The sequence below is a fragment of the Leptosomus discolor genome, chromosome 6 (assembly GCF_034619465.1).
Source record: "Leptosomus discolor isolate bLepDis1 chromosome 6, bLepDis1.hap2, whole genome shotgun sequence".
Lineage (NCBI taxonomy): Eukaryota > Metazoa > Chordata > Aves > Leptosomiformes > Leptosomidae > Leptosomus > Leptosomus discolor.
Genome location: NC_141396.1, coordinates 6945794 through 7087480, shown reverse-complemented (window position 1 = coordinate 7087480; position 141687 = coordinate 6945794). Strand labels below are relative to the sequence as shown.

The 141687-nt window shown below is 45.4% G+C and overlaps 5 protein-coding genes and 2 non-coding genes across 12 annotated transcripts; 2 read left to right on the top strand and 5 right to left on the bottom strand.

The window, feature by feature from the left end:
• Positions 1–30645: 30645 nt before the first annotated feature.
• NANOS1 (nanos C2HC-type zinc finger 1) lies at positions 30646–31443 on the top strand. Its single transcript, XM_009960212.2, has one exon. It carries the CDS (start codon positions 30646–30648, stop codon positions 31441–31443), a length of 798 nt encoding a protein of 265 aa, XP_009958514.2.
• A 6809-nt stretch (positions 31444–38252) lies between these two features.
• On the bottom strand, positions 38253–74011 carry EIF3A (eukaryotic translation initiation factor 3 subunit A). 4 transcript variants are annotated; one of them, XM_086466551.1, is made up of 23 exons: positions 73962–74011; positions 69993–70183; positions 69660–69796; positions 66547–66710; positions 65056–65255; positions 63891–64099; positions 62686–62857; positions 61557–61661; positions 60673–60771; positions 59844–59960; positions 58635–58820; positions 55355–55702; positions 54855–54959; positions 52980–53093; positions 52566–52688; positions 51420–51573; positions 50183–50367; positions 48370–48458; positions 43580–43930; positions 42999–43519; positions 41502–41676; positions 40903–41072; positions 38253–39552 (listed from the first exon to the last, which is right to left on the bottom strand). In XM_086466551.1, exons 1-23 carry the CDS (start codon positions 74008–74010, stop codon positions 39311–39313), a joined length of 4206 nt encoding a protein of 1401 aa, XP_086322677.1. In that variant the 5' UTR covers position 74011; the 3' UTR covers positions 38253–39310. The 4 variants fall into 4 exon arrangements, with proteins under 4 accessions (XP_086322677.1, XP_086322679.1, XP_086322678.1 ...); XM_086466553.1 differs by having other exon boundaries at positions 42999–43489; XM_086466552.1 differs by having other exon boundaries at positions 42999–43751; positions 43842–43930.
• LOC147415317 (small nucleolar RNA SNORA19) lies at positions 60166–60298 on the bottom strand. Its single transcript, XR_015183547.1, has one exon. It is a non-coding gene; the product is annotated as a small nucleolar RNA SNORA19 (small nucleolar RNA).
• LOC147415316 (small nucleolar RNA SNORA19) lies at positions 60963–61086 on the bottom strand. Its single transcript, XR_015183548.1, has one exon. It is a non-coding gene; the product is annotated as a small nucleolar RNA SNORA19 (small nucleolar RNA).
• A 3485-nt stretch (positions 74012–77496) lies between the features above and the next one.
• On the top strand, positions 77497–85646 carry DENND10 (DENN domain containing 10). The gene is made up of 9 exons (XM_086466659.1): positions 77497–77542; positions 78167–78363; positions 79608–79687; positions 81216–81364; positions 81551–81662; positions 82004–82104; positions 83268–83375; positions 84366–84460; positions 85128–85646. The coding sequence occupies exons 1-9, from the start codon at positions 77497–77499 to the stop codon at positions 85302–85304; spliced, it is 1065 nt and encodes a 354-aa protein (XP_086322785.1). The 3' UTR covers positions 85305–85646.
• A 6406-nt stretch (positions 85647–92052) lies between these two features.
• SFXN4 (sideroflexin 4) lies at positions 92053–105257 on the bottom strand. 3 transcript variants are annotated; one of them, XM_086466528.1, is made up of 14 exons: positions 105214–105257; positions 105042–105107; positions 102947–103021; positions 101971–101997; positions 101811–101865; positions 100996–101021; positions 99528–99578; positions 99377–99442; positions 99196–99264; positions 97831–97921; positions 96068–96183; positions 95007–95092; positions 93792–93906; positions 92053–92626 (listed from the first exon to the last, which is right to left on the bottom strand). In XM_086466528.1, the coding sequence occupies exons 1-14, from the start codon at positions 105250–105252 to the stop codon at positions 92549–92551; spliced, it is 960 nt and encodes a 319-aa protein (XP_086322654.1). In that variant the 5' UTR covers positions 105253–105257; the 3' UTR covers positions 92053–92548. The 3 variants fall into 3 exon arrangements, with proteins under 3 accessions (XP_086322654.1, XP_086322653.1, XP_086322655.1); XM_086466527.1 differs by having other exon boundaries at positions 101811–101997; XM_086466529.1 differs by lacking the exon at positions 92053–92626 and having other exon boundaries at positions 93842–93906; positions 95007–95082; positions 101811–101997.
• A 1057-nt stretch (positions 105258–106314) lies between these two features.
• Positions 106315–112201, bottom strand: PRDX3 (peroxiredoxin 3). Its single transcript, XM_086467498.1, has 7 exons — positions 112166–112201; positions 112009–112090; positions 111657–111798; positions 110734–110869; positions 108883–108986; positions 107675–107840; positions 106315–107168 (listed from the first exon to the last, which is right to left on the bottom strand). Exons 1-7 carry the CDS (start codon positions 112199–112201, stop codon positions 107115–107117), a joined length of 720 nt encoding a protein of 239 aa, XP_086323624.1. The 3' UTR covers positions 106315–107114.
• Between the last annotated feature and the right edge of the window lie 29486 nt (positions 112202–141687).

Sequence of the window (141687 nt, the reverse complement as noted above, 5' to 3'; positions counted from 1 at the left end):
GCACCACTCCTGCCTGGAGAAACACAGGAAATCATACAGTTAAATGACTCATCTGGTAAGCTGGGCTTATTAATAAAAATGCTTTTATTACAGTTGTACAGCGAGGGACAAGGAATGCAGGCAATGCCTACAGCCTTGCAAGACTACGTGGGAACAAAGGGCCTCTCCTACCACCTCTGCAGTTGTAGTCACACAGCTCAGCCTATGTGTTCCCCCGAGATTGCTGTGGGGCTGCAGTTGTGTATCTCCATAAACCATGGTGAGATTAATGCAGAAAGACCGTGTGCAACTCTGGGATCCGTACTGTCTTAGAAGAAATGGAAAAATTTGAGAATATGAAGAAAACTGTCACCAAAATGATTTAAAGGCTGGGGAGGATGAACTGCTTCCAGTGAGAAATTTGATGGGCAGGATTTGTTTAGCTTATCAAAGAGAAGACCAAGGGTGACTTGATTACAGGGTATTAAGCACCTCCATGGAGAGAAAATACCAGTTGTAAAGGGCTCTTTAATCTAGCAGAGAAAGGCTTAACAAGAACCCACGGCTGGAAGCTAATGCCAGACAACTTCAAATAAAAAACACAGCCGGGATTTTATACAGTAAGAGCAAACTGGCAAAGGATGCAGTGGATTCCTCAGTCCATCTTGGAAAATGCTGCACAGCTGCCTCCATTCATAGCAAGGGCCAGCCCTGCAAGGGGCACTGCTGACACCCTTCCCCTCCACACGCAGCAGAGCCTGAGCCACAGGAGACTCTGTTAAAGAGGGAGAGGGACTTGACCTCCCACACCCACCTCGCAAAAGAGTCCCTGGCTGTAGCTGTGCTCCCTGCAGTGCAGGGTGTCTACATGATGAGATAAATGGAGGGCAGAATAGTTCTTCCTACAGAAGCGAAAAAATTGATTGCAACTACGTAACAGACAAATTTGAAGTCAGCATTCGTTAAAGAGAATACAAATTCACTGCAACTGACTTTCCACCTGCAGAGCAAGATTCAAAGAACAGTCAAAGAAGATTTAAAGACAGGGGTTTGGCTACTGCTTTGTAAAGCATTTAGTATCCTAGTAATGTTTGGGATTCTTCTTTCTATCTGACCAATTACTTCTATTTCCTGTTTTCTTTGGAATTGCTACTATGTTCTGCATTGCTGGAATCTGAAATATTGTTTCATGGAACATTATTGTATTTATGCATACCACAAAGTCCAGAGATACTGAATTCCTTTTTGTTCTACTGCTCCAGGTTTTGAAAAAAATTTCCCCTCCCGAAAAAAGCGTGAAAGTTTCAAACCTGTATAAAAATGTTTAACCACTAAAACACTAATTGTTTTCATTTAAAGCTAAAAGTGAAGAGTGGCTTCAGTTTTCAAATACAAAATAACATGTTGTTGGCAGTATTGAAAAGACCCATTTTGTCACAAAGCCAGTTTCTGTTCAATAAACAGTGATGAAAAATTATGTTTCTCTACTCGCACTAGCTGCCTGCCTAATTCTGTGCTCCAGCAATTTGGTGAAAAAAGAATTTGATGGCCAGTTCACATGTCCATTTCCTTCAGCTGAAAGAAAAGTCTTGGAATAAAAGCAAAGAACTGGGAAATCGCAGTTTTTTCTTGTCTGCCGCAGATCAAGAGACAGGTCCATTATCACACAGGCAACTTTTACTGAAAAAAAAAGGGGACACAATATTCAGTTTCAGGAAATACTACTTTCTGGTTTAGTGCTTTCAATCAAATAAAGGGATTCAGGGTCAGCTGATGGGAAGCCAAATGTATTTCAGCTCATCATTGTGTTCTCTCATACAGTAGCTTGAAGACACATGGGTTTTTTCTGTAAAAATATGGGATTCTGCAAGTAAACTCCCATGGAAATTCCACTTTTTAGGTACCTCCCTCTCCTCAGCCAGTGTCACGCTGTAACCTGCACACATGTGGTTTATAGTCTTTGTCTCTGCTTCATATTCAGGAAGGTTCTCTGCTGTCTTGCTTTTGCATCCTTTTCCCCACACACCACTCCTATTCTCATCATTAATCGTTGATAAATAGCTAATGGGTGGATTGGACATTAGGACCTCCCTTTCCATCTGGGCTGCATGCTATTTTACAGGCCCTGCTAAATCTTTATTAGATTTGGGTGCAGATTATTGATTTAGGTAGATGAGGTCGTTGTAACCTCATCTCAAAGAGAAAGGAAGCAGCAGAAGCCAAATGTAATTCAGCTGTTATTTTCTGTATCAATGCAAGTCAATGGCAGAGAAAAAGTCAAAACAAAACCAAAAAGCGTCCATTAAAAAAAGTCATAACTGGACCTTATACCAAATGCAATGCTCTTACAGGCACTTGAAAGCAAAAGACCTGAGATAGGGTACAAAAGTTAAGAGCTTTTCCCAGTTCAGCACTACAGAATAGGTGGTAGGTGCAAGTAAAAAGACAGTGTTAATAAAATGTCAGGCTGTTCCTAGGGCAAAGTGACATCTTTTTATAGAATAAGAACACTTTACCTAAGATATAGTGATGGCTTAATAAAAGGACACCTCTTGCTTAAGTTATTTTTACTTCTGTTAAATGGCCATATCAGCACCTGCAGATCTAATAGAAGCAGAGCTCTGTGCTAAGCACTTTTGAGCATCCTGTCAGAGGTAACAAGCACAGAAATCTCCCAGAAAGTCTGGCATTCAGGGCTAGTCCCTCTAAAAGATTTCAACACACTCTCACCACTTAAAATCCCATGGATGTGAACACCAAGCGTGTATGTAAGTTCAAAAGAGGCTGCATAAACACATGGTAAGGAAACCTGGAGACATTTTAGGAAAGGAATCCTTGCATAGATGGGTACAACAGTTACGTGTTCATCTTTACCTGAAGCCCAGTCCATACACTGGGAAACGTGAGCCCAGGTAGAGGATAGCACTAACGTGGCTGCTGCGTTCCTGGCGACTCACTGGTGGCTGTGTGCCTCTTCCTCCTCCTCTTCTCATAGTGGTCTCAGGCCAACCCTGTCCTTCCCATCTCCACCAGACAGCTCACAGCTGTAAATTCAATACCGATGTGATCCTGAGCTAAGCACCTGCTTCTGAGACAGAGGTGCCAACTGCAGCTCAGCCCCCTCTTGGCCATCCCCCTCTGGCCTCTTTAGCCCCACAAGTCCCTCTCTCTTCATTCTCTGTTTTGGGGAATGTAACCCAGGGTGGCAAATTCCAACAGGCAGCAGAGCACTTAGCCAAGCTCACAAAGGACTTGTGTGTTGTGCGCCTAATCTTTGGGCATTTGGGGATTCCCATCCTAACACCACATACCAAATCACACAAAAGCCGTTTTCACCTGGACACAGGGTTGTTGTTCACTCCTAATGCACCGTGACAGGCTGCTGGTTGTTTCCAAATCACAGCTCTTTGATCTCCTCATTCTAAAGGAACATGAAATTCAAGACTGCCGGTTGTATCCAGGGGCTGTCAAGTTCCACTAATCTCCCTCCCTTTCACATGACACCCAGCTGGTGTTTACCTCTGTAGCCATGTTCTGGTGTGGAATTCCAAAATCACCGAGCGAGCGTGCGCAAGAGCTGCCATGAGGAAGCTGGGGTTTCTCGTGCAGGCTAAACTCCAGTAAAACTTTGTCCAGCTTATGACTGAGTCTGCACAAGCCACTCTGTCCTGTTGAGCAGATGAATTTGGTGACCTGGGAGAATGCCAGGCTGGCAGCGCAGCCCTCTCCCGGCAGTGCCACAGCAACGGCCAACAGGGAGACCTGGCCACTCAGCAGTGCCAGATCCAAACTGTGCTTTATCCGATATGGCCAACGGTGATATGAGTGCTTGTTTGCCTCTTGCCCACAAATGACCAGCACCAAATGCTCGGCTCATCAGTATGTGATAGTAGTCACACAGGAGTCTCTCTCTCTGTTTTCTGGTGAGCAAAACCATGACAGAGAGCAACATACTCTGTTGTGCTGCACCCGAGACCAGCTCCTGACCAGGCACTGCAGCCTCACAGCCCACCGAGCACAGGTACATCTCCGACCCGTCACGGACAGAGTCAACACCCTGGGAACTAATGTGACTTCTAAGACGCTGGAGAAGGACGGGGACAGTTTTCAAATTGTACACATCTCCAGGCACTTTTGCAGCCTATGCTGAGGGCACCCAGACTGGGCTGTTTTGAAGCTCACGCCATAAGGTCCATGCTATGCTGGAGCCTGCAGCACAGCAGTGCATGCATTCCCCACTGCCTGGGGTTGTGGGGCCAAGACTGTGCTATGGTGCATGTCCTGCCCCAGGGAATCATTCTCCAACAGTGATGTCTGAGACACTCAAAAGAAAATGTGACCATATCTGTCCAAAATGCAATTAAGAAACTACTGCCACAGGGGCAGAGCATCTTACCCTTCATTTACCACTTTTTGATTTCACAGTTACACTAAAAATGTCAAGACATCTCTTCAAAAAACTGGTTTGAGTGAAAAATTATGTATTTCTATCTGGTGTGTGGGACGACTAGCCTGTCTCCAGCTCTTACCAGGTGTGCAACAAGAGGCTGATTCCTAGTCTTCCTCATCCTTCAAAGACTAGAAATATCCTTGAATCAAAACCACAACAAATTATAGCAGTCACCTTCACCACAGCTGAATGTGCACCCTATCCATGCCATGGGTGGGTGTGAGTTATATGCCCATGTGAATGTTGGTTTTCTAGATAAGACAGGGAGAAGCTGTAAAGTGAAAGGTTTTATAAGTTTGACCCAGTAAGGGTCCTTCTGCAAGCTCCACTCCCTCACTCAAGCTTAAGTCCAGCTCTCTCTTGTTGGAGAGTTACAGCCGCTACAGCCAAAATTTCTTTTTTGCCTCATTAGCCAGAGCAGTAGCTTGTTGTTTTCAGGCTTTGCTAACGCTTCCTTCCTTCTCCCCATCCATAATGCTCCATCAGACATCATCACGCTTCAGTGAGAAAATAATGAAGAAAAATGTACATTCAACAGAGTTTGCTGAGACCACTTGCTTTGCTAGTCTCTATTTTGCTCTTTGTTAATTCCCGAAACATTTCTGCCAGGCAATATTACTCTGCAGCATGCAGTAACAATATCAAAATACACTACCTGGATTCCCTGTGGAACCACACTAGTCACCTCCTCACCTTGGGATGACAAATATCCTTCCCTTAACTGATTAGAGGTTACCCATCTTCTGTGTTTTGCAAATTCTTTGGGGAAGAAATCCTTGCAGGAAATGTTTGCAGAGAAGTTAAGGACCCATGAGAAGCTGTACGGTGAGTAGGACACTGTAAGGGCCATGAGAGCATCCTCCCATCTCCCAGAGGTTTGGCTGCTGCAGCTCGGGGTCAAACAGATCCTGACCCTGACCCATGAGCTGACGTCCCAGCCTGGCCTTGGCCCATCCCTCACCCCAAGAAGGTGCCTAGTGCTCTGGTTTGGGGACTGCCCGTGGCTGCCCTGACCCTTCAGCCTGCCCTGCTCCCTGGCTGGAGGCGGTGGGACAGATGCTGCCCGGACAGCCTGAGGCATTGCCACAGCTCCTGGCCCCCAGACAGCTACCAGCCCACACACTTGCCTACAACTCCTGAGCTCCCACCTCTTCCTCGCTGCAAGAGAGACCTTTGGGGATCTCAGCACCTCAATCCCACACACTTATATCTGCTTTTACATCTGGGTCTGAGTCCTGTTCCCCAATTCTTCCCCGGGACAACGGCAGCACTTTCCTGTCTCACAGCACTGAGAGGTTCAACACTGAGGTGCTAAGGCAACACTATGAGGGAGCCCTGACGTGACGTGTGGGAACACCCTGCAGAGGCCTCTCTGGAGCCAACCAGCGCTCCTCAGCGAGCTCACACCAAGGTCACACTCCCCTACATGTCTGATGATGAATAGTTGTGACGGCTCCTCAAGTCCACCTTCAGAAATCCTTCAGGAAGTCTGGGCTTTCTGTGGGCATACTTAGCATCATGACTTTACTTATTTCTCAGAGATTCCCTAAAACCAGCTTTAGCATCAGTAAATGCCTCCTCCTAGACAGCACAAATAACTCACTAAGAAACCATAAGAAACAGTCACTGCTAATCACATGAATGGTTCAATAATCCCGAGGATTGCCCAAGTCTTCAGTACCATGATCACAAAGAAGAGATCAGGCTCTCCTCTCATGTTCCTTATTTTCTTTTCATTTCACCAAGATTCCCCTGTTCCTGGATGGGCAAACGACAGTGCTCTTTGCAAGTCCTGCCCAGCAGAAACATACTAAAGGAAAAAAAAAAATATTTCTAAGAAAAGAAGAAAACCCAATGTCTGTGTCTGCACAGCAGCAAAGGGAGATGCTGTAGTGGACCTGTCAGTGCTGTCCCTTGGAGTTCACATTGGCCACATCTCTGCTCCATATGGATACACCTGAACACGTACACAAACATGGAGCTAAGGGCTCCTCAGGCACTTACCAGCATCTGTCACAGGGAGCAGCAAGCTATGGAAAGAGACAGCAATTGGTACATCCTACACGCTTGGGAAGAGATACACCGTGCAGTTAACCATCAATGTACACAGCTGATTCCCTCCCGCCACCACTCATCCAGAGAAATCTTTTGAGTCACTGCTGCCAAGAAAGCAGTGACATTTCAAAGTGGCCACACACCGATTAACCAGCATTTACGTTGGCTCCAAGAGAGTCAACACAAGCTGATCTTACAGGCCCAGACACACCAGGCCTCCTGCTGCCATTTATTTGGCAACAAACAGATCAGTCTCATGTTCTCATTCCTCACCATTAGGTACCTCATGTTGGCTCACTGCTTGGCCCAGGCTCAAAACCAATGTCATCTGCAGCAAACACAGAGCTCAATTGGACTTGCGGCCACTTGGTCTGTGGACACATTATTGGCTCTCACTCAGAACGTGGTGTTTCCTAAAGAGTTGTAAGCTGAAGTAAATGAGAGGGATTACCACATAACAAACACCAGTATCTCCTCCTTAATTCAGAAACCGTGCTCTATATTCCTAACCACCATCATCAGATACCTCATCCTTCAACATATAGATAGCTTTCAACCTGTGGCCCAAGGACACCTGGGAATCCTAGGATGATTCTGCAAAGGGTAATTAAGAAAAGCGAGTCTGTTGTTAATGGGCTTAAATTAGCTCTATGGGGATCCACATGCTCACTGAAAAGGTTTTTTAATAAGAAAAAAAAAGCTTGTACAGACATTCACTGCACAAAAGGGTTCATTCTCCAAGATGGACAGAAGTCAGCTAGAGACACCTTCTTGCCCCTAAGCCCCTCTCCCGCAAACAGCACACCCTCCATGTACCGTGGCTGTACACATGCACATAGACCAGCTTAGTACCTGATGACCTCCCGCTATGCTGACCTACCACATGTTCAGCCTTTTACTGCTGGATCCTTGACCTTTGCCAAAAAAAAAAGCACGCTGAGTTTTGAGTCTGACCCTTATCCTCCATAGCTACACAGAGAGCTTACCAACAGGGATGGAAAAGACCACCACAGCTGCAGAAATGCCTTTTATGGACCAAGCAGTCGAGCTTTGATGCAACTAGACTGACGTGGTGCATAGGGGGGTCATCACACCAGAGGCTAGCACAACACTTCTTCAAGTCCTCAACTCTATACTCATTTCTTCTTTTACCAGACCCAGCTTCATGTATATATATATATATATATATATATATATATATATATATCATACACACAATCCCATCTCACCCCTCCCCTTCCCAAGGGGTCTCAAGGCAGCAAAGGCTTGTATTTAACGTTCTGTAAGCCTCAAATCTCGACCACAAACTCCTGGAACAAGCTTAGGGATATACTTCAAGCTCATTTGTACCTAAACACCTACACAGTCACCTCCTGTGGCAATCCCACTGTCTTTATTACTAGCAGAACAAACCAAAATATCTATAAGGTGCAATTCTCTTGCACTTTTGACAGCGCTGGATGTAAGCAGTCTTACATGGATCTGCAGCTGTTATAAAGTAATGATGACAAGCCTGCAGCTCAAATTTGCTACTGTATTTGTCTAAAGAGCAGGGAGCCTGCTTCTTTGCAATCTGAATTCCCGTCTGAGGCAGGACTGACCCTGACAGGTGCCCTTTTCCTCCTCGAGTTCCTGGAATGACTCATTTTCCACTACTTCACCAATAACTCCTCCTTTGTGTTTCCCTCTCTGCTGGATCCCGGAGAGCATACTCTATCTCCTGATTTACATGAAGAATCCCTGAGTTAAAATTGCTTTGGGATTCAAACCGTTTTATTCTTTACAGTTAAGAGCGGCAAGCATAATATTGTATGAAGATGAACAGTTTTTAATCAGCAACACAAATACCTAAAACCATTAAGTCTTCCTATATAAACTCAACCCAAAAGAACCACAATCAAACAGAAAAAAAGTCACCGGATTGAGAAGTAAACAGGAGAAAGCTTCTTTCCTAAAAACGTTCATAAAATTGAAAACAAACTAACACAGAGACAGCTCCTGCAATACAGTATCACTAATCAAATGCTACAACCGCCCGCTCTGAAAAGAAGGCACACGTCTTGCCACATGCATTCAGTCCCTTCTAAACTTCATTAAAGTCTAGTAAAAAATAAATAAGATAAATATCATTTGCATTTATTACACAAATTAGAAGAGCTTGCCAGATGGGGAGCTCTCCTCCAGCAGGGCTGTTGTTCTCGAGGAGAAAAAAGCGCTAGCACTACCCAGCTGTTTGGGGCCTGTGACATTCCCACTCTTAGAAAAACCATTGCCCCTGGCTTCTCCCTGTAATTAGTTAGTGCTAATACCCTTGGTTAGTCTGCGGAAAAGTCACATTCTGAAAGATCACCCTTGCGAACAGCTGTACTCAGGAGACCAAACGTCACCACTCCAAGCTGTCAGCCAATTCAACTCCAGCGAAAGTCAACCAGGCCATAAATTGGGAGTTCTTTATCTCAGGACAGCAGACCGAGCCGGGGGTTTAATTGCTGAGCTATGCTAATGAGCCTTGTTTGCGACACAAGGTGCTTCATGGTGGCTCTGTTTGAAAACATGGTATTGTAACCCCCCTGAGGGCACCTACAATCAGCTTAAAAACACGGCCGTCTGGATACAGAAAAGAAATCATGTAACGGTCCCTTCAGCACGGCACATTATCAAAGGCATCATTAACAGCTGCTTCATGGAGTGGCAGGAGGCTCTCCTGGGTCAGCTTAGTTCAGTTCGCTCCTATTCTTTCCTCCCTTCTTGTTTTTTCTAAATCATGAGTTCTGTAAACATCACTGTCAAATCGTCTGCAGGGGAACAAAAAGATATCAAGAATTAAGTCTTTCCTAGCAGATAAGGGCTGTGTTCTGTTTTTAAAAGGAATTTTAAAAAAGCAAAACAAAAGAAAACATACCCAGGGAAAAGCAAACAGACAAAAGAATAGCGGCAAAAGTCTTTCTCACTGACTTGTTGAGACAAATCTACTACAGCCCAGATTTCACTTTGTGCCTTTTGGATGAGGGGCTGCAGTAGTGAAGGCAGTATTTTAACATTCGCATTTGGGATAAAGAATAGCCCAACAGGAGGCTACAGGTTGCCTTGTTCAGGTATCATATGCTGCTGCTTTTGCACCGTTAAGGATGAGGCTTGCTTGACACAGAAAGCCCAAGCCACATTTCTGTGGGGAAGCCCAGTGCTCAGCATCTTTAAAAATCAGTAGTACTTAAATATGGCATTATTATTCTTATCGTGCTACCCAGGGACGCGTGACAGGCATCGCAGACCCCATGTGCTAGACACTCTACAAATATCTATTTCCCCAGCCTCCACGATCTTTTAACCTGGGGGCCCGACCTTGCATATGCTTACATACTCGAGTAACTACCAGCATCGCACGGCCCTACTGAAATCAACAAAACTGATGAATGGAATGAAATCAGTAATTACCCATGTGCTTAATTATTTGCAGAACTGGGGGCTAAGCGCTTCATTTTTAGCTTTTTGCTTGAAAATATTAGTTCTAACCTAGTGTGTCTCACTTTGCGCTCAATCCCACAAGGAACAGCGCGGTCTGGCCTAATTAAGCAAAAGCACTTAACGAAGTGTTTAACTTTAAGCACGTGAACAAACCCATTGACTAAACGCTGCGTCGCTTGGGGTAGCATGCTTGGCCCCTTGCAGGAAGGGACCCTTCAACTCAAGTATTAGGGGTAACATAACTGCGGGTGGGGACCAGGACTCGAATCCCAGAGATGGCTGAGGCTGCGTGCGCAGGGTGCTGGGCACCCTGGGGCTTCCCTGGCTGCTGCCCAGCAGAACAGTGGGTGAGCCAGGAGCCCTGGCAGAGCTGGGGATCCACTGATGGGCCCCCTGTTCCCTTCCTGGATGGCATCCGAGTTTTCCTGTGGAAGAGGGTGCAGAGAGGCAGTGCTGGGATTTAAAGAGAAGCTGCAAATGTTCTCTGTAATTAACTGACTGAAAGTCTTCACGCTCAAAAGCACATCCCTCATTTAACATCGGCCACAACTCCCACCCTGCAGCCGCAGCCTGGTTGAGGGAAAGAGAAGAAAGAGCCGAGCGCTGCTGCGGCATGGATGCCCCTGGGGGCCGGAGGGAAACGGACCTGCCTCGCTACCAGACTGGGAGAAGCACGGGACAGGGATGGGGGCTGCAGACAGGGACTTGCAGCCAGCACCTCTCCGCACCTCTGCTTCTGTCTCCTTTTTTTTTTTGCCAAGCTGAAGAGTTCCTGGGACAGGGCGTGTGCATGAGACCCAGCTCTGCCCAGGCCTGGGCTGCCTGGGATGAAGCTGCCAATAGTGGCTTGCTTCCGACAAGCACTAATTTTAGGCCCTTCAGGACACAAAGTAATGAAAAAACACTCCCTGGAAAAAAAAAATTAAATCCCCCTGGACCTGTGTAAAATTAGCAGTGTGCTGACTGTCCCACTTTCGCTCCTGCTATGTGGGGCAGCCTGGCTTATTAATACACTGGACTCATTTCAAGATCCTTTGCTTTCCCCCTTGCAAGGGGAGCACAGGGGCAGCCAGCCTGCTTCTCCCGCCGGTGCTGAGGATGCCCCTGCTCATCCTGATGGCCAAAGCCTCCTGCACACTGCCCTGGGAAGGTAGTGGGAGAGGACAGGTCAAGCCAGGCAGAGGTGGAGAAGCTGGAGGCTGCCCTGCCTGCTTCAGGGGAGGAAGCGGAGGGATGCGTCCTTTGTTGGCACGAGAACACCCCAGCAATGAGGGCTGTGGGGCAGAGGACAGCTTAGGCTCTCCAAGGGGTAGAAGATAAACTGTAGGTGCCCTCCACCCTTCAGAGCCCCTGGGAGCAGCCTAGCAAGGCAGCAAGGACTTCAGTGCCACTCCCTGGTGCTCAGGAAGGGGCTTTCCCTCTGTCCTACACACACACCCCTAAGACAAAGCACAGCTTAACAGGAAAACTCCTCAAAAGTGGCATCATGACCATAATTTAATATCAGTATAAAATATGACCTCTACCCAGGAGCTCAGAAATCAGTCCCTTGAGACCTGTTATCTGCCCAGGTGAAAACCTCCTCTAATGAATGACTCCCCAGGGTAAGGGAATTTTAAAGCTGCTGGGAGATTTCTTCCAGTGTGGAAGAAAAATCCTGGCAAACCCACAATGTCCAAGATGCAACTTGGTGAGAAAAGGGGAGGTGACCCTCAAACACATCCACAAGCGATGCGATTGCACACGTTAGAGCCATTCAAGGAGAGGAAACCTCACCTGAAAGAACAAAGACCTCAGAAATGAGCTTTTCCATAATGTCACACAGCCTATTCTTTCACTCTCCACACAATATGCTCCAACATTTTTTATCTCCCACTGTTCACAATGAGAGTTGCAAGACTCTGATCCTGACCCAGCTCCCCTGTTAAATACTATTTAGCCTCAACTCAAACAAAACCTCAGAAAATTAATACTAGATTTGACTCCAATAGGAACCTAACAATGTGTGAAGGGCGAGAGAAAAGGAAAGATCTGGGGAAAAATAATGATGTCGCGTACCTTAAACAAGAGGAGCTGCTAAACTGCCCTTGCCCCACACAGCAAAGCCCCGAGAGCTAAGCCTAAGCAACAAATTTATTTCAGTAAACAAAAACCTACCAGAATGACACTGTTTTTCTCTATGCAGTTCTTTTTCCCCCATAGGGACATCAAGTTGTGTTGCTTTTTTTTTTGTTTGTTTGTTTCGTGAGGCACATTATTCCATTTAAGTGCTTGTGCATGTTTATTAATAGAGCAAAAATGAGTGAACAATGAGCTACTCTGGGGAGGCTGAAAGCCTGCACTGGAGCAATGAATCAGAGGAGCAAATCCATTTAGCAAAATGCTCATTTTAAGACATGTTCCTTTCACACTTGAGTTATTTTCCTCTACACCCCAAACACAATTAGACTCCTAGTGACACACCAGTCCTGCACCTACGGCACCGCGTGCATCTGAGCTACCCCAGCCTGCCCTCCCCACCCGCCCCAGGTGCGCCAACAAACAGGCAGGACCCCTGAGCTACATCTCCTGATGTGCTGCAAGGCAAGCAGAGAGTGACCAACGTCAGCTCCAACATGCTGGGATGCAACGAACGGTCACCAGAAACCTCTAGAAAAACATCTCTCATTGCAGTGAGGCCTGAGTCAAACTGTGAATGAACTGGGCACCATGCAAAGTTACTGCTGCTATGTAGTGGACGGAAGACACGAGATACTGAGTTGATTCTGCCCCTCCATTATGTACCCGGTAACCACAGGCAAGCCCAAGGGCTGTGAAGACCTCCTGGGCTGATGGGAGACAGTTCATAGCTCCTTGCAACTCCTCTACAGAGACATAAGTTGCTATCACCAGTTATCACCCCGCTCCCGAGCAGGGAGGAGGCCCCGCTGTGCTCAACTCTGCTGATAAACCCAGCAGAAAGACAGTTGCTGGCATGGAGAAATACAGACACGAATGTGGGCACAATTCCCAAAGCAGTGGAAAACCAGGTCCCCACAGCTGGCCTCGAAAAGGGCGTCAGAAGAAAGCAAGACACACAGTGAAGATGCGCTTGCTCAGGGCACCAGGGAGGGAAAACACACACTGCCGACTTGCTATTGAAAGGGATTTAGTAACGTGAGAAGAAATATTTCAGGACTAACCCATCACTTATCATAACCCCCCCTGCTTTGGCAGTGACACCTGAACTCCTGCTACCTGGGGACCACAAAGCTCCCTGAACATACCAAAGGTCAAATGTATTTTATTCATTTACTGTTTCTAAATGGGATTGTTATTTACCAGCTGTCAGTAGCTGTGCGCTCGGCAGTTTCAGCTCTTTCTTGGCTTCGCTTAAGTAGTTTCCCAGCCAGCGTGAAGCTGCTGCTGGCTTCAGCAGAGCCGGGACAGTCTCTGATGTGGCTGTATCCCCCGGCATACCCCAAGCACCAAACCCCTCTGTTTATGGCATCGCAGTTTCTATGTTCACTCAAACGAGATTAGCTGATTTCAGACAGTGCCTAATGAAAGCTGAGTTTCTCCATGCCAGCATTCGCCTTTCCAGCCTGCAAACACAAGTCTGGAAGATCAGCCTGGCATTCACTCTGCAGCATGTGACCGTTTAATGAGGGAGGTCTATGAACTGCAGGACTAATGCACGCAGGCACAAAAGCAGCTACCCAACGTGACTTGCTTCACTAGAGTAAAAGGATTTTTTTTGTGATTAAGGCCCATGATGGGGAAATCAACCCATTCCTGGCTCTTTCATGGCCCTAGTAGGCAACTATGGACAAATTCTATAACCATGTTCTGCCTTAGGAGTCCCCTACCATAAAATGGAGATAAAAATGCCCTTTCTCACAGGAGGATGCAGCGGGTTCAGGTATTAGTGGGATGAATGTCACAGTAACGCTTGCAAAATTCAAAGACTAAAATTGAGAAAGCCGTGCTGTGCTGGCTTTAAAAGCATGCATGGAATAGCTGGGTTGTAGTGATCTTTTGGGTCTCTGAGCAGCACCTGCAGCAAATGCAGTTTCACTGCTTCCCTCCGCCCTGCCATCCTACCCAACGCAGTCTGCCTGGAAAACGTCAGGAAGGAGAAGCCAGCCAGAACAGCAGCTGTTACAGGCACAGCATGGCTGGATGGCAACAAGCATTTCGTGCCCACGCAGGGCGCCAAGGACGCAAGTTTTGCCAACAAGCGCAAGTTCCTTCACTCTCTCCTTCAATTACTGCCCTGCCTACTGGTCTGCGGATTCTCGTGCAAAAGAGCAATGGGCACCCTGCTCCTGAGCAGCCTTCCCCAGCTGCCCCGCTCGGGGGAAGGTCCCTGCCAACCGCTCGGTGATCCATGTTTGCCCGTGAACCTCGTTAAATTGCAGCTTGCTCCATAAGTCTCCAGCACGGTTGTTCTCTTGAATGACCATGATGAGAATGAAACTACAGCCTTGGAAGGAGGCAGGATGTCCCGGTGCTCCATGACTCACCCCAGGCCGAGCAGATCAGGCCCAGTTTTAATTCTTCCCTCTGGCAGGTGTCCAGTTGGACCTCTTGCAAATGTGTGTCCATCTTCAACCTCTTTCTCCACCTTTAGCGGTGAGGAGGAAATAAATTGAAGAGACTGACGTGCTCGGGCACTGATACGGCAGGAAAAGTGTCTTTTACCCGTTTTTCTTCAGTGTTTGCATACTTATGCCAACCGGCGTGGCAGCTACACCTGAAGATGCTGCATTGCCCCAAGACTGAAGGTAGCCCCCGCAGCAACAGGGATTTCCTTGGACTCTGGCAACCTGCAGGCAGCTGCCAAACCCTCTCAGTCCCACCGAATGAACAGTGTCAGGCACCACTCCATCCAATGGATACTCCTGACAATTTATGTCACCTTTATCTAATTTGCCTCTGAAACAAACAGTGAAATAATGTTTTCTCTCTGCTGTTGCCAGAAGATAGTCATGAATAAACAAGAAGAGAAAGGGAGTAACTAACTAGAAATCAGCAAAACCACGACAGTGATCAGGCTGAGGTGGTGGCTGGAGTTTGGTTTTCACGTCTCTTTCCCTCCTGGTGGTGATGGGGCTTGTCTCCAACAGCAGTGGGTAAGACACTGCTGGGTGCTGCTTTTTTCCCTCTAATTAATTTGCCAGCCTTTGGCCCCGGCCTTCAGCCAACAGAATTTTAAGAAATACACGTTTCAGCAATGTCAATACACAATAAAATGTGGAGGCCGGGGCTGCCAGGCCCCACATGGCCACCGCGCTGCCTCACGTTGCCAGGGAAACGGCAAGCGCGGCCTGTGCCGGCCTCGGCCCTGGCGGACCCTGGCCCTGCTGCCTGCCACCCCTGGCCACCCCTGGCCACCCCTGGCCACCCCACAGCCACCCTCGGCACAGCCAGGAGCCTCCCCGCACCGTCCCTCAAGGCTGCAGACCATGGCCACCCCGAGGGGATAGGGAGGACATGTCCTGCTGCTGCAGCCCAGCCTGGCCCTGGCCCATGGACGGACTTCGCTGCTTCCGTGAAATCAGTATAAAATCAACTTAATTCAGTCCACACGGTTCCACAATTAACGGCGCAGTGTACCAAACGTATCCTTCAAGCACCTTTTCTGCAAAAGTTTTCAGTGTCCTCCCATCATCCTGATTCAGGAAGATTATCCTGTATCTGCTTTAAATTGCTCCAAACTGTATTTTTTTTTCTGCCTTCTTGTCACATCTCTCTCTCCTCCCTTTTTATATGTTATCCCCTGGTTTTCCAGAGAGTGCGTAAAAGCCAACCCAGATTTTCATATTTCACACACCTTTTTTTTTTTATTAACTGCTTTAGGACTCCCACTGTCCTGGGATTAGCCCTCCTAGATAACTTGTGATTTCTTTGCAGCCGCAGAACAAAAATATTATGGTTACATACAAACCCAGGACTTTCCATAGGCTAAGAGCCACGGGAAGGGAGGAGGGCAGAGTACAGCCACAGTTGCAGCCAGCGCCGCCAACGTGCTTCAAACCACGTTTGACCTGCTGCAATGTGGGCAGCCTCTGCGTTCATGGTCTATCGCTACAGTAACGTAACAACAAAGTCATGGTTGCAGGAAAATTGCTTAAATAATGACAGGTCATTACGGGATGGCCATCACCCCGAAAGAGCAGAGGGGCACCTGCCCCAGACAGAAGTGGGCAGCGTGGCTGGATGGGCATACAGACCTCCTGACTCCGCTCCCAGGCTCGCTTGCAAGGCTCACCGTTCCTCGTTCCTAAATGCAGGTTGATTTCTGACCTTAAACTACTTGACAAGCCCCCCTGGAGTATCCACCATGGTTTCCATGGAAGTCTCCTCTTTACAATGAGATAAAAATGCGTCTGATCTCTTTCTAACATGTTAGCACACAGTGAAGGAAAACAACATAAGCCTCCATGAGAAATTATTTTAGTTTTTTTGCAAAGACATAAAAATCATTGATACAAAAAAGTCCATCTTAAATATCCAACCCGTGATCTCTCTTCTCATTATGAAGAGTATTTTACAAAGCAATCAATCTCCTTCAAGTAGACGCAGCTATCTGTAGCTAGCGAGCAAGGGGTATAAAGCCTGCCCTCAGACAGCATTTCAGGCAGCATTCAATAAAATTCCAAAGATTTGGGTGCCATTTGCCACACCATAGAGTGTTTACTGGAATGGATCTCTCCAAAGAGCAGATTAACGATGGGTCGGGTTTTTTAAACATCTCTGTCCCGTCTAAAAAGCCTGAAATGCTGAAAGCATGGTTACCTTCCGTCTGACGTGAGTCCAAGAAGAAACAGGAGGAGGGGCACAGATGGAGTAAGCCAGTAAGTAACGCCGAGAAAACCAGTCACCACCACCTAGACAGTCCAGCACAGATTATACAGTTCAGTTCTTGATTTATGCAGTTCCTATATACATTAAAATATTAGCATGGTGTCACTGGCAAAATTGGTTCACAGTAGGTCAAAGATGCCATAACCGCATTCACAGGAGTCCCAGAATTTAACTTTGTTCCATTTCATAGTAACTTTGACCCTCATATATTATTATATTTCAAAGCACGCTGAATGTCTTTGAATTCCAGTGTTGTGATGTCTTCTGAGATTGCTGAACAATATGGCAGCTCTGTCCGCTGTCTTTAAACTGGTCATGGTAAAAAAGAAGGTTTCCAGGCACATGTTAAAATTCTATTAATAAGAAGCAGCTCTGTTCTAGGAAGGATTTCACCTCTCTCTTCACCTGCAGATGAATGAAATCCTCTCTCGTTCCTGTTCCCTCTGTCATTTCACTAGCATTTCTCCACACCACAGCAATGGCCATGATTGAAATAAATATCTAAATGAAACCGTCTGGGTTATGCATGGGTGAATTTATGTTGTGAGGTTTTCGTGAGCGACAGCACAACATATCTGGAGTCGGGTGGAACTTGGCATGTGTCAGAATAAAATAGCGACATTTTAAAAATTTCTCACAATTTCTGGGAAAAAAAATCAGAAATGTTAAAATGAGCGTTTTGAAATGTTTTATTTCAACAGGGCCAAGACACTCCAGCTTTACAGTTCTGACAGCTACGGTTGCTGAAACAACACGAAGAAGCATTTTGAACTAACCATAAGGTTTTAAAACTGTTGTTCAAATACTGATGAATTCCACATGTGCGAAATGCTTCCATTTCAGTAAAAGCTTACGAGTATACTGTTTTAAAAGGGGTACACTTTGGTTCCAGTACACATGTAATGCGCATCTAGGCTCTCAGGAGCATCATAAATTTAAAGAAAAATCCAACCAAATCTCAGCACTGTTCATTTTTTACTATCATTGCTATTTTATAACATTGCATAAAATCAGTTCAATAATACTGGCTTTCAGTAGCATGCGCTTTCAATTTTTATAACATCTGGGTGTTAAACTTAGAGGAAAGTTTTTTATTAGTTTAGGAAACAATGTTGTTTATTCGCATTCCCTTTTTTTCAAATACGAAGAGCATTCATATTCATCTGGAAAGCTCTAATAATTCGGTACCAGGACAAAACTGCTGAGAAAATCAAGACGATCCCTCCAGAAATTTGAGCGGTAGAGGAATCTTCTCACAATTAAACACGCTTATGAACAAATAGCTTTGCTTTCTTCAGCTGCTCGAACAAAAATCCAAGTGGACAGAATTGGCAAATTACCAGAAAAATGGTTACAAATGGATAAAATATTTATTAAAAAAAAAAAAAAAATTAAAAAAATACAACGCAAAAGTAATAACACCCCAGGAGAGGTCCCCCACCCTGGGGGTCCCCACCTTCCTTTCTTACACCAGGGGCAACAATGCACAACTAGAGCGCATGGCACTCACCCTTCCCTGGTAGCATGAAGTTATGACTGCGATTTTTGCTCTTTTTGCCTGAGTAACGAGACAAAAAAAGTGGTATACGTTGTCACTACGGCTCTTCATGTCTCAATTATCTCAATAACATGATTACAATAAATGAATAAAGAAGGATAAAGCTAGCAGGAGTCTTCCCATTAATTTCAGCAGGACCAGAATTTGAGCTTGCCTTTTTAAAGGACCAAGATCCAAGGACATACTGGAAATTTGCATTTACTTTTGAGCATTTGCATTTACATCTGCTAAGTGGCCTATACCATTGGTTGTTCTGCCTATTCAGAACACAGGATTTAAACATTTTAAAATTGTTTTTTCTCCAAGTCTTATCTCTACAGTCCTGGTGGCCTCACCTGGCTCTGCTCTTACTTTCAGGTCCTTAAAGCAATAGCTTTCCCTGATCTTCTTCCCCAGCAGTAAAACACATTTCCTCATCACCAGTCCTGCCTGCCGCTAGCAAGTACGTCTTTGGTTATCTGCATGCCAGCAACAGCTTGAAACACAAACATATCCATTTCTCCCTCTAGCACTGACTCTATCTTTGGAAATCTTGCTTTTTCCATGGAAGTTTCATAAACAAAATTCTGTGACACTGCATTATACCTTATTTTAGTTAGTCTGCTACTGCAATGGTCCAAAATACCCGCTCTTTCATCCTTCCAGCAGCCCGAGGGCTGTAGTAAGACAATAGTTCCTAAACAAGGGGCATGTGTCTGCAGCAAGTACATCCTACTGAACTAGCTTGGTGTCTCTTAGCTGTAAGGTGGCGAAGTGTGTTGACACATGTATTGACGCCACAAAATGCTGCGTGACACCCAACCTAATACACTTCACTGACTGAGCAACTAGCACAGAACGAACCTGGAGCACAGCAAGAAACCTGAAAAGCAGCTGACAAAGCTCCAAGCGCAACTGTAGACAAGGAATCATCACCTGGTAGTTTCCAAGAAGATCCACCGTGATCTATTCTCAGCTATGTAGCATCCTTACTGGAAGAAAACATGAAATTATGCTCTAAAAAGTTGGAGATGACACAACGTGGCAGAGTGATAACTGAGGGAGAGGATTTGTCACTACCAGGGAGCTGGCCGAGGGGATGCAAGGAAGTCCCACGTGCTTTGGTGGGGCCAAGCCAAGTCCCCCAACTCCATGCTCGCAAGAGGCAGGGCTTTGTCTTGGGAGTCAGAGACACCACAACAGATTTGGGGATCATGGTGGTTCATCGGCTAAGCACAAGCGCAGCCATTAGAGACTGAGAGGCAGGGTTCCGGCATTAAGGCCGTTGTATTAACTCCTCCCTTGGCACTCAGATGGCTGCTGTCAGGGTTCCAGCAGCACCTGGCAGGGCTCCATGTTTGCCCCCCCCTCCCTTTTTTGGGGTGTCAGCCCCAGCACTGCGGCACAGCCATCAGGCGTGAGGGTGGCGGGGCAGCCTCCGGCGAGCCAGCCCACAGACGAGCACCATCCCCGGGGAGCAGGAACACGCTGTCCCTCCGTCTGGACCGCAGCTCTTGCCCTGCCTTCTCAGGGCCCTGCTGTGATTTAAAAATATCCTTTCCCAGACTCTTAGCAAAGACACAAATCTTCTGGTTTACAGTTTAACTCCTTGGGCAGCACATGATACAAATGATGAAAACCAACAGGCGTAAGAGACCATTTAGACACCAAAAGCATAGAAATGCCCAAGGTTTTGCATGGCATTTCAGATTGTGTCTTTATTTTAAAAAGATAAGGAGAGGGCTGCACAGGGAAGTGTCACCCTTCAGTATCCACCCACTGCAGGCTACCGTCAGAAACAAAATACTGAGCTAGATGAACCTTTGGTATGAACCTATTTTTATGTTCCTATTCAGTTGTACACAATATTTAAGTATAGTACTGTAGCAAAGAATGCAAATCTCCCTGTGCTCCTGGCATTACTGGTGTTAATTCCCGCTGGAGGGCCGTGTTAAATTTAGAGCCCACAATTCATAAAGGATGTTGACAAGTTGCAGAGAGTTCAGTGAGGAATATGAAGGATGGAAAAACAGCCTTTGCAGCTACAGATGCAGGAGCTCAGTCTATTTCGTTTATGAAGAGAGGATGTTAAGGGATGGCTTGATTAAAGTCTATCAATGTTTACAGGGAGAATGAAATTTTGAGATCAGGGCCCTCAATTAGCATAGGAAAACCTTGACACTGAGAACAGACGAGTTCTGACTGGGAAGATGGGGCACATGTTTAGCAGCGCAAATAATGAATTTACTGCCGAAGCCAGAGCTGGAGCAGACAGGATGACTCTTCATGACAGGTTTTTTTGACTAATATTTGGGTGTTTTTTTCCTAAAAAGACATGCTGAAATTCAAACAAGCACAAACAGAAGCAGCCTTATGACCTGTATCATCCAAGGAAGCAAACAATAACGCCACCTTTTGCTTTTATAACATTGATAGTCTTCTCTCCCTTCTATCAGCAGTCCTAAGAGTAATTCCAAGCACGTAACGAGTCTGAGTCTAAATCTGATCACAGATCCTCCTGGCAGATCCGGTCTGCATTTGTGCAAGCACCGATCAGCTCTCTGGTCTCCCTGCTAGTAGTCTCACCTGCACATGCCTTGAGCCATAAAATAACATCTTAGTGGTGCCACCGATGCTTCGATCGCCTGAAGCCAGGAACAATCGCACCCCTGCCACCTCTGCTAATGCCTTCCTCACCTCTTCCTGGTGCCCGCCAACAGTGGAGAATCCTTTGACGCACCCTGGTCCAAGTAATTTCAACCAGGCCTTAATTATCCATTCTGTGTTTCCCTAATACCTGATGTCAACTGCCCTCACTGCACTTTAAGCCCATTCCTCTGTGTCCTATCCAACAAGATCATGGAGAACAGATTATTCCCTTCTTTGAAGGCGTTTAAGACCATTTTCATGCCTCACTGCAGTCTCCTCCTGACTCGACAGCACCAATTCTTTCTACCTTTCCTGAGAGGTCACAGTTCTCATTAGTTTTGCTGCTGGACTCACGCCAACTGCAACTCCCCTTGCTTGAAATGTGACCCCCAAAACTTGACACAGGGCTGCAGGCGTTCCACAAACACACACCAAAATCCCAAGATCTGTCACGTGTGTCTGAAAGCAGAACTTCACCCTCTTTTAATCCCATCTCGTTTATCAGCGATATAACACTTTGCACATTATCACCTCAATTATAAAGGCTTGTAGGTGATAATGAGATTCCACTGGATATATTCCAGCAAAGCACATTCTAGGTTTTACTAACTTCATTAACCAAGAAAAGCTGGTTAATGGCTGAAAAGTGCAATGATGCACATAATCATACCAGTTGCTTTGCTACTACAATTATATTATTAAGATGGATCTTTGAGGTACAATTTCCATGTATAATTAGTGGTTTATCCCTTCAGGAAAAAAAAAAAATCAAAAGCACCCAAAGGTTTGAACAAAATAGCTCTTACTGAAACCACAAATGAAGTCACGCTCTCAGGGTCAGACTGAGAATGGGATTTGTGAGAAAACAGGAGCACAAGAATGTGGAAACTTAACCCAGACTCCCAGGGGACGTGAACGCCGAAGTGCAAATTGCAACCCGCTCACACGCTGCTGCGCACAGAGGCCTGCACACGGGAGCACCCGATCTCACATGTCACCCGTGGGCATCCGCACCCAGGGCTCCCAGGGGTAAGGAGCATGGATGGGCAGGAGGGACCCCATAGTCCAGGGAGCAAGGGAGAACCTTGGGGTCAGGCGGGGTTTGTGTCCCAGCCTCAGCCGTGAGCACGGGCATGAGGTGAGCTGGGAGAAGGGCGCAGCCAAGGAACGCGGGAGGAGCCCTTTGGGGGCGCACACCGTGGTGTGGAGAGCAGTGAGAGGTGGACAACATTTCTGTGCATGTGGCCCTGGACGGGCACTGGGGTGACTGCTGGTTGCACGGACGACGTCGTACATCAAGGGAAACACCAGCTCCTCCACCACACCACAGCCTCCCCAGGGAGAGAGCTCTGCCATGGGAGCCCCCCTTCTCACCCAACACAAGCACCAAGCCCCAGAGCAGCAGGACCTAAGAGGTGCAGAGCAGTGCAGCCCAAGCCCTGACCCTCAGAGATCCCCAGGAATCCCCCCGCAAAGCAAGAGGCGTTTGACCCGAGATGTTTACACTCACAGTCACAAAAACAACACAAAATGCTCTGAGAAACAGCTCGCTGAGATTGCGTCTCTGTTCCCATAAGATCAGAGGAGGTCAGACTCCAAACCCCAGTCGCCTCTGATCGCTTGGAGGATGCACCCAATGTCCCCAAACATGTGCTGGAAATCTCAGGGTGGAGGTGTCGCATCTTTAACGAAAGCCTCCTTTCCCCAAAATCTTAAGTCTCGAAGTTAACTATGACTTCTGGAAGACAAAAGATCCCAGAACGTATCGGAAGCATAGAACATTTAGACTGACAAAAAATTCTTCCCTGTTGTTTACTGAACTTCAGCATTCTCCAGTTCTTTTACTGTTTTCTTTGTCATCACTGTTCTTCCCAAAGAGACAACTTCAATTTCAGATTAAGAAAACCAGCACCACCAAGCAAGCAGAACAATGAAGGTCCCTCTGTTTACTCCTTTTATCAAGTAACAAAACAGAAGACAAGAGTGCTAGTTTTAAATGCAAGCCTGATTTTTTTCGGTTGCTTTTCTCTTACAGTCAGATCATACTTAGCTTGACAAAAAAATGCAATGACTGTTTTTCACTAGGAATTTTTTACAAATTTAATCAAGTTGTCAGAAGAAATAGTATTATCCTCACCATGTGAAATTAATATATCAGGAACTTATCTACTTTCTTGTATGTGTGTATGACATTTATATGGATCAACTAATACATACGTCTTCTGCCTGGTAAAATTTCACACAATAAAAAAAAATCTTCAGAACTGAATTTGCGGTCGTCTTAAAGTCCTTGACATGGTTGGCTCTGTCTAGGAGCTTAGCAGGAGCCTTTGCTGGATTTAGTCAGCCAGGCAGAACTCAGAAATTCTGCTGGAATTCCTGTCAGTACTAGAAATATGCACTAGCATTTGCTAATTCAGGTTCATAACCAATTCAGAAATTAAAAGCAATAAATCCTCATGCAAGTATCAAGCTCTCTCAAACATATCCTGGAGCGGTAATTTTTGGAGAGGAGGAATACATAAAGGAATGTAGACTGTCTAGCCAAAATTTTATTTGAAATACTCCTTTCAATGAATCCAAAGACTGGTCCAAAACGGAAAGCCTCTGCTTTTTCCCAAATGCATTGGCTTGGCCTTCCCCTTCCATGACCTTGCACAGAAGACAAGAAAACGTGGGCAGCACACGATGTAATCTGTACGTAAACTCTTGGACACCCCCTTTAAGGAAGCAGGAGTTTCATCACTGATATCAGCTGACAGGGTTTTACCCTGCATTGCAAGTCACCGTAACATCTCTCCATGCTTTAAAAACTCTGCAGTCTCCTAAAATCTAGCAGAAACTGCCAACTTTGAGAAAATCTGCAAGTACGGTAGCAAGGCCTGCAATGGTAAGCACATACTTAAGTGTTTGCTGAACTGGGTTTTCATTTATTATTACCCTGGAGTTAACAGAAAGCGTGAAACAGCATTACACGCAGGCAAAGCTGACCGACACTTCAAATTTAGATGTGTGAAACCTCCAAAATACCAGACCCTCCAAGAGGCACTGACAGCACAGACCTCTGACACACAGCTGCTGGGGCGGGCTCTTACAGAGGCGCACAATAATAACCTGCCAGCCACAATAAGCTCCGAAGATGAAACCCTGGCTGCAGCGGGGACCGACAAGCTGGGATTTCAACCTCGGTATTTCAAAACTCACAGGCCAGGTCGCAGGCTGGTGTCAGTGGGCACAGGAGCATCAGCTTTGGTCAAACAGCTCAGCATGGATCAGAGAGCTGTGGGTCCCCAAACACCCATCCTGCCTTGGTTGCTTCAACCTGAGTTTGAGATATCCAGAAATAATAAAGTCCAATAACAGAGAGTTTGATTTCATTTATTATAAAACTAAAATGAACACGATTTCTGTGCTAGTTTCGGTTCACAGGATCTTTACAGAAGAATCTGGTTTTCAGTTTCAACATGAGTCTGACTTGCTGTAAGAGGGAAACCTCATTTGACATTTAGAACTGAAATGCTTATAGCATTTATTACGCTTCCCTGATGTATTTATAAAATGCATAAACACAAATTGTTCTTAAAGAAAAAACCCTTTCAGTTTTCATAAAAACTGTTTGATTTTCTCATAAACAGTACATATGAATTTCTATGCTACTTTGACATTCTTCTCCACGAGATACTAATGTGAGTTACTATACCCTCAGGAAAAATATGCTTCTGCTGATAAACATTTGATTCGTGGCTTGTATTTGTGTTCTGCAGTAGTTTGGATGGGCAAGTCAAAACCCTGGCTGGACATCTACGACCTTTGCATGGTCTTTCAAATTCCATGCATTTTCAAGAGACTGATGGAAGAGCTGATAGTGTCTACTGTTTATCAGCCACGATAATTAGAGAGGATACATTTTCGATTATAAAACCAGTCTTGTCGTGGATTATTTTTTTTAACAGCTATTTCCAACACTTTCAGCAGTGCTCTGAATTTGAAGATTTAAAAAGGTCTGTGTCCAGAAAACACTTTGCCTCTTGAAAACTACCTCAGCTTCAGCTGACAAACTTTTCTGGACGAGAAGAAAATCAGTTTCTCCCCTCTCCGCACTGTCAGCCCCCAAAACGTGATGTCTATTCTCCTCCTATTTGCCATCAGCCCCAGAGAGGGCTCAGCTGTCACCTCGGCAGCCCCCATGAATGCCCCCATCCACACCTACTGCTAAGGCCACAGCCAGGCTGATGCTGCCAGGCTGCAGTTCTGGCTCTGCTGAAGGCTCAGGTTCAAACCATACAGGATGCAGAAGACGCCATTGCTAGAGATAAAATGAAATAGGGAAAAGGATGTGATTCTGTGATGTCCCTTTGCTGGAAAATCGAGCACTCAGCAGTCAAGCAGAGGCATATTTAGGCTGCCCATATAACCTTCTGCTATGATGCACACGTCACTGACACGATCACTACTTGGATTCTCCGTGCCATCCAAAGCCCAGCTCGTGCAGTGCCCAGGTTATGAGATAGCTCACCAATGTTTTACTCCAGCTGTCCTGAACGGTGGCATTTGTCAAAGTCTGTAGTTAAATAGGATTAATTGTTTCCGCATGTTTCTCTAGGAGCTGGTCCAGGATCACACCCCAGTTCTTGCCGCCCAGTTCCTTACTTGAACCTTGAACACATACCACTGCAGTCACGGAGTGCTGGGAGGGTTCGCTAGGTGCCAAGACCCGGGAGCCAACAGTCTAGTTCTGCTTTACTGGGGACCTACAACTGCCTCCTCTGGTTTTACACCCATGGGATGGAGACTAACATCGTGCTGTCCTTTCACCAGGCAATGATTTACTCCGAGAAGCACCTTCAGTTTTTTTCCTCTCAGCTCTTGCCAGTTGCCTGCATGCAGAGAAGTGGAGCAGCAGTTCTTGGAGAGCTGGCTACTGCTGTGTGCTGCTCTGCATTTTCAAAGGCTGAATCAAATTAAAAGACGGCTAAAAACACACGACATCCCCCACCAGCTCTGTTTGCCTGGGTAAACATTTGCTGCAGTTGCCTGAGGACTGTCATGTAACTCCAAACCAGCTGAAGATGACAGATCCGGACAGTCACTCCTGCCTCCAGCGTGGTGCGTGAAAGTTGTGGTCTACACCACGGAGAAGTTTGATACCCAGGTACAGAAACACCAAACGTGTTTGGTTATGCAGAAATAGCCCACTGGGCTCAGCACGGATCAGGGGAAGGTGAGACCACCGCTGCCTCCTTCACAGCCAGATTTCCGCTTCCTTGAAGGATCAGCTGTTTCCACACAACAAAAGCAAAAGCATATCTTCAAAGAAAGATTCCCAAAACCAAAGTCGTATTTCACAGCTGGCTTTTACTCCCCTAATCCTCCATCCCTGTGTATTTTTGCCAGTAAAAAGGGCTAGAGTCATTTCATCACATTTCTTACCGACACCCTCGTGCCAGCTCAAGCCCTCCTTTCCCCGAAACCTGGGAGCCACCATGCCCGGGGCCTGCTGCTTCCCCACACCGGTGACGCGGAGCAGGGGCTTCCTCCCCAGAGCTCCCCGCCAGCACGGCTGCCCCACGTGCACTGGGAAAGCGGTTAGCCCGTGGGCGCATCGAACACCGGTGCTGGAGCCTCTGAGAAGTCTCCAGGCTCAAGCTCTGCTTTCACGACTTGTGTTTGTATCCTCCGCTGAAACCTAACTCGCCCCTGTTAGTCCCACCAGCTGCTTCCAATCTTCTAAACAGAAGGATCGCTCTGTGCTATAAACTTCAGCTTTCCAAACACAAGCATCATCTGTTAAGCCAAAAGCTTTAGATAGGATCCCTGAACACTAGGCTGGGAGTCCAACCAGCGCAGGGCATATCTTTCCTGTGTCAGCAGACACCTAATGTATTTTCAGTGCTGTCAGAAACAAACCACTCCTTGATATTCCAGAGGGGGGGAAAAAAAACATCTAAAAGTGGCGGTGAAGCTAATATTTTAAAAGACCCTTTAGAGAACTCGCCAGCCTCCTGGGGGATCTTGTCAACATCTCCCACGTTAAATGAAAGTCACTTTAACATCCACAGGGGTTTTAAAGAAAAGCTGGAACATATCAAAGCTGCTGGGATGGCAAGCTTCATAACGTGCACAATACATCAACACTTACAGACACTAAATCCTCCCCAGCCTCAAGGGAGCTAACAGCCCCCCGGAGTAAGCTCTTTTTCCTAATGTATCTCTCAAATGAACCGCTAATCTCCTCTCTAAACTTGACAGCTGTCCTGTACGCACTCAAAACCCCCTGTGCTTAAATCCTTCTATCGTTCTTGTTAAACGACTTGTTAGATCATTTTTCCTTTAATATGAAGAAAGAAGTCTTTCCTCCAACCCTATACAAAGACCTCACTGACCTGCTGTCAGCGTGCACAGGAGAGACACCATGTTGCTTTGCCCCCCCAGGTTTCGGAGGCTTCCTGGGGAGGCAGCGATGTCCAGGGACACCGCACCCGTGGCACGTAGGGGAGCGCTGCCCAGGCAGGCTCTCCCCGTGGCAGTCAGCAGCCAGACGTGGTCTAGTGACCCCGAGCACCACAGCTCCATCCCTCGGGAGCAGGGTGGCACAATCACTGATGTCCACTACCAAGGCTCTATGGCTCCATAGTTTTCATATATATGTGTGTATATATATATATACATATTCCCAGGAGCAACCTTGGGCTCAACAAATTCCTGCGGCTGGCGGGAGCTCCCATACTGGTCCCGCCATGCAGATTACTCGCTCCCAGCAGATCAGCTTAAATCTGTGACATGGCTTCTTCCTGCTCTGAGGGACTGCAGAAAACTTTCCCCTTCGCTGGGCAGAGTTTGGCCAGTGGTGTTGAATTCACGGTGCCAACAGCTATTTGTCACTTCTGCTCCAGCCGATAGTTTTCCAGGGCTGCTGTGCAGCCTTGCCACAAAAACTCACATATGACACCACGGAGACATCTGTGGTCTTACACTGTCAAAGTCTCTACAAGAGTTGCCAAAAGGGTAGTTTGGGATAGAGTCAGAAATAGTCCCAACCTCCACTTAAGGATAAAGCAGCAGTTTTTCTTGCAGTTCTCGATGTTTCAAATGAAAAACCTTTTCAAAGAACACCGAAACACCAACGCTGCATCCTTCCCAGAAGCAGCTACTCCTCCATCAGCTGTTGATGACTGTAGTTTTTGTTCAGTTTGAAACCATCTGAGAGTCTCACTGAGAGAACGATCTGTTCCAACGTCAGCAGCGGCATTCCCTACCCTTGCACCAGCCACCCAACCAATTGGTGCAAGGTCTGTTAGAGTCTGATGACACCCGACAGCTCTGCAGAGACCCAACCCCTGAGCCAAACTGTTGAGTCTGTTTGAGTTCCAACACCTGGAACATGAGGGGTCACTTGCAAGAGTCTCGGCAGGGGAAGCAGTGGAATAACTTTTGTGACGTACCGTGTACAGTCGGACTGCTGACGCATGAGCTCTGCCAGAGCTGTCGGTCAAGTAGAGGGTGCTGTTACCGCTGAGCTGGTGACAGGTATCCATCCTTCACGGTATTTTTCTAGTGCGGGTATTTTTTATGCTGCTCCGTGTTCTTCATCGCTTCCCTGCATTAGCAGTGAGAGGAACAGGACCATTTTCCTCTCTGCCTGTGCTAGTGGTTTGAAATTATTCACTTTCCACGATTTCCTCTTCAAACATCTAGAGAAGAAGATGAGCGACAACAATTGCCCCAGGATGTGACGCTCGACCACTCTGACTGATCACCCTGCGCCATTTCACCCATCTGTTACCTCCGCCATCCCCCGCTGGCTCCAGTACAACCTGCAAGTGCTCACCCTTCGTGAAAATCAGGCCGTCCATTTCTGTTCAGAGAGGTGACGTCCCTGTGTCTCACTGGAGGCCCCGAAATGCTTCACTGAAGAGAGAAAAGGCCTGTCCCAGGCGTCTCGGACAAGGGCTCTAGACTGAGCCTGACACCGCACAACTGTGAATTGTCCCTGCGGCCACCTGGTGCAGAACCGCGTCCCACCACAAGCACGGCTTCAGAGTGGGACCTCTTTTGCAGATGCTCTCAGCACTGAAAGGAGCCTCGTTTTCCAACCAGAGCATTTGCGCTCTGAAATGCTGCTTCCACCTGGCTCCACTCCCTGCAGCCATCCGCATTGTTCCTTGCTCTTCGGTACACCCACGTCCCAACCGCTTCACACGGCTGGAGAAGCGTATCAAGGCCTTGGGGTGCAGGGAGCCAGCCCCTCGGGAGGTATTTCTGATATCTGAGCTTAGGAAACCTGCAGACTTCAGCTGCAAACAAACCACGCTGTAAAGCTGCTTTACCTGCCAGGGGAGCGCCTGTCAGACCCACAAATCAAGGCCGTGCACAGGGGAGACAGATTTACTACCGACAAAACTCCACCCACCGTGCTCAGCCCCGCAGCTCTTACCAGGGGCTGGAAATTAATAGGATTTTTAATTGCGGCTGCATTTTTAACTCCTCTTGCCCAAAGAGAAGAGGACGCACGCGATGCTTCCCGGAGGACAATCTGGTTTCTGGGGGGGTCAGACCAGATGGGAACCATCAGGGGCACAAAAGGGGACCTGCATCTCCCCACCCTGGCCCCGCACCCAGCGGCATAGCGGCCGCTCTGTAAGCACCGGTCAGAGGGGTGAGAGCTGGGCCACCAATACCCGGACTAATCCGACTCGCCGGACGGGCACTGAGGGGCACCCATGCCCACCCTGCTGCCGGGGTCCCTCGCACGGCACCCTGCACCCACCCTATGCCGTGTGCTCATGGCCATGGCATGGGTCGGCCCCCTCCTTTGGTCGGGCTGAAGCCACCACCGCGGTTCCACGCACCCGAGCAGCCCTGCGGCGAGCGCACCCACCTCACCCGAGACCCGAATCAAAACTTTTATTCGACAATAACGATCAAACTCCCTTATTGAGAGGGGGCCAAGGCAGAAATCACCTCTGCCCCGTGCAGCTTATTAGCACCCCTGGGAAGGCATCTGTTGCCCTTAACGAGCTTACCCGGTACTAACCGCTTTCCATTTGGGGCTGTATATGCCCAAACGCGTTTTACCCTCGCAGGGCTCAGCTGAGGACGGAGAACACCCGTCCCAGCCAGCGCTCTAGCGGCACCGCTCCTTCCCGGCGGGCCTGGGCTGGGCCGGACCCGGCCCGCACGGACCGCTCCGTCAGCCCCCGGCCGCTCCCGCTCCCCAGCCGGGCCCCGGGGGCTCCGCGGGGGCTCCGCCAGCCCCGCCCGGACCGGACCGGACCGGACCGGACCGGCCCCGCACCTCACCCGCCGCCTCCGCCCCGCCCGCACGTGCCGCCACACCTGCGCCGCCAACGCGCGCCCCCCCTCCCGCCGCCGCGCCCCGCCCCTCCCCGCCTCCCTCCGGCCAATGAGCGTGAGGGGGCTCTGGCCGGCGGCCAATGGCAGCGCGGCAGCCGTGTCCCGTCCGTCCCGTTCCCCCCCCACACCCCCCCCCCCCCGCCCGCCTTCCCGCTCCCGCCACCGCCCCCTATTTGAGGCGCGTCGCGCGGCCGCGCGCTCGCAGAGGCGGCGGAGGCGCGGTCGGGGGCGCGGACGGGCGCCAGGCGCAGCCCCGCTCCGCGCTCGGGGGAGCGGCCGCTCCTGCTGCACCCCCCCCCCGCCCCCGATGGAGGCTTTCCCCGGCGGCAAGCTGGAGCAGCACCGGCACCTCCCGCCCGTGGAGTGCCTGCCGGGCGCCCGCTACGGCGGCCGGAGCCACAGCGCCTGCGGGAACGTCTTCAACTCCTGGAACGACTACCTGGGGCTGGCCACGCTCATCACCAAGGCCGTGCGCCCCGGCAAGGGCTTCGGCGCCGAGCCCCCCTCGGTGGTGGTGGCGGCGGCCGTGCCGCCGGCCGAGGAGGAGGAGGAGGAGGAAGAGGAGGAGGAGGAGGCGGCGGGGCCGTACTTCGAGGGCGCGCTGGACTTGCACGACCTGGACTTGTGCGGGCATCACCACCACCACCATCACCACCACCATCACCACCACCACGGCGAGGGCTTGCTGGAGGAGCGCTTCGCCGACTTCAGCCCCTTCCCCGGGCGCGGCGGCCCCGCCACCGTGGTCTTCGATTGCTCGGGGGAGCACCCGGGCCGGGAGGGCTCGCCCCACGCCTGGGGCGGGGTGGTGGTGGCGGGGCGGCTGCCGACCCACCCGCGGGCGGCCTCCCGCCTCCTCAAACCCGAGCTGCAGGTCTGCGTCTTCTGCCGGAACAACAAGGAGGCCGTGGCCCTCTACACCACCCACATCCTCAAGGGACCCGACGGCCGCGTCCTCTGCCCGGTCCTGCGGCGCTACACCTGCCCCCTCTGCGGGGCCAGCGGCGACAATGCCCACACCATCAAGTACTGCCCCCTCTCCAAAATGCAGGCGGCCAAACAGCTCAAACACGCCCGGACCGCCCTGGGGAAGAAGGGCCGTTAGGCGCGGGGACCCCGCCGGGGCGGCCCTGGCCCCCTCCCGGCTCTTTCCTTTGGGGTTTTTGGGGGTTGGTTTGGGGTTTGTTGGGGTTTCGGTTGTTTGGATTTTTTTTTGTCTTTAGAGCGGATGGCGGTGGTTGTTCTTTCACACGTTAATATATGACAGGCGGGGGCTGGCGAGCGGGAGCGCCGGGCCGGTGGCGCCTGGGACGCGCTGGCCCGCGCGGAGCCGCGGGAGTTGCGCAGCTTAGATGCACTGTATTTGTTTATTGTAAGAAAAAAAAAAAATATATATATATGTGATTTTTACGGTAAACGGATTGACGGCGAGGTCTAACTGGGAGAAGGGGGGGGGGTGTTAAAGCGAGCGCCGGGGCTGGCGGGGTCCCCGCGGGGCAGCGTCGCCCTCTGCCGCCGGCCGGGCCCGGCTCTGCCTCTCCCCGGTCCGGTCCGTGCCGTCGGGGGTCCGGCTGGGTTGGGCCCGGTGCTGCGCCGTGGGGGCGGGCGGGAGCGCGGCCGTTAGTCGCGGGGGTGGTTAATGGGGGTACGGAGGAAGGGAAGGCGGGGGGTACGGCAGGGAGCGAGCGGTGGTGCAGCCTGTGCTTGCGGTGGAGAACGGGGAGGTGATGGGAAGCCCTGGGAGAGAAGAGACCCGGACAAAGCCGAAAGCCCTGACCGTAGCAGCACGGTGGAAGGGGAAGTGACATTTCCAAGAGTTGAGAGTATGTGGCTTTAAACTCATTGAAAGGCTGGGGGGAGGGATCTACCCATATGGTTAACAAATACCCTATAAACTATAAGAAATGCAAGGTTGGTGCTGAAGACCTGGACCCGAGGTGATGGCAGTTCCTTGGTACCGAGTATCAGGCAGGGCTGCGTTGCTTCTGTTCTTCAAGAGGAACGTCCTCGTCCTCAGAAAGAGACGAGAAATCACTTTGATTGTGGCTCGGAGGCAGGACAAGGAGCAGCGGCGGGTTTGTAGTCTGCGTAGGAGTCCTCCGGAGCCGAAAGGCAGGTGCCGAGGTTCTCGGTGCGGAGAGGGTTACGCTGTAAATGGCTTTACCGCCACCTGGGATGCGGAGGGGTGCTGTGGTCTGTGAGGGTGGCCCTGCTATAGGCAGGGAGGTGAAGAGAGCCTTGTGGAGGAACTGCTGGGGCATCACGAGGAGGATGAGGAAGGAGACGGGTCCCGACAGAAAAAGGGAGCGAGGGGTGATGCGCGCTTGCGTGGGTTCCTCTTGATAAGCTGCTCAACAGGGTGGGAGATGGGGGCAGGGCAGGGGGAGGGCAGGACAGTCGAGAATGGAGTCAAAACATGTGGGGGGTGGGCTGGGGAGGAGGGCCCAGGGTTCATTATTTGTCACTGCTGTTGACTCTCAGCTGCAGCAATGAGGAGGGAAAACCTGATTTTGTGTGGAAGTGTTGTCTTAAACCTCCATCAAAGGGCTCCCAAGATGGTGTCAGGGCTAATTACCAAATGCAGTGGGACTTGCATTAAGCAACAGTTCACGGTGGCTGCAGCAACCCTCTCCTCGTGCTACATATCAGCTGTGTATTGTCTCTCATGCTGTGGGGTTTGCACCACGGGCTCTTCTGTTAAAGTGAGATGTGTTTGGGTTTGTGACGCCTGGCCCACGTAGCTTTAATCTGTATCCACCACGCGTTAGTTTCCAGTGTGATGCCACGAGGAGAGTTTTCTTCTGTACTTTTATGACCTCCTTGTGGGAAGTTTGCAGATCAGTATATACATTTTAATGCTGTTGACTGTTACTGGACACAAAAGCAACAAAGATCTCAGAAAATCTGTCTCGGGTGTTTTCTGAGGGGTTAATTCTGGCAGGGCTGGATCCGAGGCGCTCCTGGCAGCCTTTGCGATGTACCCACCCCTCCTCTCTGTGCGTTAAGCCGCTGTGTAGCAACAGCCCTGTTGCAAGGCCTGGAAATGCATCAAGACGCCAGAAGATCGCCTGCCTCGGATGGCACTGGCCTTCTGCAGCGCCTGGTTCTTCCCTCTGCCTGTGTGAGAGGAAAACTGTTGTGTCAACGGCCTCTGCTGCTGCCTGTCGCTCCTGGTTCTTCTCTCATCCTGCGTGTGTCCTTGCAGCCTCGCTGTGGGAAGGCCGAGAGCTGCCTGTCGTAGCTGCTACACGGCATTAGGCATCTGATCAAAGCCTGGACAGGTAAGGTGGTAGAGTAACAGCTTCCACAGACCAGTTGGGGGTGGGGGGTGGAACCCAAACTCTTCCAAAGAGGAGGTGACAAGGTTCAGAATCAGCAACAGGCAGCCTGAGAGCAAGGCTCTTCGGTTACTTTACACCATCATTCAACAGGACAATTTGCCCTTTGACGTTGTACAAGTCAGTGTCTTACAAAGACTGAACATTTGGGGGTTTTTTAAGTAAGCGTCTGTGATTTCCTGTGCACCAGCACGCTCCTTGTGGCACTGAGTAAGCAGAAACATGCTTGTTCTTGGTCACTCCGAAAAGCTTATTACAGTATATAGTGCTGCTAGTGTTACTTTGATTCCTTAAATACTGGAAACCATTTACATTAGTAACTTAAATCCTAGGAACCTCAAATAGCTTAATCCAAAAGGAGCCCAGCTTGGAGCTGTTACATGCTCCACGGAAGAGGTCTAAGAAAAGACAGATATTATTTTCGTTTATTCTACGGGCACCTGCCAATCAAAATGTTATGGACGCTTGTTTAAACCAAATACTTTATCTTCAGAGAATCACTTTATTACAGGGAAGTATTCCTAAGCATGTAGGTGGTGGAATATTTTCCATAGAGATACTCTGACAAGAGGAGCAAACACAGCATTGGATAGTCTGTAATCATCCCCGGTTGCTGTTAGCCTTGGCAACAAGCAGCTCCTTCTAATGAAAAGTACTTTCAGACGCACAGATAACTTGATCCAGCTGAAGTCAGGTAAGTCTGTACCAGTCTTTGGTGGAAATCCTATTTGGCCAGAGTTTGCTTTCAGTCTGCTGGCCAGGGCACCTCAGGTAGCTGCTTTGCCATAGGACTGGAACACGATGGCTATGGAATGTCTTTGCTTCCCATAGACGTGCCAGTTCGACCCACCAAATCTGTAGGTTAATATATACCGGAGATAGTTTGCTTAGCAGTCACGTGGGGAGGAAGGTAATTGCTTCCAAGATGCCTGTTGTCTGGGCAAAACAGAAGGGATATGCTAACTACGGAAAAAGATGTAGCAAAGGCAGTAGGTTGTCCTCCTGCCCAGCAGTGAAAGGAGTAACAAAGCTTAAATTGTAGTGAGGGAGATTTTGGTTAGCAAAAAGCAGTGGAGTAGCTTGTAGAATCTCCATCCTACCCTAATTAACTACAGTAATAATTCTTGTTAAGGGGAGGACCGGATAAAGTGTAGAGCCTTTCAGTTCTAGCTGGTCCTGCCGTGGCAAAATCGGAAGGATCGGGTGTTCTTGTGACGCCACTGGCGTGCTCCCCTCCTGCGGTTCTGCAGTAAAGCACCCGGGATGGGGACCAGTGCCTGCCTGACAGGTAAACGTTGTATCTCGCCTTTCACTGACCCACACCGTCCCTTTGAAGGCTGACAAAATTGAACGGGACCTTTTAGTTACAGAAGGAAAACGTGCTCACACGTAGCAGTTCTGTCAGTGACCACAGCCCGGGGATATTAGAACAGCGTGAGACACACGTGACTTACAGGGAGAGAAGAGTGCCGGTACTCCTCCTGCTTGGGGCTGCCTCCTGGTCCTGCTCCTGACCGCACCGAGCGCCACCTAACCGAGGTCAGGACGTGTCCTGAGATGCGGTGGTGGCTGTGCCCGGACTGGAGTGGCACCACTTCGTTCACTGCCCCTGCCCCAGTCTGCCAGCTCTCATAAAATGCTGATTTTCTTCAAATTTTGTTTTCTAGAACAAAGGCATTCTAGAGAAAACATAACTAATGCCTCTTCTCTGCTTCTGCTGAGCGCCCTGATGGTCCTCAGCCCTGCCCTGCTGGCTGGGGGTCAGTCCCTGGGCTGCTCCTGGAGTAGGAAAGAAACTGAACTGTTGGTGCCTGATCACCTGCCTTGCTCTGCTCTTGGGGATTTGTTTTAAGCAAAATTTGCATCCATTTAACCAGCAGCAGCCTTAAGTTCTGCCTTCTAAATAGAGCACGGGACAGTTTGCATTCTTCTAAGGTTCACTGAAAATGCTGGATGTTTCAACCTGAACCGATCAAACACAGCAGTGCTTGACAGAGAATTCATTCGACTTCCTCAACGTTTTCAGGTAACCAGCTCTGTGCCGACGTGTAGGTACGGCGGTAGATGGAGGTTTTAGCTGTTGGATTCGGTCAGTGGCGGTTTTTGATCACCGTAGTTAGTATTCTGTCTAAAATGATCAAGCAGTAAATAAACACACTGGCATGTCTGTGAAGCGCACATCTTGCAGATCTTTTCTCAAGCTGCCCTTGTCCTGAGAATTTAACATGTGTTGGCAACTTTATCACAATCTCAAATAATGGAAGTTAAGAACACAGCTTTGGGAACGGAGCTTTCGCTGGTGCAGCGATCGCTGATGTTTATCCTCATGTAAAAATGTCTTGGTTCGGGTAAAATTAAAAACACGTAACTGGAGGTACGATCGCTCTTTACATCTCCCTGATGACTGGAGCAAGGCAAATGTCGCACCCATCTTCAGAAAAGGCCAAAAGAATGATCTGGGAAACCACGGGCCAGTTGGTATCACTTCAGTCCTTGGGAAAATCACGGAGGAAGCCATTTCAGAGCGTGTTTTTGGGCACATGCAGGAGAAGGTGATGGGAACAGTTAGCATGGATTTACTGAGGGTAAATCGGACTGACTCACCTGCCTTCTACAACAAAATCACCTTGTGGGCAAGGGAAGGAGCAGTGGATGTTCTCTGCCCGGACTTCAGCAAGGCGTTCAGTGCTGTCTCGCACAATGTTCTTGTACCCCAGTTAGGGTGCTACAGCCCAGGTAACAGATGGTTGGATGTTCAGGCCCAGCATCGTGGTCAATGGGGTGGAGCGGGGTATCACAGGGGCCTGTCCTGGGCCCTGGCCTGACACCTCTCTCAAGGACCTGGAGGCAGCAGCAGGGTGCCCTGTCAGCAGATTTGGGGATGACACAGAGCGGGAGGACCAGTCGCCACGCTTGGGGCAGCGCTGCCATCCAGAGGGACCGAGGCAGGCTGGGCAGGAACCTGATGAAATTCAGCAAGGAGAAGGGCAGAGGCCTGCGCTGCCAAGGAAGAAGCCCTCGCAGTGAGAGCCTGGGGGTGGCTCAAACGCCTCTGGGGCCTTGGCATGAGCCAGCAGATCTCGGGCTGCTTGAACAGGACCATAGCATGTAGCTGAGGAGAGTATCCCCCTCAGCAGACCTCCCCTTGGCTGCTGCAGGCAGTTCTGGGTCCCATCGCCCCTCCATACAGGGAGGACATCGCTGCCAAACTTGAGTAAGTTCAGCAGAGGGCTGACAGGCTCCAGTCAGGGGCTGGAGCGTGTGCTTGGGAGGAAAGGCTGAGGGAGCAGGGCTTGTTCAGCCCAGAGAAGGGAAGGCTTTGGGGAGGCCTAACAGCAGCCAGCCCGTGCCTACTGGGAAGTTACCAGTAAAATCCACACTTTTCACAGCATGGCATAGGCAGGAGGATGGGAGACCCTGGGGCAGAAACTGAAAGGGTTAAGCTTTTTGAGGACCATGGAAATGCTCAGGGGGCTGGAGCAGCTCCCATGTGAGGACAGGCTGAGAGAGTTGGGGGTGTTCAGCCTGGAGAAGAGAAGGCTCCGGGGAGACCTTCTAGTGGCCTTCCAGTGTTGAAAGGGGGCTACAGGAAAGGTGGGGACAGCAGTAGGGTCTGTAGTGATAGGACAAGAGGTAATGGTTTTAAACTAAAAGAAAGTAGATTCAGACTAGATAAAAGGAAGAAATTTTTGTATGATGAGGGTGGTCAAACACTGGCACAGGCTGCCCAGAGCAGTGGCAGAAGCCCCATCCTTGGAAACTTTCAAGGTCAGGCTGGACGGGGCTCTGAGCAACCTGACCTGGCTAAAGATGTCCCTGCTCCCTGCAGGCGGTTGGACTAGACGGCCTTTAGAGTTCCCTTCCAACCCAAACTCTTCTATGATTTTTCCAGTCTGGGAGCAGTCAAGCAGTGGAAGAGTTTGCCCATAAAGGCCATGCAGTCTACACCCTTGGAGGTTTTCAAGACCACACTTGAGAAACATGGTTCTGAGCAACACAATCATTCCACAGTCAGGGGCAAAGCAAGCTCCTGGGGTCCCTTTTAACAGGAATGATCCTGTGACCCCATGGCACAGAATCTGAGGACAGCAAGAGGTGGCCAAACAGCAGCAGCACACACTACTCCAGATCCAGTAAGCACCTCGTTACTGGAAAGCTGCCGTTCTCTAGTTCCATCCTTACAGGGCTGTACAATGAACCAAAACATAGGTTTTGGTTGGTTTTTTTTGCTAAGAAAACACTACTGTTCTGAAGGAATTCTGTGACTCAACAAGCAATGACATGACAGGCTGCAAAGGCAAAAAAATCTGGCCCTCAGACAATGACTCTGAGAGCAAGTTTTTCCCCAGAAACCTAGTGGTGCTGGGTAACACAGAAGAGGGCAGGAAAAGGGCAAAAAGGAGTGTCACAGCTTTTGTTCACACAGGTTAAGGTTCCACCAGGTTTCTTGGGAAGAAACTATCCCAGGTACTCTCACCTTCTCCTTCACAGGAATGCTACAGAAAAGAGTTGTTCAACAGCTGTTCTGCATCAACACACATGGCAGGGAGTTACTAAAAAGCCAAGACGCTGCAGCTCAAGCTAATTCCTTAAGTTGTTTATTTATCATTGAAGAAACACACAGCAGCAAGTTCTGTGTTGGCTTCAGTATGACCAGATAGTTAATCGTTGCTATCGCACCCCAAAATTGAAGTCAACACAGCCATTACTACAAATCACTTTTTTGGAAGGGGAAAGAATTGACCCTGAAGACAAGAGAATTGGGGGAAAATTCAACAATTTCTCCAAAACCACACATTTTAAATATGACAATATTTATAAATCCTTGAAAGGCATGAATTATCCAGTAATGGAAAAAGCAGTTGTGATATTGGCAACAGAAAATACATAGCCGTATGCTTACCAAAACACTTAGAATTGTGAAAGCTTGAAATTTTGTGGCTGTACACTGCAGCAGTATACGTTACTGGAACAATGACTGCAGAATGGCCTCGTAGGCATTGTGTATTCAAGTAAATCTACAGAAAAGATCCCAGTGTAGCTAATCCTCATAACATTTATTGTATTTAATTCAAATTTAAACCACTTACTGAATTTATAGTGATAAAATACGTCTCTCACAAACCGCCTGCCCTCAAAGATACCTATGTAAAAGAGGGCTTATATATTTTTCCTATTTTTTTTTTTTTGGCTAATTATGGAAATTAATTTAGCTCTGCATTTTCAGTAATTCCACTGCGTGAACAGAGGTGTTTTCAAATGCATGTTCTGTGACGATAATACCCCATTCCAAATTAAGAAAGACTAAAAATAAAAAGGTCAGCCTGTTTTGGTGCGAGATAGAAGCATTACTCAAGACAGCTGTTGGGCTTGCTTCTTTTTATTTTAGCAACAAATGACCCACGAAATAAGCATCATTTGAAATTTCAAAACCTGGCAATTCAATTTCCAACCTTCTGCTGTGAGTTTTGTGCATGATCAATCTATATGAGTAAGTAATTCAAGCTCATGCTTTCATGTTACCTCAAAACATTTGTTAAAGAATTCCAATTCAGAATGTTTATAAGCACAAATATAATCCATGGATTCGATCAAATCAAAGCTAAAACATCGGTTAAACTCTGTGATTTTCACTTAACGTCGTACAGTGGTCCACCCTTCTTCATCTGTCTCGTTTTTAGTGCGGCGAAGGGGCTCACGCTCCTTTTCTGTTTTCCAGGAACCCTTCTCCTTCTCCCCATCTCTTTCTCGATCTTTTGATGCTGGAGGGGGAGCAGAAGCTGGAGGAGCAGCGGGAGCAGGAGCTGATCGCCGAACTGGTTCACGTTCTTCTCCACGTTCTTCTCTCCTATCGTCAGCACGCCGCCACGAGCTCGCTGCAAACACGGAGAGACAATAAAACCTTGGTCAGGCTCCACCAGCACCTTGCCGGAGTTTAAACAAACACGCCCAGCACCGATGGTCTGACTGACTGATCCTCAGTCCCGCCCGGAGGCAGCGCGGTGGCGACAGCCAAACGCACAGGTTACTCCTATAGCAGAGCCATGGACAGGAACTACTCAAGCCTCTTTTTCAGATTCAGGGTGGTTGTGAGCAACCCAAGTGTCGTTCTTTAGAACACAGGAACTGCAGTAAGAATGTGCTATCGATGTACAGCAGTTGATGATGTAAAAATATATTCTTATACTATGATCAGAATTAAAAGCACAAAAGCGTCTCCTTAGAAATGACTGAACCCTGAAGGCAGAAAAACCCCTAACTTAAAAACACTCGTGGAAACCATTCAGGTATTCACCGTCTCAAAAGACAGCAAATTACCCTTCAGCCCACTGAAACCAGAGGTGAGAACAGCACCAGCTTACACAGCTCCACTGGTAACAGCGTCCACCACCCTTTACTGTATGAAGAACTGCTCCTTTCCACCAAAACGACGTTAAGAATTCTACCCCAGCCACGTGTGGGCAAAGCTGTGTCAAATACCGAACCAGATGGTCCAACACCCAAACTTCTTGACACACTGAACACAAAAATAAAACCTCCACACTGGGAACCCTCGGCCTTTCCGCCAGCTGCCGTCCCGTACGACGTGCTCCGTCCCAGCCCGCCCCCCGAGCCCCGCTGCCGGCCGGCCCCCGTGCCCGGGGAGCAGAGACCCCACAGGGCTCTGCACGGGAGAAGGCCGCAGCCGGAAGACGTGGTATCTCAGGCTACATGTATTGGCTGTTACTGTATTTTTAGAACGCAGCAAAGGATTAATAAATGTACGTAATTAAAACAGGTGAATGTATGTAATTAAAACAGGTTATTCGTCAAAATCAATACCATTAATAGTGTGAAACCTGTAAGGCCTTGTTTGGAAGTATTTCCCTCACATTTTAATGGTTTTAAGAAACGAGCCAGAAATTACTGTCTGGGATGTCTTTCTTGATAATTTAAGTACAAGAATTTCATTCACCCTGTGCATAATCCCTGTACGAAAACGGCGTACTGATCCTTCTGCTGCAGGCGTGAAAAGCTGCTATGATAGAAAAGAGTGCCACTAAAAAAAGTGAAGATTCAAGGAAAAATTCTCAATTACTCTGAAGCTTCTTACTGTGCTTATGCAAAGGGAGTTTCAGTGGCTGGAAACACAACCTATTCCCATTTTACCACATCCTAGCTCTGTCAGGGTAACACGAAGGCCCTAGAGTGAACATAAACTTTTAGGAACACTAGAGTAAACGTACGTTCTTCACGGTCAGATCTGAGAGGGGGCCCTCTTCTGAGGGGAGGATCTCTGTCATCAGCACGTCTGTCTCTCATGTCACGACCACCTCTGTCCCATTCTTCACGGCGACTTGAATCTCGCCAGCTAGAAGTTTCCTCAGCTGGTCCTCTTCTCCAACCAGCATCATCCCTTTTGCCATGCAACACAAAAAATAAGACTAAATGTTAAGATTTTACCTTTTCTATGGAAAGAAGCAATAATAAATCATGACACAGGTATTTTCAGGCCCAGTGGGTCTCTACTTAACATACTGACATACTTCCAAAACATTTTCTGTTTTTCTGGAGCCTAACGTGAAATTCTCTTGGTAACAGGTTAAAAAGAAAAATTAAAAGCAGTAAAGATTTGGGATTCCTTTTGTAAACAGTTAATGTCATCTTAAAGATAACAAAGCAAAAAGGCACCAAAATGCCACCACCCTTTTACTGCCTTAATTTCATACCAACCAACGTCACATTATTTATCAGCAGGGCACTTTTTTTGTTTCTCATGTGGTTTGGTTGTTTTGTTTTGTTTTAACAGAAACATTCTGTAAGTATTTAAACAGAGAAGTCAAACCTGGGACGCCTGAAACGATCGTCTCGATCAAAATCTCTATCTCTGTCAAATTCCCGGTCTTTCTCGTTTTCATCACGATCTTTGTCTCTATCCCATTCGCGGTCTCCTGGAGGTCTGGAGTCTCGGGGAGGCCCCCAGCTGTCCTCACGAGCCTTTTCTCGTTCTCTCCATCCCCCTAGAAGTCAGAAACACAGCCAAAGGAATTTGTGACTGACCTCTGATCTCTCTGTAGACAAAGAATCCTTTACCTCCCTCAGAGAAACTGGTTCTTCGAGTTTTGACCCCTGAGGATCCAACTCAAGATGCTCCTAAAAAAGGGTGCACATTGAGTGGGAGCCATAGGCAAACCAGGGTAGAAACTGCTTCACAGAAAGGCAGGGACATACACCTCCTCTCTCGGGACAGTTTAGCAGAGCTGGTAACACCCAGCAGCTTTCAGTCAGAAACCACCAACTCCTCAAGGGTCTCGTGCAAAACAAGTGCAGGAAGAAGGATGGGGGGGGGGCAGCTTAGACAGCAGATTCCTTTGTGAAAATCTGCAAGTGAGGAGATTTTAGGCAAACAAATTTTTGAAGAACTTAATGCTTTTCAAAGCACTGCTTTCAAATACAACTAGCGTTTACCATCTACTCACACAATGCATCCTGCAATATCTTTGTTCGGTTATTTACGAATGGGAGTTCTTTATTAGGCAGCCTGCTTCTTTAAACAGGAAAAAGGAGAAAGCTATTGCAGTGCAAGTTTTGAGATTTATGATAAGTTTTCTACAGGTTTGGATTACAGAATTAAGTGTCTATAAATAAAGCTGATGTGGTGCCTGTGAATACATGAATCTGAATAAAAAGAACCAGGAAATCAAAATCACATCTAACATTTAAATGTCATCAACCGTTCTAAAAAGAATCAGAAACAGTTGTTCTAGCCACCATCAACAAGATTTAAGACTAGAAAAGATCTACAGAAGAATAGGATAATTCAGACTGTACGGGACCTCAGAAGGTCATCTAGTCCCAACTCCTGCTCAAAGCAAGCTTTTCAAGAAAGGTAGGCACAAAAGCAAAAAAAAAAAAAGGAATGGTAAAACCAGGAATATCTTTGTACACATAAAAAAGGCTTAGCAAAACCAGACCCACTTGAACAATGTATCAAAATCCTCCTCAGAAGGAGGTTCATTTCAGCCACAGAGAGGGAGCAGGGAAAGAGACCAAGGTGTGCTAATCTAGTGGGAATGTTTCTCTCCCATCAGAGCATTCAACTTGTGTATTTTGGCTTTCCTATGTGACCTTTAGGTATCTTCCAGGCAAGCAACAGACACCACTGCACTTAATCAACCAAATTAACAGGTTTCATTATACTAAGTAAAGCAGTGTCCACATTAGCCAAATTAATCCAGAGGTTTTCAGAGCCAATTCTCCCATCTCTGACACCAAGTACATTACATCCACTACCCACTCGGTTAACACACCCTTTGGAGGGAAGATTATTATCACATCTTACCTGGTTTACCAAATGGTCTCCAAGGACCTGGCCTTGAATCATCACCGCTACGCCACGGACCCCTGTCATCATCTCGCCTGGAGAGCCTGTCATCATCTGCGCTACGCCACGGTCCCCTGTCATCATCACGCCTTGACATCCTGTCGTCATCCATCCCCCGCCTGGGGCCCCTGTCGTCATCCATCCCCCGCCTGGGGCCCCTGTCGTCATCCATCCCCCGCCTGGGGCCCCTGTCATCGTCTGCAGCACGCCAACTGCCCCGGTCGTCATCCAGCCCGCGCCGGGGCGGCCTGTCATCATCCAAAGCCCGTCTGGGCGGCCTGTCGTCGTCCAGCCCACGCCTGGGTCCTCTGTCGTCATCTGCCGCCCGCCAACTGCCTCTGTCATCGTCCAAGCCGCGTCTGGGCGGCCTATCGTCATCCAACGCTCGCCTGGGCGGCCTGTCGTCATCCAACGCTCGCCTGGGCGGCCTGTCGTCATCCAACGCTCGCCTGGGCGGCCTGTCGTCATCCAGCGCTCGCCTGGGCGGCCTGTCGTCATCCAGCGCTCGCCTGGAACCCCTGTCATCATCCAGCGCTCGCCTGGGACCCCTGTCGTCGTCTGCAGCCCGCCAGCTCCCTCTATCATCATCCAGACCACGCCTGGGCGGCCTGTCCTCATCCAACCCACGCCTGGGCGGCCTGTCCTCATCCAACCCACGCCTGGGCGGCCTGTCCTCCTCCCCTTCACGCCTGGGCGGCCTCTCCTCCTCCCCTTCACGCCTGGGCGGCCTCTCCTCCGCTGATTCCACAGAAGGTCGTTCCTTTTCTTCTGCAGGACCACGCCGGGGCAGATCCTCCCCACGTCGCGGCAGATCATCTCCTCGTCGCGGCAGATCATCCCCTCGTCGGAAAGGTCTTTCATCATCTCTCGGTTCTCCTCGACGCCAATCTCTGTAAAACCACAGGGAAAGCAGAAGCTGACATCCAGAAGAGCTTTATGTACTAGATCGACAGTATCAAGCCCCTCAAGGCCATTTCTAAACGTATCCACTTGATGTGTGGCTGTAAGCATATTTACAAGGTTTGCCATTTTCAAATGCACTTCCCAATTGCCTTCATTGCTATGGGAAAGGGGCAGGTCACCATCCCTACAACAGCTTCAGTAAAGACTGAACAGTTTACTATCTCCTGCACAACTACAGTTTGAAGGGGCTAACTACAGGCCCCTGCTGGTTACCTGCTGCAACACAACCCAGAAGAGGTTTGGCTTCTACACCAAGCCTAACTTGACAAACTCCAGCTGAGTCTCAAAGAACCAGTACTAAAAAAACCCCACAACCATCAAGTAAGTATCCCCCTTCTTCACACACATGCCGACCGTACAGCCCAACCCCTGTTCTCCTATGCTTTGGCACAGGTCCAGCCCAACAGATTTGGCCATACTTTCACTGACGAGCACCCACAACTAGATACAGCAGGACAACGTAGTAAACTCATGACTCAATCCGCTGCTCCTGCCCGACAGCAAGCAGGCTGCTCCAGGCTTTGGCAGGCTGTCAGTGCTTGCACGGGCTCTCCTTACTAGGATGTACATGGGAAGTAAAGGATGGGTGAGAATCTTCCCTGGGCTATTGAGTCATCAGTTCATCTTTGAAATACGGTTGGATTTGTAACACCAAAAAGATCAGACGCTGCTGAACAATGGTTAGAGCCTTCCACTCGTCACTTCTCCAGACACACCATTTAGCTGAATGTCCACAGGATTTTACACATACGTTTAGACCATAAACCTTGGCTTTGTCACTGGAGTAATTTCTTTATTTCAGGAAATTAACCTTCCTAAGCTAGTGCCTCAGCAGTAAAAAGAAACAAGGAATAGTACATCATAGAGACGTATCAGTATCTGCTTCTTGGCAAGAGAAGAGAAGCTGCACTGGGGTTGAATCTCAAAGATTCAAAAAAAAATAAAATCAAAACCAGAACAAAACAAAAAACCCACAGATTTAGAGATCCACTATGCTACTAAAATGTAAACAAAAGAACAGCAAAGACTTGCTACAAAACAACAGATGTAGGACTCCAGGAGGTGAGAACAAAGAGGCAACAGTTTGTGACAACTCTGCATCTCAAGAATTTCCAGGAATTGCGGGCAATGAACTTCCTAGTTTTTAGAGGAATAAGGGAGAACGTAATTACCACCAAGACAAAAACAAGACAAAAACAGAGATTGTTAACTTCCATTTAGACTCAAATTGGATAATCTTCTCCTTTGAAAAATCCAATTATTTTGATGTAAAAGACATGTAGGGAAATGTTAGTAGAGTTCGTCAAGTGAACAAGTATTTAATTAATTCATACTTACGTACTGTTTCAGAGGTTTAGGATTTTTAAATCTATCTTAAACTATTGCTTTTAAACTACTACTACTCTAATTTTTAAACTATTACTTGCAGGTGAAATTATGCTTCTGTTGGTTTTCCCTTTTTTTTCCTCATTTGACAACCTTAGTGTTCGCATTTTAGCTTTCGTCCTTCTTTCCCTCTTAGAAAGGACGTCCTAACTCCCACTTTAACAGTTTACTGAAATTAAAAGTCAAACAGCATCTGATAAATTAGTAAGAACAGAGGGATGCATGAATATTAAGAATATTATTGAATGACAGCCACTGGTAGTCATGCAATCCAGTTTCTATTACACAACTCTTTTTTTCAATAACCTCTAAAAACCCCGCACACTGCTCTACAAGAGCTGAAGGCACGCAGACAGCTTTACCAATTAAAGCAGAAACTTGCTGGCAAAGTTCACACTACAGTGTTTACCACTGTTACAGGTTTATAACCTTTTCTTGCTTGTCTTAACTCGGGCACAAACAGCACAGACTTACAACAGAGGTCAACTCCCCTTTCTATACATCTTGGCCTTTTAGTATCTCTTGACCATAAGCACCTAAGGGTTTGTTGATCTCTAATGAGCTGTGCTAAGTGTGACAGCCCGCAGCACTGCCCCACCACTCTTAGCGAATACCAGGCCTATATTAGTTGTCACTTCATCGTTTCAACGAGCCAGTCTCCAGTTCCTGACAGCACTTTATGGATTTTCTGTGATATAGAGAAAGAACACGAGGTACCAACAAAAAATGACTTTTTTTACTAAATCAGCTGGCTTTTAATTTAACTCCTACATAGCAATTCTATGTCAACCTCTTTTTCCTGCAATCACAATATTTGTAATTTTTTTTTTTTTGTATCAGGATTGACTTTCTTCTCTTCCTCATAAAATTTTATTACATCATTAGTTTTATTCTCCTCTTTTGTTTCTTATAACTACCCTTCTTGCACAGTGAAGGAACAAAGCAAATACTCATAGTCTAGCTGTAACCCACAATAAAGCCACTAGCTGTCCAAGAGACAGACGGCCCTCGCTGGACTCTTCTGCCTTTCTGGAATCCGTTTTTTTCCTTGGAACCATGGTATGGAGGACTGCCAACACTGGAACACGCTGATCACCTCGAACCCAGCACTCTGGGGACGGCAGCACAGTACAGTTGGTTGCTCTGCGACTGTACGGACCCGTGTACCAACACGGCATGCACGCCAGGACTGGGTCATTTCCATAAGAAATTGGCTGAGACACAAATTTCACAGCTTCTCTCCTTGTACCAGCATCCGTAAGGACTTTTTCAGGCATATATCCAACAGCTGTACTTACAGCTAGACACACGCCGCCAATTAAATCTGATGCTCCGTCCTCTATGTTACTGCCTTTATCACTCCATGCAGAAATACACTTTGGAATTCCTTCACTCACTGTTAGGTTTGCCCTGCTGTCTTTGTATCCAGCACGTTTTCCCTTCAGGGATTTTTCCAACTGAAGGCAGACTAGGGGCTACTAAAGAATTACACACTTTTACTTTGTTATTTCTTAAGTTCAGCGAAATGAAAATAATTGAGAAGCGTTGATTTACTTAAAATTCCATAGAGATACTAATTTTGCCTGTTACCAGTATTTCCTTTTCGTATTCCTCAGTATATCCTTTAGTAAAAGAGAGAAGGAAAGGGAAAAGTCAAACGCGCTACATATTAATCCAAAATACGCCTAATTTTAACTCCTCAGCAGTTGCTTGGTCCAACCTCTACAAAAGTTAAACGAGAATTGACTAAGATAACGCTTATTCAGAAAAACTCTATGCTATAATGACTGAAAAATGAATACGGCTCACCTGTACCACTGCGTGAAAAAAATTTTCACCTTGAAGCCTATAAATAGCTGCACCAAACTTTCCTGCACTGTGTTAATAGTTAAAGGCTTCACCCAGGAGTTTCATCCAATTTTTGATTTTGCAATTCACGAGAACGCAGATCACTACCATGAACGGCCACACAGCTTTTAAGGAAAGTCTTGTTTAATCGAGAGATCATACTGTTCCAATACGTGGGAAGAAATTACTAGAGAGAGAATGAGCAAATTAATTTGCTTCCGCTGGCGTCAGAGTAAGCTGTAATGGATTTAAATTGCTGTGCTGGAAATTAGGGTTAGACATTTATAAAAATCTATCTACCTGGGAGGGTCATTAAGCAATAAAACACACTGCCAACTGGAACAGTACCTCCATCAGCACAGGCGTTTAAGAACAACTAGATGTGTACCATCGGAAATATTTTAGGTACAGCTCATCCTGTACGGAGCAGAGGGATGGACAAACGTTAGAGATCTTACTTTCTGCAACAGTCTTCATTATCAGTGAACCATATCCAAACCCCTTAAAATACACAGATGTGAACAAGTGTGTTTTGCTTTTTTTAAAGTGTGAAGTCCCTTCAGAATATTCTTCCTTCACAAACCCTTCCTTCTCTGGCCAACACAGTCTATCAGAACTTTGGTTTAGTTTATGGCACAAATTTTCTGCTCTGTGAGTCACTCTGGGATTTGAATAGTTTAAGACTCTGAATTTTGACTTTACTATTCTTATATATTACTGTCAGTTTTCTAAATGGAAAATCTAACAGTTTCATCGTCCAGGAACTCTGCACTGGCTCGTCATCCTTCCCCATTCTGTATTTATACAACTGACACCAATGTGTGTGTGGGACAGAAATTCTTAATTTAGAAAAGAATCCAAGTAAGCAAGTCATTTATCACATGCAGAAGGTGTCTGCTAGCTTTCACCTATCTAAGCTAAATAAAACAGGAATGTTATCTGAATGCAGTTCCGAGATAAAACCTCTCTCATTCCGAGATCCTTACAAAGCAATTTTTTAACAGAAGGTAGCTTTCAGAGATGTACAGGCATGAGATATTATTCAGTTAGTGCAGTTTCAGCAGCACCAACAAAAAGGGAGCCTACATATTTTGAGCCCCGTACAACTGGTGCTCAGTAACCCAACGATTACCTTTCCACTGGTGCTCGTCGCCATTCAGATTCTGTCTCACCACCTCTTCTCCAGGAGCTTTCAGACTCCCTGTCACCCCAACGAGATTCCTGTACATCAAAAGAAATTAGGAACATTCTCTCTAAATACTTTAAACCGAAGATTTTTCAACACATAATTTACTCCTTTCAGAGCATACTACGTCATTAAAAACCTCTTGTACACTGCAGAGAATACTGAACTATCAGGCATTTGAATAACTGAAGTATGGTCTTAACTGACTAAACTTTATTGTTTCTGGCACAGATTAAAAACAGTATGGTTCCCTTTGTGCCACATAGTTCACTAGTAGGGCAAGATATATGCACGTACACTAAGAAGTTTACAAACGAGTAAGCTGTAGCTACCGCCTGTTGACACAAAAAAAAAGGTTTCTGACTTCCCTGCTGCTTAATGACAGTAGGAATGAATTCAAAGAATTATTTGCTCTTGTGCTTTCTAATCAGATCAGAAAATGTAACTGAAGAAACTGAAAGCTTTATGTAGCAGAGACCATTTTCTCCTGAGTACCTCAACGCACAGAATAGGTGAGGTATTTGTGATTCACACAGGCTGCTTAGATGCACAGCAGAGCAAAAATCAGTACTTTTTTTTTTTTTTAATAAAAGTAAAACATCTCCCGCCACGGCTGGACAAAACCAAACCATGTAAACTATTTCTAACACAGCTGTTTATTCCTTAAGTCCACCACAAGAAGCAAATTAGGTAAATAATATAAAATGCCTGATTTCACATAATCACACAACCTCCTCACAAAAGAGTATTCCGGTTTTAAACTCTTCTTTGAAAAGTGTCTTTATGTGTCAAAGTCTGCCCTTCGATATGGGGTAATACACAGGGTGCACAAGCCCCTGCACAGCCACTCCTCCGTGACTGCCTACTTCAATGCTTTTGAAATGACCCCGCCAAGGGTGAGCCACAAAGGAATCCCAAGACTGCAAATGGTATTTTTCAAGTGGTACAGCTCGCTCGCTCTCAGAGCCCGAGTCAGCTTTTCCAAATAATCAAGTGCCCACGGCTAGGAGCACCTCTTATGTGAAAAATACCAGTGATGATTATTTACCTAACAGACTATCAAAACAATTTATACAAGCTCTGATCACTTATCTTCGTAGCATTACTCAGTGAAGTAGGCACTAAACAAAGCCAACGACCGATGAAATTCAGAAGTAGTTCTCTTATTGATAAACTCTGAAAAAGTTGGGAGCGTGGAAGGTCTATGGTACTCACATTCTTTCAAACTATTAAACATTCACTTGTGTTATTGCTTTATTTCCTGTTGGATTGGGATAATGATCTTCCCCAATACTTGTATTTGTAAACAGGAAGTTGCACACATCTCTTGCTTTTATGTTTTATGTTACTGCATATCTTATAAACTAAAAAACTATGCTTTTACGTTTAGCCTGGGATTTTCCTTCAACATCTACTTTAACTCCTGACTTTTGCATGGGTCACTACACTTGCTTCCAATATAGCTTTCCTTCTTTTGTGTTAAAGAGAATTTTATCCAATATTCTTTTTAGTCTTTATTCCTCTAGTTTTTAAACAGCTTGGAGATCTCAGTAGTTTCTTTGTTTTACTTTATTACTAAACTACTGATTTCAGATCCTGATAGCAAGCTGAAACTAAGCAACAATAAACTAGCCCCTTATGCTACAACTGAAAAAAAAAAAAATCTAACCTATGATTTGGCAATGCTACCATCTTCTTCCAAATCACCTACAGAAGGAGGAGCTGTCAAAAAGAAAACAAACCTGCAGGTATTACCTACCTTTCTTGAAAATGGGTCATCCAGACCCCTCCTTTCTTCTTCTCGACGACGCTCTCTTTCTTCTATCTCCATTTCTCTTTGACGTTTTTTCTTCTCCAGTTCTTCTAGTTTTTTGACACGTTCCTGGTACTCACGCTGCTCCTGCTCGCGTTTCTCACGCTCAATGCGTTCCTTTTCCTCACGCTCTGCAGAGTTGGAAACATAAATACAACGCATTACCAATATAAATTCTGTTACTTTCTGTATCCACGGAAGGGTTACAAAACGAGGGTTACAAAATACAATCTCTCCTCTTTGACTCCTTATTAAAAAAAACTCCAAGCCTTTCACAGGATGCCTTTAACCAACCATAGAGCCCATTTTCTGGAAGTATCCTGACTTGAAAGCAACAGGAAAAGGCACCCTGATACAGCCATTAATGTGACATCTTTAACAACAGTGAGCAAGAAAGGAAAGAAAACGTTCCAACACCCACAGATGAATTCAATGTACAGACCACAAATGTGCCAGCTAAAACACCGGTGATGACCTCAAACACGGCAGAGGATACTTTTCTTGCAAAAGATCAAGCAAAAGCATTAGCTGGCAGCGTCAGAAAAGTGATATTCAGGACTGCTTGGGTTTTGCTTGGTTGGTTTTTAAATACTGCATGACTATGAACTGATATGTAAAATCTTCATCCACCAAGCGACAAGGAGGACAGAAATTGACCTTACAGGACGCCCACCATCTCTTCTCTTCTAAAGCCTTGGAATGGGCTACCAGACAAAGCAATTCACACAGAAAGGTGTGTCAGTCACCTACAACTCCCGAGTTCTTGATCTGACACCAATGTTCCCTTTCTATTCTCTTTAACAGAAGAGACACAAAAACAAGCGGCCAGCACTCAAACTAAACGACTAAAATCAAAGACTCGATATTCCATGAGCCTCCGTTCCTTTATCTCCGCCTTTATTCACGCCTGGGAGCAGGGGAAGGCAGGAAGCATTTCATTTGCTTTCGTTTTCCCTTCCTCCTATAAAGCTTCGTCTCCATGCTGCACGGGTAAGCACTCAGAGGGTGCACTAGGTAAAATGTGAGGCACAGTATCTAATAGCAATGAACAGTCTTCACCACTGACTGAAAGTGAAAAGACTTCCTCCAAAGTCGTGGAAAAGGGAAACCAGAAGTTGGCTGTGTACACATCTGGAACGGATCAAGGATGCTGAGGATAAAACAATCAGGTTCTCGATTATACCTTTAAGCAGCTGTTCTTCTCGCAATCTTTGTTCCTCTTCCTCCTTTTCTCTGTAGTAAGTGATGCGTCTCTCTTCCTTGCGCTGTTTCTTGCGTTCCTCCAAACGATTACGCCTCTCTTCTGCTAACCGTTCCTGGAACTGCTTGAGTTTATCCTGAAACACAAAGGACACACATGAAAACACCAGAACTGTAAATGCTTAATAGCCAAACAAATTGCTGAATAAAGCTGCACAGACACACAAACGAACCGCAACGAAGTCAATAAACTTCGCTCCACTGAAAAGCAACCACCTGTTCGCCATTTCAACCTTTTCTGCAATTGATTTCACGTAAGGGAACATACTCCAACTTAGAAGACAATCACCGTGCACAATTTTAGCCCTTCATCTGCTTTTTCAGGAAAGGAATTAACCAAATAATAATTTACCTGTACCTAAAACACATTACTAAAACTATCTGTATTGTTCCAAAGAATCATATGCAGTTTCTTGAATTATTTCAACACAATACCTCTTTCGCTTTCTTTTTTTAAACTAGTTCTTACTGCAACACAGAGAAAAAAAAAAAAAAAAAAAATCAAGGCTATAAACAGCCTCAGCAAATGTAGAATTTCAAAAATGCAGAGCAAGAAACAAAAGGCACGGTCCTTTCCCTGCCCTCGTGGTCTAATCTGTTACTAAATTTTGCAAACGTAAAATGTAACTTGAAGTACCGAATACTTGAACTGTCAAAATCATTTCCAGATTCAAACAAAGAGATTAAAAAACCAAAAGACAAGTATTTCTATCTCTTTTTTGGCTTCAGTATTATTGTCAATATTACTCCATCACCACCCTACGTCCAAGTAGTTGCACAGATACAGCTGGCTGCACCTATGCTGCCCAATGATCTCCTACTAAGAGATGTATTGAAATAAGTAATTTCCCTATCTTTTGTTTTCCATATGAGCTATTCCAGAAGTTTTAAAAAATTTGTAAGTGATAAAACCTAGGAATGGGCGCAAGAATTTTTAAAACAGAAAATAAACAATTCCATAATTCTGAGCCGTTCCAGATACTAATTTGTTTCATGAAGAATCCCTCGGTCACAAGTTCAGTTCCTCACTTTAGGGGAACATTTTATTACAATACCGTATCTCGGGTACCTCGTAAACTGTTCGTCGTGATGCTTTGAGCCTGGCTTCAAATAAATCTCTATCCTCCAACATCCTTGAGAGTCTGTTCTTATGCTCAAGGGCTTTCTCACGCTCCAACTGCAAAGTGGTGATCTAAAACCAGAAAATACATAAGTATTAGAAAGTACAATCTTAACTATATATTTGCATTCAATCTGTCTCAGCCACTAGAAAGAGAAATTATCTTTTCCTCTTTCAGATCCTAGACAGAAGAACTCCTGTCCATTAGCACAATGAAATCACAAAGCTAGCACTTCATTCTTCATATCAATTTTTCCCTTCTTCCCTTGGACTGGAGCTGGGGGAAAAAAACCAGATAGTGCAAAATCCACTATTTTTCATTCATCGCTAATGGATTTTACCATCTGAACCAAAAATTCTTACCCTTTCCTCCTCCTGTTGCTCCCACAGCTCCATATCATGCACTCTTTGCTCCTCATATGCGGTCTTTATTAAAGGAATTTCTTCTAAGCGCTTCGCTCTTTCAAAATAGTCGATCTAAATGAAGACAACATCCCTTTAGCATGTCATAATGTAAAGACCAAACCTGGAAGACTCGATCTTCATCACCGCCCAAAGAAAACCCCAATATCCAGAGACTTCTCCAACATACCTGATGTATTATACATAGGAACAACCACACTGGACCGCATCAGAGGTCCACCTTAACCAAGAACCTGCCTCCACCACTCACAACTAGGAGCACTCCTAGGCAGGGATGCAAGCAGAGAGGCAGGCATACACGCAACACTCCCTCGGCATCATTCGTTTTCAACTCCTGGCGTTTCCTGCATCCAAGCTTTTTTGTACTCAGCAGGCATTCCAGCAGGCGGATTTCTCCTCTTGTCTTTCTGAGCCCCAAGGAGCTTTTCATATACAAAATGTCCTTTGGAAAGAAATCCTGTGCGCCTATGGCTCACAGCATGAAGACACACCTTCTACCTACAACTAGTTCTGAGGATGGCTCCTACCAGCTTCATTTGATGCTTCCTAGTTCACTGTCCCTGCAGTCAGTGCAAGAGCAACTGCTCCCCACTGTCAGCTGTTACCACGTGCTGCCACGTCCTCTCTCTAGAAATCTTTCAGACACAGGGGTACTATTTTACATCGACATTGCTCACGCAGCAGCAAATCCACATCACTCATTCTTTGTTGGCCGCCTCTCAAACTCCCAGTTCAACCATATCCTTTTTGAGATAAAAAGCCCAGAACAGCAGGCAGTGCTCAAGATGCAGAAGAACCAAGTTCTCATTGTTGATTAAGAATGTTGGAGCCCATCATTTAATACATAAAGCTAAAGACTGGGGGATTTTTTTCCCACTTTCCCTACGTATTTTATCTAAACAAATCATCATTCAAAGACTCTTCCTTTTATCATAACCACACCGGCTAGGGTTTTCTTTGGTGAAGAACTTTGTAAAAAGCTTTTTGGAAAATCCAACTTAGTCACACCAATCAGATCACCCTTACTCACATGTTTGTTTTGACAGCTTCAGAGAGCTCCAAGAGGAAGCCCTGGCTTACAATTCTTTTACAGAAGCTGTGCTGACCCAGGTAGATCACATTTACCCAGGTGACTACTAATTCTACTGTTTAACACATTTTCTGCTACTTTGCCCAATACAAGCACCAGGCTTACAGGCCTGCAGCATCAAAGATCCTCACTGGAACCTTTTTAAACTACTATCAAGCCAGTTTTAAGTGACCTGAATTACCAACTGTACCTTATAACCCCTGTTTCATTCTTGAACGCAGCTGAAGTCCTGGGTGAGTTTCACCTTGCTCTGGTTACGTATTTCTATGACAAGACGTTCCTCACTTTTATAGCCACCCAAAGTTTCAGGCAAATCCTCTTCTGCCATCTAGAAGGTCTCTAGCAGTGGAATTTCCTCTGTTTCAGTGAGGACTAATACAATTCATTTAGCTTCTCTGGCCTCACCTTCTGTGAGCATTTAATCTTCTCCGAACATTTTCCAATTACAAGTCTTCCCAACTAAGACTCAGTGCACATACAGCTTAAGGGTCCATTTTCAAATCAACTCCATTAATTACAACAGATTTGTGCACTGATACTAGAAACTCAGTTGGATTTTAACCCATTCACCTTTTGTTAGTTTCAAACAATAACATTTTCAACAGCAATATTATATTTGTGTGTACGTGTGTGCATATATATATATATACGTATCAATACAGGAGTTTGCAATCACTAACTAAAGCATTGTACAGACATGGTTTTGTACCTTTCCTGCTTCGTACCTTTTTCTCCTGATTCTTCAGACGTTCCTGAAGTTCCTTCTTTTCTTTCTCAAGCTGTTCAACTTGTTTAGCCATAATGAAGTCAGGATCCAATTCTTCGAGATCCTACAACCAGGTGAAGTTATCAATACAAAATAAAGCAAACATTTTTTCTGCTACAAATGTGGTTTGTTTATTTATTTATTTAAGCTTCTGGGCAGTTTTCCCCTTAATTTTTAAACTAATTTACTTCAGAAACATTCTCAGTTTGTTTTCCTCTCTTCTGGGTAACTTGTATTTTCCTAAAGCATTTGTGTCTTGATTTTTAATTGAGACACAGTCCAGATATTACAAAATTGGATCTGCAAGTCTACCTTGTATTTCAGATACGGTTTAAGCAACAAGGGGGCAGGGGGAGGGGAACCCACCTAGGAAAAAACCTCAAAATTCAGGCAGCCTAGCAATGCAACACCAAAAGAGTAAAGAAAAAACCCTCAAAACTTCATTAGTAAGTTATCTACCTCAATATCAATATCTTTAAACGCTTTGGCTCCCAGTTCAGTCTTCTTAATCTGCTCCAAGCGCTCACGCACAGTCTTCTTTTTGATCTGCTCATGCTCCTGCAGGATACGCTCCTTCTCCCTTTCCTTTGCCTCCTGGCGCAGTCTCTCTTCTTCAGCTTTCCGGACCTTTTGTAACTCTGCTTCACGTTGTTCCAGTTCTTCTTTTTCACGCTGAATGTTTAAGCTTTCAAGGCGCTCTTTTCTTTCCTCTATCGTTTGACGACGTGCAAGAATACGCTGATGCTCCTTCCTTGAATTTTTTAAGAAGGCAGTGACCGCCAGCTGATGCTGCTCTTCCTTCTCTTGCTGAATTTAAATTAAGAATAAGACAATGACGTATACAGCACCTCTTTAAAAAGGCAGAAAGCATTGCAAATGGTTCTCTCAAAGAAAACTCAAAGTTAGTTTTATTCTCCAAACTTGCCAACTGCATGGAAATACAACTGTAACGGCAAATCTAGTCACTCATCCAAGTGGCATACTTGGTAGTGTCAACTGACTAGAACCATGTGCATCTGGAGAAGGTTGTCTGTAAAAGACAATACTCTGCAACACATCTTAAGTATGACAGTTTCACACTTTTTTCTGTCAAAAAAATACTGCACACCCACGTGTTTCTGATATTTAAGACTCTTAACTGAAAGTGGGGGGGGGGGTGTCAATCTTGTTCGTCTCTGCATGCGTCAGCGAGTACACCACCACATGCACTGTATGTCACCAAAGCTCCCTTGCTTTTAAAGTTTTGGATTTTTCCAAACACGCTAACATAAAAGGAAAATACCCCAACTGACATAAAGCACTATCTGTGAGATGATAAAAAACGGATGAGTCAACAATTTAGGTGTTAACATGGTATATAAAACCATTTTAATTAAACTGTAAAAAGCACTAGACTTGGAGGCACTAGCATATACGCTATTCTTTAAGCAGCCTTCTCGCCTCCCACCATTCTCCTCCAGAGTACCTACACAGTTCTTCGTAGAGATTCATGCTGCACCCATGGAGAGGTCGAGCCGTGCCAGCTCAGGGAGCTGCCCATTTCAACCAGTCCAGCAAGCAGCACAACACTGCAGCCGAATCGGCTCGCTACACTCCCTCAGTCATGCTGCTCTTGAAACGTGAGCTAGCTCAGAGGTATTTTTAGCAATCTGTCACTCCGAGGGCATTCAACAAAAACACCCATACTTTGTTGCAGATCTGAAAGCATTTAAAAACAAATGGAGGTGCCAGAAACACAAAAATAAAAAGCTTTAGATGAATTTAATGATTTTGTGACTAGTAACAATTTTGACAGAAATTAAAAGGTTTTAAGCACCTGAAAAAAATGAAAAGTTTTGATCTGAACGGCAAAGGAAAAAAGGATATCAACTTGTTCTGCAGCTTCTCTAACCACACAGATTGGTATTAACCTTGATACTGTAACTCCAATTTTACAGGGATAATGACTAGCATCTATGTCTCACTCAGCTAATTGTACTAACACGTCAAGCACAAGACTATTTGTCATTTCTATCTATGAATGTACAGATAAAGCATGTTTTTTCTTTCAAACCAACAATCCATCTGTCTAATATCAATCACTAATAAAATGTTTTTAGGGGAAAACCTACATGGAAATATTTTTATCTTAAACACTCTAAAACAACTAATATATGTTCAAGTTAATGTAAGTAAGCTAGCATTAGGTGTCATGATACAGTCCTACTTTGTGTGTTTATATTTTAGTAACATTACTTAGTATTTCAACATCTATAAAGAATCTAACATGGACATCTTGCTATCAGCCTTTTTGCTGTATGGAAAAATTATTTTGTATGTTTGCTATGAAATGTTTCATAAACATAAAACAAAAGAAAAAAATTACCACTGCTCTTTTAAGAGAAGTGAAGGTTTAACTTGCCACAACCAAAGCATGCTGGAAATCCGAGACTGATTTACACCTTGCTCCTACAGGGCTCTGGAGAACCTGAAATGTGAGCTCATCGGTGAGTCCGACCTCGAAGCCAACAGCCCGAGCGAGGAGGACAGGGAGGGACAAGGACAGGTCAGTTCTTGAGTTGTGGGATCTTTTGTTCATGTTTTTAGATTCCACTATGAAGTTACATTCCAGGTTCTTCACAACAGCAGTTTCTCCAGGGAAGAATAAAGAAAGCAGAGGCTCTTGGATTTTCAAAAATGCAGGCAAAATTTTAAACAAATCCTAGCTCTGTAGGCCCACCTATGGCTAAGTTATGATTTGGTTTGTCCTAAACCAAATATACGCAAGACTGGCAATCTAAATTCAGGCCTCTTGTGTACAGTTTGAAATTATTTCAGTTATGACCAATCACTAACTAGTTAGGTACATTTAAGAATGGCACTCTTCTTCGCAAGCACAAATAGCTGACTATCACCAGGCTGAAAAAAAAATGAAATGAAAAGGTACATCTAAGCTGAGAAAACACATTCATTAAAATATAAGCTTTGGTATAAAGCGTGGAGTTATTAGCTTAGGTTTCTACTTAATCCACAAGTATATAAATGCAGCCCATCACTACTGTCAAATTAATCAGAGGTCATTATTACCACAATGCTCTGAAAAACAGAGCAACACACTTCTGAAAAGAAACAAACGTACAAAAGCACCGATCGTTACCTACTCAAATCCTTGCAGCGTCATGTTAAATTCATCGTGAGATAGCTCACTGCCTTGCCCACGGCAAGGAAAGGGAAACCAACTCACTCCTTCAAGTATGATCTCACAACTTCAAAACAAGTTTGTCTTGCTAAACCAGAAAATTTAGACCTATTAGAACAGCTGAGGATGTAACAGACGCGGAAGGATATTTTGTCATTAATAACTACATCAGTGCTACACCTCATTTGCATATATTAACACCTGAAGGATCAATTAGTTTCAAAGGGAGCGGACAGCAGTAACAATATTGATTACCACTGCACTGAGAACAGATTACTGGAAAGAGCAGCTGATCACACAAACAAAAAAATAACAAAAGGCAAAAAAAAAAAACAAAAGGCAAAAAAAAAAAAAAAACAAAAGGCAAAAAAAAAAATAACAAAAGGCAAAAAAAAAAATAACAAAAGGCAAAAAAAAAATAACAAAAGGCAAAAAAAAAAATAACAAAAGGCAAAAAAATAACAAAAGGCTGCATAAAGGCAACAGATGAACATCACACAGCGCACGTGGGGGAAACACCAGAATTTGTCAACATTTTTCAGAAGACTTAAAATGACTTACCAGTAAGTGGGGAGGCTTAATGACTGCAAGAGCCTTCGCCAGAGCTGAGGACATAGCAGTCAATTGGTTCCTAATTTGCTCAGAAGGCATGCTTTGCAGCTGAGGGCCTAGGGGAGCATCTTCTCTCGTACTGTAATTCAAATCTGACCCAAAACTCAGTGTCCGGGTAGTATGATCAAGGCGAACCTTTGCAAAACAAAACCAAAACAAACCAGGAAGGATTATACTATTTATTAAACAATTCCTCTGTTGCTCTGCCTACGACCAATATGAGTCAACAGAAGCTCTAAGCAGAAACTACTAATTTTTTTTTTTTTTTTAAAAAAAAGTTTTAGCTATACCAGACTATGAGAAATGCCAAATTAGGAAGAAAAACAGCACTGTGAATAGAAGTGTGTTGGATTTCCATGGTTTACACTACCAAAAAAAACCCCCAAAACCAAAGCCAAACTGGAAGAGGCTGAACTTTCCGTGATTCTATAAAATGAGCACTGCAAGGCAAATCATTCTTGCCTCCTCCTCATTAGCAATATGTGAAACAAGAACCCTGACTTTAACACAGACCATTTCAATGCAGCTAAAATATAAAAGCTAAAGTTGTGTGTTAACCTAAATGAATTAACTCAGCTGTATCTACAAACCTAAAGGGACAATTACTAAGCAACCTCAACTACAAACTACCTGTATCTCATCACCATTTCACTGCAGGCTGTCCTTCAATACAGGCAACTTCAGCCACAACGCAATCTTCCACAGCAGCTGAAACATCTCGGACACGGGTGCCCATTTCAGATGTTGGTGTTCTACTTCAGTCACTTGGTTAGACAAAACCCAACATCAGCAACTCCTTCCTAGCTCTTCAGTCTTGCACAACTAATTCAGCAGAGTCAGAAATTCGCATCCCTGTTTGTTAGACTTGCTTCAGGCTATGCTGGACTAAATGATTGTGGCTCACAGGGCAAGTTTCAGCAAACCTTATTTCAACTTCTACAACATTAATGGGTTTTGACCTAAATCAAAAATACACACCATAATGCAAATAATCGTCAGTTCTTAATATTCTGCCACGTGCAACTTTTACTCTAGTTTATCTCCATCTATCAGAATCAATCGTCTTCCTCAGGTTCAATGTCAACCAGGTAGTTTTCACCCAATGGGATACACATGAACCCCTACACCGTTTCACAGAAGTCTTTTTACAGCACTTACTTGTAAGTCACAATGTCTGGCTGCATCAACAATACTACGTTCCAGCTGGAAAGCATCAACAAAAGGAACCAGGGTAGCCAGACGAGAAAATTCAATGCTTTGATAAATCTGGGCCACCTGGATGTGAACAGAAACATAAATTACTTTTCCTCATTAAAAAGTCATCAGAAATAAAAGTTGTCATATGGGCTATCAAGCTAACTTACTACATTGCCAACAAATTAATATATGCACATTCATACAACTGCAAATACTGTCAGGATTTTATTTCTGTACCGTATTCAAAATTAACCCAAGCCTAAGTGCCATTCCTGAATGGCTGCTTTGTACGAAGGAGACTGGCAGCAGTAACTACATACAGCGACGCTGCTAATTAGCCTTCAACTATTTCTTTAGCACATCAGAAATAACACTGCTCGTCACTTGCAACGAAAGCAGGTCAATGAAATGTGCATGTTATAAAATACCCAAACTCACACACAAAAGAAAAAAAAAAGATCCCACCCAAACCTTACTCTAAAAAAAGTTTTAAGAAACTATGAATTACCTTAAATAAGACATCATAGATCCATAATGAAGAAAATCTAGGCAAGAGCTTATGCCACTGTATGCAGCCACTACTAAGTATAGCTACTATGGCTATACCTAAATGATGTACAAACCTGAAGACACACATTATACACGAGGAAAAAAGTATTTCAAGATCATAACGGCCTTTTATTTCATGGAAAAAAAATTTATTTCAGCGCAGAAGTTTCCAACTTAATGTTCTTCTGAAGCTTTTTCTAACTTATACATACTTAGAAACACACATTTTCTTTACTCATACCTGCTGCAGAAGGCGAAGAATGGTATTGTTTTGCAGGTGAGGAACATACAGCTGCAGTTCCGGTTCCTTCTCAGCTTGGTCTTTCACCCAGTTCAGAACCTATAAAAATTCTGAAAAGTTACTCTATCTGCACCAACCCTTAAAAACTTCAACACTAAAGTATGCAGCATGGTTCTTAAATACTTCCAGTTTACAGCTCGTGAAACAACAGCACCTCCGTCCAGATGCTACACTGATTTACTGACATGTATCCTGTGATCAGAACACTTCTATAATGGACTGCTACCGTTTTTTGTATGAAGGCGACTGACAGTACTGGCAACATTTACCACACTGCTAATTTACCTTCAAGTTCTTTTTAGCACCTCAAATATCTTTGTTCCCACTATTAAAGAAAAAGAACATGATGTGCTTCATCAATTAGGGATAACCTAATCAACAGGCTCTCACACGATTTTACCTCCCAATACTCCAGATTTTAACAGTAAACCCAGTCATTGGTATACTTTTCCACTTCCCACACAACCCACTTGCATGTCTATGCACGTGTGTGCACACAGTGTTCTCATTCCTACATTTTTATGTAAAATTTAACTCAGTACCACCTCTACCCACCAGACCTTCCGACACGTTCCCAAAACTCTGCACCTTTACAGAGACCCTCTGTGAATGGCTCCCGGAGACCTGCATCAATTGTTGTTCTATTTCAATAACCCGGTGTGCTCTGTGTACCAGATGTCACGTAATGGGATTTGACCAAATAAAGCCAACTACTGAAAATTCCGGCAACAAAAAAAGCTGGTTGGCATTTACTACAAATCAATATTCAGTAACAGACTATTAGTCAAGACCAATTACTAGATACACAGTGCTACAAAACTTACCTTGCTGACACGGCTACACAACTTGAGCGGGTGAAAGTCGACTTCAAGCCAATTGTAAAGTTCTTTCACTTCTGGAACAACATACTGCACTACATTGAACCTTACCTACAGTCAAGCAAAAAACCAAACAAAGATCTCAAAATAAATACAATATTAACAAATAGTTATGCTTTAAGAATTTTATGTTCAAGAAAACTAGGCACCATATGTACCTTTTAATACAGGGGACTACTTATTTTTTATTACAGCATTCTTAATTGCAGTGACAATAACTCCATGCTGCGCCACTTAACTGTTTGTATTTAAAAAACGGAGGAGCAGGCAAAAAAACATACAAAAAAGATAAATATTTAGACTCAGATACCGCCCTCAAGTCCTACTACACAGATGGAAGCCCACATCCAAGCTAAACCTGCATATCTCAGTTCATGAGTAAACTTCTGAAGTTTTAAGTTGTGGTTTTAAGGCAAACTGGAGAGGTACCAGAAGAAGAATTAATGCAAACTGTAAAATAAACCTTGAATGTAAGTTTTAAGCATACATGCAAATGACTGCAAGAAATTCAAACATCCTCTGAAAATACCTAGCCATGACTGAATGCCTGACTTGTTTATGAGCATCTGGGAAAGTCTGACAATAGGTAAGTCCAGCCTCCCTCCAAATTAAACACAAGGAAGTTTTCATAATCGCTCAGGTCCTTACAGTCTGCCATTTGATATCTGACCTGTGCTTATCCAAAATACATTTAAAACAGCAAAATAATCACATGCTTTAGTTAATTACACACCCTAAGAGCAGAGGAAAAAAACAGTTCTAGCTCACAACCCTTTCCAGACCCCTCAAGAGTTTCAAAACAATATTTGCTGCTTGAGTGACATAAAGGACAATATTGAATCTGACTCTTGAGCACACACAAGCATTCAGGCCTCCTGTTATTGCTGCCATTTCCAAACAGTCCTTCTTGTGAATCTGAAATTTTAACACTATAGCATAGGTCATACAATTAACCATAAAGCTGTCTTGACTTTTAACCTGCTGTCCCAAAATTAAGCACGGTGCTCTAGAAGAAAAACAGTCCAAGAAGAAGACTCCGTGTTTAAAAGCTGCTCATCTGAAGACCACTACCTACCATATCATTAATGAGACTGCCACGGGTAGGTGGGGCCTGAAGACCCAACAGGGTTGCCAGCCGTCGCTGCTTCTCAACAATGATGCCATCCATATCCAGCAGGCGAGCAATATCGGTTCTCTCGGGAGTTATGGGAATCGACAGAGTGGCCAAAAGGACCCGAGTAGACATTCTGTTGGCAAAGTATAACCACAAAAGATGAACTGCAAGAGCAAACTAATTAATTCCTTGGCACAGACGTGCCAATTCAAGAGTAGGAACGAGTGGCACTCCTGACGCAAAACTGTGTAACAATGCTAGCAATAACAGAAAAGTCTCCAACGGTGCAGTAAGAGCACACAATGCACTGTCCTTCAGCAACCAGGGGAAAGACTTTGATACATCTTTTCATCACTTACATATGTGTGTATATGGACATAGACATGCACAGAAAGGCTACGAAATTTAAGCCGCCTCTGCAAGTATCAAAATCCTACAAAATCATGAAAACAGCAGAAAGCAGCACCTTTTCAAACTTATTTTAGCTGCAAATCCATACCAAACATTTTGATTGCACTGATTTTTAAAATTTACCGTGCAAGCCAGATGTCCTTTTTGATGTAACAATACAAATGACATTAAATATTTACATTTTGACCTTAATAGCCACACGAATAGGAATATTCAAATTTCCATAGAGTACTTATTCCCACCAGATTCTGATTCTACAAATGCCTGTACATGGACTTCAGAGGTTAATGAGTCAGTGATGCTGCATGCCTCAAAAGCCTTGCCAGTATCACACTTATTACCAAAAAAAAAATTTTAAACAGAGCATTTTAAAGGCCATTTGGCTATACAGCTGTTCATAGACTAAGGAAAAGTTTATAATAGTCATCATGAAATCTTGTGAAGCAAATACCACCACTCAGAAGAGAAAAAGGAAGCAACGCACAGATGCTTATTAACTTGCTTAGCTTCCCAGTCAGTAACTGAGAAGGAAGCTTAACTAAGGTGACCCTGATGTTTACATTATTTACACTGTAGCTTTGTAAAATACCCTTCTTGCTCTCGGTTTCTTTTGAGGCAACTAGTACCGGCCACTTTAAGTCAAGCTGCCCACAGCCATACACGTCATCTGCTTCTTTTAGGGTACAATTCAGTTTATTTTTGATCCTACAGGGTTAAAAACAGAACCTAAGAGCACATTAAGTATCTTTCCCCACCTCTGCATCTCCTCCTGCGTGAGATTCTTCCGCATTTCTCTTGATAAGTGATAGAGTCGGTGAAGTGTGGATGCATGAAACAGAGCATTTCCTGATTTCCAGAAGACAGTTGAAACTTTGTGATAGTAATTTGCCATCAGTTGTGGTTTGGGTGGTTTCTTAGACAGTGCAAATAGCCCATGAATATCCTCCACTGCTTTGAAAGCTTCCTAAAAAAATACCAAATACACTACTTTCAGCAAGTTTTCTGCATCCCCCAAAAAAAGGGAAAACTATGCATTCACTAAAGGTTGCAAGACTATAATATATTTAATAGCACTGAGAGCTGTGATCTTCCATTTTGCCAGTTACATGAAATGAAATTACTTGGACATACTGCAAACCCATCAACTACCTGCTTAGAATTTGGTAGTTAATAGTTTGTGTAATTTTTTTGAAAACTGGTTTCTTTCAGATTTTCAAGCTACAAAGGAAGGGGAAAAGAAAAACAAACGCAAATTCTACAATTTTATTATTATACCAATTCTACTATTTACTGGTTTTACCATTTTTCATAAAAATATTTTTTGTGATCAAAAATGGGTATAGTTTCCCTAAAAATACATATAACCTTGGAAATGCCTGACCTGTAATTATTTACGTACCTAAAAAGGAAACAACACAACAGAGAACCTTCTCCAAATTCACAAAAGCAAAAATGACAACCTTGGCTTTTTAAGGCATTTGACATTAGAAAGGCTGGAAAAGCACCTCTTGGAAAAATTTGCTTTGATCGTGCCCTCACTAACATAATTCAACCAGCAGTGTGGGGCCCCAGCCTAACAGCAGGCTTTAACATTTACCTACCACTTCCCAGTGGTCTAGTTCGTGAGAATGCAAGGTGGCAGAGGTGAAGGTGTCATCATCAGCTTCTCACTGTTGCAACTCAAAGTGACTTCAGCTACTTTACCCCTTATTACTATGAGCAGAAGCTTGGTTTGAAACGCTGTGCAGGAACATCAGTGCTCAATATGCACGTCACACCCCACTCTAGATACTGAAACTTCATTCTTCAGCTATTATCCCGTCTTTACCTCGCAGTATATACCATGAAACACGATCTGCGTGGAACAGATCCTGGAAAGGCTGCAGACCAGAGTGGGATTACAGGAGCCCTGCTGCGTACCTGCCACAGCTCCATGCTAATAGCACTGTCGAGCTGCACCAGCCTGGTCTCCAAGTGCATGGACTGACTGTCAGGATTGTTGAGGTTGATGGCTGTGCTTTGGTTATGGTGGCGCTGGATCTGCCCCAAGTGCATCCGCAGGTTATCGCAGAGCTTACGGAACTCGGCTTTACGCGTGTACTGCAGGCAGAACTTGAAAGCTGCAAAAAGGAACCATACAAATTAAGAATGCTCACTGATGGTGACTTCAGGGCAGTTCAGGTGGGATTCAAATACGTCAGTCAGTACGTTTAGAGAATCTTCATTTACAGTCCAAAGACACATCAAACAAGACGCAATCTGTCACGCATAACAAATGAATGACAGTACGGAACACTTCCACCTTGACCTCAAAAAATGAGGATGTTTCTACATAATTAAGCTTAAAGACCAAAGGGAATACTTTGAAACTCTTTAAAAATGTTCTCATTTAAGCAGTGATTCTCACTTTTATTTTGAACTAAATAAAATTCTGTGAATCAGATGAATTCAGGTTTTGGCTTTGTAAAATGTGGAAAAAATTCTCAAGTCATCTAAATATGGAAAAGTCAAATAAAGCTTTCAAATGACTGGAAACGACACAGAAAAAAAAGTTGTATTTGATTCCATAGTTCCTCTCAAAAATCTGCTTTTGCTATGCCACTGCCACTCTGAAAATTCTAAAGTATCTCTACCAGAAACTGGCAAAAAAGGAAGTCTCAACACTGTAGCATGAAGACTTACTAAAGCACCCAGAACTCATCTGACAGTCACCCTTCCTAATGTACTTGCACAATTTGGATCCAGAGTTAAAAATCTAACAGACACCTTTTTCAAAAATACAGAGCCCTAAGTCATATGTACAAAGGAAAACATTTTTCCACTCATCTCTCACCCTTAAGAAAAGATCAACATGTAAGTATTCATTCTTAGAAAGTCAATTTTTGCAGAGTAATGCCAGAAAGCATCAGACTAGACATCTTCCCATTACCTTCTGCATAATATTTCGGTAAGTTGTGTCTGTGTCAAAATTGATAGCGCACTGGAATTTCACAGCACCCTTTTGTGTATACTAGTTTATGAAATCAGCTGACATAGAACAGGCTAATGAAAGATACATTTGCCATTCTGGATAACAAAGGGAAAACACAACTCATTTTGATCAGTAAGTTAGAAAAAAATAAAGACACAGCACCAGTAATTCTCATCTTCACAGTATATCCAGGAAAACATAACTCTTTCCTTGCAGATTCTGTCACAAGAAAAGACTGGTGTCCAGAAACGTCAGTAATTTTAAGGCACCTCTGTAATTTTAAGAATAGTATGTGTGTACGTACTTAAAAGACTAACATATTTCCAACTCCAAAGCAATATTCAAATAGAAATAACCTTTAATTTTGTAGTTTTACAGGATGTAAGTAATACAGAACTCTTAGATCTCATTATATTTTAAGTTTTAGCATTTCAACTTACCTTGCTGTGCAATATCATGATACAGGCGTTCCACTCGAGAATTATTTCGGAGAAGATCCAAACACTGTCTGTACGATTCCCACAGGAATTTAACCCAGGGTGTCAAAAGCAGTCGGTCAGTACGATCCTGAGTGTCTTCTCCACTTACAGCACTCAAAAGAACACTACAGTCAGGGCAGGGGGGCAAGGAGGGGAAATAAAAAAGAAAGAAGCATTTTATCCCCCACAATTCTCACCAGTTTTTCTTATCAAGATTTGAGACTGGACAAACCTGAACAGCTAATTGCTGCTGAACGGTCTGTTGCTTATTTTCAAACTGGCCCCTCAGATTTCTCCCTTTTCCTTTGAAGGACGCAGATAATTTTTCTTGCTGTTAAGTTTCAAACTGAGGCCCCTGCATATGTGACCAACACGTACAAGCTCCAGAGGTAAGGAGCTATGGTATCCTTCACATGAGCAAGCCAAAGGAAACAAATTCCAGGATTTTCACCTTCCCTCTTCTACCAGGGAGCTGCGCACTGTACCTCTGTTAGATCAGTGTCTACTCAGATACTTTCCTGCTTGCTGAAACTTCCTTTTCAGTCAGCAGCAATGCTGCCAGAGAGAGCTCACTTTTGTTGACATGACACAGAAGCACTGTGTGCCTTACGCTCTGCAGACATCGAAAAACAGAATACTTACATTAAAGTATCAAATCCTTTAAAAATTCTGACACGATAAAGACGCTTAAAGATGTCAGAAGTAAGATAAGATAATCTTGCATTTAGTGGCCATAACTGCATTCCCTCATTGACAGAAATACAAGATTGGAAAGGATTCCTGAGACACTAAGACAAATTCAGTGCTATGGCCCACATGATCCCTTTCTGCTAAACAGTCCACCCAGCCTGACACACTTACAAAGAATCATCTCCTCTAAGCCTTCACTTTTTAAATCCTTTTTGAACTACGCTTTTATTATAAACTCTCAACTCTTGTAACTCTCTTCTACTACACTGCTTCCAGTTCTAATCTACTTCCTTGACTGCTAGTACCACATACAATGTTAAAGATGACATTTCACCAGTGCCTTCTCCAACAGATCAAGCAGTGAATTCAGCAAAAAAGCATGAGTAGTCTAGAAAACAGGACCTAAAAAACAGTAAAGAAACTGTGGTTGTTCAGATAAAAAAGTGTGACTCAAGAGACACATTTTCTAGTCCTCAATTATGTAAAAAAGAACAAGGAAGAGCGGCCAGTCAATCTTCAGTGTCGAACAATTAGTGGGATTCCTCTGTAACAAAGACTACTCCAGGCACTGGAAATAATGTGAACAGCATTGCCATCCATGAACAACTACTGAAGACAGGTCTGTAACCTTTCCATTTTTTGTAACCAATGAGTTCCCAGCTTCTACAAGAGAGCCTTGCTGTTCATGTGTAAACCCACAGCCTCTGAGTTTTATTTGACTACTACTGCATGCCTTTGAGTTTGACTACTACAACTCTGTTCCTCATAGTCACCTACACAAGACAAAATGTCCTCTACTTCAGTAATTTCTTCCCATTTTCTATCATCAGTAGATACGACCTTGACTTTTTTTTAGTTTCTGTGCCAAGATTTTAATTGAAAGAATTCCCACTAACTTCACTCTTGCCTCCTCTCCCCTTCTGTCATTACACGTCATCAGTTTCTTACTAGGCAATATCTTAGTCCCCTTGCAATTCAACTGCAAACATTCCTTCTGGTACAGTACCAACAGCTTTACTTTTCCCCAGGTTAGATCTCTGGCACTTCTTGAATCTAAAAAAATAAATTAACAAATAACATTCTAACAATCAGATGTCATCTACACTTCGGCAAGCCTGTGCTGAATTTTACCTTATTTTTAATTCCATGTACTACTTCCTTCCTTCAAAACTCATACTAATGAATGTTATTACGATCAAGATAACACATCAGCAACCATTCAGACCACTACTCAGTCCTACGGATGATGAGCAAACAGACTGTCTGCTCAGATGGGTATCTGCAGAGCTTTAGCAGCAAAGTATTGCTTTAATCTTCAGCCCACGCCTAGGATGGCTAATCTCAACCCACCTCCTCTGACTTTTACCACCATTTTTCCTAGAAATCTCCACTTATGGCTGAAGATCTTTTTGTTATTTCTTTTGGTATCTTCTGCAAGTTTTAATTTCGTTTGGCTTACGGAAATTTTAATTTATTCCCTACACTTTTCCGTTTTTTTAAAGGATACGGGCAGCTGGCCTCTCCCAAACTCAGCTGAAATGCTTCAAAACATTTGTTCACCCCACCTTGTCACCCCTCTTCCATAGATGTCACCACACAGGTAGCTGTACTACCAGAGTTAATGTCAGCATTCCCTAGAACATAAACATGCATCAGAGCCAACCCCACTTTGCCTGAGGCAGGTTAGGAAGTTCTCCTACAAAACATTCTGACAACAGAACAGTGACTTCCCACAGAGCTGGAGACTGGTCTCGCCCTAACCTGGCACTAATTGCCAGTGAAGGTCTATACACAGCCTAAAGCAGATATATTTACTGACCCTTTTTTCCATTCCTTCTACGTCCTCATTATCCATCCAATTAATTACAACACAGGAAGTGAATTTTTATGCCCTTTTTTCTATTATCTCATCAGTTACCCACACAGGTATAAAGTAACATTTCCTTTTGTAGGTACATGCACAATGTGGTCAGAAAGACTGGAGGTTATTATATACAGGAATTAAATTGGTCTAGTATAATTAATAGCATTTGTACACCAACTGATAACGAGCAGCTTTCCACAAGAAACTCTCCAATACCACTACAGATGAAGATTTGAGCAGACCCTAGAAAGTGATAGCCCAACTCCCAGAACTGCTCCTACTGTACCTATGTTTTCTATTCTTTACTACTTACTCTCTTTGCTTTTCTTTACTCAGACTTAGGATCTTGTTCAGTGCAAAAGTCCTCTTTTTTTCCTACCTTTAGAACCTCTAGAACACCACTAGTATTCCCTTTCAAATCCACCATCTTTGTATCTCAGCTCCCTAAATTGCCAACACCCTTCATGAAAACAAGGACACTTTGCCGTGAATTGCGACATTTTAAAGACAGGCCGCCTACCTTTCTGGAGTTTGAATGTTATCTAAGTCTTCTATGTCCAGTACCATCTGCTGGGATTCTTCCTTAGCTGCTTCGGTTTTTTCTTCAGCTAATTTTAAATAGGCTCGAACAACATCCTCCAAAGATTTGATGTTCACCTACATCAAAGGCAGAAAATGGGAAGATGTTTCCACCCACAACAGGCAGCAAATATTTAAAACCTAAGTGCTACAAACCCAGGAACATCTAAAAGGCAAATTATTTCTAACTCAAGACAATCAGTTACTTTTAGATCACATCAGCTGACATATACCATGCTTGCTACAAGTAAAATAAAAAATCCCAAAGCCATACCTGCTGGCAAATGTTCTTGTACTGGTACAGTCCTTCTTTTGCCAGATGACTCTTGCGGAGATCCACGCAGAGTTCCAGGTACTTCAGCATAATTGGCTCGTGGATTTTCTGCCATGTTCGGTGTTTTTTACTTTTCATAACATCATAGAGAACATCGAGGGCAGGCTGCTTTTTGCCGACCTCAAGGAATTCTGAAAGTAAGATCCCATTAGCAAAAGACTCACAAACCAGAAGATGCATGTTAATTTACTTAACGCTGTAAACTCTTAGCAAGTAATTAACTCTAACCAAAGTTCACTGATGGCTTGACTTAGCCAGCCATACAAAAAACGTTGGCAGACTCAACTGCAGTGCCAGTCTTTCAGTGACGTAACTGGCAAACGAACGCAGGCCTCTCCATTAACATGAAAATTTCAGGACAGCAGTGATGTCTCTCCACCCATCAAGGCATGACTGGGCACTTCATACATATTAATAAAATACACACATCCAGTTTTAAAGCTAGTTTCATCAAGAAGGACAATGAAGACACACCACGAGGCTTGTAGTACAGCACCTACCAATGTCATTCAACAAGATCCAAACCACCCAGCGAATCTGACTTAAAAAAACCCAAGTCCTGCCCTCAAACTAAGAAAGAAACAAACTTCACTCAGAGAAGTTGTTTGCAATTATTTTTTTTTTTAACTCAAGAGTGGTCTAGAGATTCAGTTTATAGAAGAGTGACACTAAAAGCTGCTACAGTCCCCAACTGAAGGGTGAGATGTTTTTTAAACCAGCCTTGGCTGAAAACAGTGCCCCATTTTTTCATTCCCTAAGCAGCTGCTGTTACTAACAGGATCTCTCAGCATCACAGCAACTCCCATCTATGCTATACTACACGTTCTGCTCAGTACAAAACGCAGCAAACCATCCACCAGCAAACACCGAAGCAGCACAGCCAGCTACCAGCATACACACAGGCCCTACACGAAATGTCCTCTTAGCTGCAGAAAAACAAGATGAAAGAACACTGAGAATGGGAAGCAAACAAGTTTAAAAGATAAAGATAAGTCGAGTACAGCTAAAAGGACATGTGTGTATTCTCAAGGGCTGAGGGGTAGAGTCAATACTCCCCCTGAAGTACTTTGGAAACCACTACATTCCTCAAGAAATCATGGCAGAAAGGATTAAAGCAGGGGCCTGCTCAAGGTGCTCAGGTATCAGAGGGAGCTGCTAAGTTTTAGAATCTCAGAATCAAAGTTAAATGTGGCCAAAAGAAGTATTTTAAAAGCAGCAGTCCGGTTTTAATTTAAGGACCACAACAGCAAGTATTCGGGGCTTAGTTTATGTAAACAGTGAGCTTGTGTAAGTTGAGCAAGTTCTTTTCTAGAAAAAGCATAGTGTTACATCTAAAGAGAATTAAGGTTGCAGTGTGACACTATTCAGCAGTATTTTTTTACCAAGGGAATTTTAACAAAGCTATCCTCCATCCCATAATTTACACTGTTATTCTATCCCAGTGCTGCTTTTGAGACAATTACTGCTCAGCCTTACAATTTTTTGTTTATGAAAATAAATTTGAAAGGCAAGTTTAATCTTGCAATAACGCCAGGCCACTCCAACCACAACTCTCAGTGGTCGATAACCAACTGGACAAAGGACAAAATTAATTCATATTGTTCTGAAACTTTTAATTAATGCTGGTCAAGCAAGTTCTTACAAGTAAGTCAAATAATTAAGGCTAATTTAACAGGCACTGTAGTAAAAGCAGACACAAAACGAACCTGAAATACAGCACAGCTCATCATACCTTGCAGTAGAAACTGTAAGTTATTGAAACAAAGATTTGTAACAGACAAAATGTAAAACCTTAGCTCCTGAATAGCTCTCAGAATTACATTTTTTTCTGTTATACCACTTAAAATGCTAACCAAAACAGCAACTGAAGCTCCAAGTGTACAAGAACTGATACACATTGACAACTCCTCTGCTGCTAACCCAAAATCCCAAATCAAGCTAAGTTTTCAATTTGAGAAAATGGACATTATTACAGAAGGTGACAAAGATGTCAGGCACTATCCAGTACCTCTAACAGAGCAAACTCAGTATCTGCAACAATAAAACACACTCAAAAGTTGCAATACATCCTTGACTACAAAGCAATGCCAGATATTAACGATAACTAAGGGTTGGCTTTGACAAATTTATCATTTGTAAGGAAAACCAGCCTTTCTTATGTATCTGTACATACTTAATCATTCAAGCTGTTCTTATTTCCAAACATCTTCTATCTATGTAGATTTCACTGAGAACCTGAAGCATAAAGCGCTCCTAAATGCTCACTTAAGCCTTACATATAAAACACAAACACCAAAACTCTGGAAACAGCACTGAATATTCCAATTTGAAACGTCAGTTTAACACTAAACTGCCTCCTGCAACACATAATCTGCCTTAGGCACAACTTCTCACCCTCTATTATACTTGGCCATGGCAAAATTGAGCCCCTGCAGTTCGCAAGACTTAACACTGCCTGTCATGTTCTCCATTCAGTCTACCAAGACTCAGGATTGCCAGCGTTTGTCTAGAGAACGCTCCAGTCCTTCGGTTCAACTCTACTCCTTCAGTTTGCCAGCAGCAGTGCAAGAGATTTGAATTTAAAACTATTCTTCAATATCAGGAAAGCAACGCTAAAATGTCAAATTTAAACAGTTTAAGGTCAATATTCCAGCAGCACGACTTGCTCACCAAGCAAGTACAACTTACTCTACCCAAGAATTCTGAAGTTTAATTGAAGTTTCTATACCATGATACGTGCACCTTTTCCAGTAAAAGGGCTGCTAAAAATACAACTTCATCTTTGGAAGTTAATTGAAGCTGATTTTATCTTTCATCTTTTTATCTTTGTAGGAATGATTCTTACGATGAATTTTAGATTAGGAATCTTGAGGACGTGTGGTACCGTATTTAATATTTTCTTGTTAAAACACCAAGTACTTGAATTACGTATAGTCCCCAGACAAGCAGCCTCTTCAGCTGTCATTTCAAAAGCCATACATCATCTGTAATTTCTGGATGTCTTTAAGTGTCATCCTGCAATCAGCCCCGTGACAATGAAGGGTCTAAATGGTCTTGCTAAGTGCTTAAAATAGGGTACTATAAAAAAAGATGTGTCAAAGCCATATATCTAGCCTGAAAGGAGACAGCTGATAAATATAACCAGTCCAGCTTTGTATGTGGCAGTCAGCGAGAGACAGCTACAGTGCAGTCCTCCTTCCTGTCTCTTCCAGGGGCAAACTTATGCATCGGCCTGTGCAACGTTTAAGGAGTTTCATCATCTGCATTCTCACCAGAGCCGCATAAAAGATGGGTCTACTAAATACGGAGCCCACACGGAAAAAAAGGGCCCGGGATCAGACCGCTTTTGAAATCATCCGGGAGCGGGTGCGAGAGACAGACGCCCCGCGCCGAGCCCCGGGCCCGCGGAGAGCCCCTTCCCGCCGGCCGGCACAGCGGCGACATCCCCGCGGGCTGAGGCGCCGCGGGGCCCGGGCGGCGCTGCCCTCCTCAGAACAGGCCCCCGCCGCCGCGACCCCCTTCTTCGCCCAGAGTCTGCCCCGCCGCCTCCTGCCGCGGGCGGCCGGGGGCCCCGCTGGGGAGCGGAAGGCGGAGCCGGGCCGGGCCCTCTCCCCGCGGGCGCCCGGGCCTCGCCTCCGCCATGCGGCGCGGCCGGCGCCGTCAGGCCTCGGCCATTTCCTCGCGGCAAGGCGGCGCCGCGCCGCTCCCGGGCGGCCTCTCCTCAGCGCCAGGGAGGCGGCGGCCGCGGCCCCGCACCGGGGGGCCGACGGAGGGGCTCTAGGGGCGGGCGCGGCCCGGGGGAGAGGAGCCGGCGCACGCTGCCCGCCGGGGGGGGGGGGGGGGGGGGGGCAGGTGGGGGGGAGCGGGCGGTCAACCGGCGGAGTGGGGGTGGGGGCGGCCACCACTGACCGTTCGCCCGCTTCAGGGCGTTCTCGGGCCGCTGGAAGTACACCGGCATGATGGCGGCGGACTCTCCTCACAGGGCGGCGGCGGCGGCTCCCTCCGTGCTCCAGCCAGGCAGCCTGCGAGGCCGGAAAGGGAGGGCGGCCCGTCACCCGCGCGCGCTGACGTCGGCGGAAGCGGAAACCCCTCCCGCCGCGAGCGCGGGCCGGCTGGCGATCGCGAGGCGGGTCCCGGGGAGCGGGGTCCTACCGGGGCCGGGCCTGGCCGCGCACCGGCGGGGAACGTCCGGCCCCGGTGGCTTAGCTCGGAGCGGGAGCCGCGATGGCTCCCGGGGCGCTCGGTGAGCCTCCGCCGAGAGCCGTGCTTCAGGCTAACGGCGTGGCTGTTGGTGGCACCCCGTGCTGTGCCGGGCATCCCGGCGGAGGCCTGGGGATGTGCGGGGGAGCCGGTTAGGGTTGTCAAAGAGGCAAGGGCCGGTCCCAGCGGGTTGCCTCGGGGGTGGGGGCCGCCAGCCCCGTGTACCCACCAGTTCGGGGCAGCCCCTGGCTTGATCAGCCCCTCGGTGGAGGCGGCAGCCCTGAGCACTGGGGAGCCGGCCTGTGGAGCTCCACCAGGCCGACCTGGCCTGAAACTTTAGGATTAAGGAAATAATTCAATGCAGAGCATGTTGGCAACGAAAGCATCGCATGCGCTGAGCCTTTGCTCGTCACGACCTGTCCAGCCGGGTCAGAAATGGCGCTTTGGGGCCGTTAAGAACTTGCAGAAAGGCCCTTCTCTGTGCATGTAGTCGTCATCAGCTGCAGATTTTATTATCTAAAAAATTTGGGAAACATATTTGAGAGGAACTCAGCCATTCCTCTTAAGAGCAACAGCAACGTTCACGTGAGCGTGCGTGCGATAACTCCTAGTTGCCAGTGTGTCTCTTTCAAAGCTGCTGGTGTGGAAATCTCTACTGGCACAGGGAGGGACAAGGGAAGCTGCATACAGGCGTGTGAGTTACACACGCGGGTCCCGCAGCAGCAGCCACACAAGCAGCAGAGGGGCAGCAAGGGGACGTGTGGCTAAGCGAACACCAGCATAGCGCGTCTCCACGTGAGGCGTTGAACCCAGTACCCTTGCCTCTGCAGCTAGGTCATCAGTGACATCGTGGCGATAGCTGTGACCCTCTGCAGACCCAGCTGTCTCACACTGGTTTCTGAAGGATATCCAAGTATGTTTTTTCAAAAAAATACGTAGGTAGATGGAGAGGAAGTCTGTGGATGATGACTAAAGGCAGCCTGTTCTTGTCTTCTGATTTCTGGTTTGGTACGTTTCTTTCTGTACACTTGTTGTTTGGGGCTTTTCCGCATACTGTTCACGTTAACCATCTTGTGTGGCCACCAAAGAGCTTCATAACTGTTACACGACACATTTAAAAATGTACTTTCAATGTTGGCTTGTAATCACAGTTTATTGCTAAACAGAAAAATAGTTAAAACTAAGAACAAGGAAGACAGAGTCACTGTATGGAAGATTTAACACCATCAGTGTATCCATGTAACCGATCCCTTTCCACTCTCTTGCATAAGCCGCCCTTATAGAGCAAAAAAAAAAGGGGGAAAAAAAAAAAAGGCAACTTTACTTTTTCAGGCTCTCTTCACTTGGGTGTTTCTCCATGTCCTTGTGTCCCTAGTACCTCTTTGAGATCCGGTGACTGGCATTGTACCCAGCGTTCTCCATCGGGCCACGCTATTGATGTACACGGCAGTATTTCTGTACAGGCTGTGCTCCGAGCTGTCCCTGGCAGCCTGGTTGGTTCTGTTCCGAGCCACAGTTGTGTATTTATAGCGCTGAACAAGTCCTTTTCTTGCCTCCATAACATGAACTTTCTTTTCAGATGAGGACCAGAGCCACTGCCCAGGTTTGGGTGGCAGCTTCCCAGCATCCGTGGGCTGCCTGTGCCGTGCCACCGGAGCCAGTGCCTCCCCCACGGCCTTGCAGCCTTCTCTGGGGGGCACTGCGCTCTGGCAGGGGACCGCAGGTGTGCCGCCGGGTATTTGTTGCTGGGGTTTAGCAGCATTTGCTATTCGGGAGCCAGCTCCACTGTTTTGAATCTCTCTGAAGTTCCTGAAAACCCTCCAGGCTTGAATCAGACAGTTTTATGTCAGGACCAGCTTTTATGGTCTGACTCCTCGTGTCTCTTTCTACACTAATTAAATGTGTGTGCTTTAACTTGATGACTTTATGAAAATCACATGATAGGCTACCCTTTGGCGCGTTCCCTAGCCAGGTGTGATCCTTGACAGGCCTGATATTTTGGAAGTTTCTTCTTCCTAATCTGTTTCTTCTTTCCTAACCAGTGGCTGTTCTGTGCCATTGGCCGAGTTCGCACACTTATGGCTTCTGTATGCGGGTGCCGTTGTTCATCCAAACTTGGAAATGAGATTTTTTAATTCTCACATAAACTCACTGGTGCGTGGAGTTCTTCAGGAATAGCCGTTGTGCTTTATGAATGTTCCTCACCTTTCTCAGGCCACCCTTCGGGCACAAATCGGCCTTTATATGTGCTCTGTAGAGGCATCGGGGAGGCCTGTATGCTGGGATTTGTCCAAGGGTACAGTTTCTGGCCGTGGCTAGGGAGGTATCAGATACTGTTGGGAGTATCGTACACTATTTCTGTATCAGTGGGAGCAGGGAAGTGATCGTGCCCCTGTACTGGGCACTGGTAAGGCCGCACCTCGAATGGTGGGTGCAGTTTTGGGCCCCTCACGGCAAGAAGGACATGGAGGTGCTGGAGCGTGTCCAGAGAAGGGCAATGACGCTGGTGAAGGGTCTGGAGAACAGGTCTGGTGAGGAGCAGCTGAGGGAACTGGGGCTGTTCAGCCTGGAGGAGGCTGAGGGGAGACCTTATCGCTCTCTGCAACTGCCTGAAAGGAGGGTGCAGTGAGGTGGGGTCGGTCTGTTCTCCCAAGTAACAAGTGATAGGACAAGAGGAAACGGCCTCAAGTTGTGCCAGGGGAGGATTAGATTGGACGTTAGGAAAAATTTCTTTACTGAAAGAGTGGTCAAGCACTGGAACAGGCTGCCCAGGGCAGTGATGGGGTCGCCATCCCTGGAGGTGATCAAAAACCCGTGTACATGTGGCACTTTGGGACGTGGTTTAGTGGGCAGGGTGGTTTTAAGGTCAACGGTTGGACTTGATGATCTCAGAGGTCTATTCCAACCTAATGACTCCGTGATTCCACGGGGTTGCCAGCAGGGCCACCTCCTTTCCTGTAACGTTTCACTTACATTGTGCCCTGTGACTGACAAAGCGCGGTAACGCAGGCAATGAAAAAAAACACCTTTTTTCCAAAAGTCTCTCCCCCCACCCAGTTCCTACTGGAAAACAGACCAGCAGGTGCCAGAGAAGGTGTGCGGGAGGCGCCACCGCCGCCGCGCAGAGGCGGGAGCGCCGCGGTAATGGCGGCCGGGGCGGTGAGGGGGACGGCGCGGCGGGCGGGGCGCGGCGGGGCGGGGCGGGGCTGGCGGCGGGCGGAAGGCGGCGGGCGGGGGTCGGAAGATGGCAGAGCCGGAGGCGCAGCTGCTGCTGGCCGTGGGGCTGATCGGTACGGGCCCGCCCGGCCCTGGGGAACGGCTGGGACGGGGGGCCGCGGGGAGAGCCGAGCCGGGCCGGGCCGGGGAGCGGCGGGGTGAGGGGGGTGGCGGTCAGCAGTGCCCCGCCGAGCCGCGGCCGCGGGGCCTGTCCCGGCCGGGCGGTTGCCAGCCTGTGCCAAGGGGGTGCGTCTGGCGGGGGCTGGCGGCTCGATCTGCCTCTTACAGTTAATGTGGTAATTTTGCATGCCCGTGCACAGTTCGGCCAAAGTGGCTGAAATTCACGGCTTCGGAGGTTTCTCTTCTGAAACCAGAAAGAGGAGTAGTGGGGGAAGTCATAAATAAGGTGGTCTCGGTGCTCGTTGGTCAATACCTTGCTTCTGGGAATGTGGATTCAAACTCCTGGTGCTTTTTTCACCTCGTGAAGCAGGTCAAGAGTGGATATTTATTAACGTTTAAAAAATAAACCCTATAGCCCAAGTGCTGCCCCGCAGCTTAAACTAGCGGCAGAACTGGATGTCTAGGGTCAGGGTAAAGTGGAATTTTAATCTGATTCCAGGAAACAAACCTGATTAACCCATCGATTTACTTCCTTGCTGCTGTTTGGCATTCTCACAGTGAACATCTTTCCACCATAGAAAAAGACACCAACGGAGATGCTTTGTGGGTTTGGTGTTACCCGTCCGTAACAGCTGAACTGCGGAGTCTATTGCTGCGAAAGTGCTGCCTTACAGATGAAAATAAATTGCTCCATACGTTTGTATTTGGCCAATATAAAAGGTCGTGGTTCTACATCACAACTGTGGAAGTTCAAGATTCTCCCGCCTTGAAAAAGGTAGGGCTTGGCCAGCTGTTTTTTTTCAGTACAGTGCAGGGAAGATTTCTGCAGAGCTTCCTCTGGCAGTTTAAGCAGTGTTTTCCCATTGTATGCTACGAAGAAGGGAAGGGATTTGAGGTTTTGCTTATTCACAGGTGCAGCTCTTACCCAGCTGTCTAACCAGTCCACACATTTCATTTTTCACTGAGCATATATTGGATGGAATTGCAGAGGGATTGAGATACTCATTACCCAATTTAGATTCTTTCTATTAAAATGGAAATACTATTTCATACCATTTTTTCTAGTTACTTTGAATTTCAAGTTCAGCAGGTTTTTTCTCTTTTTTTTTGGTCGAAAAAACTCTACAAAGGGCATTAAATAGCATCCAAAACCTTGTTCGTATAGAACTTGATGTTTTGGGTTTTTTTCCCCAAAGGGTTTTGTTATATAGGTACTTCCTTTTCTGATGCATTAATAACTGGAAGATTCTAAATATGCTTCTATCTTCTATACTTTCCCTGTTATGCAGATTATTAAATTGTCTGTTAAGATTATTTGATTTTCATATTTCATGCTATATTGTTATGTAGAAAGTTAATGTGGTAATTTTGCATACCCACAGCAGAATGTTCCTTGCCTTTCCTTACTCCAAGCTTACATCGCCTATGAACCTTAAAGGTGTAAAAAATAAAATAAAATAACGTGTGCCAGAGCTGTCTCCGACAGCAGGAGATGCTATTTAAGGAGGACATGTGAGCCTGGTGGTTGTTTGCAGACTTTTAGCCTCATACTGTCCCAGCCCACAATCGTTTGATTAAGGAAGTTAAAGAGTATTTCTGTTTGTGGGCTTGCTATCTGTGAATTATTTTCTGGTCTCTTTCTAAGTATGTTGATGTTATCTGCCTCCGCAGACTCCTGTGGCAACAAATTCTAGAAGTTTCCTACCTGCTGTGGGGAAGAAAAATGCCTTTCTCTCTTTTAAAATAATCTAATGAAATGAAGGACAGCAGCAGAGTAGATTAAGCAAGAGATAGTGTGTACCAGAGATAACTCAGTGGAAGTGAGTCACATCAGGAGTCCGTTAACCAGGCCTTTTCTGCATTTAGTCACTTGGATCTGCTGCTATGGCTCACCTTTTTTTTTTTTTAAATTGAAGTACCTTGTCAGAGTACTGCAGTGAGTTCAATAATGTGAAAAAGACTTTTCATATGGGGTCATTGAATAAGCTGTCTGTTTTTCTGTGCATCTGTCTTACCCAGGTGACCCACTTCTCCATTGTTCTGATGGCCAAAGACTTCAACCCAGAGAAATACGCAGCCTTCACTAGGATACTGTGTAGGTCTGTATAAGAGCTGAGGTACTGCTGTGGGCATGTTTAGATCTGGAGAAGGCAAAAGATTAAATTTCGTTGTGTTTGTGGTCTAACAGTTGCTGGAAAGTCAGTCCTACAAACTGTGAATCAGGTTATGTAAATCCTTGATTTGAGCTTATCTTGAGTTTGTGCAGTAGGTGTTGGGTGACTCTCAGATGCCCGGTGGGTTTTAACGTGTCTTCTCCAGACTCACCGCACACACACATGCTCCTTTTCTCTGAGAACGTATTTTTAAAAAATATAAACATTTGGGAAGAGGTCAGTGCTGTGTAGTCAAAGGTTGGTGGACAACTTGAATCCCTCCACAACATCTCTACTACAGACCCTTCTTGCAGCTCCTCTGAACTGAGCACAGCACCTAGAGACATTTTTGCTTTTCCTCTAGGAAAATGAGAGCCCTCTGCTTCGTGAGGTCTGTGGCTCTGTCTTCTCCCTTCTTCCAGCCAGACTGTCATCTTCTCCTTCCCTTGTCCCGTTAACTCACTTTCTTCCACGTCACCATTCTCAGGATCTCTCTTTGCATCTTTCTTTGCTTTTCCTTCAGTTCCCAAATTAGTTGGGTCCTGGTTCTTGATACCAAGAGTATTCCCTGAGATTTTGCGGTTAATTGGATGCGGTTGTGAGGTTATTGTGTCACAGACTTGGGAATGCCGTCAGGCTTACCAGTTCTGCAGGGTACTGAAAAACTGAGGTGGTTCTTTTTCACTGATACGTGAAATGTTTAGATTAGCTGTGGATGACATTAATGCTAATTTATCAGCTAAATCTTCTTTTCAAATCCAGGATGGATTCCTCTAAAGATGATAATTGGGTTTCAAATGTGAGGTAGCTTTGTACTATAGCTAATGTAGAAAACAGATAGTTGAGAGCTTCAGTGCTATCCCTGAAGTACCTTAACCTGGAGAATAGGTAATGGTGTCTCTCCGCTGTCTAGAGACAGCGAAAAGTGCATGGGCTTTGTTGGTGTGTGGTGGTTTTGTGTTGTTCTTTCTCTCTTTGGGTTTTTTTAATGAGTATCAAGGTCATATGTTTATATTTTTCTTTCATCATTTAACAAAGAGTACAGAAGAATGTCTAATGATACTTGGATAAAAAATGAAAACTAGGTCATCACGTGGTCTGCATGTAATAACAAGAGTTACTGTAGAAGTTGCTTTTTCATAAAGCAAGTACCTTCCACGTCTGGACACCTGCATACCCCTTTGTGCTATGTTTCTATGTTGGTAAATGTTGGTTCGTTCATAAAATAGGAAACTCAAAAATACAAGGTAGGGTTTTTTTTATCCTAAAAGTTGGACATGTTTTTGTGTGCATGTTGAAAGACTTCTACTTTAGTATTTAGAACGTCAGCTGGGTCTCCCAAATCAAAATTCTTGCCAGTAATACTGCTATTTGTGATACTGATTTTGGGGCGGGAGGGGGGGTGGTGTTTCATATATCTGCTGGTACTGATTGCAGTCAAAATACCAGACTCTTCTCTTTTCTTTTCACGCAGAATCTACTTGAAGCATGGAAGTCCAGTTAAAATGATGGAGAGTTACATTGCAGTCCTTACAAAGGGGATCTGCCAAAGTGAAGAAAATGGATCTTTCCTCAGCAAGGATTTTGATGCTCGCAAGGCTTATCTTGCTGGTTCCATAAAAGGTTAATTAAAACCAGAAGTCACTATTCTGATTTATTTTGTACAATATAAAATACCATCCAGTTTTTCGTGTGTACTTGAAGTGTTAATAGTGTTATCTGTGCTGTTACTATTAAGCTTTTTCAGAAAGCAAATGATATTATAAGCATGTGTCTCTTCTATAAAATAATTTCCTCCTCCTTTTCTAGATATAGTATCTCAGTTTGGAATGGAAACGGTTATCTTGTATACAGCCCTGATGTTAAAGAAGAGGATCGTAGTGTACCATCCTAGAGTAGAAGCTATCCAGGAGTTTACCAGGTACTTTGTTAATCCCTACATCCCCACCCACCCCTAGAAGTCCAACAAGCCTGGAACTTTCATGGAGAGAAATACCTTTATTAAACCTGTTTATTGAAATCCTGCTTAGTACCTCTTAAGGCTTTAGCCATACGTTCATCAACGTGGAGAAATGTAACTGTAGAACGATTGATAAACTCTGCTGGCACTGATAGTAGAAATGTCTGTAGTTCATGCATATTCATGCCAATTGAGACCTCGTCTTACTAGCTCTTCCTTATGACAGGCGTTTCATTCTGTGAAACTTTAACTAGTGTAGGTTAAAACGTGCTGTGTGTCAAGTACCAATATCGCTTCCCTAGGACTTTGCCTGCCTTGGTGTGGCATCGACAAGACTGGTCAATTCTTCATTCATATGTACATCTAAATGAGGAGGAAGTGGAAGCCTTAAAAGCCTGCACAGGTAGTGATAACTGAAATGGAAATTAAATTTTGGTTATATTTTTTTATTCCTGCAATGTCTTGCACCAGTGCTCTTTGAGGAAGAAATGGATATTTTGCTATTAATGCTATTGTTCAGAATTAAACCACATCATTTTCATTAGAAAAAGCAATTTAACTAAATGAGTATGTTAGAAGATAACTAGTTAATCTGGAGTTTCTGGGTGATCCACATCAGTCTGCCCCTAACTGCAGATGCAGAGCAGCTTTGAGACTTTTTTGATGTTGTGATCAGAGGGATTGGAAGTCTTACTGTTGCACAGAAGCAGCTCACTTCAGATTAGCTACTTGTTTTCCAACTTCTGCACATAGCTTGTAACTTCCTTTTTAGGATTTTGTTTGTTTGTTTTCAGTTCCTAACTCTGAAGTTCCAGATTTTTATTTTGACTGCTGCCAGTGAAGTCTCTGGCTCCTAATCACAGAGGGACTTTCCCAGCTCTGTGGGAGTTTGATCTGTGTGACACGTTGCTGTGTATGTGTAGTACTTAACACACAATCCAGGAAGAGAAGCTTGGTTTATGCAGAGGTTAGCATGACACATGATGGGGCAATTAAGAGGCTTCTCTGTACAGAATAATGAGCAAGACAACTACTCATCTTTAGTAGTTCTACTGCGTTACCAACAGTGCTTCTTTCAGCTCGCTAAACATCTTCCACAGAGAAAAGCTGCTCTGAGTTTATCCTAGAAATAAGAAAATCTGCTGGTTTTATTCCCCTGTTCCAATCTAATACTGACTTGGTGACAAGGGGCTCTGGAGCAGAGATTCTTTAAAGAAGAAGTTCAGTGGCTTTTTCATTTGCAAATGGATACTTTTAGTAGCAAGGTAGGAAGAGAGTTTAACATTTCGAACTGATAACCTTTTTATATTGCATGTAGCGTTAGTGGTTCATCCATGTTCAAGGCAATTTTAGAAGTCGATTTTTAAGCTTCTTGGAAGTGAAGAATTCTGCTGGATGCACTTGTTAAATGACTGATAATATCAAGAGAGTAACCTCCTGGGTCCAGTAAGTGTTGTGTCAAATACTCTTAGAACAGACTTTAGGTCTGCAGTTTTCCACAATGTCTTGGGTTTGTTTTGGTTTTGTTTATGAAGATCTCAGTCTTGCCAAAATTCTGCTCTCCAGGTTACATTGCTGGATTCACGGATTCTGAAGTGAACAGCAGACCTGACCTCTACGATGTGTACGTGAATTTGGCAGACAGCGAGATCACCATTTCCCCTGTAGTAAAAGGTTGGTGGCTTTTTGTATTTTGGATTTAGAGGCTGTTTATTCCAGAGTTGCTGAACTTGGCTGTAGGTTGAGCAGTCTTGATCCTTCTTCCATCCTGGTTCTGAAAAGCCAACATGTAAGATTCTCTTTTTCAGTTTTACTGAGACCCTGGAAGATGGGTTGCCCTGGTTTGGCTGGGGCAGAATCCCGGCCCAGCCATGCTGGGCAGGCCACTGGCAGTCTGAGTCAGCCAGGGCAGCTGACCTGAGTGAGCTACAGGGGTAGCCCACACCGTAACGTTGTGCTCATTATAAAGGAGGAAGGTTTGCTGAGGAGAGAGGGTTCCTGCTGGGGTTCCTGCTCTTCCTGCTTCTCCCTGCTTCTGATTGTGACTGCTGCATAGTCATTTGGCTGAGTATAACTTTATATACCTTTGTTGGTATCGGTGCTGTTCCATTAAATCTCTTTTCACTCCAACCCATGGGTCTCCTCTGCTTTTCCTGATTCCCCTTACTGGCTGGTGAGGGCATCGGGTGACAGAGCAACTGTGGTAGTTTAGCCCTGGGTATGGGCTAAACGTAGATGCTGGTGAAAGTTGGAATTTAGAAAGACATGCCTCATCTTCCAGCGAGCGAACAGCTGAGATTTCAAAACAGCCGTGTTAGACAATTACATGGAAGAGACATTGAGCTGAATGCAGAGGTATCACCCGAGTCTTCAGATAAACATTGCTCCAAATACTTGGAGATAGGGGATTATTTGAGAGGAAAGCTTGTATGTTGCTTGTCATCTTGCTGCTCCTTGTCATCTGCTTCGGGCCACTTTAGAGGTGGACAGTTTGCCTGTGCTGGCACAGCTGTTGGCATGTCGGGTTACTGCCTTTGCCAGTAGATTCCAAATGGCAGTTGTGAAGAGGACTCCTTCTTTTGACTTGGTATTCAGATGCATTTCTAGACAGTGCAGAAATGGTCGTTTTATGTGAATGTGTGCTTTTTTTTTTTTCTTACTCAGAGGCAATGACATTGGGAAAACTTCACAAAGAAATTGGACAACTAATTGTTCAGTCTGCAGAAGATCCAGATAAATCAGACAGCCAAGTCATTAAGGTTAATATTTTATTTTTAAATCTAGTTAAATTACTTCTATTGCTAAATCTTGGCAGAAGGTGGAGAGCAGGAGGAAGATTGTCCCTGAGAATCAGCCAGTCTCTTCTACCCTCTATCATTTTACAGATGAGCACTTTTATTCTTCATACAGGTTTTTCAGGATGACATACTTGGTTTGTATTATGTCTTGGGTGACCGCATTTCTGAAGAAACTTTGTTATTGATTGTAAGATTTCCACTAAAATTAGTTTCCCAGTTTTATTGTACAACACGTGTATTTTGCTCCATACCTTGTCAATAGTATTGTCGATACCTCTGAAAAGTCCTACTGCCGTGTGGCTTCTCAGCTATAAAGCTTAATTTTTATGATGATGATTTTTTTTCACTTCCTCATTTCTCAACTGAGCGGCGTAGTCAAAAGAGCTCAGTTATGCCGGCGAGAGGAGCCTGTGGAGTGCCTGTGCTCCCTTTATTCAACACAGCAGAAGAGCAGGCTGAGGAGCTGTTCCAAGTTTACCTTAAAATAAGTGGGGTCTGTCTTTAAAATTATTTATTTAAAATTATTTTTTTTGTTCTGTATAGGCTTTGTTTTTAATACGTGTATGTTAACATTACGTTACAATTCTCAGTACTATGTTCATGGTTGCTTGTTTTTCTGTTCTTCAAGGATATTTCTCTGAAGACAAAAGAAATCTTGGCTACTTTAGCCTCACTTACAGAAGTTTCCGATGGCAATGGAAAACCAACCCTTAACTCTGAGGCTCTGAAACAAAAGCGATTTCCACCAGCTACGGAAAACTTCCTTTTTCATTTAGCAGCTGCTGAACAAATGCTCAAAATTTGATTTTGATGCACTGCAGCATTTTGGACCAACTCAAAAATACTGTCCTTGCCATACAGATAGGAATACCTGATATTTTATATGGAGAAATTAAAGGTATAAGAGTGAACGTCGTATTTACGGTGATATAATGCAGAATATTGGACCTTGGTGTGGAACATATGGAGGCATATTTGGGAACATTCCTGGTTTCATGATCTTCCCCAGCTATATCGTTGTATGTATGGCTCCTGTATGTCATATCACAGTGTGGGCACATATGCCAGTGGCGTGTGCCTGTGTGCCCCGGCTCTGCCAGACATTGTGACAGTGGCTGTTTGTCTGGCAGGTTCCAGATGTTGGGCAGCTCTGTTGTTGTTCTGACGTGTCTTCCCAGGGTCTGGGGCGCAGGCTGCAGCACACGTGCTGGGACACCAGCACAGTTTGGATGTGCTGGTCTCTGCACAGGGATTCACTGAACAGGCAGTTGGTCTGTGTGCTCGTTCTGGGCTTCCAGGTAGGTCAGGCTGTCAGATACTGCACTTGCTCTGGACTGCCCGATACCTGGAAATCCCAAATAAATGGACAAGTTCTCTTCTTTCTACTTGAAAGCGTCTAGGTGTAAAAAAGGATATCCGGGAAAATCTGACGTGGTAGCCTTAGTATATACAGGAAGAGGTATTTTAAAGCTCAAGTGGGAGTTGAGCACCTCTTTTGGACTCTTGCCTTAGAGGTTTTCCCCCTTTCACTCCATCCCATGCCTCTGATGGAGGGAAAAGAGGACAGGATTACTATATTTAAAATGGGGCTTCCTAGGGGGGTCACAGACAAGTGCTGCTTTTACAGCTGGAGTCATTTAAGAGGTTGTTGGGGTTCTCTGCTGAGAAGATACCTGGCCATTCATTCCTGATCCATTTGACAGAAAATCAGATGAGTTAAAGCCCAAGGGCCTAGAAACGTTCAAATGGGCAGGTCCCACAGGTAGAGCACCAGCCCCTTAAACTGCTTGAGCTGTAACACAGGTACTATCTGATGGTGCTCTGTGTAGACTAAATCTAGATGGAAGCTTTTGAAGTAATAGTGAAAACAGGGAAATAGTTTAGAGAAAATTAAAATTTGCCTGGTTGTTTGGTTGCATAGCCATAACTCAAGAGATGATTATTTTTTTTTCATGGAGCAGCCTGAAACTAACTGCTTTGTAATCTTCTGAGAAGAATTTAGAGTCTTTGTAGGGAAATAACTCTGAGCCAAACAATCTGTATTTCTTCAGAAATGTCCGCAACAAATCAGTCAATTCTGCAGTAGCACTTTGTTATAAGAATAAATAACCTTTTTCCTGGCCTTTGTACAGATAGGCTATAGCATGTGGTTTTACATAGAGATTTTATACTTATGATTAAAACTTTAGTAGTCAGTATTTATATTGTTAAATAATTGGATGTTTGCTATTCTGAAACTGGTAGAGCTCACCAATAACTATGTGCAAGCAATATTGGTTTGAAAAAGGATTGCCCTTCTGCTATGTATCATATGTTAAGGAAATCTGTTTTAGAATGTGGGTAAGGAATGTGGCATCTGTGTATGAAATGGCTAGTTATTACAGGCAGTAAGTGAAAGTGCTTCAGAATAATCCCCTATTTTCAGGGGTGTAAAGTTCTACTTCAGACACTTACTCTGCAGTTTAAATGCTGAACACAGAAGTGTGTGCTTTTGCTTTTTTTTGCAACTTCTGAGAAAAATACTGCAATTGCCTTTGTTTACCTGCAAGTGCTCCGCAGATTTTTTTTCCCCATATGCCCATGAATGGTTTTTCTTAATGGTTCTTTAGTATTGCTGCTTCTGTTGAGGGACCCTTACAACAGTCGGACGAGCAGAACTGCAGAATTATGCTGAAAATTACATTCAGGACCTACTGAAGTCCACTGAAACGGAATTCTTTCACCAAGAAAATCCTGAATATGCTTTCAGTCAGCTGTCTTAACACCACTTTGTAGCTGTGAAGAAATTCACGTAGTTTCTCATTAACAGAAAGCCTTAAGGTGTATCGTTAAGGTAATATGGGTGTTAGAGACCACCACAAAAAGCAGAGCAGCAGCTCAGTTACCAGCTAAGTATCGAATGCTCACTTTGCTTTCTGTTTTGGAAATGTTCAAGTTGAAACTCTTGGTGTTGTGTTAGATCTTGTATTCTGACGTTTGTGCGAAACAGATGAAATACAATTTTGCACTTATGGAACTGGACTCGCAGCATGCTTATGTCTATTAAAAAAAATCCTGAACAGCCTACCCTTTAATTTATGTAAATGTATTCCTGAAAAGTTGTGACCACTGAATCACAGGCCTTGGCTCTTAGTTTCGCAATACTGGGATTAAGCTGCAGCGTGATGTTTAGGTCAGAAATGCACTGCTACACATTCAAACAGCTTTGTCATCTGTGCTGTTTTTTTTTGTCAGTGCTGAGACAGATGTATGGGCTTCCCTCCGCTTCGGTATTTTTAAAAGATTGTCCTAATGTTCTTGCATTTTCTTAATGACTTTTGACAGTGTTTCCTCTCAAAAAGGTTTAGAATAAAATAGAAAAATCTGGAAGGTCAGGACAGGGAAGGATTTGTGCTTATTTCTCACTTCCCTTTCCCCAGGATGTGTATAAGCAGACTGTGCATGAAGTTGCTGGTTTTGCAGTCAGATGACATCCTTTCTTCCTCCTAGAACCAAAGACTGCGTAAGATGAAATTTTCATTCATACCTTCTCATTTACTGCCCTCCTCTTCTTGGATAAATACAAAGTGGTGAATGATGGTGCCTGTCAACCTGATCAGAGACATGCCTCCAAAAGGCACGCAGCACGTAGAATAACTGAAAGCCTTGAGTTCAAGTGCAGATTGTAGCACTGCTCCTCCCTCAGCTGAGGCAAAACGTACGCCCCGAGCACTCTGCCTTGTTCCCCGCCTGCCTGAAGCAGTTGGCGTGAGGAGAGCTGCTGCATCCCCGCTGCACTACGCTTGCAGGGACTGGGAGGTGGGCAGTGAGCAGAGCAAAGGCTTGCAAAGGGGGGGCAGGATAAAGAGTCAGTACCTTCAGTTGTGACTTTGCTGAGTAAATTGGGCTGGTCCCTTACGGCTGCCTTGTTTCCAGTGCTGTCACCCCTGGGGTTTTAGTCCCTGGTACCAGCTGGCCTGTGTTGTTTCCCCTGCAGGCAAGTGTCAGGGGGGATGTTCTGCTTGAGAGCAGTAGGATGCTGTGTAACCCGGAAAAAAATGGATGCAGGATATTTGACAGCATCCATCTTAAAACTTCCTGGCTGCTGCTGCTGCTCTCAACCTCTGGCTGCTACCGAAAGGGCTGATGAGGATCTGTTAACAGTGTGTTGTGAGGGGTTGTCTGAAGCAGCTGAATTTCTAGTTAAAAACCCAAGCCGTCAAGCTCCGTGTAGGAATCTCACAGCTGCCCCGTGCTGCCTCACACTCTTCCCTCGGCAGCTGGCTGGAGTCCGAGTCAGAGGGGTCCTGCTCAGGGGAGGTCACTCCTTGGAGCCGCCGAATGATGCGGGACTCAGGAGGGGACTCTGGAGAGCGGGCGGCAGCGCCTTCCCGAGCGGCACTGGTATCCGCTGTCTGACAGGGCAGGAGCCACAGTGCGGGACTCCCTCCCCGCCTGCACCCTTCCTTCCTCCACCCCTGTGGCCTGTAGGGAAAAACGGCAGGGCTGTGTGACAGGCTTGGGGGTAACACAGGATCCAGCTGAGGAAATGCTTTGATCTCAGTATTTCCTAACATGGGAACAGCTGATTTTAATACTTTTGTTTGTTTGTTTTTACGCTATATTAAAGGGACATGGAAGCCTCATTGTATATTCCTAAATTTCAAGATGACAAGCTGGGTGGGCGGAGAACTGCTACTATATTGTGCTGTGCTGGGACTTACGCTTTCCTTGAAGCCACAAGCTTCCATCTGTTGAGTTTAGCACACCTTAAACTGGTTGCACCACTAACTTGCTGTCACTTAACGCACTGGCCAGTGCTAAAGGCAGGACACAGACCTGCCTCGGGCTGGTATGTTGTTAATCCGTTCCAAGTTACAATGAGGAAGGTTTTCCTGTAGGTGCTGACTCTCTTTAAGTCCATCAAACATGATGCTTTTCTGCTTGTCCCAGTCTTGTTCCCCTCGCCTATCTCATCCCTCTGGACTACCAGGTGCCTGCTCCTGGCAGTTCTAGTCTCACAACAACTTTATTTCAAGACCAAGGATGCCAGGGCCTTTTTAGCAATGTATTTTCCCTGCCTTGATTTGGGAAGCAGCTGAATCGCCCAGGCTGAGAATTTAAAAGGCAGGTGCCTGCCCTCCTCTTCTGGAAAATTCTGGTTAGGGCAATAGAAAGATTTCTGAGAATGGGGGAAAGGAAAGAGGTATTTAATAACCCTGAGGGAGCTGTGTTTAATGTGGCAAACTTCAGCTCAGTGTTCAGTAAGAAGCTGGTGGAGTTTGACAAGGGGCAGCTGTAATAACAGACACTACAACCAGACCTAGGCCATAAGCCTTACTCAGAGACTTGTAACGACACCAATTTGCTTAAAACATCCAAGTGTGGTGCCACAGAATTTATAGCTTGTCTAGTTACCATGACGATTCAAAGCTCACAAATGAGTTACTTTCAATTTGTTGGCTTTGCTTTCCTGTTGTTTTTTTGGTTTGTTGTTGATTTTTCTCTGCTTCCACTGTGGTTGATGTAACTGGCATTTACTGTAGCCCTTAAATTATGTTTAAAAAAAGGAGTGGGGAGAGGTGTGGGGTCTTCATTGTAGTGCTAATTAATGTTTGCTGAGAGTGGAATTAGACCCCATCTGAGATCGCCTTGGGTAAGTTATTGAATGAGGATTCATAGAGAGACAGGGGTTTAGAGAGTGTCACTGTAGGGTGCCCAGCTGTGCCACCGTTATTAGACCAGCACTTCCCAGCGAGGCAGGCTGAGACTGGAAGCCTGTTCCACCTGACCCCGTGGTATCTAAGGACAAAGAGCAGGGCAAGCCTAGGGCCCCTGGTGTCCTCCCAGCTCAGGAGAGCTGAGGCTGATGTGATCCTGTGTCTCCTTTTGGCTGCCGTTGGAGATGACATTTGGCTAGGCAGACCTTGGCTCTGACGCGGTACAATTGCTTTTATGTTGTTGACCCTGATGGGATTTTCTGTCTACTTGAGAACATGACCCACAAAGGCAAGGCTAAGTGGTCCCTCTTGAGTTCGGTAGGTGTAAATGAGCCTTTACCTTTAAAAGTTCACCGCAGTCCTCTAGCGGAGTGGTGCAAACTCTTTGCTGCCCTTGGGTTTGGCAACTTACAGACAGTATCGATCCTGTCTTCCTGGAACAGCTTCACAGTGTGCTCCTCTCAAGTTCTAGGTCCTTCGGATGGGCTGCTATTCCCCTGCCCTCTTTCCTTGTCTGACCCTTCCCTGCCGTAAGCTGTTAGAGGAAAGCTCCAAAAAGGCAGAACTCGAACAAGAAACTGAACTCAACCCCCCGACTTCCTGCTTTTGTTCAGTCCAAAAGCACAGCAGGGACCGTTTTCCTGCAAGAGCCCAGGCCTGCTGTTCTTCCTCACTTTGCTCTGGGCTGCTGTCTTCCTGTAGGGATGGAGTGGATTGGGAAACCACTGGTTCCCTCACACCGTGAGAAGAAATCTAATCCTCCAACAACAGGAGAGCTGTGAGCTGTGGGTTGTGCTCTGAGGAAGTTAAATTATGGCAGACTTCGGAGGCTGTAGTTATTTCTGTGAATTTAGTGCATATTTATCCATGTGTCACACAGCCTTAGCAGCGCCTCCTGTAACATCTTCAGCGATCTTAGAGCCATCTCTCCTATGACCCCCACCTACAGTTACTGCAATCACAAGGTCTCCTACCACACTTGTGGAGCTTCTTTCTACCTTGCTCCCCCAGGAGAAGGTCTGATCCTGTCTTCATGGCAGGTCAGCAAACCATATGAAAGGAGCTGTACTGGGCCAGACCAAAGATCTGTTCAGCCAAGTGTCATACCCTAGTGGCCACCAAAAGCAGACCCAAGGAGGGAGTGAGAGCAGGCAAATAAGCTATTTATACCTTCCACTCTCCAGCAGTATGGAGCTTATGAACTTCTTTTGCTGGTGGTTTCCATGACTTAAGTATCCTTCAATGGATTTCCTTTGATGGAAATACCTATTCTCCTCCTAAATTCATGTCAGCTTTTAGTATCCGTAATGCCCTCTGGTAGTTGGACTGTGTGTTGAGCTACCTGCCACTACCCCACTCCCACCCCTAGTGGTAACAGTCAGCTCACAGCCCAGCTGTGAAGCTGGATAATCCCCTCTGCCAAGCTCATTACTTTGCACTCACCCGTTTGCTATTTCACCTGTTTTTACATCTGGTCTTGTAAGCTCTTTCTGCAGCTCTTCACAGACAGCCCTGCCCTTGAATAATTTCATATGATCAGCAAAATTGATCACTGTTCAACAGGCTAACCCTTACACCACAGCTCAAAAGACAGCTTTTTTTGTTTGGATAATCTGCAAAAGCGGGGATTCCTCATGGTCCACCACAAGGTCAGAAAGCCACAAGATTTCCCAGTGGCTATGGTGTAAAAAAAACAGTTCTAGAGCTCAAGGGGCATCAGGCCTCACAGCTCCTGCAAGGATGTCGAGAAAGCCAGGAGTCACTTTGTAGCCACGTTTGACACCCGGTTCCTGAACATTTCTTAAAGAACCAAGTTGAACCAATATGATATTGCCATCAGGGTTGCTCTGTCTAATATCGCTTTAATGGCTACCTCACTCGTGTCCCATCCTTGAAACAAGAGTTACTAAATACAGTGAAACGTGCAAAGTCGGTATTTGGAGAAGAACCAGCTTGACTTTCCTCAAAGGACCACGCCATTACCAGCTGTGGTCCTGGAAAGCAGCGTGTCAAAAGCTGCAGCAGCAGCAGAACAAACGCTGGTGTTCAATGGTCTTTTAATTAAGAAATCAATCCCACGAGGAAGCACACCGGACGCAGTGTGTGGCTGTGCTACCGTGCTTTCTGGTACACACGTCACTGACAGCATGAAGTTCGGTGCGCCTGGCTGGGCTGGGGCTTGGCAAAGCATTCTGCACAGTCTGCCTCTCGATAAACCGCGCCATTCGGCGCCAAAGCTGGTACGTACACCACCACGTAGTCACGATTCGATCGGTCGCGTATGCCCAGGTGGGGATGCATTCGGAATTCACTTCAGTCAGAGCACACGTTTGTATATTAAAGCCAACCTCTAAATTCCCCTGTTGTAGAATAACTCCGTTTCTTCTGTAGCCGACTGAATTTCTGGTTCAAGGTCTGCTCGCTTTATCTGCAACGCATGGGAAAAGGGAATCAGCACCATCGTATCCTGGCAAGTATAGGTCAGGTCCTCTTTACTGCATTGAACTTGGCACAAGTTGAAGTACTGTATTCAGAAGCAAGACCGAATGGGGTTTGGGGTCCTTTGTTTATTTGGGGGTTTGAGGGATATTTTTTTTGTTTGCGAGCTTTTTCGTTGCTTCTCTGACATTTTCTACGTGCGCACACATAAGGGAAGAAATGTTTTATTTAAAATTAGAGGTAGTCCCAAGATTCAAACAGTGATGTTATCTCCATTCACTATGGAATCATGGAATCATTTAGGTTGGAAAAGTCCAACCTTAAATATATTTGTGTCCCAGGAGAACTTAGGCTGTGGGCTGAGCAACTGGGAAGCTCAAAGGGAACCAACCAGCCATACTCTCAGTACATAATTTCATTTTCATTTCATGTTCAGTTTACCCTTGTTGCCATAAGAGATTAAGATATCCAGAAAAAAAAAAGAGATTACAATGCCAGAAAATTTAGGCAAGTAAAAGAAACCACTGAAAATTGCAAGAGCCCAGTCTGTGATTCTCTGAGAATTTTCACACAGTGCTGATAAGTGAAAGGAAATAAATGCAGAGAGGAACCCCAGGTTCCTCTGTCACTTGGCCTTCTCCAAAGCCCAAGGTTCAAGGGCTACATCCTCCATTTAAAACCTGCTGGGAGGCATACTTTCCCAGGGAACAGGTGACACTTCACAGTTCAGTAAGGCAGGGTAAAGAGATGTTGCATACAAGGTGGTTTACCCCTCCCGTGAGCTCATGCTGACTTTGCATGCAAGAAAAAATCCTCATCTCCACCCTTCCTGTCTCCAGCAGGACTGAAAACAGGCCTAGAAAAGCCTTGGTTTGAATCTCTAAGACAGCTCTCCTGACCTTGCTTGCTTCAGACTGTGGTGAAAAACCTGATAAATCTACATTGAAAAGGTAAATATAAATAACACACAATGCAACTTAGACCTGCGGTGCATGGGCCTTCACAAGCAGCCTCTCTGCTGTGCCATTTTAGACACACAACCACGTTAATCCTATTGATTTTTTTCTATGTGGCCTTAAGACTGCTGGCCATAGCTCTGGAAGGACTATTTAATATAACAATAATCGTAGATCGATTCCTGTGAAAGGACTTACCTCCCCACACTGCGGGAACATACTAAGTGAGACTGGTAGCATCCCTGTGAGCACTGAGGTAATCACAAACAATCTCACTGAAGTCAAAGCACGTGGAGATTTTGCAAATTTCGCTCTGTCCAAGAGATTGAAAAGGTAAGTATGTCAGTTTGGGCTTGAAAAATAATCTGACAGTGAGACAAAGAGCTTTAGCTACTGTTTTAGTGGTTGAAATGGCACTGAAGTTAGTAATAACCGAGGCTTACGAATCCTAAAGATGTTTCTTTCCTTCCTATCTTCTTACTCCTAACTCCCTGTTCTTTCCCTTGTTTTGTATTTAGCTGCAGCATTTTCCAGGCCCAGATTACCAATACAAGATTAAGAAAATAAGCAGCAAGATCAAAATGACAAGAGAAGGGGCATTAGCGCTTTAAAGTGTCTCAGTCCTTTGACTAAGATTTTTCTTGCATTGCCCTCTTTCCTTTCAGATTTAGTTCCTCTCTGCAGTCCTACTTTGCCTTGTGCAAAACTTATTAGTCAATGTATTTTTAGAATTTTATCTTGCATTTGCATTTATGTCTTCTGATAACAGGAGTCCCTTAAGCTAACAAAGGGGGATAGGGAATTGCTTGAGGCAATACCAAACTACCTGTATTATTTACATGACATAGATAGTCCCTCCCAAAAGCTCAGGGCAGGCTAAGAATTCTCTGATTAAGCATACAATGAATTCTTCTCATGATACAAGGTCTCTAAATATTGCAAAAGCAAGAACATGTTTTACAACGCACAGAAAACTATTTGGAAGTTGAGATCCAGTTTTAGTTGCAAACTCAAGTACCACATTACCCCTCCAGAAATAACAGACCTAAGCTAAGTGCTCTGAACAACCTTGACACCAGACACTGGGACTCAAATCAAGTTAGGGAACTAGGGGCTGGAAAACAGCCTGTCGGGAGAGCACAAACATGTTTCCTGCACGGGAGAAGAGAGGAAATCCTCACAGTTTTACACAGCCTCCTGCAAACCCTCAAAGCATGGATGTGGATATAACCAGATTCACTGACTTATCTGAATGAATCACAGTAGCTGAACAGAAACTTCCCAGATAATCACTTCTACCAAGGCCAAGTAATACCACAAACACAAGAAAAATCTGGCAAGTGGTAACAGCCAGACTAAAACCCAGAATTCACCCTGACCAGGCACCCCCAGCCCTTCTGCTGTACCTCCTACCTTTCCACAAAGTGCATAAGCAGAGCTGGCAGGAAGGACGTTGTCCCAAACAAGACTGCTCTTGACCATGCTGTTTCTTTAATGGCCTCCAGGGAGAAAGAAAAATAAATGTTGTTAAAGCAGGGCTCTGCAGCTTCAAATACTGCGAGCACCTGTTTGTCCAATACTCTGGAGTTTCAAGCAACAGGTTAATGAGGGATAAAAACATTTATCAGAGGAATTCTTTCTTAAATGGAAACTAAACTCCTACAAGTGGCAAATATTCCACTTGTGACTAAGAAATACCTTAAAAGGAAGATGAAACTACTGATGCCATATCAAGTTTTCCTACCATGATGATAACTGTGCTGAGGCTTGCTTTTTTTAAGTTGTGCTGAACTTCTTCCAAACGGTTACACCTTTTGGGCATCCTAACCGTCCCGTGTCAAATCTGAAGTTCTCTCTCCAGCTGTCCACAAAGCTTTATGCTCATCTAGCTGTTTCCTCCCCTCTGGACAGCAGCATAGAAAGGGAGGGTCACTGGTAGCACATAAAATAGGACTCCTTGCTCTAGTTCCTGTGCCAGGCCCTACAGCAGATGTCGATGAGCAAGGCAAGGAGCAAATACGGAGTCAGCAGCTGGAGCCCAAGGACAAAATGCACCAGCACGCCATAGATCAGGGCACCACCCTTTGGGAGGCACAGCCTGTAAATGATATTCCCACCACAGAAGGTGCATGTGTTACGTACAATACAGGGCTTTTCTCTGAGGTGTCCCATCAGAAGAAGGTCCAAGAGGCTCCTTCTGAGGTGACCAGGGAAAGCAGCAGCGCCTGTGCTAGTGTCTCTGTGGCTCAACTCAGGCACCCGGTGTATTGGGCTGGGGAGGCTGCCACCCTTGAAGACACAAGGCAGGTGCCAACCTGGTTCCAGAGACCTAATCCAAGCCTACCCAAAGGCTCGGCACCCGATCTGGGATTCTTAATTTCAATAGATGCAACTCTATCTACTCTCTGCATCACATTCAGCTCTTAGCAGGGAAGGAAAGGCAAGTCAGAAGAGGCCTCCACCCTCTCACCTACCTTCTCACCAGCCTTCTGTGACATTCCTACAACCTTGCCGTTCCTGTCCATCACTTCAATTCCATTCTCAAATTCTGGGCTTCTCACCACTGCCACAGTAAACCCACTCATCAAGCCTGCAGAGTTAAAGAGGATTTTGCTTTAAAAGATCCAAAAGGAGCATCTCAAAAGTAACATTTATTATTAGGTGCATTCTACATTTCCAGTTCAACAGCTCACAACTGAATAACCCGGCTGCTTAAGAAGGGACCGCCCCATAAAAATCTACTTGGGATCTTATTTTTTATTTCAGGAGTTTGAGTGAGATTTTAAGGCCCAATCCTAAAAGGTGCTTTATCATTACGGACTCAGAGCTTTCAACCACTGCCATCCAGCTCAAACCACGAGTACTCTGTTCTTAAAGAGAAGGGGGAGGGGTTTGTGTTGTGGATAGGTTTTGTACTGGTCAGTGCAAATTCCAGCACAGAAGACCCTGAAGGGAACAGAGTTGAAGTAAAGGCTGCACCCCTGACTTGAAAGGAAGGGTGCCAGGGGAACACTGGCTCCAGTATGTTCCATTATGGCACTTCTCTGCCCAGCTGTGTGTCTGCCACAACTGGTAGTGCTTCAGCTAGGTCCTAGATGAGAACGTTTCAATATCTCCTCCAGATCCAGCTTTACAAGGTACTTGAAAACATCCACCCACAGTCAATCACTGAAAACACAAGCCTGAACCACTGGCACTTATAAAGGCCATATCAAATGGGAGTTGCGTCATCTGGCTGGTTTTCTCCTTCTCTTTTCTAGACCAAGATCTAGGTGTAACGGCACAGCTTGGCACACTGAAGTAGCAGATTTCTCTTTTTATCAGTTTTTGGCAGGGCTGTTCAATAAAGACACCAGTGTAACAGTTGACACTTTTCAAATGCTGGACTAATATTAACCAATTACCCTCCCGTTTCTCTCTACATTTAAGAAAATTCAAGCACATTCTAACACCTGCTCCATGGGAAGCAAGTCAGAAAGCTCTAATGCAGATCCTTGGAAAGATTTGGGTAGTCATCTCACATAACTTGGAACGGAGGAGATGACGTGTTTTAATTTTACCAGTTTCCCCCCAGGAAAGGCCAAAAATTTCTTTAATGGCATTAGAAAAACAGTTAATGACATCGAATAGTTAAACTTGTCCTGGTGTGACTTCACCGTGTCAGTAGAGCTGTTCCAGAAATGAACCGAGTCCCATTACCTTGCGAGGTTAACAAGATTCTGTTGTAACAACTCTCACCTTCTACACTGTCAGCAGCTAGGTGGCCAGCGAGGCAGCCAGCAACAGCCCCAGCCTGAGTAAAGAACTACGCCAGTGCACACCTAGAGCTGCGTCGCACTCTGGTGTCACGCACAGGTCGTGCCAGTTCGAGTGCCACTGCCCTCCTCATCCCTCCTGGCAGTCCTGACCGCTTCAGGCACAATGTCCAAGCCAAAGAGAAATGCCGACTGCATCCCTGGATATCTTTGGAGAAAGAGCTGCATGTCATGCAAACGAAGGTCAGAAAAGTGCTTTGCAGCTCTAAAACTAAAACCAAGCCCCAAACAGAGGTCAGCTGCACCGATCAGTGAGTGTGCGCTCTCACACAGAAAGGACGGTACCCAGCAAAGGCAGTCGGAGAAGGCACCAAGAAACAGTCAGACCACGTCTGTGCAAGGGCAAGAGAATTCTACAGCCAGGCAGGGGCAACAAACGGCCCTCGGACCAGCTGGGTGATGTACAGTTCCTCTATACTCACCAAGAATAGGGGCAGGTAGAAGTTTTCTGACAGCTAGTTGTGTGAACGAACTCTTCAACGTGTATCGATTCATGAAGACAAGGGGAAGGGCCTAAGGCATTGGGAGGAAACAGCACCATTAAAATAATGCGCACTATTTCAGCATGTGCAACAGGTTAGGAAAATAAATCTGTGAATTAGTACATAGTTACCATCTATAAAAATAAACAAAAGCCTTGGTTTAACATTCCAACAAAATACACGTGTTCTGTAACTACTGAAGGTATTTGTAACCACTCTTTTAGCTAAGAATACAAAATATTCTGATAAAAAAAAGCATTAAACATTATTACGTACAGGACAATAGCAGTATGAATACAAAGACAGAAAAGGGAAAACAATTACCTCTGACTAATATTCCTTGGACATCTGTCCAACTGCCTTGTGACACATGCTGCTCCCTCCCCCAAACAGGACACCTGGTGCCTTTGTGCATTTGTTCCCGATTCTCTGCAGTTCCTATATTCCCATAACACACTTGCAGGAAGTTTCATTTAGGAATAAATGGCCAGGACACCAGCTAGCACTCAGGGTCTGCCTTGGAGGACAAAGGGGAAGAACTCCCACATTCACCCACGCACCTAGCTGCCTCCTCAGGCCTCTGTGAAGTCCCAAGCACCGCTGGCCCAACTGTTTTGCCTCATGGACAGAGACAACAGTCCATCTAACAAAAGCAGGAACAGCCAGATTTTTCTGCCAGAAGGCTTATAAAAAAATCCCTGTTTAGCGTGGAAAGTGAGGAAACGCATGTGAGGGGCACCTAAACTTCCAATGAATGTCATGAGGATACCAGAGCTCATTCTGATGTGGCAAACTCTGGAAACCACAAATTCCTATTCTAGCACAGCACAGAGCTAGCCCTCAGCTACCTAGCCCTCCTGGGAGGCTCATCAGCCTGCCTTCAGGGCAGTATTTTCACGGCTATGCTGCTCCTGGGATCTGAGCTAACTTATCCAGTACAGATGCCTGCAGATTTCAGCACTTGTTTTGAGCGAGAGAGATCCCTTCCACAGCACCACGTCAAAAAATCAACTATAGCAACCCATCGAGTTATTCAGTGTTTCTGGCCATTTCCTCTCATCACCCATTTTCTAAGCTTGCAGAATAATAAAGAAAAGGACAGAAGAGGAAGCAGCAGAGGAAGCCAAGCAAGGTATTGGCTGACAGATAATCAGGAAAATTCTTATTCTCAGCAGTTCTGGGGTAACACATCAGAGCAGAGCAATAGAGCACAGTCCTGAAGGATATCTGGCAGTGTGATGATCTCAGCACCTACTCCTTCTTAGGAGAGCTTACCAGGAAAGCAATCATTGAGCAAATACATACACCAATACATGCTGCGTAGGAAACGGCTCCCAAACCATAGAAGACCTGCCTTTGTTGAAGCGAGTACTCCTAAGGACAGAATAAACATACTCCGTAAGTACATCTGTAAAACACTTGTAAATCATGTTCAGAAGGGTCTTATACAGCTAAGATGATTTCAAAAATAAAAATCAACGCATACTTCAGCCTTCGCAGTACCATTTCCATTGAACAGGGTGAATCCTGTGGTATACATGTGAAACACAAACTGCAGAAATGAGAGATGAGAAGCAAAAATTAATTTGGGATTGAGACTAAAAGACTTGTAAATGAAGAAAGAAAGAGGCAATTACCTGACCAAAAAATGTTTGCTTTGCCTGGAGCTGAAGAGATGTAACAACAACCTAAGAGGAAAACCCCACAAGAAAATTAGGTTTGATGAGTACAGAAGTTTTTGGTGAGCAGTGGTGGGCCAGAGCACGAAGAGAACTGCTACGTTACTATTTGCAGCCATGTCAAAGGCTCCAGTCAGCACCCGAAGCCATTTGCCTTGATTCTAGGCTAACACACTTTCTTGCCACAGATGTGACACACTCACTTTTTCTACCCAATATAAACCACAGAGACACAGTGATTAAAACACTATGTGCAAGAATATTGGAGCAAGATTCTTTCTTACCCAAAATAAAAAATGCATTTGTACCTGTGAAGCTTAAATAGATGTAAATAAAGTAACTAAGGTTATAAAAATGTAATTAAAGAAGTGAATGAGGAAGGGTCAGGTTGTTTTGACTAGTGGGGATATAAATACTAGATCTAACTGATCTAAGACTAAAGATTTTACGAGTTACTTCCCAACTCCTTCTCAAATTCAGAGAGTGAATAAGAACTTCAGTTTTAATAAACCACAGCCTTTCCTGAGGTCTGACCTACCAAGCTCAAGGTGTGGAGCACCTTGATAAGGCAAATATTGAATAAGAGGAGGGCAGGGAATGTCCAAAGCCTCAAAGGAGAATTAGTAATTCATTTACTATTAGTGAATCAAGTACCTTTATCATTAATGCCAGCGCTGAATCTAACCACATCTCTGAAAGAGCATTAAGCTGTAAATGTCAAAAAGAACTATTTCTGTTCCTTTTATTACGGTTCTTAATGAACTTAACAGCCATCAAGACTTTCATTATACTTTCTAGTAGTGCCAGGTAAGTTCATGCTGTAATCTCTATATGGAATGATATATCTCAGTATGTATACACATAGGCCAAAACGAAAGGCAAACGCACCTAAACGAATAAACATGCATATAATTACAGCTAGACATGTTATGAAACAAAATGGTGTGATTTTTGAGCGCTGTAACAAGAGTTAATTTTTATATCTTTTGTAATTTCTTGACAACACCACTTCTTACTTGCAAATGCACAATCTACATAAGAAAAAAACCCATATTCTGCTGTCTGAAACACAGAACACAAGGCTCTGACTCCTTCCTACTGCAGTTCCAGTTTTTTGAGGTTAAACAGACCAAAACCAGCTCTTGCTCTCAATGCTGAGCGAATTTCACCTTGCATCAGAAGGCTGACCTTCATGCATGAACAATCTCTTTGAGTGCTGCTGAAGGAAGGTAGCTACAGGTTTGGACTTCCAACGAGATTCCTTAAGGGCTCAATTTCTCGGTTACTGAGCACTTCCCATAAAACAGATGTCTTTTTAAAAGTTTGTGCTGAAAATACAATAAAACCTTCAATTCTCTCCCTCCAACCCCTGGCTTTGGAAAGCTGTAAGCCATGCGGTACACTAGCATCTTTCATGATTACTCACCAATGGAAGACATATGGGCAGGAAAGCTAAAAAGAAAGAAAACTTTATTTCAGTAAAAATAACTGCTGTGAGTTTAGATGGATGGTTTTGAGCAGAAAATTCCACTAACTTCCCCGCTCTAGTTTCAGCTCTAAGTAAAACACTGCCCACAAAAAAACACCATCACCATGGCCTTCAATTCTAAGCTTTGTCTCTCATTCTTCATTCAAGAAGCCAGAATACCTGGTCACAGCTTACAGCTAAAAGGAGCCCCTTGTGAACTCAGGAACGGTGTAACCGAGTTTTGAACAGAAATTCGACTCTCTATTCAAAAAGAGCTGGGTGGCAACAAAAGGCTGCCACGGGCCTGAGTGCTTGTCCGAGATAATGAGTAAATAGCCCAAGTATGGTTATATATGATAAATGACCTGTGCTGTCTTGGCTCCCTAAACATCACCCCAAGCAGACTTTATCTGCCACCACAGCAAGTAAATTCACACAGTAGCCACATCTATCAAGTGAAAACTTAGCTTATAGTAGGCTGTTTTACCTGTGGAGGGATTTGGGAACTCATTCTGCAGTGACAAGAAACAGAGACTGGTCAGACTATTTCCATCTAGGTGAGCAGATAAAACTGTGGGAAAAATTCCTCAAGAGGGCCATAGGAATAAATGAATCTTCAACAGATATGACAAAGCAACTAACAGAAGTCAGAACCTACTTGCTTTTCTATGTGGAGAAGAGTATCTCTGTAGTATCACAGCGGCTACATACTAGGAGCTGTTCCCCTTTGATGCTTCAGCCGCATACAGAGCACTTCCCTGAAGGGAACTTACCCGGAGGTCTGAACAAAACAGGAATTATCTTGTCTGTATCAGGATGTACACTGGACTTAGAGGGGAAAAAAAAAAAAAGAAAAAAAGGCAAATCAGACCACCTTTGCCAGACGTGAGTAAGAAAATAAAAAAAACCCCACGAAACACTTTGTAAACTTACCAGGCTCAGCAGGAAGGCTTGTCTTGTCTAAACAATTTGAAAATTAGGTTAGTAGTCAAGTTTCAGAAGAGACTGGGTAAAATCTTCTTCCTAAATTTATTGTGTATTTTTTCCAATAACTTACTTTTATATGGAGTGCCATGTATGTATATACCCCTTTAATTATTTTTCCCTAAAATTTCTCTCCATATACTCCTTGTTGAATATAACTTACTCACACCCCACGTGCTGTGTCACATCACCAAAGCACACACTACGGCAGAACAGGGAGTTAATTTTAAAAAGTTAAGCTAGTAGGCATTTTACAACAGAAAACAACAATTCTTAAATATGGCTAAAAGCCTAAACACTTATGTTAAGGCTTTAGCTTTTCTGGAATCGCAGAAGTTTTTATTTCTCCTTTCAGACTTTGACACAGTAGTTACTAAGTGCCACATGGGAAAAGCCAAGCCCAAGGTGAATCAAAAGACAGACTCCTCCTAATGAAGCCAGGGCTCAGCATACTTTCCAGCGATTCCATGAGTAAGTTTCCCACCCAAGTACTGCCACTGCTCATTTTATGAGATACAAAACCAAACCAGCCTGCCCTCTATATGATGATGCAACATCTAAGACTGAAAATCAGCTCAGTAAGTGCTTTATGTATTTATCACCTACCTATATAATCCTAGCTGAGGGCAGACAGGCTTCGAGCAACAATTCCTAGAGTGATCCGAGAGTGTGTTTTAAACTCAGCTATATGGTAAGCAACCTAGCATTCCTCAGGGTGATAATACTGCGATTTGGCATCAGTAGTCACCCAAAGAAACTCCTGTTAGATTCATAGATTAGAAATATCCCTGTAGTAATGAGATTTTTCTTATGTTACCCCTTGAATTTGAATCCCAGTTGATGTTAGTATAAGATCTAGCAGACAGAATACTACTTCAGGCATGACAAAACACCTCTATTTTCTAGAAACTGCAATCCAAAATACCTGATCATTCTGTATGGGCTCACTTAGGGTCTTCCCACTGTTTTGTACAAATAACCTGTTTCTTCTTATTTCATCCTTTATTTGAGAAAAAGACAAAACAAACAGAAAAAATAACTCAGGCTTCAATATTCTGCAGTGCAATATATCAGTTATGTGACACTCTAAATACAAGCCTAGAATGTCAAGCTAATAATGCACCTGTCCCTCACCACAGCAGTGAAAGCAAGAACGCACTCAGACACACAATCAGTTCACAATCACAGAGATTTCTAGATTACTCAAGCCCCCTTGGTCCCTTTAAGTGTCAATCCCTCAATCCGTTATACAAATGCACTGGAACTTCAAGCATATGAAAAACCTCACTGAAATCACGAGCGTTATTCTTGTACTCAAAGTTATCCACGTGGGCTGACAAATTCCAAGATTTGCTGCCAAAGCAACCACCTGATGATATCCCCACAGGCACCTAGATCACTATTTAAAAATTAAATTCCAAATCTGGCTTTTAAAATTACCAGAACCAAGTCACAACATCACTAGATGTTCCTGTATGTTCACAAATGCGTGACCAAGTTTTGCATCTTAACGCTCTTCCTTTAAACTTGGCTGAAGCTTTTAATTATGGAAGACAGGTACCCTTAAACAAAGAGAATGAAACTGTAACCTCATGTAGTCATCCATAGTCTACCTAAAAAGCTGCCACACTTAGGAGAGTTTATGAGATGATTCGACTTTTCTTCAACAGGCATCTCTATTTGCTGCAGCACATTTTAAATTCCAGGAGGTGTGAACCAATCCCACATCTCCAAATCCCTGAACGTACTATAAAATTTTCTTGTTGGTGTTTACATATATTATTTGTACATGTGAATATATAGAGAGACATAAGTTCTTGTATATATATGAATATATTCATCTATAGAGATAGATGGATAGATAGACACAACACACTGATTCTGCAAGTGACAAGGAAATATCTCATGTACACACACACGTTTTGTCAGTGCTCATTTGCTTTAACGGAGCTTTCCCTTAAAAAATTAAAAAAAAGAAAAATCAATCAACAAAACTTCCTTTAACATACTGACCAACCAGCCAACTCTCATACAATGTGCTGTGCTTCATTCTGCCACCCCTGACAAAACTATACAGAAGTGGATTGACAGAAAAGCACATCTTCCCCAGAGTTTTGCTGTCATGACAGTTCCTGAAATTTAGAATCTCCACTTTATGACCAACAATGTATTTAGTGTTACACTTTCAATAATTAATGTTAAAATTGTAATAATCATTGTCTGGTACAAAAAGGGCCTACAGATCAGTGGTGCTCCCTCTTAGGGAAGGATTCCTTTCAGTACAGCCACTTGGAGGAGAATCAAAGTTTCAGGAGCTTCAGATCAAGCTGCACCACAAGGATGGGTATGCAGATTAGCCAGCAGAGATTTTGGGTGTCTGTGGTGCAGGTCAGCAAACCTGCCCTCCCCGACGCTGCGACAGCTCCCCATGACGAGTCCCCAGCAGCTGGCTGTACTTAAGAACAGCCTGCCCGGCTGCTCGCTTCATCCCTCTCGTCCTTGGGGGTTTCCTGATTCTTCATCGGGCTAATTCAACTGCTGGCACAGCAGCCACGGTCTACACGGGACTGCTGAAATGGTCATGGTTTATATAATTATACATAGCAATGCATGCACGTATACTTCTATTTCTTGTACAAGTATGTATGCACTTTATTTTTCCCCAGAAGCCTTGTAATGACCATTTCACACCTCAGCAAAGCCCAAACCCGTAAGGCCGATCGCTGACCTTCCTGTCACCAGGCCCGTTTCGGAGGGGGAGCACCGGTCCGCCGGCGCGGGGGCGATGCCGTCCCGCAGAGCCCCGGCACCCGGGGCCAACTCCCGGCGCCAAGGGCGGGGGGGCAACTCCGTCCTGTCCTGTCCTGTCCTGTCCCGTCCCGTCCCGTCCCGTCCCGTCCCGTCCCGTCCCCCCGCCCCATCCTGCGGCCCAGGCCCCAAAACACCCGCCCCTCGCCTCGCCGCTGCCACCAGCCACGGCTTTGAATTAGAACGCGACGAGGCCCGGCCGTAGCACTCACGGAGGAGTTCAGGAGCAGCAGGGGGTCCAGGACGTCCGCCCAGAGAAGAAACCTCTGGAAAAAAGTCTGACGGAGACAAGTTTCAGGGGAACAAGGCGTTATTTCCGAGGCAGCCCACCCGAGCCGCGCTGTCCCGGACGCCCCGGCCCCTCCGGCTCCCCCAGCCCCTCACCTGGCCCTCCGCCCTCCAGAACCGCAGGTTGGCGTCCATGGAGCTGCCACACGGGAAAGGCACCGCCAGCGGACGGTCCGACTGCTGCACGCTCCGACCGGGAACGCCGCTGCCGCGCCGGGATCCCACCCGCCTGCCCGGGCCTTCCGCCGGGGTAGACTTGGCGTCCGCGCCGTCTTCCCGCCCTGGGGTGCGGGTGGGCCCTGAGGCGTCGCGTCCCCTTCGCGGAGGAAGGAGGGAGGGATGGAGGGAGCGAGGGAGGGAGGGAGGCTGGCGGGAGGCAGGTATCGGCTGGGCCCGGGGCGGGGAGGCAGCGGGGGGCACCCTCAGGACAGGCTCCGGCGTGGGGTGGGGAGCGGGTCGTGGTTAAGAAATGGCCGATCGCCTTTTCCCCTTCCAGCAGTTTCCCCCCTGCGTCCTCCACGTTGACTTGAAATGACTAAGGCAGGAGAAGGACACAGCTAGGTAAAAGGTCAGTGTCACTGCCCTAACAGCTTCACAAACAGCGGCCGCCACCACCCCCACCAGCGTGTTATTTTGCATTACTGAGCTGTGCAGGGCCTCAACTTCACGTATTGTAGGTCCATGGGGCACAGGTTTATTGGAAGAATTGCATGGGTGCTGTGGATGTACACAAAACAGAACTGAACTACTGGGACTGAAGAGAGATTTGCAAGTACCGAAACCTGGAGCATCACCAGGCCCTGAACAGCATCAAGCTCATTTTTCATCCTGTCACTTACATCGCAGCGTTGATACCTCTCACAAAGCTAACTTAGGACACAACGGCCGCTTTGCCAAGGTGGTTCCCTTGTGCTTCTGTTTTTAAGTCCTTTCACCTCCTGAAAAGGGCAGATGAAAAATACAAACCCACTCAGTATTGCATTGACTGATCCAGCCCTCAGCAGCACAGCCGCTCCTTACTGTCTGGCCTGCTCACCACGGTACAACACAAAGGCAGTGCCAGCTGTTAACTGCTTGCTGTGAACAAAGGTATAGAACACGGTTTCCAAGGTGATGCATCTTATCAAACTTCTTCAAAACAGAGAAACAGGAATCTTTGTGGAAGAGAATGACAGAAAAGCAAAGCAACACACCTGCTGGTGGTCAATGTTAAGATTTATTATTACAGCTAGATAAGCCACATTGTTTTCAAGCAGTACAACATTTCACCTTGAAGTTTTTCCTGGAGACAGGTTCAAGCAAACAAGCAATGCTTTAAATGGTGGAAGACTGTCATTAAGCTCCAGTAAGCACACTGTTGGGGTTCAAGTTTTTACCATCTCCCAAGCAGAATGAAAGTTCTTCCTGCTTGTTAACGCGCCTGCGTAGCTGCACTGCGTCTTTGACTATACGCAGGAATAAAATGGCACCTATTTACATTCATTTCAAGTCAATAGTGCATTTACACACAAAACCAGGGTGGTTTTTATTTTTCACTTGTTACATTCATCTCTTCCTCCGCAAAATTCATTAAAAACAAAGCACGTATCAAAACTCTATTTTCTGTATTGTCCCCATTGTTTCAAACTCTTGACACAGGATTTGTTTTTTTCATGTTAGCGAAGAAAATGCAGGACACTTTCAGGTCCAAAGCTAGTTATGGAAAGAGGAAAAATACAGTGTAAGACAACTGTATTTCACGTGCTTGTCATATTCAGGAAGAAGACTAGCAGTCGCAGAAATTCATGAAACTGAAGTTGCAAAAGGGGTGGGGGGAGTCTTAGATTTTACCCTTCTTAAAGCAAGACAAGGAGTCAGTAAATAGTTCAGCATTTAATTTCTTCTTAAACATGAGAAAAATGAGAACTTTGATTTTTTTTTTTTTTTTTAATAATCACAGCTGCTTTCCTAATGTCTTCAGTTTATGGTAACCAAGAGTTGTCCACATATTTGAGCGTTTATGTATGCACTTTTTCGAAATATTCTTTAGAGCCTTCTGGGTTTGGTTTGATCTGTCAAGAAAAGAAAGTTTAGTTATTATATGCTATAACTAAGATAAAAAAATTACAGATTTGACACTTCATCGAAGAAAATCCATGCATACTTTATCAAAACAACAGGTTATTTCTGTTCCTGCACTTGGTTGAAAGATGAAAGCCTAAATAATGTACAAGCTCCTACTTGCAAACTTTGAGTACGTAACATATTTTTCCTGCTAAATATGAAGCAAGGCATTAAATAAGTAAAAAAATCTGAAGACAACCGGTGGACAGTGCAAGTCAAGTTTAGAGTTTTAAATATAATTTGTGTCCTCTAAAAGAATATCAGTGACTTTCTTCACAGAAATCACACATTAGCATTCAAATAGACTGAACTGGTCCAACAGATAAAAGCCTCAGGTGTAGACAACAGGCACAGACTCAATCAAGCACCTCACGTTAAAGTGGTTCTCAGCCCTCCAGACGTGTAAATACGCCCGTGCCTATATTTAGAAAAGTGGTATTTAGCAGAGGCTTACCGTAGGGGAGTCTGGAGTCCAGTTTGCCGGGCAAACCTCTCCATGCGTCTCCACGTACTGGAATGCCTTCACCAAGCGGAGGGTCTCTTCCACACTACGACCGACGGGGAGATCATTGATACTCAGATGCTTGATGACCCCATTTGGATCGATGATGAAGAGACCTCTGTAATTGAGCAAGAATTTAGCGTATGCAAGTCATGTTCCAAGACCAAACACAAGACACTGGATGAACTATTCAGCAAAGTAGTTGTCCTTAGGCACACGTCTTGGAGTCGGGAGTAGCAATTCAGCGTTTGGTATGTGGTTTGTTAGTGAAGTGATCAAGAGCCAAGAACCAGTCAACTGGTAACGGTGCCGTGAAGTTACAAAGCATGCACAAAGACCGCTAAATCGAGATGGGATATAACAAAGGCAGAACTTCTAATTCCACCTGTGTCTCAAAGTTGATAGCTGGCATCCTTCCCATGTCTTTTTGATATGAAAATCTGAAGGTATTCAGTGAAGAGCTGCTCACACATTGAGCTACTGAATTAAATACTGTTGCACACAAACATTTGTGAAAGCCAAAGTCCCAGTCTTACCATACTAATTAACTTAATTTGTCAACAAACAAATGCCAGAATTTGCTGATTCAAAGAGATCAGGAACCAAAGGTCTCCAGAAGACTCCTACCCAATGCAATGCTTCTCAGGGACCACTATTTGCTTTTACTAAGTATTCCCATGGTGCGGAAGGAAATGACAATTTTTTTTAATTTTAGATAATTATGGGATTGACTGTAGCGGCTTCTCAGCCAACCACTTTAGAAACTTCTCACACAGAAGTTAAGGCAGTCTATTCTCCCTTCAGAAGAAAGAAAACAAAACAAAACAAAAAAAAAAGGAAAGAGGGACAGACCTAAATTGTGGAAAAACTCTAAAGAACTGTAAAATGCTCTTCTATCCTACGCTTGTTCTCCTTAGCAACATGGAGTTCTCCCGCTCACTCGGCGCGGAACACCTGGCTTTCCCCTGCATGCATTCTCAACGGCCATAATGGCCCCGTGCCCTTTTCCTGAGGTGGGATCCAGCAGAAGTTCTGCAGAAAAAGGAACATCTCGCAGCCTTCACTTGATCCTTGGGCAGCTTCCTCTGCAGGAGGAGACAGCATGGCTCACGTTGTTCTGGACTGGGTTGTGTCGTAACAGAGCTATCGGCAATCATTACCTCAGTGCTATGCCAGGTCCTTCTAGCAGCACACCGTAATCACGGGAGATTTGTTTGGTGAGGTCCGACAGAACTGGAATATTCATTTTGCCCAAACCTCCGCTCTAGAGAAAAGAGTAAGATCCCATTTTGTTACAAAACGCTTTTCAGCATTATCCTTCTTGAGTTGCTGGATTTGGTGCTCTTGAGGTTACACCAACAACAGAACACTCATGCCATCTGCTCCATGAAAGGAAACACGGGGGGGGGGTGGGTTGGTTGGTTGTGGGGTTTGGTTTTTGTTTTTTTTTTTTTTTATAGTCACGAACATTTGGTTTCTTTGGAACAGGAAAACTTTTGCACTGAGCATTTCAGAATTGCTTATTTTGGCAGTAAAAAGCTACCTATGACAACAGTCATAAACTTTCAGAAAGATTTCCCTTGTACTCCGTTCAGGAGTTTTGATTACAAACATTTCTACTGCATATTGGGAGTGTTCAAAATTAAACAAGATGAATGTGGTGGGGAGGGAAGGGAAAACAAACCTGCATACTATGAAGAGACAAAACGCACGGCTTCTAACAGCCACACTAGGTATGTCAGAGTTCTGCTGCTCTCTCTATTTGGTGCACGTATTTTTTTTCCTCCCCCACATCAATTTAAATACTATTTGGAGAGTCAACCGCAATTTCTTCCAGTTTTGCAACACATGAACTACAAGAGCGATAACCTCTCTATCCTTGAAACAAGCCCGGAGTTTGTTGGTTTTTCTATTCCTGGCATCCCCAGTGCATCATTGTGCAACGTCAGTCACTCAGACCCTGATCCTGCAAACGCTTGTCTGCAGCGGAGTTCTCGTACGCACAGCTTTGAGCACACATGCCGGAGAAACCAAGACCTTCGCTTCTCCGGGTGTCCCTCTCCTGCCTGCGCCACCACGGAATTCCTCCCGCCCTTTGCGGGGCGTTCTGCTACACGTGCCCCGAGCCGTGCCCGACTGGCGTAGGCTGAGCGTAAGGCGGAGGAGCCCGTCCGCAGCCACGTTTTACAGCTGCGAACTGAAATACTCTCGATAGGCTCAGCCAAGCCGTGTGAAATCTCGCCGCCTCTCCTCCCTCCCCGTGCGGCACGACGGCAGAGCCGCGCACCTGAAGGCGCCCCGGGCCGCGAGCACCGCTGCCCGCACGGGCGATGGCTGAGGGCACAGGCGCTTCTGCGCCTTCCTGGGACGCTTCTGATTCTCTACAGCCAACCACCCCGGTGAGGTGCTTTAGGTGATCGAAGGGCGTGTTTTTATACGCATCTGAAAGGGGTTCCTCCCCAGCAAATGGCCGTCTTTATCGCTTTCTTTCCCTGAAGAAAGCTGAGGACCTCTGTTCATATTGCAAAAGTGGAACCATTTCAGCAAGTGAGAGTTAATAACGCAAGTGCTCCAATAATCTGGTGGTTCTGCTTCTGTTCTGAAGCCACAACTGGTAGGTTCTGGTAGGTACTGGTTAACAATAAAACTAAACAGCTGCTGTTCATTTTCTGTGATGGTGCACGCAAACCATCAGCTGTAACAAGCAGCTTAGGGCAGTGACATAAATACCGAGTATTTGTCCTTTCAGATAAACACGTATGGATATGACATAACCTACAAGACTATCAAGAGAGTGAAACAGACTTAAAAAACCCCCACAAATTATTAAGAGAAAGAGCAAGAAAAAGATGGATATCAGAATTATGTCATCAAACGTAGAAGCTGATCACTTCACGTGTCACTTTAGTCAGCTCACTGAAATCAGTGTTTGCACAATTGTTCATTCAACTCTTCCCAGCAGCTCTCGTAAAAAGGAAAAACAGTGAACAGAGAAAGCCCCCAATTCATACCTTTCGTGGTGTATTTATCCAGGCCAGATGACAAAAATGAGAATCCACAGAAACTGCCACCACTTCACAGTTCACATCACGGAATTCATTTGCTTTGTTGCTGAAAGCCACAATTTCTGTGGGGCAGACAAAGGTGCTGGGTGGGAAGAGAGAAGAGGCTGTAATGATTCTGCAATCTCTTCAGAGACTTTTTTAGAAGCGACTCTCATGTCTGTTTCTAGGCACTAATGCAGCAGAGCAGTTTCTTTAGCCTGATAATTTTAACCACGTTTCCTGCTCAAGATTAGTTTCAGTCAGTCTCAAAGCAACAGCCACAGCCACCCAGCTGGCAGAGCAGTTTTCAACTCTTGGTTCTAGACAGATCTTTTGCAGAGACGGACAAACTCTCTCTGCCAGACACTCTCCAGACAGAGAGTTTTTGGGAACTACAGCAGAAAGGACTGCAGGTTAAATCCTCCATGTGCCCACATACACCAGGATGCTCTTGGTGATTCGAGTCTTCTGGACAGGCTCAACCCCATGTGTTCACCTTTTGCGTTGGAGCTGTCTGGCTGCAGTTGTGCTGGCCCTGCTGCTTAAAAGAAGAAAGTCTCCCAGGCAACCCCAAACTGCAAGGCAATGCCCTCACCCCTGGGATCTGACAGCAAGGGGAAATCACACCCGCAAGGCCCCCTCTACCTCCTGAAGCAGTCCTGGCAGCGAGAAGATGCTGCTCTCCAGCCGCCAGATCCATTGCTTGACAACACAAAGGCCATCTGCCCCCAAGTTTTATCACTCACTCTCTAGAAACAGACACATCTGCCTTGCAAGACTAGCCCAAATACGGTAAAACCCGCCACTTCAAACAGCGAGGATCTGCAGCGCTTCTGGTGACCTTCAGCAAGGCGGGAGGCCCATCTGAAAGGAGAGAAACCCGCACTCACAAGTCCAGGGGGTAGAAGAAGAGGACCAGGTATTTCCCCTTGAAATCATCCAGGCTCAGCTCCTTGAACTCTCCGTTAACAACAGCCGTTCCTTTAAAAAACGGGGCGTGCTGCGTGACCGCCGGAGCAAGCCGCGAGGAGCCTGCGGGGGAGAAAACGGAGCTGAGGGCCGGGCCGCCGCCAGCGGAGCCCCCGGGCCGGGCCGGGCCAGGCCGCGCCGCCGCCGCCTCCTCCTCCTCCTCCTCCCGGGCACAGCCGCAAGGGCGGCCGGGGCCAGCAGGCCGCGGGAGATGTTCCCGCCACCTCGCCCGGGACGAGCCCGGAGGCGGGTGCGTGTCCCCGCCGCACTTACCGAGGCTGAACTGGCGGCGGGCGCAGGGCAGGGGCCCCGCCGTCAGCCTCCTCCCAGCGGCGGCGGCAGCAGCAGCGGGCACCTGCGGGGGGACAGGGAGGGTCAGAGCCGCCCGGGGCTGGGGCGCGGGGGCGGCCGGGGAGGGTCACGCACTCACCGCGGTCCGCAGGAGCCTTCCCAGCGCGGCGGCCATGTTGAGCGCGGCGGCGGGCGGAGCCGGGCCCTGCGGCGCGGGAAGGGCCGGCGCGGGGAGGGCGGCTCCGGGCCCGCGGCACCGCCCCCGCCGGGCCCGCCCGCCTCCTTCTTCCCCACGGCCGCGGTGCGTGGATGGGAGCGGGGCGGCGAGAGGCGCCTTCCGTGGGCTGAGCCCGTGGGTGCTGCGGGCCGGCGCCCCCCGCGCTGAGGCGGTGTTCGCTGAGGGCTTCCCGCCGGCGTGGCGGGCCGCGGGACCGAGCTTTGGTGTGCGGTGGTACAGGCCGAAATGGAGCGCGGCTTGTGCTCACAAACCTTCCAGATACAAACTTTTCAAATGTAATTGGCTCTGATTTTACTGAACTCGCTCGGGTTATGGTTATTTAATCATAATTAAACAGTTACGGCGCGATAGCTGGGTGGCTCCTTAGCTCCTCTCGGCTGTGAGTTGATGCGAACTGAAATCATTGCTTCATTTCCCGCACAGGCACTGAACTGCTGCCAGACAGCGATGCTGCGTTAAGCTGTATGCATGTCCCTGGCCTCCGCCTGCTCTGGAGGTTTGTGCCAGTTCTCTTGGCTGCATAGGCCGTCACTGGAGAACCACACCGGTCCAGTGCTGGGAAGCGCAGTTGGGGAGCGTGTTAGCTCTGCGGGAGGTAGGAGTCATAAAACCCCATTGCAGGCCTCCCATCTCCTGCCAGGGGAAAGCAGCGCAGCGAAGGTGTACAGGGGAAGGGACCGCACTGGATCCATGTAGGTCTTTCTGTTTCCCTGAGGCTGGGGTCTTCAGAGAGCCTGCTGTTGAAGCCCAGGCCCCACAACTCAAGCTAAAGGAACTACTTTAACAGAGACAGTTGAGCAGTACAAGGTTTCCTCAGGCTATTTTTGTTGAATACCTGATGGTGGCAGCAAGAGAGATCACCTTCACTGAGAGGTGCCAGCTGCTTTCCCTGTCTTAGGCCACGTGCTTTGGAGCAGCACAAGTGGCATGTGCAACCCAGAGTACTGAAAATCAACCACTTTACAGAAAGTCCATTTTTCTTTTCTTAGCTTCTTTTTGTGTGTTTCTTCATCTAAGTAGTCAAATCAAGTTTCATTTCTTGGCTTTGGTAATTTCTGTTTTGATGTTCATGTTTATAAATATCCACAACCTTTTACGAAAGGGAGATCCCACTTTGTGAACTAGTGAGAAGTCTGGCTCCACTGGCAGGATGAGCTCAGCTATCAGCATCTGCAGCCAAAGCCAGAGCGATGCCAGCTACATCCCAGGCTGCTGGAATGAGCTCAATGGATGCTGAATCTATACTTCTGAACAGATTATCAGACTTATTGCTGGTACTGATCTGGCTGGCATGGTCTGGTCACCTCTGTAACAGTAAACTCTCTAGCCTTTGAAAGAGGCAGGTTGTGTGCAACCTGTTAGGGTTGGTCACCAGCCAGTATTAACTCTCTACTATGCCCGGGAACTGTTTGGGGCAGTGTTAGTTGGTGTTGTCCGAAAGCATGCTGAGACCTTTCTGAGCGTTTTAACATCATCACGAGTTTCAGTCGCTGGTACCTTTCTGTGGCACTCCTGAATTTATTAATCCAGATGTAGCCAATGACAGCTGGAAATGTGGCTCCGATAATCTTCTCAAAAACTGCAGAGCAGCCAGAATAAAGTGATCTGCTCATGCATGCCCAGAGTTACTGTGCGGCTGGCTGGGCTTGTGATGAAGATGGAGGTGCCCAAAAGGAGATGATGAAGATGGAGGTGTTCTGCACAAGGGCACAAGAGATGAACTGTTCCTGTAGCCATGGTGAGATGAAGGGGAGGAAAATGTGGACACTAAAGGATATGGATACCCCAGTATGGGGTCCACCCATGTAGTAATCTGCTTCCTGCATCCACTGATTTCCTTGAATTCAAATAGACATCGCAATTGCTTTCGATTTTGAAGCTGTTCTCCCTATCAAGCTCTGAGTGTGCATTTGAGCGTGTGTGTGTAAGTGTGTGCAGGCACGGTGCTGGGTCAGAACTAGGAGGTTCTGAGTTAAGGAGCCTCACGTGCCCCTTGCTTCTCATTAGCACTTTGTTAAGGGAAACCTGAAGGTGTGTGAGAGAGAAGTTCAGTGTTGACTCTTGCTGATGAACCAGGGCTGCTTGAAAAGCGCCGGCTGGATGGGGACTCTGCTGGGGAGGTCACTGGCTGAGCAAGGGGGGCCGGCTGTCTGAGCTACTCAGCTTATTTGCATGTCTGTTGCCTAAAAGTTAGGGACATCCTTGCTTAAAAACCCCTCAAAGCCTAAAAGTGGAAGTGAGCAAACTATTTGTACGTTAGAAAACATATCAGGTACAGTGTGGGTGCTCCATGCTGTAGCTGCAGCCCTGGAGATGGAGAGGGAAGGAGCGGCTGTTGCGAGATGTGTCCGCACTAGAGGTTTGGGAGGTCTTTGTGCCACTGCTGAGGGCTGCCAGGGGAGCAGTGAGCAGCGGAGCTGAGCCTGGGACACCTGCAGAGCGGTGACTGTCGGTGAAGAGCAGCAAAGAAACATCAGCCATTAGGTGGCCTGATTCCCTCTAGCTGTTCAGAACGGCACGTCTGGGTTCACGTCTGCCGGACTGGCACATCCCCTCGCACGGAGCGATGAGTCCCCTGTGGCTGAGCAGCAAATTGTGTGCCTGGGGATGGCCGGGCCACAGCGGTTGCTTTCCCTCAGCTGTGGGAGCTGTATTGTGGCAGCAAGAAAAGAGCTATTGCTAGGATTTCCTGAGGATGGTTGTCTCACCCACAGATGATTATTCACAGCTTCTAAGTTGATGAATTCTAAACCGATGTCCTTCCCCCCTCCCCGGAAAGTTATATTTGTTTAAAACTCTTTGTTTAAACACTTGGCTTGCAGGTGGGGAAATATTGCTCATGCTTTGTTATGAAGGCAGCATAATTCAGCTTCTCAGACTGCTGGGCAAGAGCTTGAACTACTGCCATTTAACAGGGGGGTTATTTTCCATTTTGCTTTTTACTGGGCATCCCTACAACGTGAAGTGTACCTTGTCACTGCCAAAGCACACCTGCCAAAAGGGTTGTTCCTTTTTCCTCAGCTCTGGCTCTGGCACAGGCTACAGCAGCTGATAAACCCGGTTCTTCTTGCCATCCGAAGTTCAAAATAAATCTACCGAGCGATACCATATGTCCATCTTTTTCCAAATCTTGTTGGTTGTCTGCTTTGCTGCCTCTGACAGGCTTTTGCCTGGCCAGACAGGCCCCAGTCTCGTATCTCATCCTCCAGTGAGGGAGTGCTGGTTCATACTGGTGCAGCACAAGCTCAGCAGTGAACGGACATGTTTGCATGTGAAGGATTAGAGTCTTCAAGCCTGATTCAAACTGAGACCTCTGAAGTTGGTGAGAAACTCTCCAGGGATTTCAGCAGGCTTTAGGGAGAGGTTTGTATCATTTCAAGGTGCAGAGCGGTGGATCAGGCATTGAACGGTTAGTGGGAGATGTAAATTTTGTTTCTGGTTAGGATACTTACTTGCCTGCTCTCACTTTGTGCCTCTTTCTTTCCTATCTGGCAATAATTAAATAGGCCTTTCTGGTTAAAAACTTTGAGATCTGTTGATAAAAAGTACTAGAAAATACTTGTGCATTGTTACCGTTATTGTTTTGTGAGAGTTAGATTTTAAAGACCTCTTTGAAAGATCATCATTAACATACCAAGATATTAGTGGAAGAAGTAGCTGCTTTTCTCTAAATTTGATGAAAAGGGTAAGCAAATCCCAAATCAGATCTGCTGCCGTGGGTCATTGAATGGCAGATTCTGTGCAGAGTATGGGCTGCGTGCGTCTGCTTGTTTAAAAAATAAAACCTGCTCATCCTCCAGAAGGTTATTGTGCTGAAATGCTGTAACAATCATTTGTCCTCTACCTTGAGGAAATACCTTGGGAAAAAAAAAAAGGTTTGGAAATGGAAAGAAACAACAGCGGCATACACATTTTTACCTAAACCAAAGCAAAAAGTTTGGTTTAGACGACGTGGTGCATCACCCCGTGGCTGTTGGTAGATGGCAGCCTCTGTCCTTACGCAAAGGGGCTCTGCGAAAGGTTACAGCCGCCTGCAAACGCTTTCTCATAGGCCTGTGTGCTCCCACCTGCTGATACCGAGTCTCAGCAGGAGGCGAAAGAATTCGCCCATTTGCAGAAATAAGTTTCCGAAGCAATTCCAAACGCAACCCAGCTTAGAGCTAACGATGAATGGGCTTTACTGCACTAATTGCGTGTTCTACCATGGCTGTAGGAGATAGCTGCTGCCAGGGCATGTCTCCCACCGATAGGTTTGGGCAAAAGCCTGACATCTGGTTCACTGGGGGTCTTATCCTGACATTTCCAGCAGGCTGCACTGAGGCCAAGCGGTTTTTCTCTGGTGGCAGGATAAAACTGGGTGTGTTGCTGCTGTGTTTCTGGCTGGAGCTGCGTGAGCCCACCCTGCCGATGACTCATCCCTCAGAGTGGCTCAGAATATCTCACTCTGCCTCGCTGCTTTCCTGGGCTTATTACACTGATGCATTTGGGTCTCGCACGGGGCTGGCGTTTCGTTTCCAAACCTCTCTCTTCCCATAAAGGAAACATGGCTGCCCGCCCTGCTTTATCCCCGTGCTCAGCACCCAGCAAGGGTTTTTTCTGTGCCTGTCCTGCATGACTGCAGATGAAGACGTTTTATTTAAAAGCACAACAACCAAACACATTAAGCACCTTAGAAAGCACATTTTTCAGAGTTCAAATCTTTTTTGGTAGCCTCTCCTTTTTTTTTTTCCCCTTCCAAAATTGGCTGCTTCTGCATGTGATTCAGACTAAATTTTCCCTTTTATCCCAGCAAGCAATGAATCAGGATCTTTAGGCCATCAAAAAAGACCTGTGTTCCTTCCCTGCCACCCTGCCTTTGAGTCCATGCTTGAGTATTTCAGCACCAGCATTTACAACTGGTGAATAGAATAAGATAAGCAGTGGAACAGACTCACAGGTCTCCTGTTTCTTTCTCCCCCACTCACAGAGAGCCTGACTGCTCCATTAAATCAGGTGTGGACGTACCTTGAAATTAAAGGACTGTGTTGTCACAAGAGAAAGCAGATATTAATAAATCTACTTCTTCCTAATATTTTTTTTATTTTTCACCAGGTGTCCCAGGTGACATAAAATGAAGATACCAACAGCTCTGAAGACATCGTGGGGTAAGACTCAATGCTGCAGTGGGTTTTGCAACGACCAGCTGGTGGACTTAAAGTAGGTCTGTGCAGCGGCACTTGCTGTGGCAACCCGTGAGGAGCCACATCCATGAAAGGGGCCGCTCACCCGAGGCCTGCGCTGAAGCGGGCCCTTGTCACGCATCAGTTATAGTCAGGCTTAAAAAACTGTGGTAGAAAAGAGAGATGCAGTGCAGACTGGTTGTCCTGATTTTGTTTTTCAAAGCAGGGCATTGTGCCAGGGAGCACACCTCCTTCCATGTCCTAGTGCACCACGTTGACTCAGATTTATCGGAAACAAGTTTTATTTTGTTAAAAACTGTACGAATCATTAAGAAACCCCACTCCATTTTTTCCTACCGATAAACGTGAAGTCAGAACTGCTGCCCTCCACGTAGATGTGTAACCAAGACAAACATGTTATTGCAGAATCTCAGCAGTCTGGTGGCGGGGCTCAGCTTTCCACTCCCTGCCCTCAGCCACGTTTACGTTATGTGACTGCTCCTAGTCCGCTTCAACGCAAAATCATCCAGCTTCGTTGAAATAACCACTCTGGCAGCAGCACAAGACTCTGTTCGATTGCTGCCCCTGTTCCTGAAGGGAAGGCGTAGCTGTGCCTTTGGTTGCCAGGAACGTGAAGTGCCTCAGCGCTGCGCTGCTCACGAACACCAGGTAGCTCCGTGGGATTCCCGAACACTGTATAGATCTGTTGTAACTCTCTTGATAAATCGATTTACCCTTCCAAGAATTAAATACATGTTCACAAAGTACACAGGACACGCTGGAGCCATACTTCTGTCCCACAGGGCGACACTGCAGATTACCCTGTGTGCCTGCGCTCGAGTATGTAGGGCTGCATACAGATACTGGGTAAAAGAAGAGCAGCAGAGCCCTCAGCTCCACGTGCTGATTTCCAAGTGCAACTCAAACTTAAGATCTTTGGGATCTGCCCTCGTCGTTCGGCACCTGTCTAAATGTTAGACACCAAACACAGTGCTCCCTGTGGAGTCTCCCAGGAAGGTAAATCCCTCCCCACTGAAGAGCCTCACGCGGGGCTGTGGCAAGCACACCGACAGCCCACTGCTGCCGGCGGGAGCTGAGCTTGCTGCTGCGGTGGGTGCTGCTTCACGAAACGGGGACTCGGACTCAGTGTGTTCATTTTTCCTTTGGAGAGAGCAGTTGCTTGTAGCGTTAAAAATGTTGTGTGTGCTAAAAGGTGTAACTGTGTCTTCCAACACCAGCCATCTTGTGCTGCTGGTGTCGTCCGTGTGATGACCAGCCCTGGGAGGCGGGGCAGGGATGTGAAATGCACTTATAACCCGAGCACAATTGGCTCTGTTTACAAGCCAGCATCGGTCCTTGCACAGAAGTGGTCCAACAACAAGCAGGGCAGAGCAGACACTCCTTAGGAACCTCATCTCTACGCTAAGGCTCTGGTTTCCAGGAAGCAATTTTTCCCTTAAGAATTATTTAATCAGAGAAAAATCTTCCGGTACTTACAGACATAACTGCTGCTATATAGAACTTGGCACTGCAAAGAAAGTAACCACAACATGGCACGGCTTCTGGAGGCTGAACGTTTTCTGAAGCAGTAGGAGAGGGGCTGTGGAAAATTGTAGATAGCAGTGCCACCTGCTATGGACGATAACTTTCAAAGTTCTGACCTTTGACACATAATCGGGTACAAAAGGCATTTATTGTAGCCATTTTATCCTGATGATCAAATTATTGTTAATTCAGTGCATTTCTCATTTACTCCCTATGTTCAGAAACCACATTCTAGGCAGCCTGCAGGTTCTGCTATTGCAAGTCATTTCTGCCCAGCTGTGGAAAGAAATGTTTGGTACAATAAAAAAAAAGAAGAAAAAAGAAAAAGTAGTGTCTATGTTCCCCGTACAAGAAAGTGCATGTTAATTTGGTTTGCTTCACGTGGATTTAATCAATGCAAATACAGATGGGGGAAGAATGTTAGTGAGAGTAATGGGTCGGTTTTATTCCTCTTTCTTTGCTTGACCTGCTGAATTGATTTACACTGTTGCCAGGAAAATAAGAATCATGTTGACACGAGCATCTGTCCTCTATGGACAGAAGAGAATTTATGTTGTAATCTAGCACTTAAAATTCACAAACTTCCCACAAGTGGCTGATGTCTCACGCAACTGCTTACCAGGATTAAAAAAAAAAACAAAACAAAAACCCAAAAATGGTGTGGCAGAAAAGATGGGATTCCCTTGCGTGCTTCCTTCGGGGACGTTTAAGATCTCCAGAAAGGCGAGGAGCCCGTGCCTCCAGCCCGAGGAGAAGGACGTGCATCGCATGGCGGGGGATGAAGTCTGCCGGTCGTCGGGGGCTCCTTCCCTCGGGTGTCGGCACCCGTGAGGCGGTGACCGGTACCAAGACCCGGCACGGGCTGGGCAGGGGAGCCCTTGGGGACCCGAGCAGGGCAGGGTAAAGTAGGGGAACCCAGAGCAGCGCAGAGCCGGGCCGGGCAGGGCAGGGTAAAGTAGGGGAATCCAGGGCAGGGGGGCCCCGGGTAGGGCCGGGCCGGGCAGGGGAACCCCGGACAGGGCCGGGCGGAGCAGGGGAGCCCCGGGAGCCCCGGGCAGGGCCGAGCCGGGCAGGAGCCGCCGCCGCGGGGTGGCGCCCGGCACCAGGGCTGCGCTGCGCCGCGCCGCCGCCGTCGGGGCCGCGCCGCGGGGGGTCCCCGCGCATCGCTCCGCAGCCTCCCCCCGCTGCTCCCCGCGGCGCCGAACATCCCCCCCGCCCCCCCCTCCCCTCCCCTCCTCTCCCCTTCCCTCCGCCGGCTCCCGACGCCCAGGACGCTCCGGCCGGCCTGTGCCCGCTCCCGCGTCCGCGCCCTCCCCTAGGCGGGCGCTCACCGCCCCTCCGCGGGAACGCTGTGCGGCCGCGGGGGCCGGCGCCAGGTGCGGCGGGGCCGCCCCAGGACTACACGTCCCGGCGTGCCCGGCCCCGCGGAGCCGGCGGCGGGGATGGCGCCTGCGCGGGGCTGCGGGGCCGCTCCGCGGTGCCACACCCCCGGGGGAGGGCGGCAGGAGCGCCCGAGCCCTCAAACCGCCGGGAAGCCCGCGGGGCGGAGGATGGAGTAGCGGGGCGAGGCGCCGCGGAGAGCAGATAGCGCGGGGAGCGCCGCCTCCGCCCGGGGTGAAGCGCGGAGGAGGCGGGAGGAAGGCAGGGATCATGCACGGGGGGATAACGCGCTAGGGGCAGGAGGCGGGTGGTCGCCGGGAGACTCCGCACCTCGGGAGTGACGTCCTGCTGCAGTGCCCTGCCTGCCTGCGCTGCCCGAGCTCGTCAATGGAGCTGGAAAACATCGTGGCCAACACCGTCTTGTTGAAAGCCAGGGAAGGTGAGAGAGCGGCTGGAGGGGAGGCGGGGGGGGGGGGGGGGGACGGACGACGACGGACGGACACACGACACTAGAGCATCATTGTCGCAGTCGCCCCTTCCGCGGAGCGATGTCCGCGGGGTGCGGGCGGGTACCGGCGGGGCTGCGCGTCGGTCCCGCCGGTGGTGGCTTTCGGGGTGCCATGTGGCCGAGCCGGTGTTGGAAACGGCTCGTTGGAGCTAGAACCCCGGCGAAAAGGAAAATACCGCTTTTCCCCATGGTGTGCGGGGGTTTGGGAAAGGAAGCGAACGAGATTGCAGAGATTACAATATTCACCCATCTCTTCCTTCCCCCTTTCCCCCCCCCCCTCAAATCTGGTCCCACAGATTGTGCTATTTCAGCGTCTATTGTTAAAGGTCAGCTGCAGATGCATTCATTCAAAAGGGCTTAGCAAATCTGCAAATAGCTTTCCGCGCCGTGTGGTGAGACCGGCAGGATCGTATCGCTTCAACGTACAGTCATTGCCTTATTCGGCGTTATTAGGTGATATCATGTTGCTGCAAACATGCCCATTGTGGAGAGTGTGTTTGTCCCCGGAGCCAGGCAGAGGGGCTGGGGGCTCAGTGCCCCCCGCCTCCCGCCCCAGCCTTGCGAATGCCCCGCAGAGCCCCGGCTGGGAGCGGGGCCGGCCGTGGGGACTCCCGAGCCGGGGGCTGCCCCCCGCGGCCGCCGCTCTGGGCGAGCAGCTGGATGCTCCGGGAGATGCCGGTGCCACCGGCACGGAGCAGCCGCCGCTCGGCACCGGGGCGCGTTAAAAATCCGCCGGGATGCCTCTGCTGCCCATCTCCCCGCCGCCGAGAGCCCGCAAAGCCCAACGCCGGTGCCCGCCGGCAGATCGGGCTCGCCAGGGCTTTTCCCGTCCCTTCGGGAGGGGACGTGGTTCCCTCTCGCCGCGCCGCGCCGTGCATGCCCGAGGGGAGGGGACCCTCCCGGGGCTCACCGCGGGCGCGGAGCCGGGTGCTGGGGGCTCGGGGCTCGCCCCGGCTCCCCGCGGAGACCCCGTCGCTCCGGGAGCATCCCCCTGGCTGGAGGGTGAGCGCCACGCACAAGCAACACGTCTCACGGTTGCAGCATCGCTGCCAAGATGCGATCGTTTTCTGCCGGTTGCAACCCGGGTTGATGGACGTATGTATTTGCTTGCTTAGTGTTTAAAAAGAAGACCTTTTCCGGAGCCTTCTCTTCTCTGAAAACACTCGCTAGGGCTGGGCGTTTTTAGGTGCGGTGTAACCTGCAGCCTGCCTTTTCCCCTGTCCCTCTGGAGCGCCTGGAACTGGCTGCCAGCGAGGCTGGGGACCACTGGGGTGGACTTCAGCTTTGGTCACTCTGAAGCTATGGAAGTACGAGTAAAGCAATATTAGTTTTGTAAAAGAGATAATTCAAAAGGATCCTGGAGCGATCCTTTTCGCTGGGAAAATAGTTCAAATAATTGTAAAAATAATGTTTATATAACTCATGGGCTGTTGAACTTGTGAGGCTTAGCTAAAGAGTAAAGTCCTGAGAGCCTCCGCAAACCCCTCTATAAATAATAAGGGCAAAGGTGTTATTCCGTTCAGCACAGCAGTGGATTATAACTGTCTGACTTCTGATGGAGAATTTTTGTTTTCTGTTGTCATTTGTAATATTGTTTAGGATGCAGTTGTTGCTACCAGCATTACAATACCAGCCTAGACTTCGGTAGACTTTAGGAATACTTTAAAAGACTGGTATTAATTACAGTTATTGTGTGTTGTTTTCGAAGAGCCAATATTTTGCAAGTAATTTTAAATGTGCCCCTCAGTTTTAGGGTCTTTTTCTACCATCCTCAGCAACATGGTAACAGTAACGTTGCTTTATTGTGTTAAGGTCATATTAAACGTGCAGTTAGCTATAATCCACATGGCAGAACTTTATCAAGATTTACTCCAAACTGTATTACAACTTTTCTTTTAACCATGTACGAAGCTCCAACAACTTTTTTTTTTTTTTGAGGCCTGGTGCTTGCTTATTTTTAAAGCTTTTTTAGAGGGGTATGAAATTCTTTGGAATGAAGAACAAAGGACAAGTTGCGTACCTGACATCAGAGCCACAAGTATTATGCCTGTATTGCATATGGTTCCACGTTTTTCATTATCATTGCAAGCGGCTGCGAGTAAAGAGGTTATAAAACTCGCGGGGAGTAACGTAGGTGGATGTCATTGCAGAAGAAGACGACGGACAGCATATGGAAGACCAAGAGTAAAAGCAAATTAGTATATTGAGGATTATGGTATCTAAAAATAAGTTTGTTCCAGGTCTTGCGGACTCCATCAATAGAATTAGCTGAGTGAACATGTAGCCAAAGCCGAGTACATGCGTGTGTGTTTCCACGTTTAAGTCAGAAGTAGAAGCTGTGTTGGCTCAATTACATGGTGGTTGGTGCCTGCAATGTGGTACTGCATGTCAGAAGAAGGAAAATGGTGGGATCCACTCTGCAAAAGCAGAAGTTTGGTCACAATAGCAAGGGGAACGCAAACCCAATGTTGGTAGCAAAAGGGAAATTTGCGATTAGTTGCAGAGGGAGGTTTAGGCAGACCTGCAACGTGAAGTCCAGCGGCGAGGACTTTTGTAGGGGACTCAGAAGTAGGGCTGAGTGACCACCACAAACATTTTCTAGCAAATATTGGTTTAAACTTTGCAACTCATTTGCTTTGGCCTTGGAAGCGTTTTTTTCTGTGGTCCCTTGTGTAAGTTCCTTTGACTAAGTTGTGCTAAAGCAACCCCCAATGCAAAATGAACTTTTTAGCTGAAATACCAGGAAGCAAGTTTTATAACTGTTACAGAAATACTTGCGCTCGAATCCTGATGAGTGCAATGAGAAGCACACCCAGAATTAACTGACGCCATGTGATACATGAGTAATCTTATTAGAGCAACAAAAAGAGTAAATGCAGTTCACGTACAAAAATGTATTTCACTGAATAATTTTGAGCAGATTTCAGGTAATCTTAATCTTTTTGCAGAATCTGAAGTTTTTGACATGAAATTGCGTATAAGTTCCTTGTTATACTCAGAGTTCAGCCAGTCTGAACGTGTGAAAAATGGAGTTTTATTGCATTTGAAAGTTCATTTATAATTTATAAGGAATAAATTTAAGCTGTTTCCTCAATTATCCTTTCTCATTTCTAGGATGTGAAATCCCATGTCACAAATCGCTAGTCCCTTTTAGGTTTAATTATAGAACCAAATAGGTAGCTGGGACTATCTTGTATTGCCTGGGCGAAAGCATAAGGGAAGACAAGAAAGATGAGAGTCATAAAAAGGAAAACAAAATAATAACAATTGCAGTCATTTCGCGTTGAGTAAGAACCCCAAGTTATGAGGTGGTGAAACATTTATCTGGATCTCTTCGTTAGCCTCCTTCTTTCTGAGTCTCAGCAGTGATGTCTGAACCACAGGATCATTTAGTAATGGAGATACACCACGCTCTTAGCAGCGAATCCAGGTTGGTGAGTGAATCCCGATTAATTTTCCCAATTTAAGGTGGTTTGACAGAGGACATCCTCAGAACCAATGGAGGGGGGTCCAGGAGAGACCAAGGACTGAGTCTCCCAACATTTCAGAGTAACTAGCCCAGAGAAACTTTTAAACACGTCCAGAGAGTCATGAAATCTACTCCTGCCTGTCGAAAGCAATAAGCTGATAATAGACAAGTCGTCTTTCGAAGAGGCTGATGATTAAATTAGAATGTTTGTATGAAAAACAAACAATATGGTCAGATAAGCATGACCAAGGCATGGTAATTACCTGGATACTCTTCCTCATGATCCATTCCTTCCTAGCCATAAGGGCAGTCTTCCCTCACGTTACATTGCTACTTCTGTATGCATGAGCTTTCTTAGACAACCTGAAACACATTTCAAAACCCAAATACAACTTGACTCTGAAATTGCAAAATCCTTTACAAATTTGTACAAACCAACAGACAATTCCCACCACTTTAAAGTTTTAGTGATAACTAAATTAATCATCGTGGTTATTAGTTTTAAAACAGCCAGTTTGGAAGAGAAACTATTGGTTTTTTCTCAGACTTGGGGTTTCTAAAGTGCAAAGTTTACCATGTAAACCTAGTAAAAGGGAAAAAAAACCCTTCAGCCACTAAAACACGATGCAAATACATTTTTTTTTTTTCCTTTTTAGGTAGACTGGAATTCCAAAATAAGTTTGTTTATGGCACCCAAGCAGAGCTTTTGATTGGCCTTGCTGAAAGAGGCAACCTTCTCTTATGTCAGAATTTTTTGATGAGAGCGCACTGATGCCATATAACATGTGAAATGCGCCTGTTCATAAATTGCTGTATTTTTAGCTTGCTTTTGCAGGATGATCACAGGAGAGATTTGTGTGTGTCCTTATTGGCAAAAGACTAGCAATAAATCCTAAACAAGAAGCGTGATTGCTTTCCAAGAACTTGGCTTCAGAGCAATTGGAAAAAAGGCAGTAGAACAATGAAAAGCATATTTTGAAGGAAAGAAGGTGACTATAGCGACAGCCAAAACCCCATGGAGAATATGATTATTGCAACTTAACTTTAGCAACTTCATTAACCGGTGCTTTGAATGCAGAACCTAAGGTCCTGTCCTGTGTCCCTTGGTATAAAAACAAAGTACTTTGTAAGGAAAGTGTCTCTATAAGCAGAGGAAGCTTGCATGCAGTGACTCAGTTTAGTTTTCTTTTGGAGTTCAAAGAGAAGCTCTTCACCACTGCAATAGCTGAAAATAATATTCCAAGAATCATCCATTACTTCAGATGCAACAGGGTGCTTTTTACCAGAGATTCCTTTTCAAGCCTGTAACTGTTTCTTTCCAGGAAAAAAAAAAAATATCCCGAGTTGTCCAGAATATTTCATTATATTCTAATCAAGGAAATTCAGAAAACAGGAGTCTTCAAGCCTTTGTGAAAAGAACGTGTAAGTCTGAATGACGTAAAGATCTCCTTTTACAGAAAGGACTTATGTCTGTAGCCATACCTGGCTTAGAGCAAATGTGTGTATGTGTAGAACGGTTAAAATCCCGTTCCGTGTTGTTTTTTATAGCAGGGCTGATGCAGAGCAAGTTAAAGCTGCTGTAGCTGTGCCCTTCGTGGGCACTGTTCTCCTGGAGTTCTCCCCTGTGGCTGGCTACACCAGTTTGCTGTTATGGGCAGCAGGTCTTGAGATGTGGCAATGCTGGAGAAACCAAGAGCTCTTCCACCCAAACCTCATTACTGAAGAGAGGACTGTGTGCCTTCATGTGTGTTGTTGCTGTGGAACCGTGATGTTACGGCCTAATTGCTATCTAGCTTGTTGGGTTTGCAGACACTTAAAAAAAATACTTAGTGCTGAGCTGTGGTGGTTTCTCAGGTTAGTAACACATAGAAGGTATTAGCTAGTAAAACTTGCAGAACTAATGTTAACTGTGGTGGTTTGAGTAGAGCTGCTTACATCTGCTCCGTTAATCTCATGTGATTGCTTTCCTCAAGTGCAAAATAATAAATCTAGGAAGAGATTGCCTGTCTATGTTCCTTTTTTGAGAAGATTTTAACCTAGTGTTGCTGAACTTGTCCTCTCACAAAACAATTTTCAGTATTTATTGAAGACATAGGCATAATGCAGTGACTGTAACTGTCTTTTTGTATGAATTAAGAGTATTCTGAGATAATTTAGGCAAAAATGTCTGAAAGAGATGGTTTTAGGGATGCCCTATTGGGAGTGCTACCAGGCCAGCAGTGCTTGGACCAAACTAACACATGTGTCTTTGTGATAAACAGCACCAGAATGAAAGCCTCAACCGCAGTCTTGCCCTGAGATGGGCCCTACCTCAAGCATCCATGCCTCTGTCACCAGCGAGTTGGTGGATGGGTGTGCGCTGCCCCATTTTGAAGGCAATGGAGAAGAAACAGCTAAAGAGGAATGCAGCAGCTCTGACTTTGCTGTTTCTAGGTCCTGGGGGTATGTTATACCTGTTTGGTGATTGACCTTGCTTCCTTTTTCCTTTATACCTGCAGACAGTAAGTACAGTGGGTTACTGTTGAAAAAAAAAAAAAACCAACCAAAAACCCCCTCACCTGCATCGTTTCCGTCTTACTTATTGGAAGATGGAAGATTCCAGGTACTGCTTTGCTAGCTAAGATCTGCTGATGATCTCTCTTTCCTCAACTCAGAAGGTGAACAGCTGCATCCTGAGGACTTGGATGCTTGCAGTGAAGGGGCTGAAGCCCCAGTCGTGTATTCAGGTGTATTAATACAGATGTGCTCTGATCCTCATAAATCCCAAAGCTGACTGCTAGGATGTAGACAGGGTCCTTCTGCATGTGTAGGGGCAGGAGTTGTATTTTTGTTGCTTGGCTGACCTTATGTATTTAGGCATGTAGCTGATTCTTCCTCTGCACTATTTTTACACCGGTGTTACTCTGTGAATGCCTTCTGGTTTGTATTGTTCCAAGGAAAGCTACCAAAGCTCTAATTTAAGTGCAAATAGTGTTGCTAAAGTCAATGGGATTATTTCCATGGCTAAAATACCCACAAAATCACATCAAGATCCGTATCGGTGCATTGAAAAAGTTTAAAAGCAAATTATTTTTATCAAAGCAGTTACTGTCTTTATAAAATACTAGTCAGATCCAACCAAATAAAAATGGGTTCTGGGTAGGAAATACTACCCTTCCATCCATTTGTTTGGTGGTTGGTGTTTTTTTTTGTCAATGAAAATGGGAGCTAAGGATCTAACTTATGCTCATCTATGAGATCTTCCCCTGGATCTCCATTTCAAAAATATTCTGTATGCTGCAGGAGTTTTCTGTGTGGCAGCGGGTAAGACGAGAATCGGTCACTCCTTATTTTTACAGGCACATAGTCTAAACAATAACAAGATGATATAATCCTAATATTTCTTTAAGACCACAGGATGTGAAATTAAATTAAAAGGCCAGGAAAATAAAGAGCCCTGCAGTTTGATTACACTCAGCTGGATTATCTTTGTAATTATTTTGCTTGGAAGATTTAAAAATGCATACTGCTTCGTGAGAAAGATTAGGCAGGGAAACCAAAATTCAAGTAAACATTCTAAAGAAAATATTGCAAAGATGATGAGTATTTTACTTATTTTTTGGGGGGGAAAAAATCCATAGATTTGCCTGTTGAAATGAAAAGGATGGAACAAAATGCAGGTGAGGGGGAGGATGAATGAGGCAGTGAAGTCTGTAGAACTGGCTCAGCTGCTTCTGGTTCATATAATGTCTCTTCAGATATAGTTGAAGAAACTGTCACAAGCATTTATTCAGGGAAGAAGGGCAGGCTAAAAGGAGTAGAAATACAAACAAGTACTCAAGACTCAATTCAGACCTTAGAGTGAATAATGCAAGTAATATTAATGAAGGAAGGGTAGCTGTCTGTTCTCTAGGATGAAAATAGTTATTCACAGCTAACTTCTCAGTGGCGCAGTGAAGGCTGAAAAATTTGTATATGCATCATGTCCAGCACCTAGAGGTGTGTTCACTAGGCACGAGTAGCCCCATGGACTTCATGGGGGGACCGCTTGGCGGTTGGAGATGCAGCTTGTTGGCGCCTGGGGCTCAGTCAGTTCTCGCTGCTGCAGTGCTGTTTCCAGTCAGTAAAACTGCACTGGTGTAGCTGAAGTGAAACAAACTACTAGCAGCCATCGGGAAAGGCCTACTGTGTCATTTTGTCCCTTGTCCTCCATGCGCTTTTTAAGGGTTGAAACAGCTTTGGTATAAGAATGACTCCATTTATGGGTCTAACAAGAAGTTTTTTTGCAGTCCAAGAAGTCTTGATTTTTCAGTTTTCTTTACTCTCATCTCCTTACTTGTCTAATCCCTTTTGTAGAGTTTTCATTCTCCAGGTACTTTCTGTTTCTCATCAGTTATAATCTTATAGAGTCTAACAGGTTTTGTTCTTTCCTTCTTCCAGTGTGTCAGCTTGGATGCTCCACCTCACATTTTGTGCAGTCAGTCCTCAGGACAAGTTCGCTGTCAGTGGTGGGTTCCTAGGAGGTGTGCCTAGGGACAGAGTTGGCCGTGCAGGCTGTCTGGATCTGGTCTTCACCCTGGCCCACCTCAAGATCAGCTGAAATAGCTGGTTAAACGGGGAGGGACCCTTGGGAAGAGGCAGCACCCAAGAGGGTACATCAGGGTGTTTCTCAGTAGTCTCCATCAGTGAGGTTGCTTATGGAGCTCCCTGTTGTCCTGAGGTTGCCGAAGAGGCCGTTAATAAGCAGTAGCAGCTATTTTTGCATTGCTTGAGTATTCTCTTGGGTCCCATTGAATGCATGATTTCACTATGAGCTTGGCTTTTCCTGGTAGGCTGAGGTTATGTTGTAAGTTCTAGAAGTCATCTTATTTTTGGTACAATACCTCTTTTGCTTAACTACTCAAAGAGCCAACCTCTACCTTGTGTGGGCATGTGGCACAGTGACTTCTGGGATGCTGTTTACTAGCTCCCGCTGCTCCCGGACCGTTCCCCTTTTCCTAGCATCGTTCTCCCAGTGAATAAATTTGAATGATTTTGTTTCCTTTCTCTGTTGCAGTAGTCTAAATTTTTCTAAACTGAAATTGCCATATTTTATTCTTCCCACTTTTCTAATATTTCTTGTTTATTTTCCATGTCCTCTCTTTCTGACAGAACCCTTGATTTCAAGAAGTCTTCAATTTACTGTTTAAAATACATTTAATTGGGTAGGATTAAATGTCAGTTTACTGGTCACATCTAAGGCTTTATGTATTTTCTCTCTTGCATTATCCTCGGTTGTTCTGTGGTCAGTGTTTAGTCTGTGTGACAAGGCTCCTATCTAAAATGACTGAAACTGTTCTTTCCCCTCTGCCCCCCCGCCATGCATGTGTTGTGGGAGTCCTTCATGATTCTATAGGAAGTCTTTATTTACAGTGAAAGCTTTAGACTCTGCCTGACTGAGCATGCTCCCTCAATTCTATCTACCCATCTAGTGTGTCCCAGCAAAGGGACTACCTGCCAGGAGAATGGAGAAGCTCTGTGATGTTACAGTTGCATTCACTTGGCAGCACCTGCAGAAGGCACTGATGGAGAATCTCATCTTGTGAAAAAGGTGAAAGAGAGAAATGCAGCTGGAAGAGGCGGAGATCCGGAAACAACGGGAAGATGTCAGTGATGCCAAGTCAGAACACCACCAATGAGTCCTCAGTGATGCTTGTCAAAATACTCCTGTAGACAGTGCAAGGGAACTGACATCTTTAACAAGCAGTTGGAAGGAATGGGTGCTAGGCTAAATCATCATTTAGCCAAGGTTGCCAAAATATCTGTGGAAGATATATATATATTTTTTCTTTTTATATTGGTGCTGTTCAATGCTTGTCATTCAGTTTTGTCCTAGGAGGTTTCTGCCGATTTCGTCTTCCCAGTGCTTTCCTTCCTGCTCCATCATAGGTTTGGGTTTGTTTCTTACTGGGGATGAAGATTAGATTGAGAATTCCTTTCAGCCAATGTGCCTTCTTCCATCTTCTTTGATTTTGGTTGTTACAGATTTTTATTTATCTATTTTCCAGTGCTCTGGCTCTCTGAAGTTGGTTGCCTTTGCGTCCAGCAGGAGAGATTCTAGTGATAAGCACACTAGAAATCAATAGGGCTGCTTTCTCTAGGGGTGATCTTGCTACTTGCATGGCGAACCTTTCTCCAGCAGAAATCCGATAGAACAAGCTACCTCTCCTCTTCTGTTGCGAAGTGTGGTACAAAAAAGCAATTGCTCACCCTGCAAGTTTTGCAGAGGAAATTTTACTTGGCTAACAGTTACAGAAAATTAAGAGAATCTGAACACTCAGCCTTAATCTGCTTACTATTAAAGGAAGAATAGCTGTCCAGCGCAACATTTGGAAGTGGAGAAAAGGCTTAGAAATGCAGGAGTTTGGACTAATCTATGAATAAACTCTTTCCATCTCACTCCATGGCAATTCCACATCTACATTTCATCTCTGAATCATGATTTTGAGTTTTCTGAGGATGCCAAGGTATAAATCATACATTGACTGAGAAGTCCTCATGAAGCACACATCTGGGAATGTTGATGCTTTGTCTATTTCACCAGCAGCCAAGTTTTAGGAAGAACCATCCAGATGACTTATATATGGTGTAAACTTCTCTCAAGGTTATGGTACACCTTTCCTGAAAAGCCTTGTGCATTTAAAGTGCATCTTCTTTCATTGTTTGCTCAATGAAGGACACAAGGATGGTCCAAGAACTGGAAAAAAACTGAAACCAACAAACCAAACCAAAAAAACAACCACAAAACAACCAAAAAACCAACCGACTTTAGCTCTCTGATTTGGAGAGCTGGTAAATAGAAGCAAAAAGCATTTGGAGTGAAGCTCCTTTTTGCTGAGTGTCATTGACTGACACTGAATAGCAGCAGGTGCCTATGGAAAGGCACGGATAGAGCAATCCTTGCCCACGCCAGTCTTTTCAGCCTTGCACTCTGTGGACTTCCTGAGCAGAAGGTGGCTTTGCCCTATGGTATTTAATAGAGGGATCTGTCCTTTATGAATTTATTTAATCCATTTTTGGACCACATCTTTAATTTTGGCCTGTGTAGCTTCCTGTGGCAATGAGTTCCATCATGTAACAAAAGCATGCAAACTTCCCCACATGTGTACTTCATGAGGGGCTGTCAGTTAATGTATGACTTATGTTTTGGCAACCTCAGAAAGCAGTCATTGTGAAGATGTGGAAGTGTCTTGGAGGGGAAAGAAAGGGAATTATCCGGAAATCAATCAAATAATTCCATTTTTGTTGGTTTTGTTTTGTTGTGGTTTTTTTTTAACATGTTGATTTCATTGCTTCTGCCCTGATTTCTATTAGGTCATTCATTATTTTATAACCCTTTATCACATCCCCTCAGTACTCTTTCTCCAGGCAGAAGGGCCCAAGTCTATCATCTCTGTCCCTCTGCATCTTCTAGTTCTGTATCCTTTCTGAAATGGGTGACCAAAACTACTCCGTGCGTGCGCACACCGCGGGCAGTGGCGTAGTGATGCTGACCGCTTCGTACTTTGTTCTTGTCACAATCTTAACTTGATGTTTGTTTGCTTTTTCCCCCACTGTCACAAGTATTCATTACTAGGCCTACTGACAGCAACCTCGGAAATTTGTCTCCTGAGCTGCAGTGTTTAATTCAGAGCCCATCGTTTGGTGTATATAGCAAGAGCAATACTGTGCCGTCTGACACAGAGTTTAATCACTTCTCTTTTCTGACTCTTAAGTGATTCAATACTGCAGCATACTCCCGCAACTCTTCGCAGGCTGTTTTTGTTACGACTGTCCTGAAGAAATTCATCTTGGCAGCAAATATCATCTTGCTGTTTATCTCTTTTTTCCAGACCATTTAGGAATACACTGAATAGTCAGAGTCCTATCGCAGATCTCTGGCACCCCACTAGTAGCCTCGCTCCACTGTCAAATTCTTATCCCTGATTTCCCATTGTGTCAACTGCCACTGACTCACAACAGGGTCTTCTCTTCAGAAACAGTTTAGTTTAAGAATTGTTGGTGAAGGTTACTGCCAAAAATACGATAGTTCAAAAGTGTCAAAAGCCACCTGCCCAAGCAGTGTTGAGTACAGCCAGCTTGTTCCAGAGGTGGAGAAGAAAAGTGAAAACCTATGAATGAGAAATGTTGGAATTTGCCAGCTGATGGCAGTATTCGAAGGAGCCATCCTTGTGACATCTGAGGATTGGCAGAAAAATCAGGGTTGTACCAAAGGCTGAAAGATGAGGTCCCAGGTGAACACTGTTAAAATGGATGTTGTTTGAGTTTACCCATCAAATCTCTGACCATCTGAGGCTGTTGTAAGGTCAGTGATCACTTCTAATGCCATGAAGGAGCATGATATGTGCCAGTAGGCTGCTGGCCATAACGTGCTGAAAAAAATAAACCCAATCCAGATCTCCCACCCTGTCCCCAAACGGAGCCAATCCTGCGGAAAAGAGGAAAAGAAAAAAAGGTGATTTGAGGTAATTAGTCTTCAGGACCTGTACCCTAAATACTCACCTCTGTCCATGCATACACACGCAGGATCAACCTCTCTCATCAGACAGCCTAATCTGAAATCTCTATCAGGTCTCAGGATGTTTTTTATTCTGGCTCATGCAGACTTACAGCTGCAAAATGTTTATTTGGCTGTGAAAAGTCTGTGAAGTAACAAACTTTGATGGATTCAATGTATTGTTTTCTCTTCCTTTTTTGGGATACTGTTTGCTTCCAGCTCCTGTGGGAAATACATCTCTCTTTCTGTCTATCATAAATATTAGACACCTCGAATGACTGCCAATGTGTGAGGCACAGGTATGAGCCATGCTCTGCTCGCAGCCCTTTTGTGGCAGTCTGCACTGCAAACAGATTGCCTAAAAGTTATGGCGTAATATGACTGCACAACACTTTAATGTTTAACCTTGCTATGATTTCAGGTTGCTAATAGTTTATTCTCGCTTATTAGCAGCTTACAGGTTGAGTAATACAATGACAGTGGGTTTATTCATGGAGTAAAGTCAAGGAAATAAACTCTGGCTTTGAGTGTAGTTGAGAAAGCAGATAGAGAAATGTATTATTTCTTGAGTGACCTCTCTGAGACCTTGTGGTAGTTGGTATAAACAAACTGGTAATTTGAAAGTTTAGAATAAATAGAAGGCAGCTTTTTAAAACTTATGGATGTGCTATGTAAATGACCCTTCCAAAATGAAGCTCGAGTCTATATGTTACAAATCCTTTGCATGGGTATTGTTTGTATATATTTTTAAGCAAACATTTACCAGCTGTGTGAAGGCATGAAGCTCGTTTAGAAGCCCAGAAACATTTTACAAGGTGAGTACAGAATATGGTTTTGTTCAGAGTTTCTGGCCTAAATTTTCAAAAATACTTAGTGATTTCTTTTTTTTATTTGGGTTTTTAGATACAATGAGTTAAGGAATTAAAATTTGGAATGAAATACTGGGTATTAAGTTCTGTTAAAATGTATATTCTGTGTAGGGAAAAGCCAAATGTGAGAGGTCTGGCATGTTTTTCGGACCAGATACTGAGGAGGGCAGGCAGCAAAGCTTTGTTCTCTGCCCTTTGCTAACCTCCATGCTCGAGGTTATCACTTGGATATTAGGATACGGCATCCCATTTCAAAAGAGAAGGCATGGAAGGCTGTGATGCTGCCTGGGTGAATCTGATAATGCAGGTGCAAGCTGAAGATGCCATCCAATAAACATTAAAGCAGGTAAATACATTTCAGGTGTGAACAGTCCTATAAGATGAACAACTTGACAGAGGCAATTTGAGCAATTGGTCGTCAGTGAAAGTAAATGCTTCACATCCTGGGCTATTGCCTGCTGGTGTAAAAAAAAAAATAAAAATAAAATCACATTTTGTGTAAGTCTAGCACCTAATTCCAGCAAATAATTGTGTGAAGACTGTTTTTGTTTTTGTTTTTTTTTTAAGGAGGCTTTGCTTTTTTTCAGTAAAAACATGATGAGATTTGCAGACACTTCTCTATACAGATATAGATCTGCACTGTTACCATTGGATCTTTTAATGTGGGTTGATTGCAAATCATGATGAATGTGTGTTTTAAACACAAGCGATGTATTAACTTCTCTAATACCTCCTTGCAGATGAAGTTTCATTTGGTCTTAGTAGATGAAGTTCAGCTGGAAGATAAAGCTAATTTTTAGGATTGCATGATTTTGCCCAGGGGTGAATTCTGCTCATTTTAAGTCTCACTGTTTTCCTCTGGGGAGGGGGAAAAGGGAGAGGAACAGCTTGACAGGAATCAGTTGTTTTGATTTAAGAGAATGTGAGGAAATGGCATCTTCCAATAAATACAGATTTCATTAAAGTTGAATACTGTGACAAACAGTTTAGACTTAGAACTTGAGATTTGGTATGTAAGCAGAGCAACTCCGCTGAGATTTGTGTGCATTGCTAAGATTAATGAAATATACTTTGTAAAGAAGGGCAATGATTCACTGAGTAAAAATAGGCAGCATCTTAAAAAGCTTGTAAACACAGCTATTAATTTTAGGACTAGAATCTTATACTCTTTGTCTTAGTCTGAGAATAATGCCACTGCACTCCATAACACTGTTCAGTGGGTACAAAGTCAGCTCTTAAATAGATTTTCAAAGTGGCCACAGTTGCATTTGTTTGCAAGTTTTGTCCATCCTTTGAAATATCTTTATGATACTTTTACTGTATAAAATATTCATCTCTTCCATTTTAAGCCATTCTCTACACCACAAGCCCTGCTTGATACATTTGCTGTAGTCAGTAATAACAATTACAAAGGGAGGCACAGCTGATAGGCCCCTCCTTTTCTACCTACCTACCTCAGGGTTTTGCAGTCTAGAAAGTACTCCTTGGTGTGAGTCACTAAAAAGATCTTGTGATTTCCCCCCCCCCCAGTGTTGATTGTGCTTAAGGCTTATTCTGATGCTGTACTTCACTCTTGATTTGAAGTAAGGGGAATGACTTTCTTCTCTTTCATAACCTCAGGTCTTGTCATTTTTATTCATTCTCTTCAGTATCAGAGAGAAGCTTTCTTTGGCTTGATGCAGCTTTGTGGCGATCTTCCCAACAGCTCCTGTCTTCTTCCGCTGTCTTGATCTTCTGCATGAAGCGTATAGTTGTTTTCTTTCAAAAGAGGGAAGCCTTGAAATTTGGGCAGGAGCTAAAGGCTCAATTCAAGTTCAATGATATTAAGTTTTATTTAAAAGAACACAGCAAAATCACTATCATTTTCTGTTGAACCCACTGGCCATAAGTATGGTTGTTTTTTTTTTTTTTTAAGCTGAAAGCAGGAGAAAACATATTTGGGTGCCAGCTCCTTTCACTTTTGACAAATAAGCCAAAGGCCAAGCTTACTGCTCTGCAGGGATGTTAATAATCGCTTTGTATCAAAGGGATGAGCACAGAGACCATAAATACAGTTTGCTGTGGTCTGTCTGCATCAGTGACCTTTCCAGGCTGGAGCGAGCAGGTGGTATGGCAGCCTGGGTATAGAGACTCGTCTGAAAGAAGTTCATGGAAAGCTAGAAATCGTGAGCCTCATGAAGATCATTACAAGTTTTCTATTCTGGGCTGCAGCTGGTGATGTGCACTGGCACAGATGTGAGCCTTGGCCACGCTCAGCCTCTGGGCTGTCTGTGAAGCCCTGTCTTATTTGCCTTGTAGACCTGATGTTCTTTACAACACTAAATATACCTTTTTGTATTCCTTTGGGAAGTGGGCAGATACAACCAGCGCAGTAGAACTGTGTGAAGTCTGTCAGTTTTTTGAATTTTCTCTTCAACTTTTCACTTTACTATTTTTACCATTCTTGCAGGGTCCTGAACCTCTATTTTTACACTAAAGACAAGTCTCCATTAACTCTTCTCTATACAGTAACCTGCCTATAGGAAGAATCAGTGTAGTTGACCTGACTGATATCTGGATATTTAAAATGTAATCAAATGCCTACATCTGCCATGACAAAATCTGTAGCAACTGTCATAGACTTGATGGTAACTTGTGCTCTGACTCTACCTTGTTTTTAAAAATGAAGCAGAGCGTTATTTGACAGGCAGCTCCCTTTCTGGCCAGGGATATTCCACATACCGACCATTACAATGTAGTGAGAAGTGATGGGACGTGACCTGTGGTTGTGAACATGCTATCGTTTATAAATGTTCCTGTTTGTAGCTACCTGTGTCTGCCTGTCGTGTTACTCCACATGTTTTTCTTGAAGACATAATAATATTGTGTATCTTCTAGTACCGCAGAGGCTTATTCCTTTGCCTAGCTGCGCTCTGTTTAGGAATTGTTTGGAAATGGTCTTTTCTCTGGTAACTATCTAATCATAATCATAAACATTAATCACATTGCTGTGCAGCCATGCAGGGACTATAAGGTGTTCCCCAGTGCTTTGGACTCATCACCTTTGCAGTCCCTCACAGAGAAGCAAGCCAAGTACAGATAACTTGCTACCCTGCCTCCACAAAGCAGAGAAAATACAGTTTTGGGTGAGCCCCTCTTGCTGCTGTAGGGGTTAGCAAAGACCAGGCTGTGACTCAGGGCTCGTCATCCTCTGCAGCGGCTGTACAGCCCATGTCCCTTCCTCCGGCTGAATATTAAAGCTGTGATCCGATCCCTGGTGGATCTAACTCTTGCTTCTTTGTCCCGGCTTTGCTTGAAAGGCAAACTGAGCTGCATGGGGGCTGTCTAGTGCCCTGAGTTGCTTGAATGTTTGCAGCCCTCTGTGGCTTTGAGTAAAGCTACCCAAGAGGATGCTGTAACTGCTGTACCCTCTGATGTAGGCTCTGCACCCTCTGCTGCCAGCCTGGGAAGGAGCAAGGTGACAGGGCTCAGTGGTATGGCCCTTTCGTGCAGCCCCTAGAGAACCAGAAAATTCCAGGCCTGGGAGATGTGGCAGGGCAGTGCAGCTGTTTAAGAGGTAGCTGGGATCAGTGAGAAGGTGAGCAATTTTCTAATCGTGAGTAAATCCTGCACCTGGAAAGAGGAAAGGACTTGGGAGACTGAAACTGAAGTGGGACCAGGCCACCAAGCACCAGTCTGAGTTGTGTATCCCAGCGCTGGTATACAAGACTTTACTTTTTTCATCTGGCTAAGTCATGATAGACGAGGCTAGAGGACAGGAGAATGGTCTCAACTACCACTCAGCTTTGCTTCTGGGTCAACTGTTTAATCTTTCATGGTTGAAATCTCTTCTGCAACAGACCTATTTTCTGTAAAGCAGCTGAACTTAAGGATCTAATAAAGAGGGTTTAATGCAGGTGTTTCTGTTACATGAAAGACATACAGTATGCAATGATGTTCCCTTCTGCTGCAGAGCTGCATGTGGTTTTTATTTTCTGTGTATAAATCAGCAATTTTATTTGTTTTGTAGTAACTTGTAATACATGGATCAGTGTATTCTGCAGTAACTTACCCTAATTATTCAGGAATCATCCTCTATTTAATTGTTATGACTAATTTTCAGCCTGGTAGTTCAATTAGCTGTGCCATGTAAGGAAGTAAAAAAAAAAAGGCATGTTGTCATTAATTATCTTATGGAGGCATCATGATTAATGCCACACTAATGTCCAGGCAGATCAAGGAACATTCCTATAGCTGACACCCAGGCAAATTTCCCTTTGAAGTCACTGTAGACTCTGCCTGATTTAAAACCTCAGGACTATGTCCAGATCTTTCTTTCTTCTCCAAATTCTGTAATCCAGGTGAATTCTTTCTGCTTCTTCATGATGTTTGAGATGACTGATTTCTTTGTTGTAGCGTATCATGTTCTTTCCAAGACACTGAGAGCAAGCACACCTCACATTTTCTGAAATATCCATATTTGATCGCTAAAATTTGTACTTTTTCTTTATGGGAATGGCTTAATTACGTTTTTTGAAAGTTTTCTGAAAGCTTTTGAAAATCCTGTTTTGCCTTCTAAGTTTTGGTCTGCTCTGTGCTTACATGTGAAAGGGAATATGTGCATACCTTAAGGTGGATAGTGTTCTTCTGCAGAGTTTTCTAACCTTACAGTAAATTCATATGTTTTGCATTCAGCAATAGTCAAAAGCATATAGGTATGAAAATCCTTACGTAAGCACTTAACCTTCTCTTGCAGCGTTAGCTGCTAGCGGCGATGTCGACAGCTCAGCAATTTCACAGTAGCCACCATTAATGTTTCCTGTCCTCCTTGTGAACTTTAAAAATATTCATTGTTTACTCCTGATGATAGTAGTACTGCAGATGCAGAATCCTTTAGTGCTACTCAGTATTGGCAAGCGCAGGGAGAGATGATGCAGTCTCTTCTCTGAGCCACATAGAGCTTACCTGACCTACAGACCCAGGCAGGCAGGGCGCCAGGGTAAGGAGAAGCACCTTGCGTGGGGTCGCACGGGGGTCCAGGCGAGAGCCAGCAGCAGAACACAGGTCCCTTGAGACCTGCCAAGCATCGTGCTCCCTGGTCTTAGCTCCCTGTTACAGCAGGCATCTGCAGCCCATGAGATTAATTCCGGTTATTTCACCTCAGCTCTTGGCTATAACCTGCAGAGAAAGTTGTCCTCTCGTGCAGCAAACTTCTGCTTGTTCGAGTTCTTGCAAATATTTCTGCAACTGTGGAGTGGAAGTGTTTTACCATAGTCGCCATGACATGATGGTGTAGGAAAAAAGTGTGTGTTGGTTGTAGAGAGCTACTTGTATCAAGGAAGGATAGGATCTATCACAGTTTATCCAAGCAGATTAAGATCTGAGATTCTCAAAAATGTAAATATGATAACAATTGAGTGGAAAACAAGAGCTGCTGCTGCTACTGTAGCTACCTATTGAACTCACAGCTGAATTGAAAGGGAACATGCTGGCTACCCCGTGTGAAAGCAGTGGGATTCAAATGCTTGGTTTTCATCAACAAAGTCATTTACATGAAAAACAAAAGGACTTCTCTGGAAAGTGTTGAAGAGGTAACTGTTATGTGGGAACCCACAGCTTCTCAGGACTCCTTTTTTGTTTGTTCCTCTTATCCGTACCTAAAAATTTATCCAGTTTGGAGTGTAAGTGGAGCAGCTCCATCATTCATAAGTGACACTGTGCTCCCAACAGTAAAGCTCTTCCCTCCCATCTAACTTAGATTAAAAATTTTGCCTCTGTAGGAGACACACAGGTAAAATATTATCTCAACTCTTTATAAAAAGTAGCAGAAATGAGTACTGTGTTGAGACAGTGTTGCAAGTGGGAAGGCCGGTTGAAATACCACCACTCCAGCCAAAAAAAAAAAAGTCAGTGAGCACCTTACTTAAAACAAATGGTTTCAAAGCTGAACTTAATAATTTGATGATGTGCATGCATTCCAGCAACACCAGTCTCACTCCGAAATAGTAATGTAGGCTATCACTGTCAGCTGGTTGAAAATTTCTACGTCTTAAGTTGGGTTTGAGCTGCATGTATTGGCTTTTCAGATGCATTTAAAAATTGCAACCAAAATACTCTGTAGCAAAACGAATAAGTTGAAGATTAATAATGCAGAAGCGAATCACAGTTGTGACATGGCCTTTCACTCACGCAGATATTTCTTCTGGTCACAGCACATGACTGATTGCTCAAAATGCTTGCACTGAATTCAGTGGTCACCCCTCACATCAGACACAGAAGGCTCAGCAGGACATGAAGAACAGGTTGGCTTCATGAACAGCTTCTTCCCTCACAAGGGGTGCTGGAAAAAGCTGGGACCCTGCAAGTCCTGAGGGAAAGGTTTTAGACAAAAACCATCACCTCTACCGTGGCTGGCTCCAGCTGTTACAATGAGTTCTTCACTTCCATGAGGCATTACGGTGTTTTCCAGGGTCCACAGAGCAACGACCGTACTGCTGGTCACCCACATACAGGACGTTTAAAACCTGGTGATGAGCGATGTACCCCAGGCACAGTACGACGCCAGCTGAACGTGCTGAATGTGGCCAGGCTCTCTCCTGATCCATGATGCTAACTTTTGCCTTCTCTTGCAGTACGATGCAGGAGACAAAGCAGTTGCACTGAGCTTCCCCCCTCTTCTCTCTTCCCGTGTTATGTCCCAACCTGTGAGCCTGGACAGTGTTGGTGTCTCCCGCAGAGAGCTGTGGCTTCTCTTCTGCTCCCCAGCGAAGTGCTGGAGCAAAGCATGGCCGATAGGCCTGTGGGATCGGTGATGGCCTTTGCGGCATCCAGGAGAGGAACAGGTGAGGGAAGGTTCAGTGCTGCATAGGGTGTCCTGTCCCCTGGGTTTGAGGAAGGTAACCTAATGTCCCAGTATTTCGTGTGCTACAGCTCCTGTTGTACAGTAAAATCCCTTTAGGGCCAGGTCACAGCCCACCAGAGAGGTCAGGTTGGCCAGGTCAGGTGGAAGGAGTAGAAAGAAGGAAGAGAGAAAGTTTTGAGACCTTTGTTCTCAAAACAGAAGACGCAAGCTTCCACTCATTGCTGGTCTGGGAGGTTTAATAGTGTCACAGTGTTGGGTGGGTTGTGCCTGTGCTCAGAGCAGTGGGTGGGGTTCCCCTCCTTTTAAGCATAGCTACAACCTGTTACTAGTTACGGTTCATTACCACGTTGGCTTCCATGAGGCTGTATCGAATACTAGCATGGATTGAAAAGAAAAGTGGTGATAGTAAGTTTTATTTGCAACCTGTGCTCTTAAATGGGTTGAATGTTTTCAGGCAGTTCAGTAATGTTAGGGCTGGCTAAGATTTAAATACACACAGGTGTCTCCCTGTGTTCTGTATAGATCGTGAAGGCATGGCTCCCAGCAATAATTACTGCTAGTGAAATATGGAACTAATAAATGTCTTCAGTTAGCGGCAAATGGAAGAGCATATTTTAAATAGTAAGAATATTGTTTGAACTCCCGTAAGGGTAACAATATGTATCTGTAGACTTTGTTAATAAATTATTATGGTGTGAAATTAAACATATGGAAAATATTTCCTTTTCTGTTTTCTGATTTATAACTTAATTTGAATGTTTAGGGGCAATGTTCTTTACTGCAGAGGAAAATAACTTGTGTATGGACATATTATTAAAGATTTTTGATTTTCATCTATGGATATGAATTTGTTCCTCAAACCCTTATGCATGGGGAAATGTACTCATAGGAATGGTTCATCTAGCTTCAAAGCAGAACATATGTGACTTCAGAGTCAACCTCTGAAAGGTGACTCACAAGCAAAATCTGTAAAAGTCTCAAGAATTCATCTTAAATTGTTGTTCCGTGAGGCAATCATCCACAAGTCAGTCTGCTTTAAGGACTAGTCTGGGACCTGTTTCCAGAGTATATGAACACCAGTAGGTTTTGCCAGTTGGCAGCCTGGGACCCAAAGTATCTGTTACTTCTTAGTGCAAG

What these genes read in the sequence shown, in the direction of transcription:
- NANOS1 (XM_009960212.2), top strand. Translation starts at nt 30,646, where the DNA reads ATGGAGGCTTTCCCCGGCGGCAAGCTGGAGCAGCACCGGCACCTCCCG.
- EIF3A (XM_086466550.1), bottom strand. Translation starts at nt 74,010, where the DNA reads ATGCCGGTGTACTTCCAGCGGCCCGAGAACGCCCTGAAGCGGGCGAAC. An exon ending in ACGCAGGAGGAGATGCAGAG is followed by an intron (nt 62,858 to 63,890) that starts GTGGGGAAAGAT and finishes CTTTGCCAACAG; the next exon opens with AATGTCTACTCGGGTCCTTT. An exon ending in GATCGTTTCAGGCGTCCCAG is followed by an intron (nt 41,073 to 41,501) that starts GTTTGACTTCTC and finishes GCATGGCAAAAG; the next exon opens with GGATGATGCTGGTTGGAGAA.
- DENND10 (XM_086466659.1), top strand. Translation starts at nt 77,497, where the DNA reads ATGGCAGAGCCGGAGGCGCAGCTGCTGCTGGCCGTGGGGCTGATCG. An exon ending in GCTGGCCGTGGGGCTGATCG is followed by an intron (nt 77,543 to 78,166) that starts GTACGGGCCCGC and finishes TTTCCACCATAG; the next exon opens with AAAAAGACACCAACGGAGAT. An exon ending in ATTCTCCCGCCTTGAAAAAG is followed by an intron (nt 78,364 to 79,607) that starts GTAGGGCTTGGC and finishes TGTCTTACCCAG; the next exon opens with GTGACCCACTTCTCCATTGT.
- SFXN4 (XM_086466527.1), bottom strand. Translation starts at nt 105,252, where the DNA reads ATGGACGCCAACCTGCGGTTCTGGAGGGCGGAGGGCCAG. An exon ending in TGTTTTGTTCAGACCTCCGG is followed by an intron (nt 101,022 to 101,810) that starts GTAAGTTCCCTT and finishes CTTTCTTTTTAG; the next exon opens with CTTTCCTGCCCATATGTCTT. An exon ending in TGCCCATATGTCTTCCATTG is followed by an intron (nt 99,579 to 100,995) that starts GTGAGTAATCAT and finishes TTTTCCTCTTAG; the next exon opens with GTTGTTGTTACATCTCTTCA.
- PRDX3 (XM_086467498.1), bottom strand. Translation starts at nt 112,201, where the DNA reads ATGGCCGCCGCGCTGGGAAGGCTCCTGCGGACCGCG. An exon ending in GGATAAATACACCACGAAAG is followed by an intron (nt 108,987 to 110,733) that starts GTATGAATTGGG and finishes TCTTTTCTCTAG; the next exon opens with AGCGGAGGTTTGGGCAAAAT. An exon ending in GGACCTGGCATAGCACTGAG is followed by an intron (nt 107,841 to 108,882) that starts GTAATGATTGCC and finishes GCTCAATTACAG; the next exon opens with AGGTCTCTTCATCATCGATC.